General features: G+C 48.8%; 2 protein-coding genes, 3 long non-coding RNA genes and 1 other non-coding gene across 15 annotated transcripts in view; 4 read left to right on the top strand and 2 right to left on the bottom strand.

Annotated features, from left to right (window-relative positions):
* Nucleotides 1–2,025: 2,025 nt before the first annotated feature.
* On the top strand, nucleotides 2,026–2,132 carry LOC128773155 (U6 spliceosomal RNA). The gene has a single exon (XR_008417437.1). It is a non-coding gene; the product is annotated as a U6 spliceosomal RNA (small nuclear RNA).
* A 530-nt stretch (nucleotides 2,133–2,662) lies between these two features.
* On the bottom strand, nucleotides 2,663–26,000 carry LOC128772940 (uncharacterized). Of its 3 annotated transcripts, none has more exons than XR_008417047.1 (4): nucleotides 25,886–26,000; nucleotides 22,940–23,419; nucleotides 18,979–19,146; nucleotides 2,663–2,683 (listed from the first exon to the last, which is right to left on the bottom strand). It is a non-coding gene; the product is annotated as an uncharacterized LOC128772940 (long non-coding RNA). The 3 variants fall into 3 exon arrangements; XR_008417046.1 differs by lacking the exon at nucleotides 2,663–2,683 and adding an exon at nucleotides 8,001–13,319; XR_008417045.1 differs by lacking the exons at nucleotides 2,663–2,683; nucleotides 18,979–19,146 and having other exon boundaries at nucleotides 21,487–23,419.
* ANP32A (acidic nuclear phosphoprotein 32 family member A) lies at nucleotides 23,389–63,713 on the top strand. Of its 6 annotated transcripts, none has more exons than XM_053888915.1 (7): nucleotides 23,389–23,495; nucleotides 55,295–55,444; nucleotides 55,654–55,776; nucleotides 57,876–58,074; nucleotides 59,270–59,367; nucleotides 62,152–62,215; nucleotides 62,475–63,713. In XM_053888915.1, exons 1-7 carry the CDS (start codon nucleotides 23,442–23,444, stop codon nucleotides 62,534–62,536), a joined length of 750 nt encoding a protein of 249 aa, XP_053744890.1. In that variant the 5' UTR covers nucleotides 23,389–23,441; the 3' UTR covers nucleotides 62,537–63,713. The 6 variants fall into 6 exon arrangements, with proteins under 6 accessions (XP_053744890.1, XP_053744888.1, XP_053744887.1 ...); XM_053888913.1 differs by lacking the exon at nucleotides 23,389–23,495 and adding an exon at nucleotides 24,461–24,613; XM_053888912.1 differs by lacking the exon at nucleotides 23,389–23,495 and adding an exon at nucleotides 25,943–26,188.
* Nucleotides 63,714–103,343: 39,630 nt separating this feature from the next.
* CORO2B (coronin 2B) overlaps nucleotides 103,344–141,308 on the bottom strand; it is a 132,420-nt gene continuing 94,455 nt past the window's right edge. For all 3 annotated transcript variants that reach the window (XM_019441653.2, XM_053888918.1, XM_019441652.2), the window contains 10 exons: nucleotides 126,512–126,628; nucleotides 117,044–117,193; nucleotides 116,241–116,405; nucleotides 114,101–114,217; nucleotides 113,871–113,975; nucleotides 113,235–113,331; nucleotides 109,570–109,682; nucleotides 109,141–109,231; nucleotides 108,800–108,939; nucleotides 103,344–105,320 (listed from right to left, as the gene is read on the bottom strand). In XM_019441653.2, the coding sequence (XP_019297198.1) occupies nucleotides 105,189–105,320; nucleotides 108,800–108,939; nucleotides 109,141–109,231; nucleotides 109,570–109,682; nucleotides 113,235–113,331; nucleotides 113,871–113,975; nucleotides 114,101–114,217; nucleotides 116,241–116,405; nucleotides 117,044–117,193; nucleotides 126,512–126,628 (1,227 nt within the window). In that variant the 3' untranslated portion in view covers nucleotides 103,344–105,188. The remainder of the gene's footprint in view (nucleotides 105,321–108,799; nucleotides 108,940–109,140; nucleotides 109,232–109,569; nucleotides 109,683–113,234; nucleotides 113,332–113,870; nucleotides 113,976–114,100; nucleotides 114,218–116,240; nucleotides 116,406–117,043; nucleotides 117,194–126,511; nucleotides 126,629–141,308) is intronic.
* On the top strand, nucleotides 105,287–107,953 carry LOC109262785 (uncharacterized). The gene is made up of 2 exons (XR_002077949.2): nucleotides 105,287–105,364; nucleotides 107,143–107,953. It is a non-coding gene; the product is annotated as an uncharacterized LOC109262785 (long non-coding RNA).
* Nucleotides 123,338–127,772, top strand: LOC109262784 (uncharacterized). Its single transcript, XR_002077948.2, has 3 exons — nucleotides 123,338–123,636; nucleotides 125,087–125,241; nucleotides 127,606–127,772. It is a non-coding gene; the product is annotated as an uncharacterized LOC109262784 (long non-coding RNA).

Genomic DNA, 141,308 nt, shown 5'->3' on the forward strand with positions numbered 1-141,308 from the left:
TGTGCGAGAAGTGCAAATTATATACCGATTTCAAGGGCAGTACAATAAAACAATGTAAAATGTCTTTTTAATAATTTTTATATCGATTACTTAGTGAAATTATAATGTTTTGAATGTATTGGGTTAAGTAAAATATATTGTTAAAGTGAATTTTGCCTACTTCTTTTTACTTTTTTTTTTAACATGACTATTAAAAAAAGTAAAATTATACATGGGTTTACATTTGTGGCTCACATTATATTTCCATTGGGCAGTGCTATTTAAAAAGCTCCATTTGTCTGGAAATGTTATGTTATAGTGGCCCATACTGCAGTTAATGATGTTAACAGGTGGAAAGGGTTTGCATGCTCAGTGAAATGAGAAGTTGTCTGTACATTTCTCTTTTCTTCCATGCTGAATCTGTGATTTAGTGATAAATCATACAAATATCTTGAAGCACATGCTGTATTACATACTTTCAAGGGCAGCCATTTCTGTGATTATGATTTCTTTTCCCATAGGGGAGGGAATACGAAAGAGATTTGCCATGAAAATTTCCATTCGTTAACAAGTTTTAATAATAAGTATTTTAGATTATCACCAAAGCGTGATAATGTGCCTCCCTAATTTTAACACCAGTTTGCAAAATCTACATGCAGCCAGCAATAGACCCTTACTGAACAGGTGTGAAGTTTTGTTGTTGCTGCTATTGTTTAATTAGGTCTCTTAAGTGTCTTTTTTGGTTTATTTTTGAGACAGAGAGTGAGCTGGGGGGTGGGGGGGGCGGCAGAGAGAGGGGAACAGAGGGTCCCTGAGCCCAAGTCAGATGCTCAACAGGCTGAGCCCCCCGGGTGCTCCTCGGTTGTTTTGTTTTGTTTTGTTTTGTTTTGTTTTGTTTTGTTTTGTTTTGTTTGTAAAGTTTATTTATTTATTTTGAGAGAGACAGGGGCAGCGTGAGTCAGGGAGGAACACAGAGAAAGGTAGAAAATCCCAAGCAGGCTCTGCACTGACAGCACGGAGCCGGATGCCGGGCTCTACCCCACAAACCGTGAGATCATGATCAGAGCCAAAACCAAGAGTTGGAGGCTCAACCAACTGAGTGCCCCCAGGGGCTCCCCAGGCGCCCCTCCTCAGTGTCTTTTAATCTACAGCAGTCCCTTTGCTGCTGTTGCTTCTTTCCTTTTTTTTTTTTTTTAATGGCCTTAACTTTTTGAAGATTTTAGGTGAACTGTCTTAGAGAATAGTCCCACTATCTGCTGAATTCCTGGAAAATGAAGATCAGGTCTAGAGAAGGCTGATTACATTCAGGCCACACATTTTAGTAAGAATAATAGCTGATGTTGTATACTTACTACTGCGTCATATTCGGAAGCACAGAGGTCAAGTTTTTCTACCATTCATGATGTTTAAACTGACCGCATGTTTAAAGTAGTAATTGCCAGATTTCTCCACTGCAAAGGTGTATGTTTCCGTTTGTAATTAAAAGTAATCTGGGAGATCCCACCATGTGAATATTCGGTTTCCTAATAGTTGTTCACTTAATGGTTCTAGCACCTATTACCGAACCCTTGCTTGAACCAATTATTTCGTTAGGAGTTGCAAAATGGTGATTTCTAAATTCTCTAATTCCTTTTACGTCTATTAGCTGGGACTCCTCTATAAAGAATCACTGTTTTCTCTCTTTCTCTCCCTTTCTATTGCCATGAATTCATGGATTGTTATTTATGCCATATTTTACAATCAAGTGTAGTCCTTACTCATTTTGATGCTCAATCTGTCCCCAATTTGGCCAGTGTCCTTTAGACAGGCCGCATCCCTGTTTAAGCACTTCCTTGCTTAATATCCCAGGCTCACTTTGTCCTTTCTCCACCACAGATCAGGTTTCTTTTAGTGAAGAAACATAGAAGCCAAGATCCGGACATTAGGTATGCTCAGGGCACAAGGCCTCTCAATGAATAGTTGTTTTAAATTGAGATGTAATTCACATACCATAAAATTACCCCTTAAAAAGCGAATAATTCAAAATGCATATCGAAACCACAATGAGTGCTCCCTTCAGCAGCACACATACTAAAACTGGAACAATACAGAGCAGATTGGTATGGCCCCTGCACAAAGATGACACACAAATTTGTGAACTGTAAAAAAAAAAAAAAAATTCACGGCGAGATACCATTTTACATCTGTTAGGATGGCTATCATAAGAGGGGCACCTGGGTGGCTCAGTCGGTGACTGAGCTGGGTGACTTCAGCTCAGGTCATGATCTCTCCACTTGTGGGTTTGAGCCCCACATCGGGCTCTGTGCTGACAGCTCGGAGCTTGGAGTCTGCTTCTGATTCTGTGTCTCCCTCTCTCTGCCCCTCCCCAACTCATGCTCTGTCTCTCTCCCTCTCTCTGTCAAAAATAAATAAACGTTAAAAAAAATTAAAAACAGAACCTCCATATGACCCAGCAATTCCAGTCTTAGGTATATACTCCTAAGTATTGAAAGCAGGGTGTTGCGGGGGGGGGGGGGGGGAGGCATTTAAACAACCATGTTCATCATAGCATTATTCACAAGACCCAGAGAATGGAAGAAACCTAAGTGTTTGTCAACAGATGAAGGGATAAACATAATATTATCTTGCCTTGAAAAGGAAGGATATTCTGCCACATGCTCCAACATGGATGAAACGTGAGGACATCACGCTCAGTGAAATAAACCTGTCACAAAAAGATAAAGAGTACGAGTCCATTTACACCAGGACCCTCAAGAAGTCCAGCTCAGGACTGGGAGGGGAGAGAGCGGAGGGTTATTGTTTAATGGGACACGGAGTTTCGGTTTTTGCAAAACAGAAAGAGTTCCGGAAATGGATGCAGGTGATGGTTGCTCAGCGACAGGAACGTGCTTAACGCCACAGAACCCATACACCTGAGCGTTGTTGAAATGATACATTTTATTTTATGTATGTTTTGCCACAAGTTTTGCAAACTCAGCGATTTGTAGTGTGTTCACAGAGACATACAGCTGTCACCCCCTGTAGTTTTGGAACATTCTTATCACTGCCCAAAGAAACCCGGTATTAGCGATTACTAGCAATTACTGCCAGCAGTCGCTCTCCAGTCCCCGTTTCTCCTCAGCACTGAATCTACTTTCTATCTCTATACATTTCCCTCTTCTGGACATTTTATACAAAGGATACAATAAAGCCTATAGCTTTTATGTCTGTCACACTGCATAGTATTTTCAAAGTTCATCCGTGTTGGCATGTGTCAGTATTTCGTTCCTTTTCAGGGCCAAACAGTATTCCATTGTATGGATATACCACATTTGTTTATTCATTAGTATAAGTCATTATATTAGTAAGTTGGTGGGTATTCGGCTTGTATATTAGTTAGTTGGTGGATATTTGGCTTGTTTCCATTTTTGGCTTGTAAGAAAAATGCTGCCATGAACATTAGTGTGTAAGTTTTTGTGTGAGCATATTGAGCATATATTTATATTTTTCTTGACTATACACCGAGGAGTGGAATTGCTGGGTTATATGGTCATTCTAGGCTTAACTTCTTTGAGAAAATATTTTTTTTTTAATTTTAAATAAACTCTGTATCCAGGATGGAGCTTGAACCTACAACCCTGAGATCAAGAGTCACATGCTTTACCAACTGAGCAAGCCAGGTGCCTATTTATTTATTTATTTATTTATTTATTTATTTATTTATTTTTAAAGATTAAAAAATTAAAAAAAATTTTTTTTTATCATTTGTTCATTTTTGAGAGACAGAGACAGAGCACGAGTGAGGGAGGGGCAGAGAGAGAGGGAGACACATAGTCTAAAGCAGGCTCCAGGCTCCGAGCTATCAACACAGAGCCAGACACGGGGCTCGAACTCACAAACTGCGAGATCATGACCTGAGCCAAAGTCGGACGCTTAACCGACTGAGCCATCCAGGCGACCCTACAAATTTTTTTGAGTAATATGCTTAGCTTTTTGAGTAACTGCCAGATTGTTTTCCCCAGTGGCTGCCACATTTTACATTCCTACCAGTGTATGAGGGTTTTGAATAGTTTTTTGAGTAGTTTTATTAATGCCATTTTCTAATTTTTCTAAAGAGGATCTATAAATTGGCTTCACTCATACAGCTTGGTGCTTTGTTTTGCTTTGCCAATTTGTAATAAAATGAGCTAGAAATGCCTCATGTGTGAAAAAATGAGCTATTTTAATAAGAAAATATATAATTCAACTTCTGTTATCTCTAATCCAAATTCTTTTTTTATTCAACCCTAACGCCTGTGGCCTCCTGACTACTTGCGGACTCAACAGGTGAGTGTGAGGACAATCCTCGGACTTGGTACCTAGTGCCAGATAGACTGTTCAGCACAGCATCCCTCCAACCCCTTTTCCGCAATGCAGAGCAGCCAGGAACTACATTTCCCAGAATGCCCCCACTTGGAGGTTGGCGTTTGCATGAAAGGAATTCAGGGGAAATTTGGCAGGTAGAAGGGAAAGGGAACCTGTTATTCTCCAGAGGTGGTGACAGCCAGATGCTGAGCAGATGCGCGTCACCGAGGCTGTCCGGCAAGCTCTCGGGGAACCCCTGCTTCCGGCTGAGACCTCCAGCGTCCACCTGTGCCTTCGCAGCAGTTGTCCCAGCTCTGCTCCCTCCCTGCTCGTCCAACGACCGTGTAAACCCCTACTGCTGTGTTAAACCTGTAGACCCAGAAGACGTGAAGTGGCTTGTGTTGTCCTGAACAAACCCTGAATAGTACATATGGGGCAGAGGTACCATTTAACGTTTAATATATTTACAATATAATGAGGGGGGGATGTGGTGTGTCTAGAGACAGTGTTTTTGCACCAGTGGGAAATTTCTGTTTTGGAGGCAAACTGGAGTCAGCCTTGCTGGTCTTAATTTATCATGAGCACTAAAAAAAAAAAAAAAAAAAAAAAAAAAAAAAAAAAGCGTAAAAAAAAAAGAGTTGTTGAAAACTCATTGTAAGCTTTATTTAATGGTAGAATAATAATCCATCAAACAGATATCCTATGACATAACGAATCAGTCCCATACTGTTGGCATTTGGGTTATTATTTAAAATCATTTGGGCAATTATGAATAATCCTGAAAAGAGTGACTCTTATGATTATTTCCTTTAGAAAGATTCCAAAAAGTGTTATTTCTGGTTCGAAGAATATAAACATATTAACGATTATGAATACACATTGTTAGATTGATTTTCGGAAATATAGCAATTTACACTCCTACAAGTAGTGACCAAGAATTTGTCTTGCCTGCCTATGCCTGCCATCAAATACTAGAATGTAACAATAATGTTTGCTAATTGGATAGGTAAAATTTCAGGTTTAGTTTTTATTCACTTGTTGATTAGCCATTGTGTTCCTCCTCCTCTTCCTTCCCTTCCTAACTCCTATCCCTCCCTTCCCCCTCCTTCCTCCTTTCTCCTCCCCTACCCTCCCTTCTCTCCTCCTCTCTTTCATCCCTTCCCTTTTTTCTTTCTTTCCTTCCTTTTTTCTCTTTTCCTCCCTCCTTCATCCCTTCTATTCTTCCTTCCTTGCTAGAATTCACATGCTTTGCCTATAAATCTGTCAAACACTGTATTTTTGTAAATTCCCCCAACTTCCTGTTGTGTTTAATTTTGTTTGCATATAATTTTATTATGTATCTTAATATTTTTGTGTAGCAAAAATCTATTCCTTTAGAGTTCCTAACATTGCTTTCAATATTAGTTTATTTGCCATTCAGAAATAAAGGCTAACCTCTATTTTCTGTTATTTATGGCTTGATTTAAAATTATGGCTTGACTTTATACATTAATTACCTCTTTCACTTACCTGAACTTGGGGGCAGGGTGTATACTACAGAAGAAGGTCTAACTTAACTTCCTCCTGAAACACCTAGTTGCTTGAGCACCCTTTGGACAAATCCTACCTTTATGTAATTATATTTTTGGATTCTAAATGTGGTTCTTTTAAATAATTAACACATACATGTTGAAGAAAGTTCAAACACCTCAGAAATGCACTATGTGGAAAATGAAAGAATCCCACTCCTTAGAGTAACCACTGCTGATGATTTGGTGAATTTTTTTAAATGTAGCTTTTTAAATTGAGGTATAGATTATAAAAATAATATGGATAGATCTTAAATGTACAGTTTGATCAGTTTTGACACATACATATGCACATATAACCATCAGCCAATCAAACTATAAAACATTTCTGCACCCAAAAAGTTCTCTCCTGTCCCTTTCCAGTCAATCTTTATTTCTCCAAAACAATAACTATTCTAATTTCAATTTCTTCGGTTTTGTTTTGACTCTTCTTAAACTAAATATAAATGGAATCATAAGTATAAATTGACGGTGTCTGGCTTCTTTCACTCAACATAATTCTTTTTTTTTTTTTTTAATGTTTACTTTTGAGAGAGAGAGCACAAGGGGGGTGGGGTGGGGCAGAGAGAGAGAGGGAGACACAGAATCCAAAGCAGGCTCCAGGCTCTGAGCTGTCAGCACAGATCCGGTCGCGGAACTCAAACTCATGAACCATGAGACCATGACCTGAGCTGAAGTCGATGCTTAACTGACTGAGCCACCCAGGTACCCCTCAACATAATTCTTTTGAGAGTCATTCACGTTATTCTGTGTATCAGCAGTTCTATTTATAGCTGAAGTTTTCCAATGCGTGGATAAATCACAATTTATTTATCCATTCACCTATTGATGGACACATGGGTTCTTTTAGTTGGGGGCTATGTCAAATTAATCTGCTTAAGAACATTCTAATAAAAGACTTTTTATGGGCACTTCGAGGAGTGGAATTATGGGGGCATAGGGTAGGTGTAACATTGATGTTGTAAGAAACTGACATACACTTTTCCAAAGTGGCTGTACCATTTAACCATCCACCCACAGTAGGGAACAGCTGATCCACATCCTTGCCAAAACTCGATCTTATCTTGTACGTGTGTGTGATCATACTTTTAATATATTTTGTTAAGGTTGTAGCACAGTCACAAAAGTTGCAGCTACCGTACAAAGAACATTTTCCTTTGCCAACGTGATGCTCCATGTTCCCCTAATTCTTTCGTGTGTATTTTACACAATCAAGGACATTCTTCTACATGACAATCAAAATTAGGGAGTTAATCTTGGTGCACTGCAGCGATCTAATCCTCAGACACTATTCAAGCTTTAACAATTGTCCTAATAATGTTCTTTCTAGTAAAAGAATCCTGTTCAAAAAGTATATGGTGCATTTAGTTGTCAAATTTCTTTAGTCTTCATTAAACGGGAACTTTTCTCAGCTTGCCTTCCCTGAAGATTTAAAGTTTCCAAGCCAATTATATTGTAGAATGGCCTCAAATTTGGGGGCCGTTTGATGTTTCTTCATAATTGTATCCATGTTATACATCTTTGGCAAGATTATCATAGAAGGTACATGACTTTAATTTGTCCTTACTGATAATATTGACTCTGATCATTTGAATAAGGTGGCGTCTACATGTCTTCTCCAATATAAAGTTACTCTTTTCTCTTTGCAATTTACATTTTTGTAGGAAAGTACTCTGATATTAGGTAACTAATTGCTTTGCAAACTTTCAGTTTGTTCATTTATTAATTTATATCCGCATGGACTTGTGTTTTCCAATGTTCTTCAGTAGGTAATAATCTCTTACTATCATTGTTTCTTTTGATACTCAAATTGTACCATATTTGGCCCTATAAAGTGACTTCTGTGTCCTTTTGAAATGTCCCTATCATTCTTGGAACAATTCTCTGCTTTCTGGCACAAGAACATTCACTATTGCCGTGAACTTTTTCGGCCTACCTCTGGAATCAGCCATTTATCCAAGGAGTCTTTGTTTCTTTTAATGGAAGATGGTATTTAGAAACCAAGATTTAGGCACTTCATGTGCTCATTGTTATTAGCATATCACTGCTCCAAGGCCTCTCTCAGGAGAAAACTAGGGAATACGTGGATGGATACATACACACACACACACACACACACACACACACACCTATGCACACACTTACATCTATGTTTATTTCCATACCCCCTTTACATTGATTGAAAACCATGAGTCTACACCAATACTTCCAATTTTAACACAACTCATATGGTGGGGTTCACTTTTGTTTTTCCACTTTCCATATTTTTAGCTCTTTTCTCTGACATATGTTATCATTATATTCATTTATTTGATCAATACACTGAATATATCCAATCTCCCATGTCCACTGCTATCTCCTCCCCAGTGTGGTCACCCTTCTCACTGTTTCTACCAGGATACCCTCCTCTCCTTGCTCAGGTTCTGAGACCCTGCTTTGGGCCACCTGTCCAAGTGGATGACCTCCTTAGTCCACTTAGGCTCTGACTTCCATGCTGGGTCACCCTCACATGGATACCTTCTCACTCAGCTTAGGCTCTAACTCCCCATGTTAGGCTATCTCCCATTATGGACTCTGGGCTCTTCCTCTTCAGCCTCTGACATCTAATATCGGGCTTCCCTCTGTGTGAGCACCTGTCCCAAGTTGCTTATGCTCTAATATGCCATGTTGAACTGTTCCTAAACATGCTTGCCCCCTCACCCTGCTAGAGTCCTGATACACTGTTCTAACCCAATGAGGCTGCCCCTTCCCCCAAATCTCCATCATGTGGCACCTACCTTGCTCTGTTCCACATAATGATTTTAGGACTGAATCATTTGGAAAGTGAAGGGACAGAGCAAGGGGTATGGACCTATTGCCAGTCCTTTAAATTTTAATTATTCTATAGGGTATGACATAGTCTTTATGTTTTTAGAGTGCATATCTCTGATTAATGATATAAGCTTCTTTTACGTGCTTATTGGCCATTCGTACATCTTCTTTTGTCAGGTGTCTACTTGATTTGAGAGAGTTCTTCATATATTCTGGATTCAGGTCCTTTTTAAACATATACATTGAGAATGTATTCAACCACTCTGTGGCTTGCCTTTTTATTATCTTAATGGTGAAATTTTTACTTTTTATGAAGTCCAACTTATGAGTTTTAATTTTATGGCTAGTGTTTCTGTATTCCATCCAAAATATCTGCCTACTCCAAGCTCATGAAGATATTCTTCTGTGTTTTCTTTTAAAAGCTTTAAAATTTAGATTTTATGTTTAGATCTCTGATCCACCCCAAATTAATGTTTGTTTATGCTGTGAGACAAAGGCCAAGGTTATTTTTTTCCATGCAGATACCCAGTTGTACCTATACTTTTTGTTAAAAAAGATTTTCATTTTCTAATGAATGACCTTGAATCTTTTGTCAAAAAACAATTATTGTATATATGTGGATTTGTTTCTGTATTCTCTATACTGTTACATTGATCTGTAGTTTACTAAGATACCAACACCCCTGTTGTACTTGATTATTGTAACATTATAATCAGGTAGTGTAAGTCCTTCACTTTTGTTTTCTTTTTCAAGATTGTTTCTGCTAGGTCCTTTGGGTTTCCATATAAATTGTAGAATCAGCTTGTTGATTAGCCAAAAAAATGTTACTTGGGAATTTGATTAGGACTGTGTTGAATCTAAGGTGCCTGGGTGGCTCAGTGAAGTAAGCGTACGACTTTGGCTCAGGTCATGATCTCATGGTTTGTGAGTTCGAGCACCTCATCGGGCTCTGTACTCTAGCTCAGAGCCTGGAGCCTGCTTCAGATTCTGTGTTTCCCTCTCTCTGCCCCTCTCCCACTTCTGTGCATGTGCGCGCTCTCTCTCTCAAAAATAAATAAACATTAAAAAAATTTAATGAAATTTTAAAAAAAGGACTACGTTGAATCTATAGGTCAAATTGGGGAAAACTGCCATCTTAATAATATCAAATTTTTTATTCAATGACCATTACACATTTCATTTTATTTAGGTCTTTGCTAAATCTTCTCACAATGTTCATAGTTTGCAGTATATAGGCATACCAGAGGTACTATGGGTTTAGTTCCAGACCACCACAATAAAGTGAGTAAAACAATAAAGATCCAAGTGATTTTTTTGGTTTCCCAGTGCACAGATTAAGTTATGCTTATTTACACTATAGTCTATTAAGTGTGCAGTTAGTATCATGTCTAAAAAACAATGTACATTAAGTAAAAAATACTTTGCTGCTAAAAAATGCTAACCATCACATGAGCTTTTAGTGAGTCATCAACTTTTTGCTGGTGGATGGTCTTGTTTGATGTTGATGGCTGCTGACTGATCAGGGCAGTAATGACTGAAGGGTGGGGTGGCTGTGGCAATTTCTTCAAGTAAGACAATAACAAAGTTTGCTACAATGACTGACTCTTCCTTTCGTAAACAATTTCTCTGCAGCATGTGAGGCTGTTTCGTGGCATTTTCAAAATTGGAAATCTATCTTTTAGTCTTTCAGAATTGGAATCGATCCTTTCAAACCCTGCTGCTGCTTTATCAACTAACTTTGTGTCATATTCTAAATCCTTTGTTGTCATTCCAACCATCTTCACAGCATCTTCGCCGGAAGTGGATTCCATCTCAGGAAACCGCCTTCTTTGCTCACCCATGAGAAGCAGCTCCTCATCCATTAAGTTCTATCCTGAGACTGCAGCCATTCAGTCCCGTCTTCAGACTCCACTTCGATTTCCAGTTCTCTTGCTATTTCTACCACATCCGCAGTTACTTCTCCCACTGAAGACTTGACCCCTCCAAGTCCTCCACGTGGACTGGAATCCACTACTTCCAAACTTCTGTTCATGTTGATATTTCATGGTCCTCAATCCCGGGGTGTGACCTTTCTGGGGTCTCTATGCGTGCCTCCGTATTCATGAATGTTTATACATTCTGCATTAGGCTGGGCCTAACCTCCCCTGTCTCCTTCCCCTGATGGTGAAGCCTCTGAAATCTGTTTGGCAATCACCTCCTGGAAACTGTTCCCTGCTGGGTCTCCTGGAGTCTTGCCCTGCTCATACACAGCTTACCAGTGGGCCAAGTACTCAGAGGAAGTTTGGATGCAATTGTGGAGGATTCCTTCTCTGCAACTCCCTCCTCCCAGGCACCTTGCCCTCCACACCCAGCAGTGTTAGAGGGCTTGCGCTCTGACCTCTATTTCCTCTGCCCAGAGACGTTGCTGCTCCCTGCCTGGGCTCCACGTCCCTGTGCTGGGATGAATGCAAGGCTGACCTCATGCGCTTCCCTTTTCTGAAGGGTAATAACCCTGCCTTGGTTTCTGTTCAAAGCCTGCAGTTGTTGTCTTATACAATTGTCTAGCTTCTATTGTTGTTTACAGCAGGAAGGTGAGTCCAATGTCAGACACTCAATCATAACTAGAGCTGGAAGTCAAGAGAATTCATTTTTTAAAAGGAATTAATTTAAAGAACCGTTCTGTTTTTTCTCATCTCTCACTCTAGTGTGAGGCTAAACACATAAAGCCTCTTACCAAATAGTCTCTGTCAAATTCAAATCCCACGTCGAAAGTCCTTTATTTTCACACCTTCCATAAAACAATGAATAGCTTAATCAAATATACTCATCCTCACCTTTGCTAAATTTCCTGTTCATATAATTGGAGTAAGCCTGCAACACTGACATACTGATGTTCATATTTATAGACCATGAGAGGTGGAAATTAGATTTCTTTGGTCAGAGACAGAACATGGCAGCACAAGTGCTCAGAACTCCAGCTGTTAAAGGAGAGTGAAACAGACGAGCTTTGTCTTCTCATTCCCTCTTTTTGAAAAAAATCAGAATTTTTTTTTCCCGGTTGTATTGAGATATAATGAACACATAACATGGTATTAGCTTTAGGGGTGTAACATGATGATTCAATATATGCACATATTGCAAAATGATCACCACAGTAAGTTTCGTCAGCTTCCATCACCACAAATGGTTACAATTGTGTGTGTGTGTGTGTGTGTGTGTGTGTGTGTGTGTGTGTGTGTGAGATGAGAACTTTTAAGATCTACTCTCTTAGCAACTTTTCAATATATGGTACAGTAGTAACTACAGTCACCATGCTGTACAATAAATCCCCAGAACTTATAAACTGGAAGTTTATACCATTTGACTACCTTCACACATTTTGTCCAACCTCCTGACCCCTCCCTGCGACAACCACAATCTTATTCTCTGTACCTATGACTTTGATTTTTTTAAGATTCCACACATAAGTGAGATCATATAATATTTCTTTCTCTGTCTGACTTATTCCACTTACAACGAGTTAGCATACTTTCAAGTTCTGTCCGTGTTGTTGCAAAATTTCCTACTTTTTTATGACTGAGTTATAGATAGATAAACAGATAGATCTCACATTTTTCTTTTCCATTCATCCACTGATGCACACTTAGGTTAGTTCCATGTCTTAGCTACTGTAAATAATGCTGCAGTGAATGTGAGGGTACAGATATCTTTTCAAGATAACGATTTCCTTTCCTTCAGATATATTCCAGAAGTGGAATTATTGGATCATATGGTAGCTCTTTTTTTAATTTTTGAGGAAACTCCATACTGTTTTCCATAGTGGCTTCACCAATGCACATTTCCAACAGTGCACGAGGGTTCCCTTTCCTCACACATCCTCACCAACGCTTGTTATCTCTTGTCTTTTCGATACTAGACCTTCTGGATAGGTGTGAGGTGATATCTCTGTGTGGTTTTGATTTGCATTTCCCTGATGATTTAGTGATGTTGAGTACCTTTTCATGTACCTGTTGGCCATTTGTAGGTCTTCTTTGGAAAATGTCTATTCGGATCCTCTTCCCATCTGTTTGTTTAAAAGATGTTATTTTTCAGCAATCTCTACATCCAACGTGGGGCTTCAACCCACAACCCTGAGATCAAGAGTTGTATGCTCCACCGACTGAGCCAGGCACCCCACTCCGTCCATTTTTTATCATTGGAGTGTTTGTTATTCAGTTGTATGTGTTCTTTATATATTTTGGATATTATCCCCTTCTCAGATGTATGGTTTACAAATATTTCCTCCCGTTTTGTAGGTTGCCTTTTCATTTGCTGATGGTTTCCTTTGCTGTGTAGAAGCTTTTTAGCTTGATGTAGTCCCACCTATTTATTTTTGCTTTGGTCACCTTTGCTTTTGGTGTCACATCCAAAAAGTCATTGTCAAGACCAATGTCAAGGAGTTTACCCCTTATGTTTTCTTCTAGGAGTTTCATGGTTTCACGTCGTTGAGCTTTGCCATCTCATTCCTTCTTGCTTTTTGAAGAATGCAAAACCCAAAGGAAGGAAAATTGTGTATCCTCTTTAAAATTGGCATAGACACAAAATTAGAGTTAGTGAGCTCTGTAATTCCCATCTCTCTTACGAATTGCTTTTAAGACAATTCAATCCTTGGGTGGGAACCTAAAATAAAAGACAAGACAATTCCTGGGTAGAAGCCTAAAATAAAAATTTTATAGTAGGAAAGCTTCTGTGTTATGCTCATAGAAACAAGGATTTATTCTTGCTTCCCTCATGTTAGAAAGAATACTTTACTTAGCAATCCGTTTCAATTGCTATTTACTTGACACTGAAGAGTAAAGTTATTGAAATGTGTCAAAGGGGCTTTTTAAAAATAGGGTGCCCAGTATGTTCAAAACATTTATTTAGTTACTGAATATATACCGAATATTTAATGCTCCAGTAAGGCAGGGGTAACAAAAATGTGTTCAACATTATTCTTATCTTCGGGGACTTATTGTGGGAGGGGTCAATAAAAAAGCACCTGGAGGCACCAGCCCCCTGCTGCCCTTGACCTGTTACAGAAGGTCAAGGTGAGCAAAGATCTTGTTTGTTTGGGTGGATCATAAAAGGTTTCACGAAAGCAGTGGCATCAAATTTGGTCTTAAATTCTGGGTAGAATTTTGACTGGTGCAAAAACTAAATAAAAGAATATGTAAGCTGGGAGAAACATACAGTGCAAGATAGAAAAGAAAGGAATAGCAGAAGGTCCAATTTGTTTGGAAACTAGAGAGAACAGGGAGAAGGTAGTGTGGGATCTCCTTGTTGGGAGTTTCAATGCCAGGCTGTGGCGGGGGGGGGGGGGGGGGGTGTTGAGGGGGGGAGGGTGTAGGCCACCGGGAGCCAGAGGCTGTTGGTCATGGGAGTATTGTAACCACAGCTCAGAACATTCATCTGGCCATAAGAGGATATTGGGACCTCAGGGCAAGCGAGGGCCCTGAGGAGAGTTTCCAATTACGTGGGTAGAAAGTCTTGGACACTGTGGTGAGTTTGCATAAAATTAATATGTAATGTGAAGGACTCCCCTATATTCTGAATGAGTCCTCCCTACATTACCATTTTTAAAAGTCTATAAATAAATGAAAAATGCCCATGTTCACTGCAGACTTATTTACACTAGCTAAGACATGGAAACAACTTAAGGGACCATCAGCGGATGAACGGACAAAGAAAATATATAAACATATATTTATATATGTGTGTATGTATGTGTATGTGTATGTGTGTGTATATACATCTCTCAACCATAAAAAATTTTTTTAATCTGGCAAAAGTAAAATTTGGTAATCCTATGTTGGTCCTTAAAACACTTTTTTTGAAACATTTTTGGTGGAAAAAACAGAAGCCTGGGAACTTTAGGTCGCATCTGGTCAACGTCGACATGAAGGAGACAGGAGCTGGGTCAAGCACTCTTAGCGTAGAGTAAATGGGTGAAAGGGACGAAGAGTTTTGGGAAATCAGACTCAGAAGACGGGCAACCGTTTGGCTATGTGAGTCAACAGAGGACAACGCCAAGGGTGCGATGGACAGAAACAGGAGAGTGAGGAGCACGATGGTATTTTGGTGGAAGCAAAGCAGGCAGAGGCTGACAGGGAAGATTAGTTTGGGGAATGTTCTGTGGATGTTCCTGAGGAGAGCTGTTTGGAACTGTCTCACGGGCAATGGAGATGTCAGTGTGGAGCTCGCGAGGGAGGCTCATTTATTGATGAGATGACAGACATTTATTTTACACCTACTATGAACCGAGCATTATATGTGGGGAAAGAGATATTTGTGTGTCATTTATGTAGACTCTCTTACAATGGTCTTTTCTTCATTAAGTCCTTGTTATTTAACACAATTCTTTTATGCCTGCTTTATGGTGCTTCTGAGAACCTATGATTCAAAGATACACTGCAAACACAATAATAAATGTTTCAAATTTGCAGTGCATCTACAAAATCATAAATGGACAGAAAACTAAGACAGGAAAAGCAACTTTATTAGTGTATTAGTTAGCATAGGATTGCATAATAAATAGATCAAACATGTAATGGCCCAGCACCATGGAAGTTGCTGTCTCGGCCACAGTTTATCTCTTGATTAGCAAGTGAATAGGTTGGTAGACCAGCTCTCCTTAGAGACCCAAGCTGCGGAAGGCTCCACCCTCAAGAACAATACAAGGCTTCTAACTAAGGTCACTGTCACCCTCATCTCAGTTGGCTTGCATGGGAGGTATAAGGCCTCAAACCGGCAAGCGTCACTTCTCAGAACGCTTTGCTGCCTAAGACTCGGTCATATGGCCTGATCTGACTACTAGGGCAGCTGGGAAGCATAGTCAAACTTTGTGTCCAGGAAGAAGAGGAAATAGATTTTGTTGAATAGTTAGTAGCCTGCCACAATTTGCATCAAATCATCTGAGTAAATGTTACATTTAAATAAATAAAGCAGTTGGTCACGAAGAGCATGTTGTGTGTCAACGGACAGCATCTTTAGCACTGCCTCTCTGGAGAGAAGTTATTGCCATTCCTGAGGAACTTCTATTCGTGTAACAGTTAGGCCATGCTTTAATAGTTACAAATATCAAACGAGAAAACAGCTGAATGCCTAGATCATTGTTCAGAGTCTTTGCGAGGTTATCATTTGCTCTTTCTCACTGAAAGCAATCTATGCTAAGTGACCTGAGAAGATGGGGGGCAAGAGGAAAGAGGCAGTACCCCAGGATTAATATGTCTTCTATCAGCAGATCCTTTAGAGCCTTCCTCTCTGTTCCCAGGAATATGGCCTCTTTGATGTGTTTGTGGTTTTGACATTTTTTCTCACCATCAGCATTTTTTTCTTCAAAATTGTCCTTAAAGTGACTGCATCCTTTTATGATCCCTTACTTAGCCTGTGACCACTTGCCTACTCCCCATAAATTTTTACAACAAATCTCATCCACTTCAGCTTAGTTCTGCACTGGAGCCTGAACCTGTGCTCAGAGTAGTGCATTGAAACCCACTGCCAGTAATGCATCACTACTCAAGATCTTAGATCACTAGATATCCAGAGATTGCTGCGTTTAGTCATGAAATATAACACGTAGATCACTCCTATCTTTGGTGTGTTCCTCAGGACTAAATTCCTTGTGACTTAAAATCAAATATCTCTACTGGGATCCTTCGTCTCAAAGTCCCAGAGTTATCATCAGCTCTGTTTTGGTTAAGTATTTCATTGACATGAACAATAATATATATATATACACACACACACACACGTATATATCACTTATTATGGCTTAGGATTTGGACAGGGAAGCATTTGAAAGGAAATGAAGGGAATCAAGGATTTCAGATTTTTAGCTCTGTTTTAGGTTGACCCTAGGAAGATGCTGCAGTCTTGTCTTAGTCTGATTGGGCTGTTACTACAAAATACCAAATTGGGGAGCGCCTGGGTGGCTCAGTCGGTCAGGCGTCCAATTTCGGCTCAGGTCATGATCTTGCGATTTGTGGGTTCAAACCCTGCGTCTGGCTCTGTGCCGACAGCTCAGAATCTGGAGCCTGCTTCGGATGCTGTGTCTCCCTCTCTCTCTGCCCCTCTCCCCTTCATGTTCTGTCTCTCTCTCTCAAAAATAAACACTTAAAATTTTTTTAAAAATATCAAATTGGGTGGTTTAGGAACAAAAGAAAACATTTATTTTTCACGGTTCTGGAGGCTAAAAGTCTGAGATCAGGTACCACCGTCTTCTGAGTTGCTCTGTGGGTCTTCTTTAATAAGGGCGCTAATCTCAGTCCTGAAGGCCCAGCCTCATGACTTAGTCACCTCCTACTTGGAGGCCCCTCCTCCTCATATCATCACCTTGGGGATTAGGATTTCATTATGTGAATTTGGGGGAAACACATTCAGACCATAGCAAGTCTTTTCCTGGTAAGTAGTAGAGAGCCAGAGAGGAGCTAAGACAGGGGTAATTCGGGTCATTAAGAAACATTCACAGTATTATTCAACCAGAACGCTTTAGTGGATTTTACTTTTGGTCACCTCACGTCAGAATACTCTTTGGGCAGAATCCTGAAACAGATAGGAGGCAGGGTCACACATCCCACTGTAGAAGCTAAAGAGGGCAGATAATCGTTTTCCCTGATAGCCGGGACATCTGCAAATATTCCTGCCAAGGGCTCTGAACCTTGAGGGAGTGACACAAAAATGGAGGCTCCTGAGAGATCATTTGCAGCAATGGAGGAGGGCAGAGTCCACAGTCCAGATATGACTTCTGAGGTATGGGGGGGGGGGGGTTCCTCTGCAGACTATACATGGAACACCATCTTGGCAATCCCAGGCTGCCCAGCTTCCCGTTTCCTGCTCTTTTCCCGGACCCTGTTCTGCTTAGGTTCTGTGATAGCCTTATATGAAGTTATTTTCTGCTTGCACGGGTCAGGGAAAGCTTCTGTTGTCTGCAGCCAAGAATTCCAACTAGCACAAGCATCCCTCAAATCTGCTATACCTATATTTCCATTACAAATAACTTTATCTCATTGCAAAAGTTATCAACTGAAAAAACATAAACAAGAAAACACTGTAACCCCATCACCCATAGAGAAACTTTGTAAAAAAATATTTGAAACATTTTCTGGCACACTCTCCCAAACTTTTTTCCTGGGCACATGAATATATTGTTTCTTTCTTTAGCTGTTATAAAAAGTGCTACACACCACAATCCACAGGCTTGGTGTTTGCCTGCTATTTAGCCTCATCTATAGCATTGCTTCTCCATATGAAAAGAAACACAGGAGCACCTGGGTGGCTCAGTCAGTTAAGCATCCAACTTCAGTTAGGTCACGATCTCACGGTTTGTGAGTTCGAGCCCCGCATCAGGTTCTATGCTGACAGCTCAGACCCTGGAGCCTGTTGCAGAATCTGTGTCTCCCTCTCTCTCTGCCCTTGCCCCACTCGCACTGTCTCTCTCAAAAATAAATAAACATTAAAAATAAATTTTAAAAAAAAGAAGAGAAAAGAAACACAGACATAATGAGTTAGTCTAGCCTAGTAAAGAATACTTGTCACACTCAACTCAAGTTCCCTTCGAATAAATATATGTAGAAGAGCACCTGGGTGGCTCAGTCTGGCTCTTAGTTTTGTCTCAGGTCATGATCTCATGGTTTGTGAGTTTGAGCCCGGTGTCGGGCTCCTTGCTGACAGGGCAGAGCCTGCTTGGAATTCTCTCTCTCCTCTCTCTCTCTCTCTGCCGAGGGAGAGGGAGAAAGAGAGAGAGGGAGGGAGAGAGAGAGAAGGAGAGAGAGAGAGGGAGAGAGAGAGAGGGAGAGAGAGAAAGGAGAGAAGTGAAGGCATATAACATGATTTCAGGTGAATTCTTGGGACAGAACTAATCTAGCAGGGGAAAGCCTGTGCTCCTCTGGTGGGTAAAAGTCCTCAAATACCTAACATGGCTATCTTTGTTCGGTCATGTGCAAATAAAGGCATAATTTTTAGATTCAAGTTGCTGGGATTCAGGAATTCCAGAGAAAATTTAGGGTATAGGTATACTCTCCTGAGGACCTGCTATTTCAACTAGAAATTCATTTAAAAATGGCTAATTTCTCAGAATGCATGAAATTGATCTCCAATTCAAGAAGAGTTATAGAGTTCATATTTTAAAATAATTACTTATAGGTACAAATAGTAAACTATTGCCACAAAGGAGATAATCTGAGAGGACAGTTTTGCTATGAACTTTTACAATTACAAACACTACTGGCAAATACTAAAAATATTAAAAGTTCTTAGAAAGTCTGTTCTCTACCTCCTATATCTTAATAGACTTTAGTACCTTTTTCTTCAGTGGCAAACTTCAACTGCAGATAGATTAAAACAAATGAGTAGGGGGGTGCCTGGGTGGCTCAGTCGATTAAGCATCTGACTCTTGATCTCAGCTCAGGTCTTGATCCCAGGGTTGTGTGTTCAAGCCCCATGTTGGACTCAGCACTGGGCATGCAGTCTACTTAAGGAAAAAAATAAAATAAAACAAATAGTAAGTTCGAAATTAATTGCATTTCTGTTTTTTTCAGCCTAGCTTACCCTTAGTCACAGTCTTGTTCTAATGGCTTCTCATTCCATTATTTGCCTTTAAGGCATCTATTTTTAGTCATATTTTAATACCAGACACCAGAGCTTATAGTTCTGGTGTTCTTGGTGAACGGTAATCAACTTTCTCTTATTACAACCCCTGAATTATCTTTAATAAATATATTTAAGAATCGGATTCAAAAAAACTCTAGTGATTTCCAAACTAGTGTGCAGGTGATGTTGATTTTTTTTTTCCTTTTCAAAATAAAGCATCCTTAAGGTGGCTTTAAAATTTTTACTATTAATTTAATTTTAAAAATCACATGGAATGACTTTTCATCTAGCAGTGCTTTTTCTCTATGCCCAACTCATTGAAAAAGTAACTGTTCAATAATTTAAAAAATAAAACCACTCAATGCTTTATTAAGCAAAAGAATTAATAGTTAACTTTTTAGATCCTGGACCTCAACAGTCTTTTGCTATTCAAACCAAAATGCAGTAGTCTTCACATTTGTTACCATGGATTTCAAAAGAATAATCTACATTTCTAAAAGCTATTTATATAGAAAGACAAAAGAGAACATAATTAAGCTGGAGTCTTTCCATATCATTGTCTTTTGGGGTCCAGGCAGCAGAACCATGATGTAGGTGAAAAAGTACAATGGCCAGGTTCCAATGTATGTGATTCAGGCTGAAGAACAAAAAGTTGAACTGTGAATACATTCGTTCAACTCCTAAAAAGAATGCTAACCAGAGGGCCTCCATCTTTGGACACCAAGCAAGGGCAAATGAGCTTACATGGCGGCAGCCTTACTGTGGGTTATTTACAAAACAGTACTTTCTAACATGTATCAAGAAGCTAAGACATCCATTGCTCAGATCAGACCTCTTAGAGAACATAGGATGCTCATTTATTTGGAATGGTTCTTGAAGGAAAAACATTCTAGAATATCCTGGAAGGCAGGAAGACATCTTTCCTTACTTGAAGGCCATCTTTCTCCCTATGGGCTCAAGCCTTTGAATTGTAGCTCATTTATTCTTCTCAGTGTGAATCAAATCCAGCTCCAGAAGTTACAGACTGCAACTTTTATAACCGAACTCCCACTATAGAATGCGCTTTTCTTACTCTATCTTCTGATATTCAGAATCATTCAGAGCATTTGTTTAATACTATATTATGCAATGAAATGTAATTTAACAACTCCATAAAATAAGGAATATTAAGAGTTCTTTTTTTTTGTCAAGTGGCATGGGGTAAATGGCTCAGCTTTAGAGTGAAATTTCCATTTCCTTTTGGTAAGAAAAAGTCAGAATCATTAAAATTTTCTTAGAAATAAACTACAAACAAATCTATTTGTGGAAGTGAGAGGAAGTCTGTCCTTTCAAAGTATGTTGGAGGGGCACCTGGCTGGCTCTGTGGGAGAGCAAGTGTCTCTTGATCTTGGGGTTGTGAGTTAGAGCCCATGTTGGGTACAGAGATTACTTAAAAAAAAAAAATCTTTTAAAAAAAGTATGTTGGAAGATGGGAAGTTAAGTATTCAATTGGTTATATATACTTTTTGGATATTTCAACTTCTGTACGATTGGAATCTAGTGAAGCCTTCTTTCAATTTTCTGACACCAATACAAAATCTGCTATCAAAATGTTTAAAAGATCCTTCTAAAAACAATTGTTGCTTGATATTTTGACTTAGTGACCAAACCACAATTTTTTTCAATTGTAACCTTAATTTGTCCTGTAACTCTCTTTCACGGGGGTTTAGGCTTCCAAGTCATCTTCTGCAATCTTTGTGTGACAAGGTGAGCTATTTGCTTCTGTTTAGCAGAGCTGGATAAGGGAACATCTCTGCATTTGATTGGTTGGCTTTTAAAGGATTAGTCCTCTGGAAAGGCCCTGTTTCCCTATCACATTGCTAGCAGTGTGGACTTAACTGTGGTTAAAAATTCAAATTGAAGACAAGCATTTACCATCAAATAGAACATAACCTTCAGTACTCCTCTGTTACATATCTTCTACACATCATATGGACTTAATGTATGTGATGAAAAGCTGTTTCGAAACCACCTTAAATGCTATATCCAGAAATAACAACTGACTCTGGCAAAGAGAGGTAATTTAGGGTCCCTGTATGTCCTATAACAAAGCCAATACAGTTTAAAAATAAATAAATTCCAACTACACAAACTGAGTTCAACGAGATTATAAAAACTGAGGAAGACAAACATGTCGGCTAAGTCAACAAGTCAAATACATTATACGCTACTACCCCGATGAAATAAAACAATGGCTTTCCATTTTTATTTTGGATTTCCCAGCTACTCAGGGTAAACATTATCACTTTTCAAATTCCACTTATTATTTTATCTGAAAGAAAAATTTACTGAGTAAAATGCTTGGCTGTAGGATTTTAAGTTTACAATCCATCAGGTTACAGTATCAGAGTTACTACAGTTTCTTCCCCAGTGTGAGCATTCTCTGCGTTTTATTTACATTCCGTCACTTTCTATTTCCTCCTCAACTTTATATGCTCAAGAATGAAACTGTATTGGTGTTATGTAACAATATTTCAAATTTGCAACATACATACTGCTTTATCGCTCCCTTGAACCCATGTGCCTGAAAAATAAAATACAATGTATCCCTACGTAAAAACCACCTTGGCGTGTATAAGGAAAAGTGTGGACACACAGAAATAGAAGCACTGAAAAACACTTGTGTGGAAGGGTAACGATGGATCCGTCCTTGTTGACAACAATTCCCATGATTTATTAACAGCCATAGGCAGCCAACCTAGTACATGACAAGGTCCAAGGCCTGGCCATAAGAAGTAGGTAACCCAGTGGGGATGAAGGCTTTAAGGTCTAAAAACTAATGTGATGAACAAAACAGAACAAAACAAAACAAAACAAAACAAAAAAAACCCAAAGCAAGCAAACCGTAAAACCTGGAGAAAGTGCTCCAAATAGAGCCTCTTTGGCAACCCAAATTGAACCAAATGAGTCAGGTGGACGATTAGAATAAACTGTGCGCCGTTTCCTTTCACTAGGTCTACAAAGCCCATCAAATTATGTTTGGACCAGAAAACCAGAAGTTATTAGCACCTTCCCTTTTCACTTTTTTTTTTTTTTTAATATTCAGTATATTCAGCAACAACTCTTAATCCATGGTCTCCATTCATTTATTGGCTGAACAAGATCCTGGGTGCCTCTTGGTGATCGCTCCTTCCAGGCTGACCTTACATGACAGCAAATTGAAATGCCCCTCCGTAGAGAGAGGGTCAAGACCGCGAGGAAAGTCATCCAAAGGTGGACGCATCTTGCTTTCATTTACTTGTTTATTAGAGGGGCGGCGATGGCCGCGGCTGGACGAGGACGAGGCGGGAGGCGAAGGGGCGCGCGGGCTGTGAGCCGCAGCCGGGGGGTGGGAACCCGCGGAGGGGGTGGAGGGCAGCAGCCACGCTCCACCGCTCGGCCCTCCGGACCCAGAAAATGACCAGCCCCTCCTCCCACTGCACCCTTGACCCCTCCCCCCTCTTTCCAGGCCTTTCATCAGCCCGCCCGCGGGGCAGCCCGCGGCCCCGAGACCTCGCGCCGGACGTCCACCTCTTTCACCAACCCGCTCCAGCGATGCGGGCAGGCCCAGGGCGTCCCCGCGAAGCCCTCGGCCCTGCGAGGATCCCGACCCCGACCCCTCCGGCCGCGCCCCTCCCCCTCGAGTAACGCACCTGCGGCCCCGCCCCCGGCCAAACGCTGAGGCGGCGGCGGCGGGCTGGCGAGGCCGAGCGGCTAGGCTCTCGAGGCGCAGTCACCTTCCCTTCCCCCGCCATTCTGCCCACCCCCCTAGCTCAGCCACCAAGCAGCCGCCGCGCTCCTCAGCCGCCCCGAAATCTAAAGGGGTCCGTCTCCGGCACCACAACCAAATGGCTGAGCCTCCCTGGCCGGCTGCGCAGCCCGCCCATTGGTCCCTTCCCCCCCCGCCGCTGCCACCATTGGCTGTTGCCCGGAGACCCTCGGCGGCGATTGGCTCCAGCTGTTGCCGCTCATCCGCCGGCCCGCAGGTCCCGCCTCCACCGTGATCAGGTTAGTGTGCGCCGCGGGTGCTGGGGGCTCGAGAACCGAGCGGAGCTGGTTGAGCCTTCAAAGTCCTAAAACGCGCGGCCGTGGGTTCGGGGTTTATTGATTGAATTCCGCCGGCGCGGGAGCCTCTGCAGAGAGAGAGCGCGAGAGATGGAAATGGACAAACGGATTCATTTAGAGCTGCGGAACAGGACGCCCTCTGATGTGAGCATTTGCCAAAAATATCTCTGTCGGTCCATTCTCCTACTTTGTGTGTGTGTGTGCGTTGGGGGGAGGCACTTTTTTTTGAGGGGGGGGCGCCCGGGAGGTGTGGGTTTCGGGGTCGGACTGCAAATGAATTGCAAGGTTGGGGGGTTGCAATGCCATCCGAGCATGTTCCGGCTGCCGCCGCCGCTGCCCTTGGTGTGTGACTACCTGTGCGTGTGCTCCCGCGTGTGCGAGTGTGGGTGCGAGAGTGTGCGTGCGAGTGTGCACCCACCGGGGGCCAGCGGGCGCACGCGTTTGGGTCGGAGAGAATGAGGCAAAATAACCCTCTGAGCTCGCTGCTCCCTTGACTCCGTCTGGGGGAAAGATTAACGAGGCAGAGGAGGAGGGGGGCTGCCTCCTGGATTTAACAACAAAAAAAGGGGGTTTTATATTTTATAAATGAATCCCCCCTTCCGCCCCCCTCCCGCGCCTTCCCCCTCCCTTTCTCTCTCTCTCTCTCTCGCTCGCACACACACAATAAGTTTTGGGCTTCGCGAGTCCGGTTTAGTTTCTGATAAATGTGGGCCGAGGCCCCCGGGGAGAGCGCGTGGGGAGGGGGCTGCAGTGGAGTTGGGAATGGCTCGAGTTTAAAGTGCGTCTTCATTTCTTTGCAGTGATGAGGCGAGAGACGGGGGAGCCATATTTGTAACTTTGTAGTGTTCGTGAACGCGCCCTTTCTCTCCCTCCCTCCCTTTCTCTGCCTCCCTTCCTCTCCTCCTCTTTCTCCCTCACTCTTTCCACCCCACCTTCGGGCCAGATGCTGATGTTTCTTCCTTTCCTTCCGAAGGGAGGATAAATTGGAAGGGGGGAGGGATTTTCGAACGTGCTAAGGCACAGATAATCCCCGCGCCTCCCCACCTCGAGCGATCGCTATTGCAAGTTACCCAAAGGCTACGTCCCGGTCCCCCCTCGCCCCTGCTCCTTCCGGCCTCGCTGAGATGCCAGCCTTTGAGCCCTGGCGCCCCCCGGCCAGGCTTTCTCCAGGGTGGGCTCCTCGGCAGCCATTCGGCGCCTGGTTAATAAATGGGCACGGGAAACTTTGTCAGGACGCGAGCTGCCCAGACCTGGTGCCCGTGGTGGGTATTGGCCGGGTCCAGATTTATGCGGGCATAGGAAACACGCAGCTCCGGGATGGGAGTTTGCCTTCTGGTCGCCGTTATTGATTGGGCAGCGGCGGGAGTACGACCGGAGGAAACTTACACGGATGGGAACTGGGAGGCTCGGGCGAAAACCCACCCCCAAGGAGGGGGAAGGTGAGGGTGGGTTACTCGAACGCTCGTTTGTATTTCTGTCTCCCTCTCGCTTTCAAACAGTGTTTTATGTGAGTTGGCGGCTCAGCGGAGACCCCGGCTCTGGGGCGGAGACCCTGGCCGGCTCCTCTCGCGGCCCCTTCCGAGACCCGGGCAGCGCGGGCCGGAGGACCCCTCCTCCAGCCTCGGTGGCCAGGGTTCCACAGAGTTGGAAGTTTGGGTAGCACGGTGCGCTGACCTGTCGCCCCTTCAGCCCGTTAAAACCCGAATCCCTGGCGAAGGCAGGCCTTGCTTCCTCTTTTCTCTAGTTCCTCCCCCAAACCTGAGTGAGACTTTTGAAAACAAGATCCTTTTTGTGCCCCCCCCCCCCCCACCATAACGCAGCTGTGGACTGTAGACGTGCAGTGCCTTATGGCGCGCAGGGCGGGGAGGGGGTGGCGGAGGGAGGGGAGGGGGTGCCCGCCGAGAAGGCAGGAGTTTCCGCGAACAATTTGCCGGCGGTTTGCCTTTCTCTGGCCGGTTTCATCCCCGCTTAGACCCCCGAGCCGGAGGATTTGGGGGCTGGGTGTGGTGATGGGGGAGGGGGCCGGAGCCGCGGTCTTCCCGCGTACTTTCCGGAAGCCCCCCGTGCGGAGGGGGAAGGGCGCGCAGTGGGGGGCCGGGGTCGTGGCGGGTGGGTGTGGAGGCGCGGTTCGCCAGGCCGGCCCCAGCCACCCGGCCGGCCAACTGGGAGCGAGATCGAAAGCGGGTCGAACCGGCTCTTTAAACTTCCCCGAGTGTGTGCTGGGGGAGGGGAGCGCGCCGCGCCGAACTGGGAGCGATTTCTCACGCTTCGCCCCCTCGCCTCCGAGTCTCCCTGCCCACTCGCCTGCCCCCTGCCTCGAGGCGGGGTGGGGCGCGGGTGGGGATGGAGGGGGCACTTTCTGCACATTTGGGGAGGAGGGGGAGCGAGAAAGCTTGCTAATGAGGGACAAAAGGGGTGGGGGAGGAGGAACTATTTTTTTGTAAACGTTCTTAAGACAAATAGCTCTCGGAGAGCGCCCCCTGCGCCCCTCCCCGCCGCGCTCCCCCCCCCCCCGGGGGCCCCCACATACCCACCTTCGGAGCCTCTCCCAACTCGGATCCGGGGGCTGGTGGCCACGCCGCGACGCCGAAATAGGACGAGCAGCCATGTTTCCCGGGTCTCGCGCGGCCCGCCCCGCCCCTCCCCCATGGCGCGGCCGGCGCCGAGCGCGGGGCTGCGAGTGCGGGCGCCGGGCTCCATGCGGCGCGGGGCGCGGGCCGGCGGGCGGGCGGGCTGGCGCCGGGGCGGCCGGGCCTCGTGCGCACGGGCCGGGCGCGGGCGCGCGGGGCCGGCCCCGGGCGGGCCTCCTGGCTTCCCCCGCTGCTTTGGAGCTCGAGGTGTTGTGTTATTATTATTATTTTTGCAAAGGCCAGGCCCTCCGGAGGCCGAGCCCGAAGGGCGCCGACGCGTTATTGGGGAGCAGGGGCGGCCGCCGGGGCCCTGCTCGCCTGTGGCACGACTGCCGGGCGCCGGGCTGCCATTTTGTCACCGTGGCTGTTGTCGCTGTGTATGTGTGGGGGGGGGGATGGTGGGGGTGGTGTGCGGAGTCTTGCGCCATCGCCCCGACGGCCCCGGACGTGGAGGCAGCAGGGGAAGCCGGCTCCGGGGACCCCCGGTCGTGTTGTGGGCCCCGATGGGGTTTTCTTCCCCGAGACAACGGCCTGAGGCTTGGCTGGAGCGTCGCGGCGGCGGTCGCCCAGGGAGGGCGACGATCCTCCCCGCAAGTGCTCCCCCCCACCCCCCATCGCTCTCCCTACCTCCCCCACCCCCTCTTCTTTCCAGTGTTTCGCCCTTCCTCCTGCTGGCGTTTTCAGACGTAGTTAAATGTGGCCCTAAAGACGTACTGGTCGCCCGGGTGTTGGCTCTTTCGGAGAAACTGATAGGAGGGTCAGGGGAGAAATTAAACATGAGGTTTCTTTTTCGGGAGGGGGGCGCGCGCGACTCCAGCGGCCCTGACTGGAGCCAAGGACAGCAGCCGCTTACCCGGGAGGGACGAGTTGTCGATGTGTTGGGGAAACGCCCTCCGGGGCTGGGCTCTCCGGGAAGGTAGGTCGCGCCCCGTGTTTCAGGTGGGTGTTACAGCGCCCTGCAGTCTGCGAGGGGAGGCCCCCCCTCCACCCCAGTTTTCCACTGCCCCTCCCCCTTTTATTTTTGCCCTGGGGAAGGCAGTTCACGGTAGTAACCCTAAACCGAAAAGAGAAGGGAATAAGGTTAGCTTTTTTAAAAAGTAAGCGATGTCTTTCTGCCGACCGCCTTTCTGCGTCACGTCTCTGGCTTCTCTCCGGGACTTTTTAAAAGCCGATGTCAGTGCTGGTTAAGCACCTCTCTGGTTAAACTCTGGTGTCTGCATGAGACTAGCTTTGATGGCAGTGCCTGGCAAAGGCTGCCCAGGAAGCCAGGTTTAACTTTGACCTTTGGAATACGTCGCATGATGTTTTCCAGACTACTGCCTAATTGGGTTCATGTAGCCTGATATTAACTCCAGTTTATGCAAGCCAACCAAGGATCCACAGGCAGAAAATTGAGCTGGGGCTCCGGATGGTCATGGTCAGTGATGTTTTGTTCCTGGATTGCTGCTGCTGCTGGTAGTTTTGAGTCTGGGGGCTCCATAGTGAAGGTGGGTTTTGGAGCTGCACAGACCTCTGCGTTTGAATTCTTCTGGCCAAAAAGAGGTAGGGTAAGTTAACCTGTCCCTGTGATCTTGGGCAGGTAACCTAACCTCCTCTTTAAACCTTCATTTCCTCATCTTTGAAAGGGGACTAGTGAGCTGGTCTAATGAGTAAGTGACAAAACTGGCTTGTTCTGGCCGTCAGGTGCCCAATATGGGATAGTGTTGGTCTTGGAGAGATAATAGAGCACAACTTTGAGCTTCTCTGCAGTTCTGGACAACAACAACCACCACGACAACAATAATAATAGCGAGTGCTTACACAGCACCATGCTGTGCCTGGCACAATTCTAAGTGGATTATACAGATCAATTAATCTAGTCCCCACAGCAGCACTGTGAGGTGTAGGTACTGTTATTATCCTCATATTACACACAGGGAAATTGAGGCATAGAGAGCTTATCACAGCCAGTCTGCATACTCATCATCTTACTCTCTGTTCCATCTCCTGAAGCACCTTTTTATTTTTTTTTTTTGATCAGACACTAAGGGGAGAGCTTTTTCTTCTCTGGCTTTAAAATAGTGCCACCTCATGAGAGATTGAGTTTCCTGTCATTTAAGGTATTGAAATGAACCCTGGACGGCCTCCTGCTTGAAGATACTGAGGTGGGTGGTCAGGACCGGGGGGCTCTGAATTGTCATTTTAAGGAGGGAAGCCATACACTTTCCGAGTTTGGTTTAGAACATCACATCTGTTGACGCTGAAATAAGTCTGTCCTTTTAGATGTTGGGGTACACATTTTAGTAATGAGAAGACTCTTAGGCAGTGGTTTGTATGGGATCCTGCATGGAATGCATTTTCTGGTTTTATTTGTCACCATCTGCATCCAAAAAACTGAAGAGAATTGGCATGTCCTCTTACCTAAGATGTGGTATACTAGTAACAATTCATGGATCATCTCACTGAACTCTCCTAACGACTAATTAAGGGTAGGCAAAGCTGTGTGACATCCTCCATGTTGTGAGGGTGGTCCCGGTATGCAACAGAGTTGGGTTCTCCTCCTACTGTAAAACCAGAGGCCTCTTTGGTTGGAAATTAGGGGCTTTGAGAGTTGTCTAGTCCATCACGTCCCAAACATGGCCCATCCATCATCAGAATCACCTAGGGAGCATGTAAAATGCAGATTCCTGGCACCCCTAGATGTTGGTTTAGCACAAGTGCTGTCAAATTCAGGGTCAGCTGCCTGTTTTGCTATCATGAGCTAAGAATAATCTGTACGTAGAAATACTGCAATCAATTTGATGATGTGGAACGCTTAACTTTGAATTCCAATGATGTGAAATGTTATCCCCCCCCACCAAAAGAATTCCACTTGTCTCGTTAGACCATCATTACCCTGACCCCCGAGTTGTATTTATTACAGATCTTAAGTTTCATCAATAAAAGAATTGTGGAAATTTGTTTTCTGTCATTATAAAAGTGCCTGTGTTGTATTGTTAGTTTTGCCTCTAGGTAAAGTTTACTACCTGGCCCTTTACAGAGAAAGCTTGGTGATCCCTTTCTTAGTTGGGGGAAGAGAGGGCTGGGATCTGGATTTTTTTATTTTATTGTTTTTAATTCTTAAAATTTTTATTAAGCATGTGGCAGACCATTCATTTGGGTGGTGCTCTAGGAGTGTTTCCAAGTTCTTTTGTGTGTGCCCTTTAACTAGTTGATGCCTAGTGGAAATTGGCTTTGGTCCAAGAACCTCCATCAGAAGAGAAATTGTCCTCATTACCAGTTCAGAATTGAGTGCCCCTTCTATCTAGAAGTTCTTCTGTGTAACCAACTAAAATTCTTCAGCTTGCATACTCCGTATTTCAAAAGGGTGTTGTGTATCTTGTAGTTCTGTGGTTACTCTTCAATTTCAAATGTCTTCTCGGAGCTTTGAGGCCTGCAGAAGGTGCAGCAGCTGTGTCCTCCATGGCTGACATCAGACCCTCAGAACACAGATCATTGAAAGCCACAGATAATCCTGAAATCTCTGGTCCTGCCCTGCTGCTCCCCTCCCCCATGCATGTTTCCTGGGGAACACACCCTCAACAAAGTGGCTTTGAGTTTCAGAGCCTTCTTCCTACCTCTAGCCACTTGTGCCCGAGCTAATGAGCAGAGGGAGCAGGAGTAAGACTGGCCAGGCTGAGGGGAGGAGGAGATAAATCCAAGGGGAGGAATCTCAGTCCCCACAACTTTGGCGTATGCTTTAAGGACAGCGGACTGCAGACCCAGGTCCCTGTCTTGGCCGCTTTTGCACCACCAGCGTCTCAAGGTGACTTATGCTAGACTTACACAATCCTTTTTATTTGTAATACAGGCACCTAACTGAGCTTTGGGGGCTGGCCATCCCAGACCCTCCGTCCGAATGAATGATCCCACGTTGAAATAAAAAACTCGGGGACTGTTAGTGACCCTTTATGGATATCGAATCGGCTACTCATCAGGCGACTCCTCCCCCCTGTGCCTGCCCCCTCTACCTTGGTGTCTCCGCCTGGGAGGGGAGCACAGAGCTTGTTGCTGAGTGGTGAGGAGCCCTGGTCACATGAGCTTGGTTGGCCCAGTTGTTTGGCCTGAGTTCTGAGACGAAAAGGAGGCTCATTACTCTGCTGTCCAGAGGCGGCCACTCCCTCACAGATGTGTACTGCCGTGTCTCCCCACCCCATTTTGACCTGCCCACCCGCTGCCCTAGCTGGTTGTCTCGGCTCCTGGGGAAGTGCGCTCCACCCATTCCGCATCACCACCGCTTTCCTCCCACGAATACAGAGAAAAAGGGACCCGACTTTGAATCTTAGAATCTTAACATTACATTGAAATACAATTGTACACATGATAAATACCCAACAGTGATGTTTTCATTAAAGAGATGGAGTTGGGCAGGGATGGAGAATTGCGAAGGCACCTGTTACTCAGAACTTGTCATTTAATAAAATTTGTTGAAACAAGATGAGCCAAGCACCCGTGGCCCTGGGCCACCTGCCCGGACGTGGAAACAGCCTCCTTCCATAGAACCAGTTGTCCTGATGATATTTGTTCATACAAAAACTGTAAACAAGATAAAATATCTTTGCCCTCCCACACTAGTCCCTGTCTTGTGCCCAGCGAGCCACACCCTGCAACCCCCATGTATCCACTCGCATTTATTTTGTTTTAGCCCCACGGCTGCCCTGGGACGCTCATCTATCTTCTCTACCAGAACTTGCCCTAGGCAGCAGATCTAAAAGATCAGCTTACTCCTCCACTATCACTTACCCTAATGTGGATTAAAGTCAAGGCTGTCTTTCCCAGAGATATTTGCGTTTGGAGATTCCGGTTTGGTGAGCAAATTAGCGGAGGGCTATTAAAGACTTGTGTGCTGTTCTCAGTTTTGCTATTATTAACTAACTTGGACAAGTTGCTGGGCTTCTTGGGGCCTCTCTGTCTCCTTCACTCTAAAATGAGAGTATTGAATTGGATTGGTGGCTTTCAAACTTCTTGATCCTAACAGTACAGATATGTTTTGCACCACTACCCGGTAGGTATATACGTGCATATGTTCTACCAACAAATGACAAGACGCTTCCTTACTACATGTAAAACATTTCTGTTCGTTAAAAAAAGTGTGCTGGCTTTGACCCATTAATTGATCGCGTCAGTTGTTATTGTTTGAAAGACATTAAAAGATGAATATTGAGCTTCCTTCGCACTCAAATATTTGGTGGTTTGATTTGGGGGGATGAGGGAATGCCATGTGTAGCTTTGTGAACTCCCTCCGTTGAGGGTCAATAGTGATTTCTCCAGCTTTTAAGCCAGCTCGAGGGGCGCCTGGGTGGCCCAGTCCTTTAATGTCTGACTTCGGCTCAGGTCATGGTCTCAGTGAGTCCGAGCTCCGCGTCGGACTCTGCTGTCAGCACAGAGCCTGCTTCAGATCCTCCTCTTTACCCCCACCCCCTCCCCTGCTTGGACTCTCTCTCTCTCTCAAAATAAATAAAACTAAAAAAAAAAACAAAAACAAAAACCGCTTGTCCCTGGGTCCCATGTTCTCCAACTGCACATTCTCTCCTTAGTTCTAGCTCTTTCCCACCCCAAACCTTCTCATGGCATTAAGGAATCATTATCCTAAATTCCTACCCTCAAGTGGATGCCTTCCAAGGTTCCTGGTTGTGCCAGTGGCCCTCAGCCAAGCCTGTTCCTCCACCCCCTTCTCTCCACGCTCACCACCCAGTGCCTTCCATCCTTCAGGTGCCACACACTGTGCAGGTTGCCTGGGGCCTGGCTTCCATGTTTTCCAGTGTGGAGGAGAGAGGGTGAGGAGGGTGCCTTTGGCTTCTGCTCCCACCCAGCCTGCCTGGGGGGGTGCATCCTGTCTCCCCTACTTCCAGCCATGGCACTTGGGCAAGCCCCTTCACCTCACAGCGCCTCCCTCCTTTTGTCTCTGTAACGTGACGATGTGATAGTACCTACCCCACGGTAAGCACTCAGGAAACCAGAGCTGTCATTGGTATTATGCTCTGTCCCACTGGAACCGCATAGTTGGCATTCGCTTTAAAAAAAACCAAAAAACAAAAAAAAAAAACCCATACATTAACAACACACATTATATAAAAAAGTAACGTTCGTTTCAGTGAGAAAAGAGGTTAGAAGCTAGAGATTCTTAACTTGGCAGAAGTCTTTTCCCCACGAGCAAGCAATTCAGTAGTAAACGCGTGGCTTCTGGATGTGAGTATAGCTGCACAACTAACCATCACGGAGCAGCTCCAGCCATGGGTCCCAGGTAGTCTGTGCAGAGGGTAAGGTCACCACTCTCTCTCTCCCCCGGACGGGGTGACGGCACTGTTCCTCACCGCCCTCCCAGCCTGCCCCCTTGCTGGCCACCCCTGCCTTCTTCATGGAAAAGTGACGCCTGGTTTCCTAAGAAATGCCTAGCCGGAATCTGTGCCCAGCTCAGGTGTCCTCGGTGTTTCGCCCTGGGCACCTAAGCCGCTCCTCTCCTTCGGACCTTTTCAAGCTTGTGGTGTTTCTCCCATCTTCCAGCCAGCAGAAAACCTCACTTGATTCTGTGTCACCGTGGCTGCTGCCTAGCTCTGTCTTCCCATTTACAGTCAGACTTCCTGAGTTGTCTAGAACCACCTTCTCCATTCCCTCACTTCTCTCACACCTCAACCCTCCTCCGTCTGCTTTGCTTCCTAAACAGCTCTAAAGAGACTTCACTGTCGTCTTCTACATCACTCCTCAGCAGCATTTGCACCCTTGACCTTCATGAAACGTGTTCCCTCCCGCGCTCCCTTTCTCCAGTATGTCTCCTACCGCTCTGGTCACTCCTCGTTTCTAGTGTCCCTTGCCCTCCTCTCTGTGGCCACGAAGCATTTTGCCCGGTCGGGCCTTGGGCCCTCTCGGTCTGCATTCCCTCCACACCATGTGGTGTCCTCCCGCACCGACAGCTGAAAGGACCGTGCTCACTCTGTGACTGAGGTGTGCGTCCCCGCCCTGGACTCCTGGCTAAGCTCGGGACCCACCCGATGTCTCCACCTGAGTGTCCCCAAATCACCCCACAAGCAAATGCCCAAGAAAGAACCCATGACCTCTGTAACCTCCGTCCTCCCCTAGATGCGCCGCGACCTTCTATCCGTCACGAGTCCTGTCTATTCGCAATACCATCCTCTACTCCCTGCCAGCTGATGTCCCTGCATCAACAGCCCCCTCGAGCCACGCTTCAGACTTGAGCCAGCATGCTCTCGCCGAAACGCGGATGTAATTGTGTCGCCGCGCTTCAAATACGTGGTGTTCTTAGGAGAAGATTCTGCAGGGACTGGCCACTGGTTGCCCTCATCGTTTCCCTCACCGCCTTGCCACGGCGCTGGCCTCACTCACCGCCTTTATTCCTGCATATCTACTCCAGGCCATAACAGCCACCATCACCGACTTCGCATCTAATTGTCTCCACCAGCTCCCTCACCCTCCACCCTCCTCAGCCCTGGGTCTGGTTCTTTTGTTATGAAACTCTTACAGAAATTTCCTTCACAGTGCTTCAGTTGGTAATTATACATTCCCGAATGTGAGTGTTTTAATTAGCATCTCTGTCCCCCTGTGTAGCCGCATGATTTAAAGGCCCTGCTTTTGGTACACGTCACTGTGTGCTCTCGGAGCGCAGCACCGCACTCGGCACATGGTGGGCATTCTAGAAATGAAGGTGAATGAGGAAACCAGGGTCCTTGCGTGTTCTTGTCATTTTCATCGCCTTCTGGAAAGCCAAGCACAAGCCCCTGAAACAAAGCATCAGAAACAATGTAGGGTTTTTTGCCCACCAACCCACTCCCCTCCAGCTCTCCCCTGGGTGAGTGTGAGCTCTTCCTCTGAGTGGGTGATTCACACTTTCTTAGCGCCCTGTGCTTCTCTGATTTTTCCGGTTTTTACATCTGAACCTCAGCCCTAGTTTGTCTGCCTTTTAGTTTAGTGGATTATTCACACACAGCAAAGCAGAACACCAAAAAACTGATAAAACACAAAAGTATTTTTCAAGGTCCAAATAGTTCCTTCCTGCATGTCAGTGGATTGTATTAGGAGACTACCGCTCTACTCTGTGACTTATTTTATTTTTAATTTGGTCACGAAAGTTCATGCCATACAAGAAATGCCTGTACCTTACCAAGCACTCTTTCCTTACTCAGAACTTCCCAGCCCTGGTGTGTGATGGGTTAGGGGTGAAGAGCATTCTTTACCCTTCTTTGACAAGCAGGGAAGGTGCAGGGTTCTGCCTGAGATCCCCAGCAGAGGAAGCATCCGTTGCTCTGTGTTAGTAGGTGCTGTCTGCTTAGGCCGTGTGCACAGACCCACCAGAGTCCTCTCAGGCCATCCCGTAGGGTCCGGCGAAGGCAACCCCCTGGGCTGTTCTGCAGATGTCTTGTGAGGCTCAGACATGTCTGAGGTGAGAGGATTCCATTAGCAGAGTGGGAGTGAGGAGGCTTTCCCCCCTAGTTGTCCTCCGGCTGGGAATAAGGAAAAGGCAGGGTTCTGCTGCGGGCTGGAAGAACAGGAATGGAGGGCCAGAGTGAAGTCTGGACGAGAAAGGCCTGTGGTGTCTCCGTGAGCAACATTGTGCTGGGACTGTGCCGTCAGAAGTGTCCAGAAGGGCCAGGTCACTGGATTCTGCTGCGTCCCTCAGAAGTCGGGGGTGGGGGGGTGGTGGTGAGAGAGGAAGAGAGAGAGAGTGTGCGTGTGTGTGCGTGTGTGTGCTTGTGTGTGCGTGTGTGTGCGTGTGTGCGCGCGTGCGTAGGGGGCGGGTTGAAGCAAGAACCTGTAATAGTAAATTTAAAAGGATTACAGATTTCTTCAGGGGCATGCATCCCGTGGAGGCCCTCATCCCCCATTATGTAACCAACTTTTCTGTAGCTGCTGGCCTCCCCAGCAGGCCCAAATGGCGTGGCTGTGAAGGGAGGGTGAGGGGAGCCCACTTTCACTGACACGGCCTGTATGCCCAGCATCCAGAACGATGCAGGGAGTTCTGTGAATGCCACGTAAGTATCTGGGTAGCAGCTTGAATTTAGTGAATGCAGTTCCTATGTTCTGGATTGGGGGAAGGGGGGCGGGGGAGGGGGGTGGTACACGAGCTGGGTGGGGAGTGGGTTGCAGACCAGTGGAATTATGGTTTCTGTGGTGGGGTTGGGGAGATAGAGCATGGACAGGGGAAAGAATGCATGTGGCTAGAAAGGCAGATTTCAACCCCAGCTGTGTATCAGAACCACCAGGGGAGCATTTTAAGAAATTCCCAGGCTCTACCCAGCTACAGAATCAGTCTCCGAGGGTGGTGCCCAGTCAGTGTATTTTTAGACTGCTCTAAAGGGGGCTCTAAGGCACAGTTGGGAACCGCCACATTGAGGCAGGGTGCAGAACTCCACAGCAGGTAGGAGGAAGTAAAGTAAGTGGAGGTAAAGGACGAGGAAAATGGAGGAAGGAAAATGGGGAAGGGGAAAGAGGGGTCCAGAATCCCCCCGCCGCCGGGGTGCCGGGCTCTGGTCCTTGGCCTGGCCCCCTCACGGGCCTACGTTCCGGCTCATCACACTCGCACGTGAACCTGGACCTCACGGGGCTGCTACTGGAGTGTCTGTCGAGTGAGGTTTCTTGAGCAAGACTGCACTTGGCCCTTCCTTGATCTCCAGGGGACCTTTATGTAAGGAGGACGGGACCCCAGGGCCAAGCAGTCGGGTATCTCGGGCAGGGCCCGAGCCGCTGACTCCACTGTTAGAGCACACCCAGCAGGTTTGAGCCTCAGCTACCTCGTCTGTAAAATGGTGACTGACAATAACGCCGGCTTGTTGTCAGGACCGAAAGAAATGTTTGTGCCGGGTGTGGGTCGCGGATAGCCCCTGAAAGCTAGTGGATTCTAACCAGCCCAGGCTTGAAGGAGTGTTTGAACCGGGTTGGGGAGGGGGCAGCCTGTCTGAAGAAGGCCCTTGCTCTGAGGTGTCTGAGCCTGTGTGTGGCCGGAGCAATTTTGGGGAGAGCTGTCTTTGCCTGTCCCAGAAGGAGGCCTCCCCTGGAGCTGCTCAAGCAGGTGGGAGGGGGCTGGAGGAGCCCCGGGCAAGAGACAGCCCGAATGCTTGCTTGCTTGCTTGCAAGCTGCAGACACCCCTGCCCCAGGGCCTCCCTCTCCCTGTGGAGTAGGGGTGACTGGGCTCTCTGCCTGGCTTCTCTTTTCTGGAGCACTTGCTCTGTCCGCAGGCCCTCCTGCCTCTCAAACTCCCCTCCTGGCTGCAGGACCCCAGGTGTGCCTCAGTCAGGCCTTTTTCGTTCAGACAGCTCCCGATGGGCCTCCTCCAGGAAGTCTTCCTCTACTGACCCGGACGAAAGGGTGCGATTCATGTCCCTCCTCCCAGGTGATGTCAAGATGCAGAAGTCCCCAGGACTTCCAGCTGTGCTCTCCTCTGCGCTAATTTCCATGGCACCTCACGTCCACTGTGGCTCAGCTCTCTGTGGGGTCAGGTTCGTGTCTCTTTATTCCCCCTGCCTGAGGGTGGCGTTGAGGGTTTGCAGAGACCTGAGGGTTTGCAGAGACCGGGGCAGCTCCCCTGCAGCTGGGGGCCCCAGGAAGGCTCTGTGATGATGTCATGTGTCTCCAGCCTCCCGCCTAGCTGCCTGTGGGAAGGATCTGTCTGTTCTGGCACAGGGGCCTGTTCCATATGGAGGGCCGGGAATTGGCCATCACAGTCACCCGGGGCGTTCCTGCCATTTCTGCCTGTCTCCTTTTCCCTACGGAGATTCGGGTGCACCCTGGGTGCAGCCTGGGAAGGGTGGGCAGGCATGCACTTTGGTACAGCTCCTCAGCTTTGTCTGGAAGGCTTGGAGAATCCTCTCTGCAGAGGTTGGCCTGCCGCCATGATGAGTGGCTGTGCTCCTAGCCCCCGTCTAGTTTGCGGCTCTGTTGCAGATGTGCCTGTGTAGAGCTGGTGTGTCTGTCCTTTTAGGTGTGCTCTGTGAGTCTCGGGAGGCTTCTCCCAGAGCAGGGCCCTCCCTCTAAGGCTGCTGTTCTGGGTGGAGGTGGAGGAGCTGCGGTCGTGGCAGCAGAAGTGGAATGCTCTCCTCTTAACAGTGAAGGAGTACGTGGTTCAGGGCAGGCATTTGGCCTCTGTAGGCACTTGGGAACCTTCCCTCAGTCCCAGCGGCCAGTGTGGTCACTGCCAGGAGTGGCCACAGGGGAGTGTCTAAAGTGGAAGTGCAAATGCATCTGTGAGTTTGACCAGGGGCCATAGACTCCAGCAAGGTCGGGATCCTGGTCTGCAAGGTGCCCACTGTACTGGCAAACCAGACTCGTCTCGGGCAGATGCTTCGTTAGTAGCCCTGGGAGGCTTATGACGGCCACAGATGTCTCTGGTGATAAACAGCACTTGGCCGGCTAGCGTCTGATGTTCACCAGAGTTATGAGGGTGATTTCTGCAGATAGCAAATACTGTGGAGGGGTCATTCAATGCATCAATTTCACATATTGATTGAATGACCACTGTGCACTGGGTAGGCATTCTGCATGATGCAGGTGAACTAGACAAACTTCTCATCTGCGCTGCCCATGCGGTGCTCCCATTCCATTGAGGGAGGTGGTCGGTAAAGAGTCACGATGCCTGTGTGCTAAGCCCCGAGAAGACAGAGCTGTGCTAAAGGGGGTGTGTGATCCCGGAGGGCCTCTCTGATGAGGTGGCATTTGAGCAATCACTCGGTAACCTACACTGGACATCTGGCCCCCGTGAACCAGAACCTAAAGTATCTGATCTCAGAGTACCTACGAATCATCCTGCTGACGAGCAAGTCGAGGCCCAGCGAGGTTAAGGTGCAGATTCGTGAGGTGATAAGTAGGAAAGATGATGTGATAGAAGAGTGGGACAAAACATAAGTGGCCAGTACTCTGCTCACACCAGCGTTAGTCATTTCCCCAGGCCAGCTGACCGCCCCCCCCCACCCCGCCTTTTCATCCCAGAAGGTCTTATTATTTTCTTAAGGCTCCGGCTTTGAAAGATCTGTACTTGCAAATTTGCGTTTACTAACAATAGCAGATTTATTTTCTCATTTATGGCTGTGTGAGTCAGAGGGTGGGGGGCACAAAGTTTAAACACATCTTGTAACCGCTAGTGAGCCCTCTGGGCAAGGGCTGACCACCTGGTGTTGGTCTCTCCCTGCCTTTTTTCTTTCTTTCTTTCTTTCTTTCTTTCTTTCTTTCTTTCTTTCTTTCTTTCTTTCTTTCTTTCTTTCTTTTTCTTTCTTTCTTTCTTTTTCTTTCTCTCTCTTTCTCTCTTTCTTTCTTTCTTTTTTAACATTTATTCATTTTTGAGAGATACAGTGCGAGTGGGGGAGGAACAGAGAGAGAGGGAGACACAGAATCTGAAGCAGGCTCTGGGCTCTGAGCTGTCAGCATAGAGCCAGACATGGGGCTCGAACCCACAGACCGCGAGACCATGACCTGAGCCGAAGTTGGACGCTTAACCCACTGAGCCACCCTGGCACCTCTAAGTGGGATTTTTCGTGTTCTTTCTGAAATGGCAGAATTTCTTGGAAGGTCCCATTGCTACGTTTTGGATTCCATCTAGCCCTCCCACCCTGGTTTGAGGGGCCAGGTGCCTTTGGGTGGGCTAGGGAGACCCTGCCCTTACCTCTGACCCAAGATGGTGAGGCAGGACTCAGAGCCCCCCGCCCCCACTCCCCCCAGGCTTACTTTCAGGGAGAAACACACTGTAAAATCAGGTCAGAGAACCAGCCCTGACCCATGTCTTCTCCCAAGGACCAGGAAGAGCCTTAATTGGCTGATAGTTTTCATCTAGAAGAAGGTGTCCTGCGTGAATTTGAAAGGAGCTTTTGGTGAAGTAAGACTTCATTAATTAGCCTGTTAGGGAAACGGCTTCCCAGTATTAGGGGGGCTGGATAAATTTGATGACCACTGTTCTGGTTTGGGCTTCTGAAAAGGAGGAGCTAGGTTTTCATCCTTTTACTAAATATTGAGAAAAATGTAGTATCTTTTTATGTGTTTTGTTTGCTTTTAACCGTTGAGTAGCTGTGTGCCAGATACCATATTTGTTCTTATTTAATCTGTATAAAAAAATGCTACAAGCTGAGTGGGATTATTCCCACTTTAACAGATGAGGGAGCTGAGGCTCAGAAAGCTAGTTTAGCAACTAGCTCAAGGTCACATCTTACTGAGGAGCTGTGCTTGGGTGCAAAGCCAGGTCATTGACTTCAGAGCTGTGCACATAGCCTCAAATCTTAACTGTGATTTCCCCCATCTTCCCAGCCACTTTGGGGCTGCTGATAATATGAGAATGCTCTAGATTCCTGACTTTCATTTCTTTCTCTTTTCTATAAAATCTGCTGCATTTGTCTTCCCTAGGAGGATGGACATATGATGCCAACATATCTGGTTTAAAAAATATATATTTTAGGGGCGCCTGGGTGGCTCAGTCGGTTAAGCGTCCGACTTTGGCTCAGGTCATGATCTCACGGTCCGTGAGTTCAAGCCCCGCGTCGGGCTCTGTGCTGACAGCTCAGAGCCTGGAGCCTGCTTTGGATTCTGTGTCTCCCTCTCTCTCTCTGACCCTGCCCCTTTCATGCTCTGTCTCTGTCTCAAAAAAAACATTAAAAAAAAAATTTTTTTTTTAAAATATATATTTTATTGTGATATGGAACACATCAAAGTGAATGAAGTAAATGTGAGGTTCAGTGATTTTTCTCCCATGGATTTTTTTTCAGTTTATTTATTTATTTTGAGAGAGAGAGAGAGCGTGCAGGCCAAGGGCAGAGAGAGAGGGAAAGAGAGAATATCCCAGGCAGGCTCCACAGAGCCGGACACAGGTCTCGAACTCACGAACTGTGAGATCACGACCTGATCCGAAGTCGGACACTTAACCAACTGAGCTGCCCAGGCACCCCTCCTTCGGATTTTTCCCCTTAAGTGATTTTTTTGCATCGTCGGGGAAATCCCAGCAAAATCCGCTCTCCACGTGCCTTCCTTTGCCTTTCTGTGCCAGTCTTGTTTGCACGTCTCCGTGTTTCTGACATTCTTCGACCACGAGGGCCTGGGCGCACAGATGAGAAGCCTACCTAGGGTGCCTCAGAGTACTAAAGAGGGTCTGAGAAGTGGGGGAAGACCAAATTCTTTTCCGGTAAAAGTAGGCTAAGACAATTAGGGGCTTAGGTGCTGCCTCAAAAACCGCACAGCAGCGTATTCTGACCTCGAGTAAGGAGAGAGCGTAGGAGGTTGTGGAACGGGCCTGGCGGCGTGTTTTCCCTGGAACCCCTTGCAGCCTGGCCATCGGCAGGACCCCTTCTGGGAAAGGAGTCAGGCTGCCCCCTTACAGAGCACCTACTGCAAGCCTTGTGTCCAGCTCGGTGTTTGGCAAACAACACTTTTTTGATCCTCAAGAACACCCCTAAGGTATGCATGTGGACACCCATTACCAGACAGGGAAACTGGCCCCCTGAGGTTAGATGGCCCTCAAGGCACGCCGAACTGCCCCCATGTGTCCTAACAGTCCCTTCTGCTTTTCCCTCCAGACTGGCCAATCTGGGGGCAGAGGGCAAGGACACCTTTATCATTGGGTCCCTGGTGCCTGGTGCGGTGCCATCTTGGCGTTTTTGGTAGGCTCTAAGCGTTGTCGAACGAGCAGAGGGGAAGTAACTTGTCCACACAGGTGCAGTGGTGAAGCCTTTCCATTGTAGGACTCCGAGGCTCCAGGACAGCTGCTCTGTGGGTCAGAAGTAGGATCTGATTCCAGCTCTTTGGTTAATAAGTGGGATGAACACAAAATGACATACGTACCCGTTTATCTGAATTGCAACATTAATGTAGAAAAGGATTGGAAGCGACCCAAATACTCATCAATAAGGGCCCGGTGAAGAAAAATGATGGCACATTCCAAACGGTGCAAATAAGAAACAAGAAAGGTTTTTGTGTACTATGTCACATGAACTTCATGGAAAACGAAAACAAAAAAAGGCAAAGATCAGTATATAATATGCTAATATGCACTAGTTTTGGGTAAAGGGGAGAAAAATAAGGTTTTGAATTTGTGTATGTGTAAACAAATTCTAGAAGGATATACTTAATGGGTGGGATGGTTAACTAGGCAGGATGGGAGGGAGAATTGACTGCTTATCCTATGCTTTTTTTTTTTTTTTTAAGTATTTATTTTGAGAAAGGGAGCACATGAGCAGGGAAGGGGCAGAGAGAGAGAGAGAGAGAGAGAGAGAGAGAGAGAGAGAGAGAGAATCCCAAGCAGGCTCCACCCTGGCAGCATAGAGCCTGATGTGGGGCTCGAATCCATGAACTGTGTGATCATGACCCAAGCTGAAGTCAAGAGCTGGTCGCCTAGTCGACTGAGCCACCCAGTCGCCCCTGCTGTTTGGTTTTGAAACCATGAGAATGAATGTTAACTTCTTCAAAAAAGTAAAAAGAAAAAAAATAATGGAAGTCACTTTGGACTCGCTATTTTGTCTGTCCGGGCAACCCGTCTCCCCATCCGAACAACGAGGCGATTGGATTAGAGCAAGGTTTCATCACGTTGTGTATATTGTGTGTATCTCTGACTTTTGTGGGCTTTTCCAGGAGACACTGACCTGGTCCTAGGTCTGCAGTCCCTTCTGTTGGTGGCCTCGACCTGGATCAGCTCTGGCTGTTTGAGAAAGGCCGGGGCGAGGCAGAGAGCAAGGAGCCCTCTGCCGAGGTCTGGGCCTTGTTCCTGTCCCCGTGCCTGGCAGTTTATCCTCTGAACACCCTGCCCTGGTGTGACTCAGTTGGTTCTTCCCTCAAACAGGAGGATTACAGTGAAGAGAGACTGTTCTGGAGCTTTCTGGCAAAGTGCTGCAGTTTAATAGGAAGGAAAAAAAATGGCAGAATGTTTTCCCAGGTTATTTTTAATGCTTTTCAGTTCAGCAAACATTAATTGAGAGCTAAGTGCAAGGCAGCGTGGGGGAGTCAGAGCTACATAACATCTCATCTCTGCTCTCCGGAGTGTGAAGTCTTGGGTGAGAAACTTGAGTGTAAAATTCCTCCTCATACCGTCCAGGGCTGCACAGTTTACCTCATCTGGTCCCTCAGACGTGTGGGGTTGGGAGGGATTCTCCCCATTTCACAGATGAGGAAATGGAGTCTCAGTGAAGTCTTGCCCAACGAAAGCCACACAGTTCCTAAGTGGTAGAGCCTGGAACTAAACCAGATTTTCTGTGATGCTCTTCATGAGCCCAGACGCTCGTAAGCAGAACATTCCGCCACAGGAGATTTCCCGGAGGTGTGTGGTGTGGGCCAGTCTCTACCTGGAAACAGTCAGCTGAGCACAGTCCTCAGTAAGCCTCCTTCACTGTTCGCTTTTATGGAAGGGCAGTGGAAACCTCAGGCTTATGGTCACACATTGGGTCTTAACCCCCTTTGCTGTGGTCCCAACAGTTCGGACCTCCACTGCCTGTGAAACCCACCACCCTGCCACAAGTTAGGTGCAGAATGTCCCAGGCGTGTGTAAGGGTGGATGTGACAGCATCCTTCTCGCCACCCCTTTCTCCTGCCACCGCTTCCTCTTCTTTTCCTTCCCTTCTTCCACAAATTCTGTCATCCTCTTTCCCAGAAGAGCCACACATGCTCCCCGCTCAGGGTCTCTGCCCTGGCTGTTCCCTCCCTCTACCTGAAAAGCTCTTTCCGTGGCTTCAAGTCCCCACTGGAAACTCCCTTGGATAGGAAAGTGGCATCCCTCCCCACTACTGCTGTTTTCTCTTTATGGTGTCTGTTCATATTACATACAGACTACATTGATCGCTTTCCTGCCTCACCCCCGTCCCCTCCGATGTGCGAGCCCACGAAGCCTGGCAAGTTGGGCTTTGCACGGTATCCCTAACGTCTGCCTAGCACAGGTGCCCAGCATCTAATAGATACTCTGTACACAGTATTGAACAGGTAAATTGTAAATTGCCCTGTGGCCTAAACAAGTAACACTTCTTTAAAGAGGAAAGAAGCAAATCATAGCCTCTTTTGTAAAGGCGAAAAGACCCAAGGCTTGTCTCTCTGCGCGCTTCATCATACAATATCACTCCATTTAATAATTGTTCAGCCCTGTTTAGAGCCCTCTGCAGACGGTCACTTAGAGGCCTCTGATTTGTATGCTTAGGGAGACCGCTCACTGGTTTGTTTTTGTTTTTTTTTTTTCAGAGCAGCCTATTCTTTTCTGGGACAGTTGTAATGATTTAAACACTCTCATAGTTTACGTGGGGCCGAAAACTGCCTCATTGTAATTCCTGCACACTGATCTTCGTTCTCGAAGCACAGGAGAGCACGGAATAAACGCACTTCTGTGTGCACAGGACACTCCTTCAAGATAGTTGGAAAAAGATGGCTGTCGAAAGGCTCTCCCCCACCCTCCGGCCAAAACATCACCGGTCCCTTTGATGGTTCTCCCGGTGCCACCGTTGTCAGGGGCCTTCCCACCCTGGGTGCTTCCTCAAGTTTGTTCTGCCTCAAGTTTCAGAATTCAAGATTTAGTCCCGTCGGAGCAGAGTGTATATAGAGACCCTGCCCAAGGAGCCTCGGTCCTTGTTGACCTGTTGCTGTCAGCACAGCCTTGGGATGACCTCGTCTGGGAGACAGAACGCATTCGGTTCACTTTTACATTGTCTCTAGTCGTTGAGCCCCTCTCGGACTCTTCAAGAATCATAAAGGTTATTATAAGGGTTTGTTTTTGGTTTTGGCTTCGGGCATTTAAAAAAAAATTTTTTTTAAGATGTATTTTTGAGAGAGAGAGTGCAAGAGGGAAGGGACAGAGAGATGGGTGTGTGGGGGGTGGGCAGAGAAAATCCAAAGCAGTGTCTAAGCTGACAGCAGCCAGCCCGATGCGGGGCTTGAACTCAAGAACCATGAGATCATGACCTGAACTGAATTCGGACACTCTATCCACTGAGCCACCCAGGTGCCCCTGTACCTTATTTTATTTTTATTTTTTTTTAATGTTTATTCTTGAGAGAGAGAGAGAGAGTGAGTGTGAGCAGGGGAGGGGCAGAGAGAGAGGGAGACACAGAATCCAAAGCAGGCTCTAGGCTCTGAGCTGTAAGTACGGAGCCTGACCTGGGACTCGAACTCATGAACTTGCAAGATCATGCCCGTAGCTGAAGTTGGGCACTCAACTGACTGAGCCACCCAGGTGCCCCACCCTGTCCCCTATCTTAAAAGATAGTAAACATGAATAAAGTTCTGTCTTCAAAATCTACGTGAAGAGGGTGGAACTCTGGAAGTAAAGCAAAACGTGCAGAGCCTTCAACTTTATTCTTTCTCCTGCCTTTGACTGCCTGTGTCTTTTCCTCAGTGTCTGTCTGTCCCTCTGCCTTCCATCTCCCGCCCACCCCTCGCTTCCCCCTCCCTCCCTCTCCCTCCTGCCATTGCTCCCATCCCTGCCCTCCCACTTAGTAGACAGGGGGAGCTAACACTTACTTCTCAGCATTTCCATTGCAAATACTTTTACCATAGCCTTTCATTTACAGGCTTAGGCTAAGGTGCACGTGTCCCATTTTTCTCAAGGAGAAAGAACGGAGATTAAATTGCTTCTCATGTGTGACCCTTGGCTAATTTGCTTTGTGGCCTTGGATAGAAAAAACTTTCAGCCCCCAGCTTTAGGCTCTTCTGCATGATGGGTTCCCATTTCTGCCCAAATCAGCGGTTTCCTATTGGTGGTTGGACATGAGGCCTTCCACACCGCACTACTTGCTCTGTTTCTGTCATTGCCAATGCCACTGTCATTTTGGGTAGAGGTGGCAGGGAAGGAGGCCAAGGTCGAGAGTTTCGACTCTGAGGCCACTGAGCCTTTCTTTGCCTCTTCGGCATTTCCGGTCCTGCTGGGTGTGTGTGTGTGTGTGTGTGTGTGTGTGTGTGTGTGTGTGTGTGTGGAGGCGGGAGGGAGGGAGGGAGGAGGGCCAGGTTCAGGCATGGGGCTCTTTTCCTCACAGCTGTTTTCTTTTTCCTCCTTTGTTTCCTCTTGCTTCCAGGAGTTCATCACGGAGAGGCCTGTGCTTTAGGGTGTGGGAGAATTGAGAACAGCCCAAGGTCTGATTCCGTAATGGGCTGTGTGACCTTGGGTGAGTCACTGGGTTGGTTTTCACAGAGCTTCATCAGTTGCCTGAGGAGCTGGAGAGGATCGGTGGTTCCCTAGAGGTGGTGATGATGGGGTCCTTTGGTTCTGTGATGTACTTTTTAATAGCCAGCTGCAAATTTGGCTGAGGCACGTCCAGAGGCTGTGAGACGCGCGTCCCAGCCTCTGAGTCTGAGTCTGGGTAGTGAGGTGTCTTCTCAGATGGGCTGTGCTGCTGGGCTGGGCTGGGCAGAGGGTTGACCTGCCAGCTCGTGGATCTGAGGAAGTGAATTAACTTTTGTTTTGCAGACCATTCTTCCACTTGGGGGTCCACAGGGAGTGGGTAGCAGTCAAGGTCCACACTGGGCCCACTGCCCTCTTTTTGGACTCTGCTGACCTGAGGACTCCAGTGGCATTTCCACATCAGACTGCCCCTGCTGTCCACAGGTGCCCCTGCTGTCAGCCAGGCTGACAGTCCCTGAATCTGATTTCAGGAGTCCAGATCAACCACATCAGGCAGCTGGGACAGAGGGCCCAGGAAGCCATGCTTGTTGATTTGTCTAGGAGTGGAACTAATGGGATGGTTTGCTTCAGAAAGTGAATTGGGGGGGGGGCGCCTGGGTGGCTCAGTCGGTTAAGTGTCCGACTTCAGCTCAGGTCATGATCTCGCGGTCTGTGAGTTCGGGCCCCACATCAGGCTCTGTGCTGACAACTCAGAGCCTGGAGCCTGTTTCAGATTCTGTGTCTCCCTCTCTCTCTGTGCCTCCCCCGCTCACGCTCTGTCTCTCTGTCTCTGAGAAATGAATAAACCTTAAGAAAAAAAGTTTTTTTTAAAGAGAGTGAATTAGGGAGGCGCCTGGGTGATTCAGTCGGTTGGTTGAGTGTCCGACTTCGACTCAGGTCATGATCTCACTCATGGGTTCGAGCCCCACGTCGGGCTCTGTGCTGGCAGCTCAGAGCCTGGAGCCTGCTTCAGATTCTGTGTCTCTGTCTCTCTCTGCCCCTCCCCCACTCACACTCTGTCTCTCTCTCTCAAAATAAATAAACATAATAATAAAATTTAAAAAAAGGAAAGTGAATTAGGGATTAGTTAGCCTTTTAGAATCTAGAAGATTCTTCAGAGCCATCACCACCCCCCCCCCCCCCCCCACTCCATTCTTTGCTCTAGCTTCAGTGACCCGTTCCAGTTTGACCATTTAGCAAGTATTTACTGAAAGCCAGCCCCTCTGGGCAGGGCACCAGCGGGGAACACTGAGACCTCAGCCCTTGGTAAGCTTGTGTTTGGAGAAAAGATCACAGGAAGAAGAACTGCCAGATGCCCTCTGTGGCCGAGCAGCAGCTCTCAGAGGACCCTGGTGGAAGGAGCACTTTCCCTGGGAGACGAGTAGGATGAGTAGAATTCCGGTTGTCTGAGTATTCAATGCAGTGATGCCTGGGGAAGCACTTTGTAAACTGTCATATAGGGAAGAAATGCCAGGTGGTGCCACCGTGTTTGCTGCAGGGCAGGGAGGCTGGCAGAGAGGTGAGGTGGGGACAAGCTGCCTTGGGAAGAGGCACAGGGTTTTTGGTCCAGGAGCACTGATGGCTGGGGGGCTGGGAATCCTTCTCCGGCTTTGCAGTCCCTGTGGCCATGAAAGTCTGTGGACCAGGAGTGACGGGACGTGATAGGACATGATCAAAGCAGCGTTTTAGGAGATTGGTCAGGATTTACCCCTCTGCTCTCTGGGCCTTCCCCTTCAATCTCCTCATGGCTTTTCTGTTGCGTGGGGCCAGTGCTGTGGCTATTTAATAAGATCATTGTGAACAGTGTGGTTTTTTTATGAACCGCAGCATTGTTGAGCAGGGAATAGGACCCTGTGAGCTGAGGTGCCTGCTCCCTGCTGCCCTGGGAAAAGGCAGACATCAGATGGGACGATGCCAGACTGCTGCATTTGGAACCCAGCACCCTGGGTCTCTGGGGGCTGTTTTTGTGACCCTGGTGTGTTTTAAGAGACTACACGATTGATTTTTGTGTTTCATTAATTGCCTGGGGCCCCAAATTTCCTTTCTGGCGTCCCTCAGTGATGATTCCTGAGCTCTTTTGGTCCATGAAATCTCTCACTTCCTTTCGGAGGAACAGAGGCTGAGTTTGGATGTGAGTGGGACTAAAAGTAGATGGACCCACAGAATTTTGGAGCTAGAAAGGATCTCCTCTCTGTGCTCAGGCTCCATTGTCCAGTGTGTGAATTAGGGGGCTGGCAGAAACCCAGAGAGGAATGTGGCTTTCCCCCAAGGCACACAGCAAGTCCCTGGCAAGGTGGGCACCAGGGTCCAGGTCATCTGACTGCCTGATCAGCACCCTCATGCTTCTTGTCCCTCTTTCCTCCTTCTGGTCACCATTCAGATACCACCTTCTGGGGCCAGTTTCAAACTCCTGCTTCATCCAGTACCCACTAAAGGTGGGAAGGGACAACCATGGAGAAGATGTAGCCTGCTAGGTTGCCAACCGATCGCATCATCCACCGGAGCCAAGACCTCATCTCTCCCTGTTCCCACTACACTGCCTTCCCCCAGCAAAGTCAGACCAAGACACCCCCTCCCCACGTCCTGGGTCCAAACAGCCTTCTGGCCCTATTTTCTGCCGCTCTGGGAATACTTTGCTTCCCATACACTTAAGGCGGACAGGGCTAGGGCAGGGGCTGGGCGGTCAGGGAAGTGGAACTGACAAGTCTTGAAGGGGAGTAGAATGTAGACTGGCCCCGGAGGGAGGAATGAGGTGTTAGGGGAGGAAAGCCAGGGCCCGAAACATCAGGGAGGAGGCCCGGCTGTGCCGGGGGCTCACTCGCCAAGTGGGGCCCATGCCACAAGCCGGAAGCCCAGGTCCTACAGCCATCCCCGCCCGCCTCCGGTTACTGCGAGTCTGTCCTTCTGGCTGGAGGAAGCATCCGCAGCGGAACCAGCTCCTCTCTGTCTCCGAGGCAGAAACCGAGACCTCCCCGCACCCGCTGGAGGAGGTAGGGAGCCGGTTCCAGGCGGAGCAGGAGCCAGTCACAGGGTTTATGTTAATGCGGGCCCTCCCCCAGCCGGCGCTTAGCCTATTACCCGGGCCCTGGCCGACAGCTTAATTACCGCTGCAGCGCGCCTCGGCTTGCGTTCCACGGTTCCCTAAAATAATAAGGATGGCGTCACCGACTTCCCGCGGCCATGTGCTCCCACCCGTGCCTTCAGAGCTCTATTGTAGGAAACAAACAAAATCCAGACACTCAGATGCTTTTTTTCTTGGAGAGATTTTTTTTTTTTTTTTTTTTTTTTGGTTTTAAGGTAGTGTTGGGACCCTGCCCCTTAAGTTAAGATTTTAAAAGATCTTTAAGGTGTGGAGGCCAGAGTCTTGGCTACCACTGAGGCTGCAGAATATCCTCCTGTTAGCAGAAATTCGAAAGCTATGTGGATGATTCCCCAGTCTTCCACTGGGGCCTCTGATTTCTGCTCAGAGGGGTGGTATGGGGTAGCTTGACAGAAGAATCACCCAGCTCAAGGTTCCTGGACTCTGGGCCAACTCTGGACCTCGCTCTTTCCTCTGGAAAAAAAAGAGGGCTAAACTTGACCAGCATTTTACAAACTGTGGGTCGCATTAAAAAAAATCGCATTAAAAAAAAATTTTTTTTTAATGTAACAGAAAACAGTAATTGTAATAGGGTACGTTTCGTTTTGGTGTGCATATCTTGTATACACAGGACATGTGTGCACTGAGCCAGGGTATAAATATATTTTTACTGTGGGTTGTGGTCAGAAAGCCACTGACCTAGATGATCCCAAAAGGCCTTTCCAGCTTTCGAAATGTCTGACTTTTCTCCCAGAGCCTGACTTTCCCCTCCATGGAACCTGACTGGGTTTTGGCAGGTCTTGCCACACAAGACTGTTAAGCAGAACTCGAGTTTGGCCTTCTAGCCAGAAATGGGATCTGCAGCAGGGGATGGCCCATTTAAAAGCTGACCTATTTAAAACCCATGAGCACCAAAAAAACGCGGGGTCAATTTGATTTGAGTCTCCTCTTCTGTGCAAGACTGGAACCTGAAAACTAAATTGGTCAGGGACGGACAGGTAAAAACCAAAGCTACAAATATTTGTTGAATTCTTGCTCAGGGAAAGAAAAGAAAATCGAGACTCGAGGCCAGTGGGGGAAAACAAGGCCAAAAACGAGAGGTGTAGATGTAAGGTCGAGAGGGGTGTATTTTGGGCCTACTACCTTAGTTCTCCAGAATGTTAAGAGGCTTCGTGCATTCCATGAGAGACAGCTTTGGTGGCTCAGATGTGGCGGCTTGCCTTTGTTCCCATTCTTGTGGCATGGTGTCCACACACCGTGGTAAAGGTGGCTTGTGGATCACGGAGAAGGCAAGTGGCTTTTTCCAAACTGGGAATGCTCTAAGTGCATTCATTATTTCACTTAATCCAGCCCTAGGTGATGGGCACTGTTGTCACTGGGGGAAACGGAAGCTCAGGAGAGGTGAGATGAGCTAGCAAGTGGAGAATGTGGACTTGAGCCAAGTCTCTCTGACTCCAGAGCCTGCCTTCTGTCCACCTCTCCACGTTGCCTCCGGAAGTGCTGGGAAAATAAAGAGCTGCTCTCACTAAAGCTTCCTTCTCTCTGGCTCTGGCCTTCAGAGGGCTCTGTTTTAGGCCCAAGCTGTCCATTTAAATCAGGGCCAGCTGATCACGGGCATGTGACCTGTGCTTAGGAGGGCCCTCCCTTGGGCTCAATGCGCTGCTGTCGCGCGTTTGGAGCTCTTAATAATTTTTGACCAAGAGGGCTCATGTTTTCATTTTGCACGAAGCCCTGCCAATGATATAGCCAGTCCTGGCTTTGATATAGTACATCCCCTTGCTTGGGTCCCTCCTGTCTTCCTTTAACATGCCTGTCCTGCTGGGGCAGAGGCATTTGAAGAATGCACTCTGTCCCAGCCTTCGGCCTGCTACCTGGCACGCTGCTCTGAGGTTATTTAGGCCTGCTACCTGGCACGCTGCTCTGAGGTTATTTACCAGCTGTCTGCCTCCTCCCAGCCGCCACCACACCTCTTGCTGGCAGGGACCCCGCTGTGGCTCACCGGCTCACCGTTGCCTCTGAGTCCCCTCAGCGTTTACCCAGGTGAACAGTGTCATAGGAGCACCCTTGGTGGAGGGAGGGTTTTTTTAATAGGCGAGAGATTGGCGTGCAGAGCACTGGGTCAGGTCAAAAGGAGCGTGCGCAGCTGGCCTGCCTCCTGGGGGACACAAGACACGTGGAAAACGTTGTTTATAAGAGGTCGGGTTCATTCAGTGTGTAGGGGACCCGCGACACTGTAAGTTTGACTCACTCTGTACTCCCGGCACCTAGTGCTGTGCCTGGCACGGTAAGCAGGACATTTGTTAAGCAGTTGCTCTGGTGTCCGCTCCCCGCTAGGCTGATTACGGGGAAGGACAGTCCCTGACCTCTAGGAGGATCGGATGCTTAATACACGATTAAATGATTCATGTGGCAGCTGCCCTCAGTGCCCTGGGATGCTCAGAGCTGGGTGTGGGGAAGGTTTCCTGGGGAGGAGGGGGGCCTGAACTCGATTTGTGATGCAAGGGTGAGATTGAGGAGAGGTCAGAGTGGAGGGCCCACTTAGGTCAGTGTAGGAACTTGGAGCCCCCGTCCCTCCCCCCGAAACACACACACACACACACACACACACACACACACACACAAGGAATGTGTTCTAGGCTGGGGTTTGTACTTCACAAGTTAAACAGATCCCATTCTCCTCTTTCCGCAGAGGCGGCCCTCAGGGACAGAGTCAGGGTCCTCAGCCAGCCAGGTCCTTGACCTGTTCGTGTAGTCCAGTGTCCCCCGCTGTCACAGAGACCCCCTTGGGAGGCAGAATCGGACTTAGAGTGACTTCGATGACTGTGATCAGGACTGCGGTGTAGAGAATAGAGAGGAAATGGTCACATTTGAGAGAGCTGTGAAGACAAGATTTCACAGTTTTGAAACAAGCAACGGGTTGTTCCTTAGAGTAATAATGTGTTTGTGTTTAGCACGGACGTTTCAGCTCCCATTGGTGAGAAATGATTGCTGTGTCCTTGCTTTGGGGACAAGTTTTTCAGGAAATGCTGGAGCCGGACAGTCTGATTTCTTGGGAAGCTTCAGTGGCCTCCCCACTGACCTCTCGTGAGGGCTGAGTGTGAACATGCAGACTCCTCTTGGGTGTTGACACCTGAGGAGTGAAGCCTAGAATCCTGTGTAGTTTTGTCCATGGGTGTTTGAAAAGCTTCTGCTACCAGCAGAGTAAGCCAGTTGTTGGGCTAGAGAGCAACCACATTCAGATATTTTTAAAGGGCCAGTGAAGCTTGGGAGAGAGTCTCAACCCAAAGTACAAATTTCCAGTTTAATTTTAACTTTGCACTTAGCTCACACCCAGGATTTGGCAGGGGGAAGTGGACCGTAATTTTTTTTTTTTTTTTTTTCTTTTTTAAGGAGAACACACCCTGGATGTAACAGGGATATGTTCTCTGCCTGGAAGGGCTTGGAGTGGCGGCCACCGCACAGAGACGGGAGGAAGTGGGTTGGAATTGGATCAGGAGCTCAAGAGTGGATTTGAGGAGCGCTGGGGCTGGTTGGAGGTTTGCAAACGTGGGAGTCTGTCCTGGAGCTCTAGGAAAGGGCCACCCTCTGGGGACCCAGGGGGACCCGGGGGACGTGCATGGAATGACTCCAGATCACCTCTTGGGCCGGTGTTTTTGTTTTTTCCTGTTTGGTCACTTTCAGGCACTTCACAGGCGGCTTACCTGCCATCCCCAAAGTGACAGTCACTCCCCAAAGCAGCAGTGGGTTTCCCCCTCGTGGTTTTGGGGCTTTTTGGTGATATCAGCAGCCGCAGTGTCTGAACCTTGCCCCTCTCTCACATCTTTGATCTCACCCCAAACACTGCCGAAACTCCTGCCAGGAAGGAAATGCAGAAACCAGTGGTGGTCCCAGAGGCCCCGCAGACCTGACCTATAACTGGCCACCGCTGGCACTCCAGAGGGCATAGACTTGCCCAAGCGGCTGGAAGCAGCCTCTTCCCGCTTGGCAAGAGCAGGGTGCCAGGTCCCCCAGCCCCTCTCCACATCCTTGCTCCCTAATCGCAGTGTCATCTGAAGGAGGGCTGGCTGGGATTTTGTTTTGGTTACGGAGGAAGTGTAACCAGGGCGGGGACTGCCAGGAGCGGTCCCCACCCTGCTGGTGGACCTGTTGGAAGGGGCTTCAGGGGCGCTTATAGGGTTGAGTTGGGGGAGTCTGGGAGAGCGCGCCTCACATTTGGGAACATCTGAGGACCAGTCAGGAGCCAACACTGACCACCTTGGTTCACTGCATGGGGTCTTATGTCCATTCCAGGGGCCATTAGGATAGGTGGTTCTGATGTGGCTGTGGAATGGGAAAATCCCATTCCCACCAGTGAACCAGCTGGTGCCAGCAAAGCACTTCAAGGGGGCCTGTGCAGGCTCTGGAAAGATCCGATGGTTCCTATTAATAAAAACATTAGTGGCAGCCGCTTGCATATCTTCCCCCGGGAGGAATGGCCCCCAGTTGGCGGTCGTGTGGGGTGCCGGGACTGGGACCCCGTGCCTGTCCGTAGAATTCCCAGGCAGCGCCGTGGCTCTCTGGAAAAGAGGCTGACTTCCGGGAGGAATTCCCCTGACTCCCAGCCCCACCACCCCCATCTCTAAGGCTTTCTTTTCCTTGGCAAATGGTCGTTAAGAGGAGAAGCCCTTGACCCGTCTGGAAAAACCACATGTCTGAAATCTTTGAGGGTGGACTGGAATCCCTGCTCGTATTTGTCTTTCTCTGGTGGAGCTGCAAGAAACTGCAGCGACTTCCGAAGACCGCAGGCCTTGTGGCTCCAGAGTTTGGTGCAGATGAAGGAGGTGGGCCTACCCCCTTCCCCAGCACTGTGAACCTCCCTCCGTTTGCCCTGCTCCCCTAAGGCCTGGCTTCCTGGCTCTGCGCTGATTTCCTGCCCTAGGGCAGAAGGCCTCTCAGGATTTATTCCCAGGCACTCTTGCCAGTGACCTTGAGAAGGTGGCTTGACCTGGACATCTGGCCTCTCCTGGGGACTGAGGGAGTGGAAAAGGATTTAACTTCTCCCATCCCAGATCCGAGGGGAAAGGCAGGACTTGGCGGCCATTGCCTAGGCCCAGAACGGGTCAGCTCTGGGAAGGCGCTCCTGTGCCTGGCTTTGCCCTTCCTGGCAGATTGCCACTGTCACTGGGCTAGGCACACCACCTCTGTCTGCCAGGGAAGAAGAAAGCAGGGTAACTGTGGGGGCTCTGCAGTCCAGATGTGCCCCGAGCGCCCCTGGTCTGCCCGCTGACAAGGGTGGGCTGAGAAGGGGCCCAGCAGGCCCACTGTAGATTGTGTCCCCCCAGGTTTCTGCTTGGCCTCGAGATGCCTGAGCAGGAGGGAGGATTGGAGGACTGTGGCAAGCCGGTCATCCTGGGCCCGGCAGGAAGGTCTAAGCAAATTGGCCTGCTCAGGGGGCTGGAGGAGCTCTGGACAGGGGCTGGTTAGAACAGAAGGCCATCTGCTTGTCCAGGAGAAGAAAAGGCTCTGAGGGGCTGGCGTGACCCTTTGGACAGTGTGGGACTGCCATTTGGAAGAACTAGATCGTACTGTCTGAACCATCCGTGACCAATCAGAACCTGTAGGGGGAAGTCCTAGGGGGACAGCAGATCCCGACATGGTGATGTGTGTTTCCTTGAGGCTGTGGGGAGCAGACAGGTGGGGATGTTGTGTCCAGCACCAGATGCGGCCAGGAAGAGTTACCTTTAAGGTGCCTGCCAGCCCTGGGTGGCCAAGGAGCAGCCAGACTGCTGGGGCAGGAGTGGGTCACCGGGGCATCCTCCTGGAGGGCTGGGCACCCTGGCTTCCCTTGCTGACTCCCCAGAGACATCGAGGCCTGGGACTTGATGTGTTCCTCAGCTTGTCTCCCCACCATCTGTACTGGAGCCTGGAATCTTCCCTTCAGCCAAATCTACCTTTTAACCACCTAATGAGAAGTTGCTTTTCAGGAGTCTTTTTTTTTTTTTAAATAAAGGAATTCAGTTTTTTTTGGGGGGTGGGGGGTGTTTTGAAAGTTCACTTATTTATTTTGAGAGAGAGAGAGAGCGGGGAAGGGGCAGAGAGAGAGGAAGAGAGAGAGAATCCCAAGCAGGCTCCACACTGACAGCAGAGAGCCTGAGGTGGGGCTCAAACTCACAAACCATGAGATCATGACCTGAGCCAAACTTGTCTTTCTACATCATCAGAAATAAAGGATTTGGACCCAGATTGGAGTAAGAAGAGAAAAGAAGAGAATCTAAGAACTCCAGCGGCAAAATTGCCTCCAGGGAGTTTTAAAGAAGGGCCAGACAGGGTCACAGAGGTGCTTCCAAAGACTGACTTTTTGTACTTCGACGACCTCAGCATGCATTACGGGGCCGTCCTAGGGTTGCGGATTTCCATTCTTTTCCTTTCACATCTATGCTCAGGACCCAGAAGAGCAGGGTCTAGAGATGCACTATCCCATATGGTAATTCTAAGTATCTTTTTACATTTAAATTAAGGAAAATGAAAGTGAAAACTCAGTTCCTCAGTCTCACCAGCTGGGTCACAGGTGCTCAGTGGCCACCCTCGGCTAGCGCCTCCTCTCTTGGCCAGAGCAGGAGGCATCCATCGTTGCAGGAGGTTCTGTTGCACGGGGCTGGTCTAGAGAACGGGGAGTGGGGGGCTCCCTAGTCTGCGGCCCCTACCAGGGGCCAGGCCAAGCGGGTGACTGTGGTGACGAGTGGGCAGGCTCTGGCCGGTGAGCTGGTGAGGGTGGCGTACGTGTGTGTCTTGGGCCCCGTCCGCACGCCGAGGGTCACAGGCACACGGAGGCAGAAGGAGGGGAAGTAGCTGGCCGTGGGAGGTGGTCAGGCTGAGGCCACAGGGCCTGGGAGGAGGGCGGTGGGGATCTGACGGTGTGGCTGGCGCTGGTGGGAAGCTGGGGACTGTGGCGGCTTATGTTTAAGGGGAGTTTTGGAGAAGTGTGGCCGTGGCGTTGGAACGAGACCACCATGCCCGGGGCGTGTGCCTACCCCCTCCATCCTTCCCCTCAGGACCGCAGACGGCAGGAGGACCCGGGTGGGTGCTGACTGCACGATGCCCCTGAAGAGACAGAGGAGGCGCAGCCTGCAGTGTAGGACGGACTGACTGCTCTTTGGGTCTGACCGCCCGCTGGCCTTCCCTTTGCAGGTGAAAGAGCTCGTCCTGGACAACTGCCGGTCAATCGAAGGCAAAATCGAGGGCCTCACAGATGAATTTGAAGAACTGGAGTTCTTAAGTACAATCAACGTAGGCCTCACCTCAGTCGCAAACTTACCAAAGTTAAACAAACTTAAGAAGGTAAATAGAGTCTAGGAGTGTGCGCGGGGAGGAGGGGAGAGGGTCACTCGTTGCTTGGTGTTGAGGGGGCGCGAGCGAAGGTGAGGCGGCCGCGTGCGCCAACACGCCCATGGTCGAGGCCCTCAGACGACTTTGAGGGCTGGGCACCCTGGGCCCTCCACCTTCGTGTTAAGAGCTCTTTCTGCTTTTCCCCTCCCTTCCCTGTTTAGCTTGAACTAAGCGATAACAGAATCTCAGGGGGCCTGGAAGTATTGGCAGAAAAGTGTCCGAACCTCACGCATCTAAATTTAAGTGGCAACAAAATTAAAGACCTCAGCACAATAGAGCCACTGGTGAGTCATTCTGGTCCTTCCCTCTCCTCGGGGTGGGAGGGGGGAGGAGGTGATATCAGGGAATACTACTTTTGCATTTGTAGAATGTTTGGGGCTTGTTTTTTCTTTTCCTTTGCCTTTGCCTTTGCCTTTTCCTTTTCCTTTTCCTTTTCCTTTTCCTTTTCCTTTTCCTTTTCCTTTTCCTTTCCTTTCTTTTTTTTTTCTCACTTCTTTTACTTTATTTGACTCTCGTGTGCTATGAGATCAACTTGGACCTACTATTTCTGCCTTGTCCGCAGAGAAGCTGAAGCCTAGCGAAGTTAAATGGCTTGAGCAAGTTCACACTGCCAGAGTGGGTAGTCAGGGGGCCGGGTGGGGTAGGACCCTGGCCTCAACTTCTGGTCCAGTGCTTTTCTTCTTACAGTTTCTGCTCAGCTTTGGGAACCTGAGCTTGGTTCATAGTCCCTCATTGGGGAGGGAGGAGCCACCCAAGAATTAAGCTGCCTCTGGGAGTGGCCACCTGTTTTCTCCTTGGATTGCTGGCCTGAGGCTGGTACCCCCAAATGGTGGGATGGCCCCCTGGATGGCACAGAATGGCATGGGGCAAGAGCCTCGATGCAGGCCTTGCTCTGAGGGGCAGAGAGGAGAGTGACTGAGCCATGGTCTCTAGTCCTTGGTGTGATAGTGACCAGGGCCTCAGAGACATGGGCCGTGTTTCTGGCTCCTGTTCATTTCCATAGAGCTGAACACACCCCAAACTTCATGGGTTTACTCACCAGAAAGAGACAAGGCATGGTCACAATAACAATTTCTCCATTACCTGGATCTGAGTGATTGTGTTCCCTTGATTTCAGCTGTCCTTGACTAATAGCTTTCTTGACATACGGAAATGCTACCACGTTAAATAGGCATTCTTACTGCGAACATACACGTAAGAACCCTCTCGCCAGCCATCCACCTTAGAGTCAGGGAAAGGTCATGAGGGTATTTTGCCAAGTTTGCCACACTTTCTAGGTTTACAGAGTAGAAGTTGGGGCATCCCTCAGTTCGGGTTTGTAGGGTTCTTGTCCAAAAGGCACTCCCTGCCCTCTGTGGACGCTCGAGGGGCAGGTTGATGGGCCAGAACGACAGAACCAGAAGCCGGCACATCTTTCCCAAGCTCCGACTTCGCCCTTTGTGGCGTGGAGTCAACTATGAGTATATGCGTCCCACAGAACTTCTTTTTAGGTCTTCCACCAACCTCCTAGGGCAAAGCAAAACTATTTGGATCTACCTGGAAGCCTTGATTTCGTGATTTCCTAGGAAGATCTTTGAAGTTCTGTATATGTGTATTTTGGGAGGCAGGTGTAGAGACCAAGCGTATGTGTATATAAAACATTGTGATTCGGCTTACGATGAAAGGTCTGACCCAGACAGACAGACAGACACACCCTATTCTCCCTGCACAGACCACACATGTTTTTGGAGCTTCTCCTTCCCTGGGTATCAATGTGATTGATGCCTTACGCTCACCTCCTCAGGCTGGGGGAGGGTGTTGGGCTCGCCCACCCAGACCACAGCCCAGACTCCTTCCCTGCCCTTGACCTGCTGAGAATGACTTCTCGCTCCTGAGATCTTGAGAGTAACTGAACATTAGTAATCACTTCTACCTTATCGGGGCTGTGAGGATAAACTGAGTTAATACCTAGTGTGCTATGTGAATGGCCGTCATCCACACCATCATTAGTAATAGACACATCAGGAGTCTCTTTGTTCGTGGCGCCTTTTTCGTTCCCCTCTGGCTCCTTCGTCACAGGGGCAGCCGCAAAACTCTTGGCTGGAGCCCCAGGGAGCCCCAGGTTAATTTGAAGCCGGTCACTGACACGGCCAAAGCTGTATTTGCAGACTAAATGTGTTAGCCTTGGATGGAGCTTCAAAGGCCCTAAAGTCCACCCTCCCATGTGAAGGTGAAGGAACCACCCTCCCATGGGTGAAAGAACTGAGGCCCACCAACCAGGGTGACGGGGCTGGGCAGAGCAAAGCTGTTTCCTCCACCTGACTCAGTCCCCCCTCCTGCTTCCCCCCTGCCCTCCCGCCCTCCCACAGATCATTCACTGTCGACTTCATGTTTCTGCTTGCAGAAAAAGTTAGAAAACCTCAAGAGCTTAGACCTTTTCAATTGTGAGGTGACCAACCTGAACGACTACCGAGAAAACGTGTTCAAGCTCCTCCCACAGCTCACGTATCTCGACGGCTACGACCGGGATGACAAGGAGGCCCCCGACTCAGACGCCGAGGGCTATGTGGAGGGGCTGGACGACGATGAGGAGGACGAGGATGGTGGGTGTCGGGGGGTGGGGGGGGTGGGGAGAGTGGGGCTGCTTTGCTGCCACCATCCCTCACCTTTCTCACTGGGGCTCGAACCCCAGAGAGGCGTCGTGACACTGCCTGATAGTGCAGTAACTCTCTAAGAAATCTAACTAAACCTTCCCTTCCGGTTTTTCCTCTTTTCCGAAGTCCCCACCCCCGGAATGAGATCCTACAGTGTCTCTCTGTAGTGTGACTGTGGACTCCCCAGCCCAGGGCTGGTGAGCGCACAGAGGAAGGTGGGGTGTGGCCTGAGGGTCCCATTCACCTGGGTGTCCAGCAGTGGAGATGAGGTCATGAGCTGGAGAGGTTGTGGGGCCCCCTGGTGGCTGCAGCCCACAGGACCACAGGCGGGACCTGCAGGGTGTGGATGCTGGAGCCCCAGGGGCCCCCAGGGACCCCGGAAGTACAAGAGGCTGTTTCGCGTGGCATGCTGGGCCCCCGGGTGGTACGGGGAGGGTGAGGTTGAGCAGTGAGCGGCAGGACCTGCAGGGAGGAAGGAAGGAAGAAAAGAAAGGAGCGCGTCCTGTCTCCTTCCCCCCTGTGCCAGCATAGTGTAGTTTCCCAGCGGGTTCTTCATGGCCACAGTAACAGAGAGTTGAGACATTTGGCCCATTAATTCAGACATAGGATTTTTGAGTTTCCTTGTTAGGTCAGATACTCAAGACACCCATTTGCCTTAGTTTATTCCATCTTGTGGTATGACAGGAAGGGCCCAGGACAGGAGTCCTGAGGCCAGGTTTCTAGGCCCACCTCCGTGGCTAACTCTGACGAATGACCTTGAACAAGTCACATCCCCCCTCAGGGACTCGGATGTTCACCTTTAAAGCAAGGAATTTGGCTAGATGCTCTTGGCAAATGAATTGACTTCTCTGCCCTCCTAGACCCTGTAACTTGTTCCTGTGATCCAGCGAGTTCTCTGTGGGCTAAGCCTCCACCCAGGACCTTCTCGTTTTTGTACAACTTGGGAGGAGGGTTTAGCTTTTGGATGACTCTAGGGTGTGTTCAGTCACACTGGGGCTTCCAGGCTTTGGGCCTGAGTGGGCGTGGGAGGGTCCTGGGCCCCACGGGAGACTACCTGTATGGAACACCCGTGCACAGCCTGGGCTCGTGCTGTGAGGGAGGCGGGCTCACCACCAGTTCCCTTGTCCCCATTTCTGCTGCACAGAGGAAGAGTATGATGAAGATGCTCAGGTAGTGGAAGACGAGGAGGATGAAGAGGAGGAGGAGGAAGGAGAAGAGGAGGACGTGAGTGGAGAAGAAGAGGTAAGAGGCTGAACCGGGCAGGGGCACCAGCTCCCAGAGTCCCCCTTACTTGCTGCCTATGACTCCGTCCAACTTAAAGGCCTCAGTGATCGGCCTTTGGCAGCCAGGAAACCCTGGTTGGGGAAACGAGACCATGTCGGGGCCTTTTATGGGGCTGCTATGGGGGAGTCCAGGCTTGCAGCCAGCCCCGGGAGAGGAAGAGGGAGAAGATTCTGGAGGCAGGTCAGGAGGGGAGCCATGTGCTGGTGGAATAAACCTAGCCCTGGTTTATATGCAAAAATTACTTCTTAGGGAATCCACATCCTTATTTTCTGCCTTTTTGCATTCATACGTTAATTCAGATATTTACTGAGCACTTAGAGTGTGTTAGAGAAAATCAAAGACTGCTTTGAACTCATGGGTGATAGGAGAAGACCCTGCTTGGTGCCATTCAGAGTGACAAGGGTCCCTAGCACACGTGGAAATAATGCTGTGATCCTAATACGTTGGCTTGCTCCCAGCGTCTTAACAAGGTTTGTGCGTGTCTGTGAGGGTTACTAATAGCACAGTCTGAGGAGGGCGGATCCCAGCTCTACCATTTGCTGGCTGTGTGTCCCTGGACAAGTTCCTTAACCTTTCTGAGCCTATTTCTTCATCTGTAAGATAGGTATTGTTTTACATCTGAGTTGTAAAGAAGGATCAATTCAGTGAATTCTTAGGAGAATATAAAAATTTGTAGGTAATACCACTTACTATTTTAGGCTTTTACACCCTTCTCTAAGGTCTTGTGCTAGGTTTTCTGTTTGGATGTTCGGAGTCTCTCTGTAATAGTCATTTTCCATGACTTGTTCAGAATTCTAAATCAGCTTTTCCTGATTACAAAAGTTAGACCCGGAAGGGCGCCTGGGTGGCTCAGTCAGTTAAGCCTCTGACTTCGGCTCAGGTCATGATCTCACAGCTCATGGGTTCAAGCCCCGCATCGGGCTCTGTGCTGACAGCTTAGAACCTGGAGCCTGCTTTGGTTTCTGTGTCTCCCTCTCTCTCTGCCCCTCCCCTGCTTGCACTCTGTTTCTCTCTCTCTCTCTCTCAAAAATAAATAAACATTAAAAAAACAAAAAAAGGGGCGCCTGGGTGGCTCAGTCGGTTAAGCGTCCGACTTCAGCTCAGGTCACGATCTCGCGGTCCGCGAGTTCGAGCCCCGCGTCGGGCTCTGGGCTGATGGCTCAGAGTCTGGAGCTTGCTTCCGATTCTGTGTCTCCCTCTCTCTCTGCCCCTCCCCCGTTCATGCTGTGTCTCTCTCTGTCTCAAAAATAAAATAAATGTTAAAAAAAAAAAAAAAGTTACACCTGGAGAGGCTGAAAGTGAGAACAACATGGACAGGGTACCTACCTTCTCCGATTTCCTGTCTCTATCCTGCCACAGACCCATTTGGACAGGATCTCCTGCCCACCCCAAACTTAGGAGAGGCACAAGGCAAGGCAAATAGAAAAAGATCGGGTTCCCACCGAGTTCTGCTGCTGGGTTTCCCTTTTCCCTAGGTGTAGGCTGCAAGAATATTGCAAATATTTAAAAAATAAAGACTTAGAAAAACAGTCCCCCCCAGGACAGGGCAGTAAGTCATGTTAGCTAATGGATTTTTCATCTTGCGCTTCCTGTCACAGGAGTCCCAACGTGCAGGGTTTTGTTGTGGTTTTTTTTTGTTGTTTTGTTTTTGTTTTTTTTTTTTTTTTGTAATCTCATTGACCATCTGCAAGAGTTCTAGCTTCCAGTGAAGTTGAACTTACACACAGACCAAAAAAGTCTTAGCAGACAGACTGAAAAACTATTTGGTGATCTTATAAAAGGATATGTCTCTTGACAAAAAGAAGGTTCTCATCAAGATCTTTTTATTTTATTTATTTTTTTTAAGTTTACTTATTTATTTTGAGAGAGAGAGAGAGAGCATGAGCAGGGGAGGGGCAGAGAGAGAGGGAGAGAGAATCCCAAACAGGCTCTGCACTGTTAGCTGAGACCCTGATGTCAGGCTTGAACTCACAAACGGAGAGATCATGACCCGAGCTGAAACCAAGAGTCAGACGCTTAACTGACTGCCCCACACCAGGTTCTTTTTAAACTATGGGTTGCCTGATGCTTTAGGAACAGTGTTCAACATGTAGAGATTCAGCTAGCATAGGACTTCAGAAGCAGCGTAAAACAGGGATCCTGTGCTGAGAATGAATTCACACACCTTGCTGAATCTCAAGGAGCTGGGAATGATGTCCTCCAGGGGCCTGGGATTGATCGTCCCCTCCGAGTGATCCAAGTGTGCAAGGCGGTGGACAGGCTGGGTAGCGTGAGGTTGAACTTGCCCACAGAACCTGGATTTGCTAAAACCGGGGTCTTCCCTTGAAGCGAAAACTACTTTGAGGGCAAATAAAAGCACGGCTGGCTTGTGCATGACAGAGTCGGCTTGGGGAAGTTCCTCTCCCGAGAGCGCACAGATTGGAAAGCTGCTTGAGTTACAGGGACTCCAGGTCAGAATTCTGAACTGGGTTAGAATCTGCCATCCCCCCCAACATTGTTTGCAGATACTGTGTGTGATGTGGGCGATTTCTTCTGGAGAAGGGGTTCAGAGCTTTGTCATTTTCTCAAAGGGATCCTTGATGCAAGAGAACGTCTGCTTTGGATCCATCCTGAGGTGGCAGGTTCTTGTGAGGCTCTGAGAGGCCCCCACCTTCTCGATCTCACTGTCTGGGGAAGTGGCCTCTTCAGCGTGTCCCTGGGCCAGGGGCATCACTAATGTCTGCTGTCTGTATTCTCTTCTAGGAGGATGAAGAGGGTTATAACGATGGGGAAGTAGACGACGAGGAAGACGAAGAAGATGTTGGTGGTATGGCAGCCTTTTTACTCTCAGCTAACCTGGCCCCCTCGGTCGGCAGCGGACCGCACAGGCCCTGGGGACCTGCCCGAGGGTAGAACACACCCATCCGAGGCCCCCCGTGCCTCCCTGGCTTGCAGATCTGCCCCCTCAGATCTGCCAGGGATGGCCCAGCTTCCCAGACGTATGGTCCCCTGGTTTCCCAGCAGGTGGGTCGAGTGAGAGGCAGGCTCAGTGTTTTAACCTAAACGCCTTTTCCTTCCTCTTCCAGAAGAAGAAAGGGGTCAGAAGCGAAAACGAGAACCTGAAGATGAGGGAGAAGACGATGACTAAGTGGAATAACCTATTTTGAAAAATTCCTATTGTGATTTGACTGTTTTTACCCATACCCCCCCCCCGAAATCCCGCCCCCCGAAACTTATTTTTTTCTGATTGTAACGTTGCTGTGGGAACGAGAGGGGAAACGTGTACTGGGGGTTGTGGGGGGAGGGAGGGCGGGAGGGGGTGGAATAAAATACTATTTTTACTGCCACTCTTTATTTTTTTCCCCTACTTTTTCTTTGTGTCTGGTTTTGTCCCTGTAAATGCGATAGCTAAGGTACACACCAAGTGAGCATTTGTTTCTTACTCTCAAAGAGGATGGTTTGGAGGGCTCTTCTGTCTCCTGGTACTTCCGGAGTCTCTGGAGTCAGTTGGAAGGTCGTGGCTGGCCTCCGTTTGGTTTCTCGAAGCCCAGAAGGCGCTGAGCACCAGCCACGTCTTACCTCTTGTGCTGGTTCCCGTGATTTCTGCATTTCTTGGGCCTGCTAGAGGCATCCAACGCCCTGGTTTGTAAATAGCAACCTAAAGGCGTATTCTGGCACTGGTTGGGGGACATTCCCCGTCTCTCATTCCTTTCCCTCTTCACAGATGGTGGTGGGCTTTGCTCTGTGAAGAAGACTGTGGCGTCACTCTTCAGAGCTATGAGCCAGAGAGCCGAAAACAGCAGGCTTATGGGTTATGAGTAGAACGGATTCGGTCATGACAATTAAAAGAGAAGAAGCAAACCCTCAAACTTCAACCTCTTTAAAATAAGATTAAGAAAACACAAAACTGTCCTATCTTGTTCTGTAAAATACTCGAACGCCTTGTTTTACAAAAATGACCAGAGAATTCTTCCACGTGTCCTTCTGTGCTTAGACCGTTTTTACAAACCTAGGCACGGGAGGCAGTGCTGCATGTCGGCTGGGTTTTTTTTTCATACACCCGAGCACGGATAAACTAACGCAAAATTGTATTTTCTTACCTAGTGGAAATCTGAAATGACTGCAAATTCCTAGTGAGTGTACAGGTTTGCTTTCGTGTCCCCCTTCTGGATTGCTTTAGAAGTGACGTGTTCTTTCCTAGCCCGCGTTTCATCTGTATAAAAGAACATCTGCACCGGTTTTTCTCCTCCCCCTCAGAAGAGCCAAACTTTGAGTTTTATGTCTGTTTGTCATTGATAAATTTCAATAAATCTTTTTATACAATTTTTTTGGGGATGGCTTCTTTGAGTCCAGCAGGCCATTGATCTTTCTAAGATGCATTCCAGATAACCTGCTAGCTGATGCGGGGAAGCGTTAGCATCGGTTACCTGATTAAAATAGCTTCTTTACAGAGTATGGAACCTGGTGCCAAGTTTGGAGGCTTGGGGTTCTCAAAGCCAGGCTCAGTGGTGTGCGGTCTTCATTAAAAGCTTCGTCTTCAGAGTAAAAACCCAAAAGATGTAAAGCTAGAAAAAGAGTTCCTCGAACACCGAAACAGTCACCCAAAAGTGAGGCCAACTTTGGGACCTTATTTTGAGTTCTCTTTCGTGGTTTTGTTGGAAAGAATACTCACCTGAAGCCCCCAGGGAGGGATAAAAGAAATTTGTTCCTTCTTTCCTTAACCATCGTTACGGTAATTTCTCTTACCTCTGAAGAGTTCAAAAGCATGGATCTTAAATGGCTATGTAGTAGTCCATTAACTATTCTGACTCGCTTGATTCTCAGTCTAACCACATGGTTAGAGGTTTGAGTTGTTTCTCACTTCCCCCGGCAGCAGTTCTGTTCTACTTTTTGTGGATTTCTCCGCACAGAGCCTTAGAAGCAGGGTCGTTGAACCAAAAGTTGGACATTTCTAAGGCTCCCGTGCAAGGTTCTGTGTTTTCCAGGAGGATTACTCCATGGTAGAATACTGTGGTAGTTAATGCGTATGCACGTTATGTTCATTCTCTGCCTTACGTCTTTGAACCCTGAGTTCTAGCAAGGCCTGGTTCTGCGTGGTTCCAGCAGAATGAGGTGCTTCTTGGGGAGAGACCGACCCACCCCGTCTCTGGGCGGTGTCCAGACACCTGCTGTCCTGTTCTTTGGCAAAGACATCCTCCAGCCCCAGGTGGAAGGCGGGGAAGATGACCTCCCAGAGGCCAGGTCCCATGCCAAGCAACGGGGTGGTGAAGATCAACTGGTGGGCATGCTCTGTGCCTCCCGGAGCCAGCCAAAGAACATGGGGAGGGGGTGAAGTTGAGAGCGTCTCAGACCTGGCCCTGGGTGTTCTGACCCTGACTGCCTCCTTGGGGGCTTTAGAGACTAGCTGACTCATGTAGATAATGGACATACATGCTATAAAATGTAAGGTAAAATGCATAGTGATGACTGGGTTAGTGTTGATGGGATTAAGGGAAGAGCAGACTATCTGTAGCAATCATACCAAGTATTTACATCAACCCTTAAGGAAAGGTCTTGCTGTGCCCATTTTACAGATGAGGAAAACTGAGGTCAAGTGATGTGGAGGTAAGAAGAGGTGGAGCCAGGATGAAACCCAGGTCTGTTTGAACTATTTCCATTTCACTGAAATTAGTCAAGAATGACAAGGAGGAAGAGGAAGCTCAGCCCAAGGGGCGGGTGGGGGGTGGGGAGGCGCTAAAAGCCTATTCATTGAACTCGCTGTGTGCCAGGTACCACGCTGTATGTGCGTCATCTCCATCTTACGGAATCCTCACAGCTGCTTTAGGTAAGTGCCGTTATCCCTGTTGTACAGGTGGTTTAGTGACTGGCCCAAGGTCATGCAGGCAGGAAGGAGCAGCGCCAGTAATAAACCAGGGGTGTGTGGTTCCAGAGCCAGCCCTCTTACCTTCCACCAGAATCCCTGCAGCCACCTCCTCCTTGCCCGTCACGGTGCCCCCAGGACAGAGGTTTCCCCGCTGAGTGCCAGCAAATGAACAGGATGGACCCTTGAGAGGGAAGGGCCCTTAGAAATCACCCAGTCCTCAACCGTCCCATTTGACCAAAAAGGAGACCAAAATCAGGGACCAAAAAAGAGTGATGTGCCCAAGGTCATGCAGCAAGGCGGTGGGAGAGCCCGGCGTGGAAGGCAGGACCCCCTTTCCTGGGCTGCTGCTCTGACCTCCGCAGCTGCACTGTGGTTGCGGGGAGCCCAGCTGTTGTGGGCTTCCAGAAGTGGAAGATACACAGTGTAGTGCCTTCCAGGAAGAACACCGCTAAGCCCTGGGCGGGCAGGACGGAGCGAGCGCCACGGCACACCCGGGTGCTCCATTGGCTTCGGAGTGTGTCCTGTGTTTTTAAATGTTCCCCATAGTGTCTGACATTGGTCATCCCTGGAATCGGTGTGTGTTTCCCGATGCAGAACCAGTGCCTGGAAAGAGCGTAATGATGATGCTTCTAGATTAGGAGCTACTCTGTGTCATGCGCTTTATATCCATGGCCTCCCTTAATCCTCGTACAGATTTCACTGACGAAATCAAAGTTCAAAGAGAAGACAACTAGCCTGGCTAGTAAGTGGCGGTTAAGCCTCAAGCCTACGTCCTGACGCTGGAAGACTTGTTCTTATCCACTGTGTTAAAAGGGCCAGGCAGCTGAGGGAAGGGGGGGTGAGCAATTCCGTTTTTCTCGTTTGCTGACTTGCAAAGGCTGTTTTTATCCTTGTTCAGAAACTCATTGTTCATGGTTGGAAGGATTCCCACAGTGGGTCCCTAATAAGCAGCTTTGCACAATGGTGGCCCTGAGTCCCTGGACCAGCCCTTAGACAGGCCCCTGTGGCAGGCTGGGCCCAGGGGTGAGTGAGCAGGGCCGAGGAGAGGTGGTTGGACGCAGGAGGGCAGGTCAGGCCGAATCAGGCAGGCCATGCGCATGCCAGCAGGGGAGAGACGAGAAAGATTCCAACCTGATGGCCGACTGTGACTCAAGAAGCCGATTCAGGGGACATCCGTGGAGTTGGTCTGGCATCAACACTACAGGGACCACCAGCAGGACTCGTGTGGATACGGACCTGAAGTTCAGGTAGGGCTACCCGCTCTGGTTCCGGGGATGACCCAGTCCTGGCCAATCAGTGTATTCTGAACTTAGACCATGTTGAGTGGTACAGGGAAGAGCCTGGAACCCAAACTGGTTAAATGAGGCTTGGCCCCTGGAATTTGGAAAATGAGCAACTTCCTGTTGGGGGTTTGGTTGGGGCTGGGAGGTCGGAGGCCCGGGAGTTGTGGAGGCACATCCGTTGGACAGAGCCTCTGGATCATTCTGTGTCAGCCTGGGAGAGTCCAGACGACTATGAGGGAGTGAAGACACGCAACATATATTTAGAACTTGTTGTCTGCTGGACGTCGTACGTTATTTTGCTTGTTTCCCATCGGGTAGTCGTTATTACCCCCATTTCCAAGATTGAACACATTCAAGTGCTCCATAAATACTAGCCGCTTAGTGGCAGACAACTATAAATGCCTTAAAGAAATCAACCTGATGTATCCCAAATTTCCCTGATAAAAATCCCTGGGGCTTGTCAGCGGTCCAGACCTCACCCCCTGGGAATTCTGGTTCAGTAGCTCTGGATCGAGGCCGGGAATCTGTGTGTTAACAAGTACCCAGAGGATTCTCATCACTGGGGACTAAGTACCCACGATGGCCTCCTGAAGAAGGTATGGCCATGCTCATTTAAAGTTGAGAAAGGGAAGCTCCAGAGAGGTTAAGTAACCCACCCAAGCTAACACAGGCAAGTGACAGAGCTGGGATCTGAACCTGGCTTTCACACTTGCTGCAGAAAGAGGATGATCCTACCTACTGTGTACCTCATTGGTTGCTAGGCGATGGGAAAGTGGAAAGCAAATCTGCTATTAATAAGGGAAGAGGAGGGGCGCCTGGTTGGCTCAGTCAGAAGAGCATGCGATCCTTGATGTTGCGGGTTGTGAGTTCGAGCCCCACGTTGGGTGTAGAGATTACTTTAAAAAATAAATAAATGAACTTTAAGAAAAAAGAGGGTGGGGGGGGGGGTGCCTGGGTGGCTCAGTCAGTTAAGCATCTGACTTCGACTCAGGTCATGATGTCACAGTTCGTGTGTTCGAGCCCCACATCGGGCTCTCTGGTGTCTGCACAGAGCCTGCTTCAGATCCTCTGTCTGTCCCTACCCTGCTCGTTCTTGCTCTCTCTCTCTCTCTCAAAAATAAATAAACCATTTAAAAAAATGATAAATAAAATAATAAAAAAATTTTTAAAGGAGAGAAGAGAGAGAGTGAGAGGCCAGTTTTATGAAAAAAGAGGCCCAAGCAACCCACATATTTTCTATAAGAAGTGGAAAACAAAGTCCTAAAAACCACTTGGTAATTAATAATCTACATGGAAGACTTTTATCCCCCACATTCTTTAAAAATTTACCTACAATAGGGGCGCCTGGGTGGCTCAGTCGGTTAAGCGTCCGACATCGGCTCAGGTCACGATCTCACGGTCTGTGAGTTCGAGCCCTGCGTCGGCTCTGTGCTGACAGCTCAGAGCCTGGAGCCTGCTTTGGATTCTGTGTCTCCCTCTCTCTCTGCCCTTCCCCTGCTCATGCTCTGTCTCTCTCTGTCTCAAAAATAAATAAAAACATTAAAAAAAAATTAAATTTACATACAATAAAATTTACTCTCTGTATCAACAGCCACAGTCAGGATAAAGATCTTAGTTGTAAAAAGAACTGAATTTGTGCTCTGGGAGTATCCTAAATCTTGCTGCCCGCCTCCTGAGGTGTTCTGAGTCTTGGCCAGGGCTCAGGGAGTCAGGAGGCCTGGATTCCCATCCTAGCTCTGCTCTGAGACTAACTGGCTGGATGATTGCAGACACCTTGGCTTTATGTCCTAGAGCAATGCAGATGACATTACATCTGAAGCCTTAGTCTGGACTTCATTGTGATAGTCTTTCCCTCATTGCCCTGAGGCCCCCCAATCAGGCCTAGGTTGAACAGGAAGTTTGGTAAAGGCAGTCCCTGCCCAAACTCCCAGGTGCCAGGAGGAAGGGTCCAATGTGGCAGAAACAGCCTTTTCTGCAGAGGCCGGTGCACTTCTGAGGTCTCACCGTGTAGACAGATAGCGGGGTCTATCCACACCCGCAATTGCCTGGGTCACCCAGCTGACCCAATACGGAAGGAGAGCTAAAACCGACCCGTCTCGGGGCCCACAGATTCTCACAGCACAATGGCCTTTGAGGTAGGTAGTCTTTCCTCTTCCCAGAAGAAACTGAGGCTCAGAGACATTATGGAGCTTGCTCCGGATCACACAGCCAGGAAGGCACAAGCAGGCGTGAGAACCCATAGCTTCCGGGCCTGAAGGACAGAGGCATTTCCTCAGTTCTCAGTCCTCTGCAGTCTACAACGATCTGCAGCAAAGACTCATCTCCAAATCTTGGTTTGACTAATTTCACACCTTTTCTCAGGAATCCAGTTCTCAGGCCCAGTACCGTCCTCCCACTCAGCTCTGCGGTTCTCCAGACTCCTAAGTCTGTGACGAAACCAGGCTCTCCATAGTCCCTGGGAGCAGACGTCTGCCACAGAAATGACTTGTACCTCAGGAGCAAGGAGATCTCTACCTCTGGAGAGAGGGAGGACACCGGCTGTCTTGAAGGAGGAACAGCAGTTCCTTCCCATGCTTGAAGACATCGGAAGAGGCAGCACAGCTGGGGGCACCATCCTGGGCTAGAGCCCAGAGGCCCTGTGACCTGGGACAGGCCACCTCTCCGCGGCGTCTGCATCCCAGAAGCGTCCCGAGGCGCGGAGCATGTTTGCATGTTGACAGGAATGACCCAGTAGAGAAGGAGGCGTGCGTGATGTACACGAAATGGGGAGCATCTTGGGGAAAACCAGGGGCAGGGGATCCTCTTTAGCCTTTGGCAGAGGGAAAAAAAAAAAACGCCACTTCACCCTTTGTAGCAGGAGAGAAGGGAGTGCAAGGCTGTAGATACAGGAAGGTGGGTAGATTTGGTGGAGGGAAGGTGGCAGGGTTCCTGGCTGCTTTTGAAGGAAATAGGAGGCACCGTGGTCAGTGGAGTTTGGGGGCGGAGGGGGCAGATTGGGAGCGAGGGTTTGAAGAGAGACCAGAAGGCGTGAGACAGTTGTGGTTGTTCAGGACGGGGGACCACCCCTAGGAAGCCTGGGAGGGGCCAGTGCCCATTTACCTGTGACTGGAAACCACAACTTTAAAGGGGGGACCAGTCAACATGGCCCAGCTGCTTGAGTGTGGGCGTCGGGGGGGCAGAGAGTTGGATTTAACTAGTTGGATGAGGGGCACCCGGGTGTCTCAGTCCGTAAAGCACCCAACTCTTGGTTTCGGCTCAGGTCGTGATCTCGGTTTCAGAAGTTCGAGCCCCGCATTGGGGCTTGGGATCCTCTCTCCCCCTCTCTCTGCCCCTCCTCCATTCACCCTCTCTCTCAAAAATAAATAAATAAACTCTGTAAAAAATTGTTTAACTAGCTGGATGATTCTAACGCATAAAGCGTGGGCAAGGGAGAGGGGGTGTCTACGAGATTGTAAGGACAGACCAGGAATCTTGAGTTGGCTCAGGAGAGAAGTGAGTCATGACTGATGGGGAGAAGGTGCGAGAAGGTGAACTGCCAGAGTGGAAGGGCTGTTGGGCTGGGACCACCAAGGCGTGTGAGCTGCTGCGGGAGGAGGCAGCCCTCAGGGAGTGGAGCTATCCCACGGGGCGGGGCGTACTTACTGTCGAGAAGGTCAAGGACAGGGCCGTGGAGGTGGGTGTCTGAGCGGGACGCCAGAGCAGATCTGCACTGGAGGTGAGGAGGCCGCAGAGCCGAGAGGTCGAGGCATTGGACGGTTCATCCCCGGCATCATTGAAGTTGCTGAGAATGATGACAGGAATCACAACGGGAGAAGAGATGATGGACCACCTCGCCAAAGAGGAGGCAGAAAACAGCAACAGAGAGGCATTCACGACTTTTTAAAGGAAGAGGAAGGAGACGTGGAAGCAGTGATGGGGAACAGGAAAAAGTCTCTGGTTCCAGGCTTCGGGACTGCAGCAGAGGGGGGCCCTCAGGGTAGGACTAGGTTGGAGTTGGGACAAGGGAGGGGGGTCCGTCAGCTGCTTACGGATGGACCTCACGCGATTGCAGGTGTGAGAGGTGGAAGGGGGGAAGAATAACCCTTGTTCTCCCTAATACAACTTCCGTGGATCTTCACGTTGGCAGGGGCCGGGGTGGGGGGGGGGGGGCTGGGGCAGGGAAAAGGATCAGGGCTTTTCGCATCGTGGCGCTTGTGGGCGTCCACAGAGGACGCATGTGCAATCCGCTTGCCGTAGGACTCTGCGCTTGCTGGTTCCTCCCCACGGGCTGCCGACTCCCTGGGACCCCCGCACTCCACACTCCCTGGTTCTAGCCACGCACAGGTCATGGTCTCTGCTTGTGGGCTCAGGGCCGCTCTTCCCTCCGGAGCCGTTCCGGCAAGAGCTCATGAGCGCGCATCCACTGGCCAGATGTCTAAGCCAGATCTTACATGCCGTGGGCCCAGCATCCCAAACTCCGTGGCTGGGATTCCAGCGGTAGGGAGGAAAGCGGGAAACACCATGCCAGCCCAACCCTTCTGTGTCCTGGCCCCTGGAGGACTATATAACACACACATTGTCACTCCCATATCATGGCAGCCCCCAGGGCCTCAGCCACTCAGTGCACTCCCCTGCTCTCCGCACATCACATCAGGCCTGCCCTTCCCCAGGCAAAAAGGAACCGCCCTAGCCGGTTAGTCACCAGCAGCGGGGGGGCTTCCACTGTTGGGCAGGTTCTGGCCTGGACACCAACTCGTGCTTCAGTCATCCGGCCAAGGGGGCTCCAGCTTCCCACTGAGAAGCCCTATCAACTGTGCAGAAAGAGCCGCCTGGGCCCCCTTTCTCGGGAGAGGCTGTGGACAGGCTAAGCACCTGAAGCTTGGTGGAGGAATTAGTTTCTGCGTTTTGTTGCTCACGCTTCCTGCACCCCAGATCTTGTGCGGGCCCCTGTCACAACACCTGTGTTTGCCCGCTTCTTTGAACCCTATTCAGATTTTGGGAGTTCTCAGCGGCCGTGACTGGTCCTCGGAAGTCTCTTAGATCTCCATAATTTAGGTTCCTGGCTGCCCCTTGACCTGACTACCTCCAGGCTGTGCCATTCAATTCCTTGCAAGGCAAAAGAGAGCAGAACTAGAGCCCTCACAGCAAGAGCTCTTAAATAGGATAAACTGATGGGTCTGTTGATACTAGGGAGTCAGATTCTCCCCCACAGATCAATAGTTCGTGAAATGGACCACCGTGTAGGAAATATTGAAAAAGCAAGTCATTGACCACCATGCCAGCCCTAGTGGGAGGAATTGGGTGAGACTACAGAGTTTAGGGAGGCTTGTCTTCTCCCTGATTTCAAGATTCAGCACAATCTGAATTTGAGCTGTCCCATGAGATTTTATGGTGACAAAGTAAATTTTGCCAAATTTGATCAGTAACCACGCAAACTGATAATTCTTTTTTTTTTTTTTAAGTTTCTTGCATTTATTTATTTTAAGAGAGAGACAGAGAGAGAAACAGAGAATGAACGGGGTAGGGTCAGAGAGAGAGAGAGAGAGAGAGAGAGAATCCCAAGCAGGTTCCCAACTCAGGGCTCAAACCCACGAGCTGTGAGATCACGACCTGAGCCGAAATCAAGAGTTGAATGCTTAAGTGACTGAGCCACCCAGGCGCCCCTGAACTGAATATTCTTAAAACTGTCTCAGCATGCAAAAAGGCATATGACACTTTAAAATGGGTGACGTTTCCATTCTGGAAAACAGTATGGAAGTTCCTCAAAAAACTAAAAATAGAACTACCCTACGACCCAGCAATTGCACTACAAGGCATTTATCCAAGGGATACAGGTGTGCTGTTTCGAAGGGACACATGCACCCCCATGTTAGCAGCACTATTAACAATAGCCAAAGTATGGAAAGAGCCCAAATGTCCATCGATGGATGAATGGATAAAGAAGATGTGGTATATATATACAATGGAGTATGACTCGGCAATCAAAAAGAATGAAATCTTGCCATTTGCAACTACATGGATGGAACTGGAGGGTATTATGCTAAGTGAAATTAGTCAGAGAAAGACAGAAATCATATGACTTCACTCCTATGAGGACTTTAAGAAACAAAACAGATGAACATAAGGGAAGGGAAACAAAAATAATATAAAAACAGGGAGGGGGACAAAACAGAAGAGTCTTAAATATAGAGAACAGACAGAGGGTTACTGAAGGGGTTGTGGGAGGGGGAGATGGGCTAAATGGGTAAGGGGCACTAAGGAATCTACTCCTGAAATCACTGTTTCACTATATGTAACTAATTTGGATGTAAATTTTAAAAAATAAAAAATAAAATTAAAAAAAATTTTTTTTCAAAGTTCCCCAGATGACTGGTATTGTATCCCAGGTGAGAACCAGTCATTAGGTATTAATAAAACTGAAGTTATCTTTTCAAAATAAATAAATAAATAAAAATAAAATGGGTGACGTTTTCCTCCTGTCTAGGAGGAAAAAAGGAGAAATGTTATGCAATTGTTATGCAATACTTATCGAAGAGAACAGAAAACAATATGCACACAAATAAGAACAATATGTAAAGTTTTTTGCCATATGAAAAAGAGAATATGCTGTATAATTCAATAAGAACAAAAAAAAGATAAAAATGCGTAAAATAAAGATATTTGAACAGGCCATTTCTCAAAGGAAGATACAAATAGCCAATAAGCACATGAAAAAGTACCCAACATCATTAGCTATCAGGGAAATGAGTTATCACTCACACCCACCAGAATGGCTAAAATGAGAAAGACTGACAACAACAAAAGCTGATGAGGATGTTGAATAACCAGACTCTGCTGTGGTTTTGGTGGGGGCATAAAATGGTACAGCCTCTTTGGAAAAAGTCCTGCAATTTCTTTAAATTTTACAGTTGTATACCTACCCTCTAATTCAGCAATTCCATGCCTGAATATTTACCCAACAGAAATGAAACATGCTCACAGGAAGACTTGTACAAGAATGCAAGGACAGCACAAGATGCTGTACAAGAGCCGTATCTTCGTTGCAATAGCCTCAGACTGGAAACAACTCAAATGTCCAACAGCCGGTGAATAAAGAAACAAATTGTAGGATGACCCAATAATAGAATACTCCCCACCAATAAAAAAACAGATGAATGACTGACCAGCGCAACAACTCAGAAGAGTATCAAAACGGTTATGCCAAGCAAACCGAGCCAGCCGCAAAAGAGTACAGACTGTATGATTCCACTTACATAAATTTTAATAACAAGCAAAACTAATCTACAGTGATAAAATCAAACACTGCTTTCCCTCTGGGGTATGCAACTGGGGATTGATTGGAAAGGGGCCTCGGGAACTATCTGGGCTGAAAGGATTATTCTCTATCTTGATTAGAGTTTGTGTTTCAAATGTATGTACATTCATCAGAGTTCGTCAAACACAAGACTGGTGCATTTCACTGTGTGTAAATTTTACCTAAAAAAAGTAAGAACCATAAGTAAATATTGAACTTTAGCTAATGATATGCATGCTGACGTATTTAGAGGTGAAGGGCACTGATTTCTGGAACTTATTTTTAAATTCATAAAAAATAAGAAGGATTGATGGATATGTGATAAAATAAATATGGCCAAAATGTTAATTATAGAAGCTAGGTAGTAAATATATGACTGTTTGATGCACAATTTTTCCAAGTTTTCTGTATGTGGAAAAATTTCAGGATGGTAATAATGATGTGGAGATAGCATGCGAAACAAAGATAAAGAAAACATGCAAAACAAAGATATATTATTAGAATTAAGATTATGGGTGATTTTTTAATCACCTACAACATTAACTTTGTATTTTGTATTCACCTAAAATATTTCCACATAATTCTGTATTGCCAAAGTAAAAAAGAAAAGCTTATTATAGAAATTTTGGAATATGCAGAGTAAAAACAAAAATTCTTTTTTTTTTTTTTTTTTTTTTAGAAACGAAAATTTTAAATCTCTTATACCAAGGCCCATAGAAAATCACTTAACAACATAGTATATTTTCTTACTAAACATATCTTGAACATTCCCGGTCATTAAATCTTCTTGAAAATGTGTTTTTTAGATAGTATTACATTCCATTGTATGTATGTACTATATATAAAATTGTTAATCATTCCCTATTGTTAAATGTTGGCTTGTTTCCAAGTTTTTCTATTGCAAACAAAGCTAGGGGGAATGTTACAGTACATACATCTTTGAGCACATTTTGATTTTTCCTTAGGATGGATTTCTTGCAGCTGGGTACTAGGTCAAAAGTTAGGAACATTTTTTTACATTTAATACTAGCAAATTGCGTTCCAGAAGGGTTATATCAATTTACATACCCCAAGTAGTATGTGAAAGCGCCCTTTTCCCCCTGAGACTTAGTCACTTCTGAATATATTTTTTTAATTTCGTTGTGTTTTTGTGGGGTTTTGTTTGTTTGGGTTTTTTTGTTGTTGTTTTCTTTTTTCTTTTTCTTTTTTTTTTTTGCCAAAATTTTGTAGGAAGCAGATTGCATCTTATTATAAATTTAATTTGTATTCCTTTGGATATTATTAAACATTTCCTTTCCCAAATTTTTGTTAATGATTTGTATTTCTTCTCTGAATTAATCTGTTTGCATCCTTTCCCTATTGTTCTGGGAGGATTTTTATTATGTTTACATTGATGTATTAAAGTTTTTAAAAGGTATTGATTTAAGGCCTTTTTTATAAGAGGCGCCTGGGTGGCTCAGTCGGTTAAGCGTCAGACTTCAGCTCAGGTCATGATCTCGCAGTTGTGAGTTCAAGCCCTGCGTTGGGCTCTGTGCTGACAGCTCAGAGCCTGGAGTCTGTTTCAGATTCTGTGTCTCCCTCTCTCTCTCTGACCCTCCCCCCGTTCATGCTCTGTCTCTCTCTGTCTCAAAAATAAATAAACATTAAAAAAAAATTTTTTTTAAATAAAGCTGTTTGTAAAATGAGTTTATTAATCCCATGCCTTATGTGTTTGCTACAGATATTTTTCCCAGTTTATTGAATATTTTTTAATTGAACTTCTTATTTTGAGATAATTGTAGATTCACATGTAACTGTAAAAAAATAATGGAGGGAAATTCTGCACACCCTTCACCCAGCTTCCCCTAATGGTAAGATCTTGCAGAATTGTAGCACAGTATCTTAGCATTGACAGTCAATCTACAGAACATTTCCATTATCACAAAGATCCCTCTTGTTACCTTTTTAAAATTATTATTATTTAAATTCAAGTTAGATAACATACTGTGTAGTTTTAGTTTCAGGAATAGAACCCAGTGATTCATCTCTTACATATGACACCTAGTGCTTATCCCAAAAAGTGCCCTCCTTAACTTTAAGCCCATCACCCATTTAGCCCATCTGCCCCCAACCCACCCCCTCCAGCAACCCTCTGTTTGTTCTCTGTTTTTAAGCGTCTCTTATGGTTTGCCTCCCTCTCTGTTTTTATCTTAATTTTCCTTCCCTTTCCCTATGTTCATCTGTTGAGTTTCTCAAATTCTCCATAAGAGGGAAATCATGTAACATCCGTCTTTCTGACTGACTTACTTCGCTTAGTATAATACACTCTAGTTCTCTCCACACTGTTGCAAATGGCAAGATTTCATTCTTTTTCGTGGCCAAGTAGTATTCCATTATATCTATATCTATATCTATATCTATATCTATATCTATATCTATATCTATATATATATCTTCTTTATCCATTCATCAGTGGATGGACGTCTTCTTTATCCACTCATCCATTCATCAGTGGATGGACATTTGGGCTCTTTCCATAACTCGACTGTTGTTGGCAGTACTGCTATAAACATTGGGGTGCATGTGCCCCTTTGAATCAGGATTTTTGTATCCATTGGATAAATTCCTAGTAGTGCAATTGCTGGGTCATAGGGTAGTTCTATTTTTTATTTTGTATTTTTTATGGAACCTCTATCATATTACCTTTTTTATAGTGACACCTACTTCCCTCCTGCCCCTAATCCCTCCTTAGCCCCTGGCAACCACTATTCTGTTCTACATTTTTCTAATTTTGTCATTTGAGGAATGTTATATGAATGAAATTATACAATATGTAACCTTTTGGGATTGTCTCTTTTCCCTCAACATAATTCTCCGGTGATCCATGTCAGTTGATGCCTGGATCCATAGCTTGTTCCTTTTTATCACTGAGTAGTGTTCCATGTTCGTTTCAGCCTTCCATCCATTCTAAGACATCTGCTTTCTTTCCAGTTTCTGGTCATGAATAAAGCTGCTGTAAGCATTCTTGTATAGGTTTCTAATGAATATAAGTCTTAATTTCTTTGGAGTAAATGCCTTGGAGTGCATGACTGGATTGTATGGTAGTCACATGTTTAGTTTCCAGAGAAACTGTCAAACTCTTTCACAGAGGCCGTACCATTTTACAATACCACCAGGAATGTATAAATAATCTGGTGTCTCTTTATCCTTGCCAGCATTTGGTTTTGTCACTTTTTTTTTTTTAATTTTTTTTTTCAACGTTTTTTTATTTATTTTTGGGACAGAGAGAGAGACAGAGCATGAACGGGGGAGGGGCAGAGAGAGAGGGAGACACAGAATCGGAAACAGGCTCCAGGCTCCGAGCCATCAGCCCAGAGCCTGACGCGGGGCTCGAACTCACGGACCGCGAGATCGTGACCTGGCTGAAGTCGGACGCTTAACCGACTGCGCCACCCAGGCGCCCCGGTTTTGTCACTTTTTTACCAAGTAATTCCTACACCCAACGTGGGGCTCGAATTCACAACCCTGAGATCAAGAGTTGAATGCTTTACCAACTGAGCCAGCCAGGCACCCCGGTTTTGTCACAATTTTTTATTTTAGAAATTTTGATGGGTATGAAGCAATAACTCCTGGAGGATTTAATTTACATCCCCCTAATAATTAATGAAGTTAATCATCTTCTCATGTGCTTATTTGCCATCACTATATCCTATTTGGTGAAATATCCTTTCCAATCAGATTGCTTCTTTCTTTTGTTACTGTTGAATTTTGAGAGTTCTTTATATGTACTAGTTACTAGTCTTTTGTTGAATATGTGGTTTGCAAATATTTTCTTCCAGTCTCCATCTTGTCTTTCCGTCCTCTTAACATGGTCTTTTGCAGAGCAAAATTTTAAATTTGATGAAATGCAGTTCATGCTTTTATGGATAATGCTTTTGGTATCAAGACAAACAGCTCTTTGTTTAGTCTTAAATCTGGAAGATTTCCTCCTGTGTTTTTTCCAAGAGTTTCATGGTTTTACATTTTATTATTATTTTTTAAAGTTTTATTTATTTATTTTGCGAGAAAGAGATTGAGAACGTGAGCAGGGGAGAGGCGGAAGGAGAGGGAGAGAGGGAAAATCCTAAGAAGGCTAACCATGCTGTCAGCACTAAGCCCAATGCAGGGCTTGATCCCATGAATCGCGAGATCATGACCTGAGTCAAAATCAAGAGTCTGAGGCTCAACCGACTGAGCTACCCAGGTGCCCCTGAACATTTTACATTTAAGTCTAATCCTTCGTGTATCCAATCATTCCAGCACCATATTTTGAAAAGGCTATCTTTACTCCATTGAAATTGAGTAATCAATTTGCTTTTGCACGCTTGTCAAAAAACAGTTGGGCAGGGATGCCTGGGTGGTTCAATTGGCTAAGCGATCGACTCTTGATTTTGGCTCAGTTTGTGAGATTGAGCTCCATATTGGGCTCTATGCTGACATCACAGAGCCTGCTGGGGATTCTCTCTCTCTCCCTCCCTCTCTGCCACTCCCCCCACCATGCTCTCTCTCTCTTTCAAAATAAATAAACATAAAAAAAATCAATTGGGGATATATGTGGATTGACTGATAGACTCATTCATCCATTCATTTATTTCTGGGTACTCCATTCTAATGATCTATGTGTTTATCCCTCCATCAGTCTTGATTACTATATAGCTATTTAATAAATCTTGAATTAGGTAGACAGATTCCTCCCACCATATTCTCCTTATTCAAAATTGTTTTAGCTATTCTAGTCCCTTTGCCTTTCCATATAAATTTTAGAAAAATCTTGTCTGTGTCTACAAAAAATTCTTTGTGGAACTTTGATAAAAATTACATTAAACATATATCAGTTTAGAGATAAGTGACATCCTTACTATGTTTTCAGTATCCTAATCTGTTAACACAATCTGTCTTTCCATTTAGATATTCTTTGATTTCTTTCTCAGTGTTTTGTGGTTTTTAGCACACAAGTCCTGTACATGTGTTAGATTTATACTTAAGTATTTTGGAGTTTTTTTTTAAAAGCAATTTTAAATGGCATTTTAGTTTTAATTTCACTGTCTCCATGTTCATTATTAGGATATAAGAACGCAATTGAAATTTCTTACGTTGGTTTTGTATCTTGCAACCTTTTGTTTTTGTTTTTGTTTAAGATTCGTTGGAGTTTTCTGTCTAGAAAGAAAGTTTTCTATGTGGGTAATCATATCATCTGCAAATAGGAAGTTTCATTTCTTCCTTCTGATATTTATGCCTTTAATTTCTTTTCTTGACTTAATGCTCTGACTGGAAAGAACTTCCTGCACTATGTGGATAAGAGTGATGACAGTGAACATTCTTACTTTGTTCCTGAATTTTGGGAAAATGCATCCAGTCTTTCTCCAGTAATAATGCTACTGGAGGTTTTTAGTATCAAATTGAGGAAGTTTCTCTCTATTCCCTTTTTTCTGAGTGCCTTTATCAGGAATAGATGCTAAATTCTGCCAAATGCTTTTCCTACAATGATTGATAGGATCATGTGACTTTTTTTCCCTTTAGACTGCTCATGTGGGTTACATTAATTGATTTAAAATGTTGAACCAAAATTGCAGCCTAGGAAGAAACCCACCTTGTCATAGTGTATAATTCTTTTTGTATAGTGCTGAATTCTATTTGCTAATATTTTCTTTAGGATTTTTGCATCTATATTTATGATGGATATTGGGTTCTGGTTTTCTGTACTATTTTTATTTGATTTTGGTATCAGGGTAATATTTCATAAAATAAATTTGTAAGTATTCTCTCCTATTTTCTAAATAACAGTACGTAGAATTGGTGTTAACTCTTTAAGCGTTTGGTGGAATTTTCCAGTGAAACCACCTGGGCCTGAAGTTTTCTTTTTTGGAATTCTTAAATTATGAATTCAATTTCTTTGTAGTTACAGAGCTACTCGATTTATCTATCCCACATTAGGTGAATTGTAGCAGCTTGTGTGTTTTGAGAAATTGGCTTTTTTCATCTATGTTGTCAAATTTATGTATGTAGAGTTGTTCATAGTATCACCTTAGTTTCTTTTTTTTAATTTTTTTTTTTTTTTTTTTAAGTAGGCTCCATGCCCAATGTGGGGTTTGGACTCACAACCCTGAGATCAAGGCTTGCATACTCTACCCACTGTGCCAGCCAGGTGCCAACAGTTTCTTTTTCATCTCCACAGGGTCTGTAGTACGATCCTCACTTTCGTTCCTGATATGGGTAATTCATGTGTTCTCTCATTTTTTTCTTCTTTTCTTTTCCCATCTTCCTAGTTTTGGCAGCTTTATTGATCTTTTCAAAGACCCAGCTCTTTGTTTCATTGATTTTTTTAATTCCAGTGTTTTTCTGTTTTCAATTTCGTTGATTTCTCTACTTGTCTTTATCATTGTCTTCTCTTCTTGCTTTGCGTTTATTTTGCTCTTTTAATAGGTTCTTGAGGTAAGGGTGTAGATCTCTCACTTGGAATTTTACCTCTTCTCAAATGTACGCATTTAGTTCTAAAATTCCCCTTCAGTGCTGCTTTACCTGCATTCCACAAATTGCCGTTTTATTTTCTCTCTCTCTCTCTCTCTCTCTTTTTTAAAATGCAGGCTCCACACCCAACATGGAGCCCAAGGCGGGGCTTGAACTCAAGACTCTGAGACCAGACCTGAGCTAAGATCAAGAGTCGGGTGCTTAACCAACTGAGCCACCCTGGTGTCTGATATATTTTATTTTGATTTGAATTCAGTTCAGTGTATGTTTTAAATTTCTTTTGCCCTCTCTTCTTGGACCCGTGGGTTTTTATAGTAGTGTGTTATTTAGTTTCCAATTGTTTGAAAATTTCACTGGTAACTTTTTGTTATCTCCTTCGATTCCACTGTGTTCAAAGAACAAACTCAGAATGCCTTTAATTCTTAAATTTGTTGAGGCTTGTTTTATGGCCCAGTATGTGATCTATCCTGGGAGATCTTGGTATGTGTTCCACGAATGCTTGAAAAGAATGTCTGATCTGCCGTTGTTGGGTGGAATGTTCTAAAAATGTCAGTGAGGTCCCACTGGTTGTTGTGTTTTTCTCTATCCTTGTGGATTTTCTGTGTCATTCCATCAATCGTTGAGAAGGGGGTATTGACGTCTTCAACACCCAGTGTGAGCATGCCTGTTTCTCCACTAACTGTATCAGTTTCTGCTTCGTATATTTTGCAGCGTTACTGCGGGTGCACACGCGTTTAGGGTTTGCCATGCTTTCTTGGTAGATAGGTCCCATTATCATTATGATTTGTCCCGGGTAAAATTCTTAGCTCTCAACTCTACTTTATCTGATAATAACATAACCCCTCCTGCTTTGCCTTTTTTTTTGTTTGTTTGTTTGGATTGATATTTGCATGAGAGCTATATTTTCTTTTTTAATTAAGTTTTTCATTTTAATTCCAGTGTAGCTAACATACACTGTTATATTAGTTCCAAGTGTACAATACAGTGATTCAACATTCCATACAACCCTCGCTGCTCATCATGACAAGTGCACTCCTTAATCTCCATTACCTACTTAACCCATCCCGCCACCCCCATCTCCCCTCTGGTAACCATCAGTGTGTTCTCTATAGTTAAGAGTCTGTTTCTTGGTTTATCTCTCTTCTTTCTCTCCCCTTTGCTCATTTGATTGTTTTCTAAATTCCAGACATGAGTGAAATCATATGGCGTATGTCTTTCTCTCCCTGGCTTATTTCACTTAGCATTATACTCTCTGGCTCCCTTCATGTTGTGGCAAATGGTAAGATTTTATATTTTTTTATGGCTGGATAATATTCCATAGTATGGATATGTGTCACATCTGTATCCATTCATCAGTAGATGGACATGGGCTGCTTCCATAATTTAGCTAGTGTAAATAATGCTGATATAAGCATGTATCCCTTTTAATTAGTGTTTTTGTATGGGGAGGGGTAAATACCCAGTGGTGTAATTGTTGGATGGCAGGATAGTTCCATTTTTAACTTTCTGAGGAATTTCATCCTGTTTTCCACAGTGGCTGTGCCAGCTTGCATTCCCACCAACGGTGTATGAGGTTTCCTACTTCCCAACATCCTCTTCAACACTTGTTTCTTGTGGTTTTGATTTCAGCCATTCTGACAGGTGTGAGGTGATATCTCATTTGTAATTTTGATTTGCATTTCCCTAATGATGAATGATGTTGAGCGGGCCATCTGTATTTTTTTTTTCCCTTTGGAGAAATGTCTGTTCGTGTATTCTGTCCATTTTGTAAATTGGATTTTTTTGGGGTCTTGAGTTTATAAGTTCTTCATATATTTTGGATACTAACCCTTTATCAGATGTATCCTTTGCAAATAGCATTTCCCTTTCAGTCAGTTGGCTTTTTGTTTTGATTTTTTCGTTAGCTGTGCAGAAGCTTTTTATTTTGATGTAACCCCAAGAATTTTTTTTAAGTTAATTTACTTATTTTGAGAGAGCGAGAGAGAGAAAGCATGAGCAGAGGAGGGGCAAAGAGAGAGAGGGAGAGTCAGAATCCCAAGCAGGCTCTGCACTGTCAGCACAGAGCCCGACTCGGGGCTCAAACCCACAAACCGCAAGGTCCGCACTGTCAGCACAGAGCCCAACTCAGGGTTCAAACCCACAAACCGCAAGGTCGTGACCTGAGCTGAAATCAAGAGTCAGACACTTAACCGACTGAGCCACTCAGGCACCCCATGCAGTCCCAACAGTTTATTTTTGCTTTTGTTTTCCTTGCCTCGAGAGACATACCTTTAAAAAAAGTCACTATGTCCAATGTCAGCGAAATCACCGCCATGCTCTTTTCCGGTATTTTTAGGGCTTCAGGTCTCACATTTAGGTCATTCATCCATTTTGAATTTATCTTCATGTGTGGTGTAAGAAAGTGGTCCAGTTTCGTTCTTCTGCAGGTTGCCGTTACATGGGAGCTATATTTTCTTTTTTTTTTTTTTAATTTTTTTTTTAACGTTTATTTTTTTTTTTCAACTTTTTTTTTTTTTTTTTTAATTTATTTTTTTGGGACAGAGAGAGACAGAGCATGAACGGGGGAGGGGCACAGAGAGAGGGAGACACAGAATCGGAAACAGGCTCCAGGCTGCGAGCCATCAGCCCAGAGCCTGACGCGGGGCTCGAACTCACAGACCGCGAGATCGTGACCTGGCTGAAGTCGGACGCTTAACCGACTGTGCCACCCAGGCGCCCCTTATTTATTTTTGAGACAGAGAGAGACAGAGCATGAACAGGGGAGGGTCAGAGAGAGAGAGGGAGACACAGAATCCGAAACAGGCTCCAGGCTCTGAGCTGTCAGCACAGAGCCCGACGCGGGGCTCGAACTCACGGACCGCGAGATCATGACCCGAGCCGAAGTCGGCCGCTTAACCGACTGAGCCACCCAGGCGCCCCCTTTTTTTTTTTTTTTTTTTTTTGGGGGGGAGCTATATTTTCTAAAGAGCTTCTTTAAAATGGAAAATGGCTGATGAGAATTCTAATTAAATATTGTAAACACTATAAAAACTATAGTGAACCCTTAGTTACCCGTCATGTAAAGAATCTAAAAGTGCGACGGCCAAGCAGCATTGCTGAATTCACTTATTTACTCTCTCGATGCCTTTCTGTGGGCAAACGAATTAATAAGAAAATAAACTCGAATCCTAGTAATTTTGATGTGGCTGATTCGAAGCTGGTTTATACCAATCCTTGCAGAACTTATGCCAAAGAGCAGAACTAAAATCAAAAGCCCTCTAATTTCTGTTTTGTGGGAATTAGTTCTCCCCGCCTCGAGAATTTTGCTGAATTCCCCAGGCCTCAAGGTAACAGACCATCTTAAATATAGAATTTTAATCTTATTTCCAAATGAGATTATACGTATAACCACAGAAACACAGCCACAAAACTGAAAGCAGATGTTAACCCAGAGCCTTTAAACTGTGGCCCATCACTGGAGCACGCTGCCAATCACGTGCTGTGAATTAATATTTTTATGAATTCTGTGAAGATCTTTCAAGTAGCACAAATATAGTACATTTTGTTTTTTCTTTTTTTTATTAAAAAAATTTTTTTTAACGTTTGTTTATTTTTGAGACAGAGAGAGACAGAGCATGAACAGGGGAGGGTCAGAGAGAGGGAGACACAGAATCCGAAACAAGCTCCAGGCTCCGAGCTGTCAGCACAGAGCCCGACGCGGGGCTCGAACTCACGGACCGTGAGATCATGACCTGAGCTGAAGTCGGCTGCTTAACCGACTGAGCCACCCAGGCGCCCCTCTTTTTTTTTTTTTTTTAATACTAAAGAGACTGACATAAAACATGTGTATATTTAAAATATGCCATAATTTTGTGGCCCCGTTTGGATGCTTCTTCATTTTATAACTTCACCGGGAATCCTAAAAAATGGCACTAGCTGAGGTCTCTTCTGATGACTTGGGCAATCTACAGTGAACCCGGAGTCCTTTGAGTACTAGGAATTGACCTAGGAATTGATCGAGGAGTACTGGGATCCTGTTAGCTAATTATTTAGGACTTTATCTAGAAAGAAACAGAACCCAGGTATTTTCCCCTTGTGCTGGAACAACACGTGGAAAGGTCAACACTCAAAGAATGGCTGCTTTCTCCCCCGCCCCCTTGAAGCATCAGACTGCAGTGCGGAGTACCAACTCAAGTAAACCATTTAACAAAGCCAAAATGGATCTCATCATGTCCTTTGTGTAAGTCCTCGCAGGGGAGCTTCCAAAGCTAAACACAAATCAAAAGCAGACATTGTATTATCTTTTCTAGGAAGCCAAAGCTTTTTAAGAATTCACTTTAAAGCTGATGCTACCACGGTGTCATCTAAATACAGGCGACCCAAGTCCCAGCCTTTCAGGGCAGGATTTGGGGGGGGTGGGTGGGGAACCCAGATATTCAAGAGATTCAGATTCTCTGAATGATGATGGAGAAAAATGTCGGGAGAGCCACTGGCTCTATAAATTGAACATTACAGTGAGTTAAAAGGCTTTAAAAAATCAATGCACTACACAACTGATGCTTGTGCTATTCTGCTGCTCACTCCCTGGAAGCAGCAGCAGTCGAAGAGAGCGGCGGAACTGTGCATGGGCGATGTGCCACCGTCCTTGTGTTGGCACGGTCTGGCAGAGCCATATGTGTGGTGTTATGATGGGACCCAAGCCTTGACATCATGGTATTGTGATCAGGATGGATGGAGGTTTTCATCTGTCATCCATTGCTACTTTAAAACAATAAAATGGGGCACCTGAGTGGCCCAGTCAGTTGAGCGCCTGACTCTTGATTCCGGCTCAGGTCATGAGCCCAGGGTCATGGGATCAAGCCCTGAGTCAGGCTCCGTGCTAGGCGTGGGGCCTGCTTAAGATGCTCTCTCTTTCCTTCTGCCCCTTTCTCCTACTTGCTCTCTCTTTCTAAAGTAGAAAGAAAGAAAGAAAGAAAGAAAGAAAGAAAGAAAGAAAGAAGAAGAAAGGAAGGAAGAAAGAAAGAAAGAAAGTAAGAAAATAATAAAGCCAGGGGCACCTGGTTGACTCAGTAGGTAGAGCATGTGACTCTTGATCTCAGGGTTGTGAGTTCAAGCCCCACACTGGGCATAGAGTCTACTTAAAACTAAACAAACAAACAAATAAGTAAATAAAATAAAAACAATAGAACAAAATCCTTCTGAGCCTTAAAAGATAGATATTAAGAGTAAATGGATACAGAAGTCTTATTAACTGGATACTTAGGACTATTGCTCTCACACCACTGGTGTATTAATACACAGGAACATTAAATTGGCATTGTGTTTGGCTTAAATATGGAAGACACTCACATGAGTCAAAAATCAAATAACGCAAAGGTGTACAATAAAATGTTAGTTTCTCATCCCCTCCCCAGTTACTTAGTTCCTACCCACTACCTTACTGATACACTCGTAATTGTTTCTTTTATTCCTTCTAAGACGCCATTTTTCAAATATGATTGTATCATTATAACTCCACCATGTTTTTTAATTTTTTGTTTTATTTTAGAGAGAGAGAGAGACAGCACTAGTGAGGGAGAGGGACAGAGGGAGAGAGAATCTTAAGTAGGCTTCACACTCAGCGTGGAGCCCGATGTGGAACTCGATCCCACGACTGAGAGATCATGACCTGAGCCGAAATCAAGAGTCGGACGCCCAACCAACTGAGCCACCCAGGAACCCCACCCTCCCTCTTTTTATATAAAAGGCAACATAAAGGGTATTAAGAGAATAACCTCTGAAGCCAGACCCTGTTCTCCCACTATTTAGCTGGGTGGCTTTAAGCAAATTTCATAACCTCTTAGTGCCTCAGTTTCCTCTTCTGTATAATGAGGACAATAATAGCATCTGACTCATATGGTAATTGAGGATTAAGTGAGCAAATACAGGTAGGAAGCATTTAGGGTAGGGGCCTGGCATGCAGTGAGCCCTCTATATGGGATATGTGGTGTTGTCATCCAAGGCAGGTGTGGTGTCGGGAATCTATGGGCATGGGCCCTGGAGTGAGACTGTCCAAGGTCAAATCTCATTTCCTCACCTGTACAATGTAGAAAAGAATGGTACTTCTCCCAGGGTTGTTGTGAGATTGAAACGAACAGTGCCTTGCGCTTGGTAAGCCCTATTGTATTTCATCAAATCCAAGATGCCATGGATTGTAAGACATCATTATTTCATGGGCTAGGAAAGAAAAACCATTCCAATTAAATTATGACGTGCCTTTGACTGTAACACATCCTTATTTCAAAACTGTAACAAAGTGAAAAAAATGCACATCCCAGAATTGATGAAATACAGGGTGCAAACGTTAGCTATTACACTCTTGTATTCGCTTAAAAATACATCTTGGATATTGTTCTGTATTGGTACAAAGACAGCTTCTCTCTTTTTTGAAAAAAAAGTGGCTATATAGTAATCCGTTGTGTGGATGAGCCATAAATTATTTAACCAGTCTCCTATTAGCTTCCAGTCTATCGCTGTTACAAACAATACCGCAAAGAATAACCTTGTCGACGCGTCCTTTGGCAAGCCCGTTAGTGTATCTGTAGGATCAGTTCCTAGAATTGGCACTTGCTGGATTAGAGAGTACCGGGATTTGAAATTTTGGCAGGTGTTCTAAGCTCAGGTTTAGATTCCCAGGCTGCTTGGGGGCACCTGGGTGGCCCAGTCGGTTAAGCGTCCGACTTCGGCTCAGGTCATGATCTCACGGTCTGTGAGTTCGAGCCCCGCATCGGGCTCTGTGCTGACAGCTCGGAGCCTGGTGCCTGCTTCAGGTTGTGTGTCTCCCTCTCTCTCTGCCTCTCCCGACTCTCTCTCTCTCTCAAAAATAAACATTAAAACACTTTTTGAAGTCATGGAAAAAATATTTGAGAAGCCTGGAGTTCCCATAGTGAATTAGTTAATATCATGATAAACCCACACTGTAGGAGACAATGTGACCATGATAATGAATGAAGTAAACCTTTATATAACAACCTCAACATATGTCCATAGTGTGTTGTCTTATCAAAAAGAATGAAAGGGGAAGCTTCTGGGCAGTTGTCATAGCATGAGTACATTTTGATATGTGTGAGTATGTGATTTATCAATCAATGACAGATAGATGGATAGATATTAAGAGGTCTGCAAGGGTAATTAAACAATTAAGGATATTTGTCCCAAATGCCCCTAGGTGTGAAAGAGTGGTAGGGAAGGGGACTTCATTTTGTATACTTCCAAATTATTTGAGTCTTTTTCATGATGTGTGTGTTCTTGTACAATTTTAGGAAGGCATTTAATTCCAGATACCTGACATTTTATTTCATACCTGCACCAACATCATCAGAAACACCCAAAGCGACTGGATGTGAAAGGGCATTATGGCCCCTGTGAGTGAAAAAAAGAACCAACTCAGATTAAGAGATAAACAGCGCTGGTCTGTACTACCGTATTCATTGACAATAATTCAGCATGACTGCCTGCTAAAGTCACTTATTAAATAGTAATGTGCTTTCTAAAAAAATTTTTTTAATGTTTATTTATTTTTGAGAGACAGAGAGAGACAGCCTGAGTGGGGGAGGGGCAGAGAGAGAAGAAGACACAGAATCCGAAGCAGGCTCCAGGCTCCGAGCTGTCAGCACAGAGCCTGACGCGGGGCTCGAACTCACGAGCTGTGAGATCATGACCTGAGCTGAAGTCAGATGCTTAACCAATTGAGCCACCCAGGCGCCGCTAAATACTAATGTTCTTTAAATGATTAACATACAGTTTAGGGGTGCCTGGGTGGTTCAGTTGGTTAAGCTTCCCACTCTTGATCTCAGCTCAGGTCATGATCTCAGTTCATGAGGTCCAGCCCCCATGTTAGGCTCTGCGCTGAGACGTGGGATTCTCCCTCTCCCTCTCTCTCTGCCCCTCCCTCACTCGCACTCTCAAAAAACCCCGCTTTAATTTTTAAAAAGTATGCCTCAGGGTGCCTGGCTGGCTCGATCAGTTGAGAGTCCGACTGTTGATTTTGGCTCAGGTCATGATCCCAGCGTCATGGGATCAAGCCCTGCATCAGGCTCTGCATTGAGCATGGAGCCTGCTTAAGATTCTCTCTCTCTGTCTCTGTTTCTCTCTCTCCCTCTCCCCTGCTCACTCTCTCTCTCTAAAACAATTTTTTAATTAAAAAATTTAAAAAGTATGTATCCATCTGTAAAAAAAAATATTTTTTTAAACGCTATTAGAATTGTTTCCTCCATTTCTAAGCTTTTGCTCCCTAGAATCTTCCTAAGCTGATTTGAATCTCTACCTACTGATTAAAGTGAAATTTAAGATATTTTTCACAAGGATGTGCAAGGTGTCTATGAACAATTCTTTTATTTTAATTTCATTATTACTATTTTTTTTTTATTTTTGAGAGAGAGCACTTGAGCTGGGGAGAGGGGCAGAAGGAGAGAGAGAGAGAGAGAGAGAGAGAGAGAGAGAGAGAATCCCCTCAAACAGGCTCCACACTCATTATGGAGCCTGACATTGGGGCCCTATCCCATGACCCTGAGATCATGACCTGAGCCAACATCAAGAGTTGTATGTTCAACCAACTGGGGCCATCCAGGCATCCCTACGAATGATCCTTTTGAAGGGAATCCCTTATTGGATGGGTGCAGTCCAGGCTGAATGGTGGAGTCGGCCTGGGAGCTCACTTGGTGACGAGGAGTCATTGCTGATGTCAAGAGAGCAAGGTGCATCTGCCTAGGAGGGAGGTAGTCTGGCTCCTAGGCAGCCCAGCCCGTGAAGGGGCCTCGTCTTGCCCCTCAGCACCTCCCTGAGGTTGGTGCATGGTCAACCCAGGCTTCTGGGAAGAGAGCTGGGCTCTCGTGTTTTCCAGGAAGGAGAGTCACCAAAAAAATGATGGTTTGCTCTTTAGAAAAAGATGATTTGAGATGGTGTAAAGGGAATTTTTAAGGAATCTCTTCTCTGCCAGCAACGTTGAGAAGGAAGAACTAAAGTTTCATCTTCTCATAAAGAAGTGTGCTCTGAGGTCTCAGCGGGAAGCATGTTTCGGTACACCTGACCTTCCAACCTTGTTCTGGAGCCTCAGGCTTCGGAGGAAGCACCCTGTAGGGGATCCTAATTGTGCAGGCCTCTTCTCCTTTCTATCACGTTTTTTATACTTCTTGGGGGCATTCAGCTTGCCTTCTTCCTTTACTTTAGCTCTTTTTTTCTCTCTCTCATTCCTCTTCTGAGTTTTCTGGAGTATTTGGGAATTTGTTTTTCAGGAGAAAAAGTTTCTGCTTCCTCCTTTCCTGTTGATCTTAAAAGGTGACGTTTGCTGTCTCTTGGGGACCCTGTTCTACTGCCCCGTAACTCACTTTCCTGTTTATTATTCTGCCCTGCTATCCTGCAGGTGACTGGAAGGGGTTTCTTGAATTGATATGGTCCCTGAACATACAAACTCCCTCTGCATCCAGAAACTGGAGGAATCTACAGTCTCTGGCCATGGTCCGGGTCCCTACACTGGAAATCACACCCAGGGCTTTATAGCAAAAATGGACAGAATTTTCCATCTTTGAGCTCCTTGCCTTCACTGCTTTATCCTCACTGGTGGGTACTTGGTGTTTGTACTTCTTTTCCTTTTTCCTCTCCTTTTCTTTATTTCCTTACTTAACTAAAACGTTGTTTCACAGAAGTACTTAAAATGTCTATTCTCTTCGGCCGTTCTTCCCTCATGATGACATAGAGCAAATACGCAGCCTACGAGAAGCCTGCTTCCTGGTCCTGCGTCGTCTCTTGAACGTACTTGTCGATGGAGCATCCCTTCCGGGGAGGGGGGGTGGGCAGGGGGCGGGCACATCCAGCACTGTCTTCTCCTTCCTCCATAGCCTCTGCATCTCCTGCAAAGCTTTGGCCTCTCACCCTGAGCCCTTTGCTTTGGAAGATCCCTACACAGAGTCTCAGCAGGGATGTCTGCCTCCCACGCTGTCAACTGGAACTAAAACACCACTTCCGGAATTGCCACTTTATGTGCAATATGTAACTTCCGGGATTGCATCACTTCCTGGAGTCCAGCATCTCACTGGGCCCTGGGACCAACAACTTCCCTGTTTGATTCTGTCCTTGTCACCTACAGGTTGCCTGGAAGTCACCTCATGACTTTGAGTCATGATTAGGGTGTTAAGTGTTCTTATCATAAACAAAGAAACAAACAAAAGGATGTAAAGAAACTTTGAGGGGCGATAGATACGTCTGCTATCTTGTTTGTGGTAAATGTAGCATGAGTGTTTGCACGTATCTAAACTCATAAAATTGTACATATTAAATATGTGTAATTCTTTGACATCAATTACGCCTCAGTAGAACGTTTTAAAATAAATAAACCCCATGTTTTCTAATATTCTGCAAGCAGACCTGCCCAGTCTCTGCCCTAGAGGGACAAATATAAGTGACTTTATTTATTTGCCAAGATATCATTCTTTCTAGTTTTTTTTTGTTTTTTTTTTTTTTTGGGCATTTCTCAACCAACCTCTCTCTTTTGAATATTGTATGTGTGTGTGTGCATACATACTCAATGCGCCAAATAAATAATCCCTATATTTTATCAGTGCTTTCTTATTACTTGAAAAAAAATTTTTTTTTTACTGTCTTATAGTTCAGTGCTCTGTCCTCCACACTGTAGTTGCCTTCTGGGATAGAGGAAGGACCCATGGTTTATCACTGATGTATTGGATGGCTGTGAAACCTTCTCCACTTGTTCAAGTCCTAGCCTACCTCTTTCTTGACCACCTCAAGCTATACCAATTTCTTTTTTTTTTTCCTTCTAAATTCCTACAATTTGAATGAATTCCATTCATTCATTCTGAACTCCATATACTTATTAAGTATCTATGACACTCTAGGGACTACAGCAGGTGCTGGATTTGATGGGGAGCAAGACAGACATGGTTCACCCATCAGTGAGTTACGGAGCAACCTTCGTTTTTGGAGAAGACAATTATATAAGTAACAACTGTGAGGTGATGAGTGTCAAGAAGGGGAAGTCAAAGATGCTATGAAGGAGCAGGGTGTAGGTGCTAATGTGTGACAGTGATGGGAAGGACCTCTCTTGGCAGGTGGCATAGAAACCAAGACATGGGACACGTGGGTGGTTCAGTCAGATTTCAGCTCAGGTCATGATCCCAGGGTTGTGGGATCAAGACTAGAGTCGGGCTCCGTGATGAGCGTGGAGACTGCTTAAGATTTTCTCTCTCCCTCTGCCCCTCTATCCCACTTGCTCTCTATCTCTCAAATAAAAATAAATAAATTAATTAAATTAAATTAAAAAAATAAATTAAAAAAAGAAGCCAAGACATGAAGGATGAAATGAAATTAACCAGACCACGAGGGTGGGCAGGAGTGGTGCAAGCAGAGGGGATGATGTGTACAAAGGCCGAGAGGCAGAGTGCCTGGAAACACAGTTCAGGAAATTGGGAAAACAAAACAAAAATCTATCTGGATGTTTTCTGACACCAACTAATCCTCCAACACCAGCTGAGTGTTCAGTTCAATTCTGAAACTAACTACTCAGCACAAACCTCACATCTTAAGGGCCCATTCCCATAAGAATGACCCCAATTCAGATGCCAGTTGCCAAGTCTCAGACCACCCATTCTTCTTTGTTTAATTTTATTTAGTTTTCTAGAGAGAGAAAGGGAGAGGAAGAGAGAATCCTAAGCAGGCTCCACACTCAGCATGGAGCCCAATGAGGGCCTCGATCATGACCTGAGCTGAAATCAGGAGTTGGATGCTTAACCGACCGAGCCACTCAGCTGTCCCTCAGATCACCCATACTTCTGACTGGCTATAAATTGGGGTTCCCATGACCTTGGGTTTGATAATTTGCTAGAACAGTCCACAGAACTCAGGAAGGCACTTTATTTACATTTAATAGTTTATTAGAAAGGATATAAATTGACAGTCAGATGAGGAGGTACATAGGGAGACATCAGAAAGAGTCCCAAGCACAGGAACTTCTGTCTCCATGAAGTTGAGGTGTACCACCCTCCCAACACCTGAATATGTTCACCAGTATCAAAACTCTCAGGGTCTTGTCCAAGTTTTTATAGACCTCATCCTCCAGCATCCCCTTCCCCAACTCCCAGCAGGTTGTGGGTGGGGCAGAGGTTCTGATCCTGGAATCATTGGTCTTTCTGGCGACCAGCCCCATCCTGAGGCTATCTAGGGGCCCCACCTTAAGTCACCTCATTAGCATAAACTCAAGTGTGATGAAAGGGATTTATTATGAATAACCAAAGATACTATCACTCAGGAAATCCCAAATGCTTCAGGAGCTCTGTGTCAGGAAGATAGACAAAGGCCAGATATGTTTTTATTATATAGCAGTCTCTAAGGAGCAAAGGGTTTCAAGTAACAAATGGCAAAAGATGTAGCCTGGGAGATGAGAGGACCAGATCAAGACAGATCTGTAGATGACCTTGGAGAATTCTCCTTCAGATTAGGGCAGTGGGGAGCCACTAAGGGGTTAAGGGTGAGAGGCAGTGAAAGGGGGAGATTTGAAAGTTATAAAGGTCACTCTGTTTGGAGAACTGATTAGAAAAACAAGCCTGGAGTCAGAGAGGCTAGTGAGGAAGCTATTATGGTAATCCTGGTGGAGACAGTGATGGTCTTGGGAGGTCAAGAAGATGGGAAGAAGCGGGTGGCGTCTGGTTGAGCTGGCTGACTTTGATTTTGGATGCATGGTGACCTCTGTCATTCTTCCAGCAATTATGTTCTTCCTTATACCATTTATTTTTTGTATTTTAATTTTTTAAAAGATTTTATTTTTTAAGTGATCTCTACACCCAATGCGGGGCTTGAATTCACAACCCCAAGATCAAGAATTGCATGCTCTACCAACTGAGCCAGCCGAGAGCCCCTACAACATTTCTTTTTATATTTATTCCTACTTCTTTTATGCTGTTATTTGGCTTTTCATGCATTTATATCTTTTCAATCCCATAGTCCTTAAGATCTGAAATTATCAGGGCACCTGAGTGGCTTGGTCGGTTAAGGGTCTGACTCTTGAATTAAGCTCAGGTCACTACCTCATGGTTGTGAGATTGAGCCCTGTGTCTGGCTCCACATTGAGTGTAGAGCCTGCTTGAGATTCTCTGTCTCTGTCTCTGTCTCTGTCTCTCTCCCTCTGCCCCTCCCCCATTAGCAGGCTCGTGTGTATTCTCTTTCTCTCTCTCTCTCTCAAAAAAAAGAAAAAGATCTGAAATTATCCCTATACCTAATCCAATTTTTAATTTCTTGATTCTTTGGGCCTCAGTTTCCTCACTGTTAATATGCATTTGATAATTCACATCTTTCCTGCTTCATAAGTTTATTTTGAAAACCTGGTATTCAATGAGCTAAAATGGTAAAAGAGTTTTACATAGCATGCAGGTGCAGCAGATTATTATCATAAAGGAATTACTTATCTGCATTAGATTGGTACTGCCCAGAGCATATATTGGTCAGGATGCAGTCAGAAAAGAGAGGATACAAGCTACCATACTCTCTTCTGTGGTTGATGCTTAAATTATGACTGAAGTTCAATCAATACTAGCCAGATAATACTGACTTCAGCCAGACAGAAGCCTGGAAAAATGTTTATTGGGATAATAGATAAGAATCGGATAGTTGATGATTTCCAATGTCTGCTGGTGTAATGCTAACACCTCAGCCAACTCTCCATGTGATTGGTTTGAAGCCCATCTCACAAGGCGGGGAAAATTCAGGCCTTCTCCAAGATGTCTGGTAATTCCTTGGATTTCCATTTCTCAGTGTCGCCTCTGACTCTCAATTTCTTTCTTCGCTGAATTGTGGCCACACCTTTATCTCTATCCCAGAATTGCCCCTGAGAGTTGAATACAACCCCTTCTCTTTGACACCCTCTAGCCCTCCTCCCACAAGGTAGCTTTGTATAGTAGACATTCATTGGCGATTTGGGGAATGGATTACAATGGAGGGCTGGATTACAGGATTGCAGCCACACATCTCTTTTGTGGTTTTTAAAAAGTTTATTTATTTATTTATTTATTTTTGAGAGAGGCAGAGACAGCATGAGTGGAGGAGGGGCAGAGGGGGGGGGGTACAAAAAATCGCAAGCAGGCTTTGTGCTGTCAGCACAGAGCCATGCAGGGCTCAATCTCATGAAACTGTCAGATCATGATCTGAGCCAAAACCGAGTCGGATGCTTAACTGACTGAGCCACCCAGGCGCTCCCAGACATCTCTCCTTTTAAAAAGCTTTCCTGGGGCACCTGGGTGGCTCAGGTCATGATCTCACGATTCTGATTCCGTGGGTTCCAGCCCCCCCCCCCCCCCACTGGGCTCTGTGCTGACAGCTTAGAACCTGGAGCCTGCTTCAGATTCTGTGTCTCCCTCTCTCTCTGCCCCTCACCCGCTTGTGCTCTGTCTTTCTCTCTCTTAAAAATAAATAAACATCAAAAAAAGAAACCATAAAAAGCTTCTCCAACTTTCCACTTTTAATCTTTGGCTATTTTGCTTAGTCTTTCTTTCTTTCTTTCTTTCTTTCTTTCTTTCTTTCTTTCTTTTTTTTTTCTCTTCTTTGTTCTTCCTCATCCCCAAATTCTTGTTCACTTCTTAGGCAGAGTTTTTACGATTTTTGTTTTTTGGTGTTTTTTTTTTTTTAATGCTTATTTATTTATTTTGAGAGAGAGAGAGAGAGAGCCAGAGAGAGAAGAAAAGAGAGAATCCCAAGCAGGATCCCCACTGCCAGCTCAGAGCCTGATGTGGGACTCGATCTCACAAACACTGAGATCACGACCCAAATCAAAAATCAAGAGTTGGACATTTGACTGACTGAGCCACCCAGGCGCCCCCTTAGGCAGAGTTTTTTAAGCTTTCTTTGTTTTATTCCTCTCCACCCATGTCCTTAGGGCCTCACCTTCTACCCCCAAGGGCCCTATGAAGGTATTTTCCTAAACAAAGACACTTCCTTCCCTAAAAGGAACTCTGGTGCCAGTTGATAAAATAATAGCTTCTCTTATCTGCTATAACAAGGCAAGGTTGCCAAATTGTGTTTATTCTTTGGGAGATCTGACCTTAGTTGGGCCTTCTGGCCAACCGGAAAAGTAATTGGTCTGCACTGGTAATTTAGGTTCCCCCCCCCCCCCCCATTGTGTGATTTGATTTGGTGCTCACAGGTTTGGGAGAAGGGCTGGGTGGTTCTTATGAATTCATTTTATGATGGGCAAAAATGGGGTTTAGAAATGGCCGTTGACCAGACGAATGCGTTTTTGAGCCAGAACGTGAACCCAGATTCCAGCTCCTTCAATTCTCTTTCCCTTGAGAGTTTCCCTGAAAATGGAAAATGTTGCTTGCTTGTTAGTCAGGGAGCTGTTTCGAGAGTGAACTTGATAGCCCTGTGGGAGGTCCGAAGAGACATGGATTATTTGGCAGATAGGTTTTACGTAAGTGCCGGACGAAAAGATAAGCTGTCAGCAGATGCTTTTCTTTGTTGAGACTGAAAGGTTAACCCCTGAAGATAACCATCTTGAGGCGTTAGAAGTGGCCTAGGCTGGGGAAGGATCCAGCAGGACTTCTCCAGCCCCACCTCTCAAGGCCTTCTCTCCACCATGGATGCCGTTCCCGCTTCTCCCCCATCCTTCCCCTAGTCTTCTTGGATGCCCATCCCCGCTCCCGAACACCCTCTGGGGAGCCATCCCTGACAGCCAAACACATGGATCGAGTCTCTCTCCCAGGAATCCCGCTGGCAATTACTCTCTGCTTTGCACCATTAGCGTGTTCTAGATCAGTGGCTTGCAAACGTGGTTGGTTTCGTCCCTCAGAGACAAACACGCATTTTGCCTTGCATCTTGGTCCGCCCACCACACCACCCTCTCCTTCTCTGCCTCCCACACATAAAGCAGGACACACAGGTACACTACTTCCAAAAGTTCTGCACACAGATACTTACCCTTACCTGGGTGCTCAGTCGGTTAAGCATCCAACTTCGGTTCAGCTCATGATCTCACGGCTCGTGAGTTCAAGCCCCGCCTCAGGCTCTGTGCTGACAGCTCGGAGCCTGGAGCCTGCTTCAGATTCTGTGTCTCCTTCTCTCTTTTCCCCTCCTCTGCTCACGCTTTGTCTCTCTCTCTCTCTCTCAAGGATAAATAAACATTAAAAAAAATGCTGGTTTCAACCCACCAAATTGATATCATGGCCCACTAAGAATAATCCCTTTAATCTAATCTCCACCACACAGTGTGGAATTTGGTTGTACGCTGAGCCCAGCTCCCTCTCGACTGCTCCTGATTCTCAAGCATACTTGGAACTCCCAGAAGCTTCTCACCAGCCTCCTTGCCTTTAGACTTTCTCTCTCTTTCAGCTCCCCCCCCCCCCCCCCCGGCTTTTTCTTGAATGCAGATTTCATCTGACTGACCGTTCTGATGCTTAAAAACCTCCTGAGGTTTTCCATTGCTTAAAAGTGCATTTCAAATAAATAGCCTGAGTATAAGGCCCTGTGCAGACGATCTGCTGCTCACCGGCCTTCTTCGTGGCTTCAGCAACTCCCGGTCCTTTGTAATTCCCCTGCCAGATGCCAGTCGTTTCCCCTCTGTGACTTTGCACATGCTGTTCCCTGGCTGGAATGCCTCTCTCTCTTCTCTAGTGGAAACTGCCTTCACTTCAACAGCTCAGGTTCCTAGAAGGAGGGAAGTCCTGCCATTTGCAACAGCATAGATGGACCTCGAGGGCCTTATGCTAAGTGAGATAACCCAGACAGGGAAGACAAATATTGTATGATTATCACTCCTGGGTGGAATCTAAAAACGCTGAACTTACTAGAAACAGAGAGTAGAATGGTGGTTCCTGGAGGCTGGCAGGTAGGGGACTGCAGAGATGTCGGCCAAAGGGTACAAACTTGCAACTAGGAGATAAATAAGTTTGGGGATCTAATGTGTAGAATAATGATTGTAATCACTGTATTATACCGTGAAATTGCATACAACGTGATACCACAATATGTTGTAATACAATACTGTATTATATACTCCGAAACTGCTAACCGACTAGGTCTTTTTAAAAAATGTTTATTTGAGAGAGAGAGAGAGAGAGAGAGAGAGAGAGAGAGAGAGAACAAGGATGTGTGTGCATGCACACCGGGGAGGGGCAAATAGGGAGAGAAACTCCCAAGCAGGATCTACAGGATCAGCTTGGAGCCCAATGCAGGGCTCACACTCACAAACCATGAGATCGTGACCTGATCATGACCGAGAGTCGGATGCTTAACCGACTGAGCCACCCAGGGACTCCCAGACTAGATCTTAAATGCTCCCAGCACCAAGAAGAATGACAATTCTGTGGCGTGATGGAGATATCAGCTAACGCCGCCGTGTGTATCCCTTAAATGTACACAATGTTACATGTAAATCGTATCTCCATAAATAAAAAATAGAGCTCAGGTTACCTATCACCATGAGGTCTGTCTTCTGTGTTTCGATCGCTCCTCTATATAGCTCTGGGATAGTAGTTATGACACTGAATTATAATTACTCGTGGACACGTCCGCATTCCTCAGTAAACCCAAGGCCAGTGACTTGTGTATCTCAGTCGGTTTTGTATCACTGGCACCTAATGTAATGTCACTGTCCAGCAGGTGTTAACTGGAAATTAGCAAAAAGACACTGTTCTTCAGTTTCATATCATTAATTACATTTCTCCCAATTCTGTGTGATCTTAATCTTTCTGGCCATCTTAACAATCCAGTTATTATATACGTGTGCGTTCACACACCCGTGCATGCTGTAGGGGGCGGAGAGGGTAGATCTTGGAAATCAGTTGGTGATTTTGCAGTCGCTGATGTGTGCGGTGCTTTGATCAGATGGGGGGGGCACCGAATATGGGGTGTCCCAATTGGAAGGGGACTGGTTGTGCCGGTGAAAGAATTTACCCAAGGCAGAGCAAAAGAGATAGAAGTTTCTTGAATACACTGCAAGGGAGGGGGCAGGACAGCGAAGGAGAGACTGAGAGGAAGCAGTGGTGAGGGGCTATTGTTATAGGGCAGAATGAGGGAGCATGGGACTGGGACATAGTCCCTTTATTGGTAATCTTAGGAACTGTGCCTGGTGGTAATTGGTCAGGGCGTTTCGAGGTGGGTCACTTCATGATCCTTTTCGCATTTAGCTCGGTGATCACCATGGGCCTTTTAGCCTTGCTCAAACCTATTGCCTAAAAGCAGCCTCTACTTGATATACCTCCCCTCCCCCTCACCCCCAGCCTGAGGTATACATTCTCCAAGGGAAGGTCAGGATTCTGATAGCAGGAATGCATAAACAAAAAAATGGTCACTACTCAGCTTTTGAGTTTCCAAGCCAATTTTCAAAAATTCACAATAGAGTCAAGACTCTTGAAAGCCGAGAGTTTTGATTGGAAGAGAAAGGGCTCGATGCCGGGTCATAAGGTTTATGCCCCGCACAGGGAATTTAGGTGAAGACAGCCGGTGTAGCCCGCTCCTCCATAGGCTAGATTAGGGATTGGGGACACCTGGGGTCGAGTGGGAGGAGGTCAGTGGGTGGCACCAGACCTAGAGGGATCAAGAAAGGCCAAGTCAGCATCAAGGGGATCCAGGGAAGGCTGAGCCAAGGCTTGGTGAAAATCTGCTGCCTCCTTTACTTCCCGCAGGCATCCGTGTGAGCCGTGCCTCTCCGTGGCAGGCAGCTGGGAGCCTCCTGTGAGGACCCTACCTCTCAAGCGTCCAACAGAAATAACACCCGGCCAGACCCAAGTCCCCTCACCCCATCCAGCTCCTCACGTGAGCAACCTCTTCCGGTCCAGAGGAACAGTGGTGATGCGGTAGGAAAAGCCCCAGCGACCTTACCTGGGGGACCGAACATTATAAGCCTGAGGTTTCATCCCAAGGAAAAACAGTTGGTGGCAAATCCTAGGCTCTTACATGTGTTTAAAATACCTTTAAGCTAAAAAACACTTCCTCTCTTATTGAAAAAAAAAGAAAAAAAGGTTTATTGTGGAAAAAGGCAGATATTAAAAAAGAACTGAATTAATGCAAAGGACACCTGTTAAGCTGGGTGCAGCCATGCTGTCCTAGGTCCCCCATTGGGTGGTGCTGGTTTAAGGGAGGTGCCACCCTCTGTGGAGGTCCCCATCTGTGGTCTGTCAGAGGGTGGTTCCTCTCCCCCCCCCAAGTTCTGGTTCCATTCCTGGGTGGTGTCCTAACACCTTACCCTCCCCTTTCCCCCCATCCCCTTCTCCCCCTCCTCCCGCCCTGCCCCCCTGACCAAAGATGTGAAGTCTGCCCTGACTGTTGGCCCAGCACCCCCACCACAGCGCCCCTGGACCACTGGCCTACCAGGCCCCCACTCCCTGCTTCAGGGCTGTCCTCTGATTCTTTTCTCTCGGGGCAGCCCAGCAGCCAGAGGGACGCGTCCACTCCTGCTTCCATTCCTTCCTTGGCTCCTGGTTGCAGCGAGTGGAGTCCGGCCGCCCAGAGCAGGGGTTTAGGGTTTCCGTGGTCTGGCTGCGACCCTTCTTCCTGTGCCCCAGGCCGCTCCTGTCACTCTCATCAGTAACTTCCTGGAGACCACACGGGGCTGGCGCTGGTGAGCCCCAGGGCTGGGCTGGGCTGGAACTACCAGGCAGCAGAGGTCTGGCCTGAACCCCTGCTCCTCCCTCCCCTCCTTTTCTCCCCTACCCTGTGCCTCCCCAGCTCTTCAGCCGCCTCCTCAGCCCCAAGCCTCATTGAATTGTAGACTCTCCAGGCCCTCTCTGTCTTTGTCCCTAAGGGAAGGGGGTGGTGAGGAAAAAGCAGCTCAAGGTCGCAGACTAGGTCAAGGGCTGGGCTGGGCTGGGACGGGAACCTGGATCCAGCTTCTTCCCAGCTACTCTGGGCAGGCCACCTCAGAGGAAGGAGGTGTGGTGAGCGCCCTCCTCTGGATGCTTCTTGGCGGCAGCTGAGCTGGGGCAGGGCGGAGGCCAGGCTGCTCTTCCCAGCCTCCTTTCTCCTATACTTGGGGCGTTTCAGATCCTGACTCGTTCGTGTGCCTGCTTTGCCATGAAGTCCTGGTGCCCATGGTTGGGTCATGAATTCCGGGGTGGCGTGGGAGGTGGCAGAAAGGACCCAGCTCAGGAAAAATGGGCCTGATAGGAAGGCCATCAACTGCCACCTGCTGGCTGGATTCAAGCTCCCAGCAGACTCTTTCTGGTCTTGGAATCTTGCCTTAATCGCTGTGACCTTGAAATCCCAAATCTCTGTCCACAGGGTCTCCACCGCCCTCCTCCCACTTGAGGCCTGACGCTTTTCACTGCCCCGTTTCCTTCACTGGGCCCATTAACCCTACTCATACTAACATCCCAGCCCCAGGATGCATATGTATATGCAGAGGGCTCTGGCAAGGGGCAATGCTTAACCCGAAGGGACTATGTGCTAATGGAGGACAGCAGGCAATGCGGCAGCCACGTCTAAGGGACGGGCTCTGAGCTTTGTAGAACCGCTCAGACCTGACCTCCCCTTTGTCAAGTAAGGCTGACCCATTTGTGTTTGTTACCAAATTAAAATTCCAAAGAAAGATGGGCTGCAGGTTGTTTCCAAATAGAAACACACATGCACAGAGAACAGAGAGCTTCTGCCAACATCGCAGACAGGGCCCACTTCCCCTCCCTGCTCCACACGCCCTTTGGAGGAAAAGGATCTGGTAATGCTTCCTGTGGTGGAGGTTAAGTGTCTGCTCCTGCTCCGGGCAGCCCCTGTCTGTGCATGCAGCCCTTCCCACAGTAAGGCTGAGAAGCAGGAGCCTTGTGGCGGGAATGTTTTCAGTATGAAGTCATTTCCCACAGTGAAGAAGCTCCCACATCCCACACGGTCCACTGGCAACCTGGGAAGTTTGCTCTGTGCCAGAAGAGAGTCTAAAAATGCCCCAAGCCCATCTTGGGATCTCAGGAATCTGGCTGGAAGAGAACCCAGGAGACAACAAATCCCCAAACAACTGCCTACCCCACACGGAAGCCAGCAGAAGGTGAAGCTCATTCCAGCCTCCAGGGGCTCTGTGTCCCACTGGGTGACATGATGCCCACAGACTGACCGCTGGTTGAGCCCTTAAGGGCAGGCCTGGTTCTTTCCTGTTGATGGGTTTCCAGAGCCCAGGACTGAGTAAATTCAGCTACTCGGTGTGTGTTAGACGCTTGAAAATTCAAGCAGGTGTCTGGGGGGGCGGGGCAGGACAAGGGCTTCTAGGCATGTCCAGGAGGGACCTGTCCGTAGAAGAGAAGGGAGGTCAGCCTAAGACGTCCTCACCTGGAGAAAAGAAGGGAGCAGGCACATGGTGGGGAACACGGCGGTAGAAACCTGTTCAAAGACCCTGTCCTAACATTGTTACGGTTATCAAAGCAATGTGGTGGGTGAGCCGTAACTGGCAAGAGGGATCAGTGTTAACAGACCAGGCACGGAGTATTTTCTAGTACATGAAGACCTGAAGGATATAAAGACGACCAATGAGAAAGTGATGGGCTGTTCAACAATGCAATTGGGAAAATGGGCTACTCGGGGAGGGGTGGGGGAAATCACATCTGACCCTGACCTTGGACAATTTCCCATGATAAGTAGTGATTAAAGAGCCGTCCAGTTAGGCTCAGAATTGGGGATTCGGTGGGATAGAGGCACACATGAGACAGACTCCTTGTCGGTTCTCCTGCTCCCTTGGACCCGGGGAGGGTGATGTCTTGGTCAAGGTAGAATGTATCCTCCTCAGCATATCCCAGCCAGGAGACGGAACTCTCAGTAACTCACAGCGACCTTGATATTTTTTCCAAGCCCAGGACTTCGTGAATTGATCTAGAGCAGAAACTCTAGGGGTGTCTTTCTTCAAACTCATGTTTAGCAAAAGTACTTTCCTGCACCCAAATCTGCACATGATACTGTTCTGCTGTTTCTCTTCTCCTGACATATTTCTTGTTTGCATTACTTATGCTGGATGCGGGGGGCTCCTGGAGATTTGTCCCATTCTCTCGACTGCTGGCATAATGGAAACTTAAGTGTTAGACCGGGAAGGAACCTTAAAATTGTCCTATTCCCTCATTTTATAGAAAGAGAGAGTGAGGTCCAGAGAGGAGTAGCAAATTACTCAATGTCGCACAGCCCGTCAGAGGCAGATCTGGGCTTGGACCACCCCGCCAGTCCCCGGCATCCTGCCCAATGCTTCTCTGCAGCCCTTTGCCATTTCCTCTCCAGCCCTCTTTTCTAAGACTTTCCTTGCTTTCCTGTGGCTCTTCTGAGTTCCCTATGGCATCCACACTGCTACACGTCTCTCCACTTAGCTGCCTGACTACTCTGCTCCGTGACAATCCTGGCTTGGTGAGACAGTGTCTCCCAGAGGCCTGGCGGCTCCCGCCCTTCTCCCCTTGTCTCATGATGGGTCCCCAGCCCTCCTCTCGGAACAGATTCTGCTCAATGCTGAGCCTGGCTGGCAGACCGGAAGCATGTGCGTCTTCTGGCTCCGGGCTCAGAAGATCTGTGTCTTCCCTACTATACCAGCTGAATGACCTTGAACGTGTCATTGCTCTGGATTTGACAGCTCTTCTTGAAAATGGAAATGATATTAGACCATAGCAGCTAGGGCTGCTTTGTAAACTGGGAGGCATCCTTCCAGTGTAAGACATCGGTGTCCCCCAGCCTCAACACAGGGCTTCATCCAGAGTGGATGCTTACTGAGTATCTGGAGAATAGTGGTTCTCAACCGGGGGTGATGTTCACATCCTAGGGGACACTGGGTCATATCTGGAGACATTTTTGTTCATCACCACTGGGGACGGGTTGCTATGGCATCTGACGGGTCCTGCTAAATATCTTACAGTGAATAGGACGGCACTCACAGAAAAGAATTATCTGGCCCCAGATGTCAGTTAGTGCTGCTTCAGAAGCCTTGCTGTAGATGAACAAAAGTGTCACATTATATCTGTAGATACAGACGTGGCTCGTTGTTCCAGAAAGGCAAGGAGCTGTGGCTGGGAAGCGGACCATCAAGATGCCATGGTGACCAAGGGCAGGAGCCACTGGAGTGAAATGAGATGGTCGTGCCCGGGTGTGAGAAGTTGAAAACATTTTATTTCAATTCTATCCTTGGGAGGCAGCATAAATAATCACAAAAGACCACAAAGGTCACCGGGGAAGAAAAAAACGGTCAAGAAGTGTGAGGAGATGAGAGGGGACACTGTCTAGCTGCAGGGGGTGGAGGGCGAGGAGACCCTGCTGTAGCTGGCGGAGAGGGTGGAGGGTTCTTGGAGGAAAAGCCCAAGGGGTGGGGCTTTCCCCGCCCAGGTCACCTGTGGGGGGGGGGGCGCTTAGGGAGCCCTGGCCTCTGTGGATGAATGTGCTGCAGGGCGGCCAAGGGACAAGCAGGTGTGGGGGCATAATGCTAACGAGAGAGGAGTGGACACCCGTCTCTTGACCCCCCCCCCCCCAGGCCAGATCTCACCCCCAGACTGTGGCTTTTCTGAGAGCAGTGTTTATAGACTCGGTGGGTAGTGGGCAATGAAGGGAGAAAACAAGGGAAGAAAAAAGAAAATGTGTAGAAGACCAAATGAAATCTGGCGTCTCAAAGAGTTGCGTGACCTTGGGCCACTCCTGTTTTCCTCATCTGCAAAATGGAGGGAGGATGCTCCCTACTTCTTGGAGCGGATGTGAGGCTCAAGTGAGACCCTACGTGTCAAAGAACCGCGTAAACTTTAAAGTGCTATACGGACGCGAGGGGCTGTGGTCGTTCTACAAGTGTAAGGCCGAAAGTGGCTGAGACACAAGCGGTGAGGGGCACACGTGGAGCAGCCCTCAAGTGGTCAGACCCCTGCTCTGCCTTCCCCAGGGCCGAGCTCCACCCCTCTCAGCCTCAGCTTCCAGGAGGAAGAGGCCTCATCTGAGGGAGTCACCTGGGGAGTGAGAGCAGCAGGTGGGGGCCAGGAGGGTAGAGGGGCACTGAGTGTGGAGGGCCTCAACTAGGCAGTGTGATACATTGGCATTACCGGTGTCGGGCAGACGGGAGCAGTGGCTTCCGGCTCTCATTCTCCACAGAGACCTGGGCACTGGCGAAGCCCCTGTGGGAGCCGCCTCGTGACGCACTGGGAAGGGCCCTGGCCCGGAGTCTGGATACACTGGGTCCTGGTCCTGGGCCAACTGTTGACCTTCCGGGTGACTTAGTAAGTCACTTCCCCATTGCAACCCTCAGTTCTGTCCTTTGTGAAACGGGGACACTATTCCCTACCCTGCCTACCTCACAAGTTAAATGGGAGAAGGGTGTTCCAAGAGCTTTGAAGAGAATCATGGGAAGGCAAGGGGTCATTATGGCCTTGGCGAGCAATCCTCTTAATTCCCTGAAGACAAGAGAGAGGGGGCGAGAGACAGAAAGGAGCCGGGCTGCTTGCAACCCTTGTCAGGTGAGTGAGCCTTGTGGGGCTGGCTGCCGGGGAAGAAAGGGAGGTGCGGGGAGGGGAGGCAAAACAGCTGATGCCTGTTAATCCAGCCCTTTCTGTGCAGTCCAGCGGGGATGTTGGGAGCCCCAGCGGGGAGTGCCGAGACGTCCCGGCGACAAAAGTTCAAGTTCTGTGAGTACTGGGGGTCCTGGCCTCCCCCTCTGCTCCCTGGTCCATTGAGGACACCCCTCAGGGAGCCCGTGCTCTTTGCCCCGCAGGGGAGAAGCTGGCTCCTGGGGTGGCCACCAAAGGGTGGGTCTCCAGGAGAGGCTGGGGACTTTATTAGCATGAGGTCAAGAGATCAAAGGTCAGCTTCCAGTCCTGGAGGCAGCAGGTGGGGTCCTCAGGCTGTCCCCAGCTCCAGTCCCGGCTATGTCCCTGGGGTCACCGGAGAAGGGGAAGTTAAGGGACGAGTAGAAACCACGGAGAGATCGGAGGTCAGCTTAGAAGGCAGCCCAGCCAGCGAGCTAACAGTTCTTGGGGCTGTTGCGCAAGTTTTTCAGTTCCAGCTGCAGCTGCCGAATGCGGATGTCCTTCTGGGCCAGCTCTTCTTTCAACCGCCGGATCTCATCCTGCTGCCGGAAGAACATTCGGAGGAGCTGGGGTGGAGGAAGAGAGGGGCCAGGCGGCCGGGAGAGAGCAGGTGAGAAGGCAATTTCCCGAGTGGGTATCGTGCCCGCCCCTGTTCCCCGTCAGCCTCTGCCCTTCTCTCCCAGGCCTCCCCCTGCCCCCGCTTTAGTCCCTGGAGGCTCTTGTCCCTGCAGCATGCCCTTCTCTGGACCCAGGTCATGGCTCCGACTTCCCTGGGGAGGTATGAGAGAGTCCACATGGGCCCCTTTCCCACATATCTCAAGCTCACCCTTTTAGGGGGGCAGACATAATTCTCTTACTTGCCATTTGGAACGGGGACCTTTATTATTATTAATTTTTAAATGTTTATTCAGTTTTGGGACAGAGAGAGAAAGCCAGCGGGGAGGGGCAGAGAGAGAGAGGGAGACAGAGGATCTGAATCGGGCTCTGCACTGACAGCACAGAGCCCGATGCGGGACTTGAACTTGTGAACTGTGGGGTCATGACCTGAGCTGAAGTCAGACGCTTAACTGACAGAGGCACCCAGGTGCCCCATATTATTATTATTTTTTAAGTAGGCTTCAAGCGCAACGTGGGGCTTGAACTCACAACGCTGAGATTAAGAATCATATGTTCTATCCACTAAGCCAGCCAGGCACTGGCTTTCAGATTCCCCTGAAAGGGAACCTTTCTAAAAGTCTTTTTTTTTTTTTTTATCTTTCTTTCTTTCTTTCTTTCTTTCTTTCTTTCTTTCTTTCTTCCTTCCCTCCCTTCTTTCTTTCTTTCTTTCTTTCTTTCTTTCTTTCTTTCTTTCTTTCTCCCCTGAAAGGGAAGTCTTTTTTTTTAATCTTTCTTTCTTTCTTTCTTTCTTTCTTTCTTTCTTTCTTTCTTTCTTTCTTTCTTTCTTTTTTTTATGTTTATTTTTGAAAGAGACAGAGACAGAATGCGAGTGGGTTAGGGGCAGAGAGAGAGGGAGACACACAAGCAGAAGCAGGCCCCAGGCTCTGAGCTGTCAGCACAGAGCCCGATGAGGGGCTCGAACTCACGAACCGTGGGATCTGGACCTAAGCCGAAGTCGGACGCTTAATCGACTGAGCCACCCAGGCGCCCCTATGATTCTTTCTTTAACTGACTTTTTTTTTTTTTTTTTTAAATCAAATCAGTACCGGTTACATCTGTTCAGAGGGATGATGTGCTATTTGCCCCTGTGCTAAATGATTCCACACACTCCTGTGGCTTCCAAGTTCTCGAATATTCTTTGCCTAACCTTTTGGTCAGGTTTCGTTTAGAAGAAAAAACAGCCGTACTGAAGTGTAATTCACATACCATAAATGCCACTCGTTTTAAGTGTACAATTAGCAACAGCAAATTTTAGTAAAATTGGGTGAAATGAATTTTAGCAATATTCAGAGGCATATAACCGTAAGTCTTCTCTTCTGTGCCACACTTCCAGTTTCTCTTCATACTTAGACCACTGTGTCCACCATTTACAGCCTAAATGTCTAACTGGTTGATCCCAATCGGCGGTGGTTAAAATTGTGGGTAAACCCAGAGTCAGCAGGCTCTGAGCGAGTTTCTTCACCGTAAGGAAGGTTCACGAGCTTTAGTGCAGGTTGTGGTATCTGTGTCGCCTGCTCGGAGACCCTTGAAAACTTTCCTCCAGGTCGGTTTTGGTTCATACAAATCAGTCGTAGCTCAATGTTACTTGATTTCACCGCTGCTCACCCCTGCCTCTTCCACGCTGGGTACTAGAACCGACCTCAGGCTCTTGTTATGGCCCACCTGGACTATCGCAGCAACTCTCCTACCTCTACCTTCTCAGTGTGCTTAAAAAGTGTTTTTTTTTTTAAGTGGAAAATGCCAAATATAGACTAGGGTGGAAAGAACCGCGCTATGAGCCTCCAAGAACTCGTCAACTGGCTTCAAGAAAGAACACGTGACCATTTTTGCTTCTTCTCTACTCCTACCCAATTCACCTGTCCCGCTGCCTCCAGGGATTCTTTTGAAGCAAATCTCATTTATCCCATGATTCCACCCAGCCCTAGGCATCGGAACATCCCCCTACAATGGTACGAAACATATCTTATAGCAATCGTCAGTCTGTCTTTCAAATTTCCCTTCAAGACTGTGAGGTCCCAGAGGTCAGGAATAGTCTTCGTTTGACAAATAACAGTGACGATCGTTAAGTTGGTGTGACAAGAAACCTCCAAGATGGCCGCTGTGTTATCCCCTCCCCTCAAGGGTGGACTGGGCCTAGTAACTTGCTTCAAATGAATAGAAAAAGGCAGAAGTGATGGTCTGTCATTTTCAAAAAAACTATGACTTCCATCTTGGACACCTTCTCTTGCTCACTCCGAGGGATACCAGCTGCCACGCTGTGAGCTGCCCTACGGAGAGGTCCATACGGTAAGGACCTGAGGGAGGCCTCTGGCTGATAGCCCACGAGGAACCGAAACCCTCTGTCCAACAACCTGTGAGCGAATGCGTCCTTCCAGCAACCATGCGAATGAACTCAGAAGCAGCTCCTTTCACAGCTGAGCCTTCAGATGTGACAGCAGCCCAGCTGACAGTTTAAGCACACGGCCTCATGACAGACCTTGAGCCGTGGGCGTCCATTATGAGATACTATGAGATAATAAAGGTTTGTGGGTTTAAGAACTAAGTTTTGGGGTGATGTTTGACACAGCAATAGATACCTGATACAGTTAGCCTCATTGAGCACTGAATATGGGCCGGGAAGAGTGCTAGACTCTTAGAAAATACCTCTTTAATGCTCACCGCATTTCATATCCCCATTTTACCACGAGAAAGGTCAGAAAACTTGCTCGGGCACAGCCAGGAAACGGCCGAGCCCGGAATCAAAAGCAGTGGAGTCCAAGTAGTCATCTCTACTCCAGTGGCAACGAGCCACGTGCCTGGCACAGGGCAGCCATCTGTGAACCCTGGCTGGGCTGAACTCAGTCCCTGGTATTGACACCAGGGACGGGGGGTACCGTCGAAAGGAGAAGCCTTCGGGGGGCATGGGTAAGACCCAGCTATGGCTGTCCCTGGATGACCTGCCCTCCTTCTAAATGATACAGAGAGTACTTTCATAAACACAGCCTCTTCCCTGCCAAACAGGAAATTGTCAGACCCCGTCGCTGCCGCGGTGCCAGGGAGGAAGGCCGCCCTGTAATGCCTGAGGCCAGGCTTTCCTCTGTTAGCCAGGAATTTATAACTCCCGGAACAGCAAATGACAGCGACGTTCCGAAACGGATTCATGAGCCACGGAACTGCGTGGGCTAGTGAATGCGAGGGCTGGGGGTGGGGCATCAATATCGCTGCCACATCCCAGCCTCTATTTACTGGGGTCAGAGGCAACGGAAGCCAATAGCAGGCTACTTATGGCATTTGTCACAGAAAGAAAAATGCCCCAGATGGAGTCGGCTTAAAGGCCTGCAGCCCATAATTGAAATGTAAAGGTCTCGCTCTTCTAGGACCTGTGGAGGTAATAACTTATATTCCTTACCTCGTTCTCTGTCCTGGGTGGGACATTCTCTAATAAATCTATTCCATTGACCACAACGCTCTTCTTTTCTTTGATGGGAGCCTTAAATACCATTTTTGAGGACTTCTTATAGCCTTCCTTCAAAGACATGAGCACGGGATCTACGAAAGGCAAGGGAAACGTTCACACTGGCAGGTTGGTCGAGTGTCGTGTGATGGTGTTTTTCATTCACACCATCCTTGGCAGCTGGCCGGGCGTGGGGGAGTCGAGCAGAGGCCATGCAAAGGGGAAATGGGTGAACTCGAGTGAAGGCAAAAGCTGCAGTCTCGAAGCCTCTTCCGGGAAGCCCACCCGCACGGTACCTCGGTTGATGCCCCCCAGCCATTCATCAGGGGTCAGAGCTGGCTCCGTGCCTGGCGTCATGGGGTAAATGTCTTCCTGGTAGGAATCCGACTGCAGTGAGGGGAGCAGAAGAGTGGACACATAGGGGCCGCTGTGAGAACCCCTGCTGTTCAGCAGCCGGTTCTCCTCGCTGACCTCCCACCCAGCTCCCGCCGTCCCGCCTCCAAGCCTTTGCACTCAGGTGTCTCCCATGTGGAATCCCCACCCTGCATTCGTTAGCAAGCCAGACTGACCCCACCCTAGAACGGCCCCCAACTCCCACCCCAGATTGGGCCTGAAGACCCCAGTCCACAGGACCTTCTTCTGGGCTCCTCAGGCTTGCAGTCTGTGGCGAACCAGCTAGGATTCAATGCGGGGGTCCCTTTGGAGCCCAGCATGGCCCCACTCACCCTCCGGGGTACGATCATGGAGATGGGCTCAATCAGGCCCTTGAGAGTCACCAGCTTGTAGAAGCGGAACACCTCGCAAGCTGACACATCCAGCCCGTGCTTGGGCATGACCCCTGTGGACAGGCACACGTGGCTCCATGGGGTCCCAGGGATCCCCGTCAGCACCCCTCCTCCCCGATGTCCTTGATCAAGAGTGTCCTTGAGCACTTAGGTCTGGAGGCAATGCTCTATGCTGAGGGCAGCAGGTGGACCGGGGGCTTCTTGAGTCAGACCCTGTCTCTAAGTAGTAAGGTCTCAAATAAGCCAGTCCTACCTCACCAGGGTGCATGCTTTAGAAATGGGGCCTTTTATAACTGGAAGGGGCTGTTGGGATAGTTTAGTCGATTCCATTCTTTTCATAGATGAAACTCCTAAGGGTCTAGGGGAAGGGGCTTGCCCCAGGTCACAGAGTATGGCTGGGGCAGAGCCACAGAGCCTGTCACCTTTTTTGTTTCTTTTTTTAAGGTTTTTAAAAAATGTTTATTTATTTATGAGAGAGAGAGAGGGAGAGCTGGGGAGGGGCAGAGACAGGAAAACAGAGAATGCGAAGCGGGCTCTGTATTGTCAGTGCAAAGCCCGATGTGGGGTTCGAACCCACGAACCGTGAGGTCATGACCTGGGCCGAAGTCAGATGCTCAACCCCCTGAGCCACCCAGGCGCCCTGAGCCTGTCACCTAAAATAAACTAGCTCCCCTAAGCCTCTGTGTTTCTGGTCCTCAGAGAGAACAAAGGAGAGAGAACCCTTTCTCCACGCACCCTAGAGCCCGAGACTGCTGTCGAGTTGTGTATCTAGGACTGACAGGGTGTGCATGCCCGGTGCATGTATTATCCGTGTGTCCCCACTCGCCACAGCGTTCCTAACGGCTGCCTCTACTCGACGCCCACCGGGGAAGCAGTGCGGTGTGGGGTGAGGAACACAAGCTTTGGGGTCGGACACACCTGGTTCTGAGTCCTGACTCTGCCCCTCTTTCTGGTTGGGAAGGTCTTGGGTAGATCACTGCCTCTCTGAAGGCTTCAGGTTCCTTGGCGGGTTAGAGGAGAACAGTATGACCCTTCACGAGATGGTCAGGGGATTGGGCCAGAAGATGCTCATTGACCGCCTGCCACCCTCATGAGCGCAGGGGATGTTAGTTTCTTCTTCCGCGATGTGAACAGGAGTTAAGGTTGCAGCTCTCCTTGACTGGAATGGAGGTCTGCTCTTCTAGATACCAGAATTCTAGGAGCTGCAGGGAAGTACTATCATGGTACCCAGGGGGGATTTAGAGCCAGTAGGGCCGGTTTTGAATTCTGGCTCTGCCATGCAGGATCTAGGTGACCTGCCCGGGGTGAGTCACCCAGCCACTCTGAACCTGTGAAAGGTGCCTGGCTCATGGCAGATGCTTTGCAGTGGCCGCAGGTGACAGGGGGCGAGGAGAGACAGTTCTCCTTGGTTCCTCTCTCCTCCTCAAGTCCTGCTGACTGGACTTCCTAAACACCTGGATTCATCTTCTCCCCATCTTCCCGCCTCCTCCTTAGTTACCATCCTTTTCCTGCCGCCTCCTTAGTTACCATCGTTTCTTGGCTAGAAGTCCACAGTGGCCTCCAAACCAGTCTCGCTGCCTGCCTCCTGTCCTTTCAAAATCCGTTCTCCCTACAGAAGCCAGAGCAATCTTGGACTAACATTTCAGATTGCGTCATGCTGTCCCATCTCCTACCCGCCTGCTTAAGACAAAGAAAGGCCTCCAGTGGGTTCCCCGTAAAACCCAAACTCCTTCCCCTGTGTGACGGATGGCTGTATGTACCAGTGGGCTCAGGAAAGAAGATTGCCCTCCCCTTCCAATCCGTTGAGGGTCTGAATACAACAAAAGGCAGAGGAGGGAGGAAGTCACCCCTTTTGTTCCTGCCTCATTGTTTGAGCTGGGACAGCTCCTGTCACCTTCTCCTGTCCTTAGACTGGGATTCACACCATCAGCTCTCCTGGTTCTCAGATCTTCGGACGTGGACCGAACGTCACCTCCAGCTTTCCTGGGTCTCCAGGAAGCCAGCAGATCTGTTTCTCTGAAGACCCCTCGTGATTATACCTTTCTAACCCATCTCATGGCATCCGGCCCCTGCCCTAAGCTCCAGATTCATGTCCCAAGCCTCTCCCCATCTTCTGCCATGTCACAGAGTCCACGCTTAGTCACCTGGACCTCCGTTCTGTTTCTAGAATATGCCAGGCTCATTCCTGCCCCAGGGACTTTGCATCGATGATCCTTCCTGCTGGTCCTACTCTTCCTCTTTCCTGCTTTTCAGATCTCGGCCTAAAAGGTCACCTCCACGGCGAAGCCTTCCTTGACTACCTGGCCTAAAATAGCCCCCAGTCGCTCTCTGTTCTATTGCCTCATTTGATTCTCTGCCTAGACCTTACTACCATCCAGTATTTTCCTTCCTTAGGTGTTGATTGTCTGTCTCCCTTCCGTGGAATGTGAGATCCCAAGAGGAAGGCTGGGTTCTGCACTGTTTCCCACTGAGTCTAGAGGCTGCCACACGGCTGATACCCAGTAAGTGTTCGTTGAACGACGGTGTGAAAGGGCAGGAGGAGCCAGGTGTTCGGCCAGGTGCTCTCCATCTAAGCTTTACAATAGCCCTGAAAGGTAGGCTTGATTTTTCCCTCTTTTACAGATGGGGAAATTGAGCCTCAGAAGGGTGAGCTATACATTTGAGCCAGAACGTCGACCTAGGTCTGACTCTACAGTCCAGGATGCTTTTTATTCTACTTGACGAAGAGGTGACAGTGAGGAGGAGGAGACGACAGAGTCGGGGAGGGGTGAAGTCAATGGAATGGTCACTGGGCCTATCTCAGGGCCGCCATCTTGCTGCCAGTCACTGAGGCGGGCTCTCGGGCCCTTCTGGCACTGATGGTCTGGAAGCTGGCTCTCAGGCTGTATCCGTAGCACCGGATCCCCAGAGGGAACAAGCCAGACTCGGGCTCCGAGGTAAGGAGGGAACGGGGCCCCCGAAGAAACTTCTTCCAACGGGCTGATTCTGACCCCAAACAGGAAGTTGCTGAACCGTATGCAATATGAAACTTTTGCTGTAAGACTTTAGCGGTGGTAGAACGTGGGGTGTGAAGAACTCACTACGCTCCATCAATTCTGGACCCTCTGAAGGATTTGCTTAGAGGCTGGGGAGCCTGGGGGTGCAGGGATGGGGACACCCTGGGACTTCCTCCTGTCCTCTCAGGCAGGGACAGAGCTGCTCCTGGAGACTGGGGTCCTGGCTTCCTAAAGGCTTCAGGAAAGTGTCTGGACCCAGACTTTTCTCTGACTTTTAGTTTTTCAACCGCCTTACAAGAGTTCAGAGCCACTTGGAGCGCCAGTATCCCCATCTGCAAATGGGAATGAAGCCAGTGTGGGCCGCTGATGACCAGAGGTGATGGAGGATGTCAGGCACCATGGAATGACAGTCAGTCAGGTGGGTGGTGACAGGCTGGCGAAGAAGGGCAGGGGGACCTTCCCAGGGGCAGCATCTGCAGGTTCTGACTGCCCATGAGCTGTGGGCTTCTGACTCTGATTTTCATTTAAAGGCAGGGGTGACCCATGAACCAAACATCCAGTCTCTTGTTCTATAGCATAACAGCCATGGAAGCCTCTGGACCCCCTTACCTAGGCCTTTCTGCGGGGCTGGGGAGCGGAACTCCATGAGGTAACTCAAGAAGGGCTTCTCAGTGCTGATCTCGTAGTACCGGATGTTTCCATCTCCCTGGGGGCAGGGAGAGAGGGAGGTGAGGAAAGTGGGGGCGGGGGTGGGCTGGGCTGAGCAGGCCCCGGTCCCGGGGGTCTGCTGCAGAAAGCCTCAGCGGTGGTCCGAAGACCAGGGAGACCTGGCCTCTAGACCCGTGGCCGGTCGTCACAGGAGACTTACGGGGTGATGGGGTGGAGGCGGTGTGTGCATGTAGACAGCGTTTGTGATAGACGAGGCCATGTTTGCCAAAAAGCTCCCGGCAGGTGCTTCGAATGCCGTCATTAGTCACTGCCCTCTACACTTCAGGCTCTGAGCCTTATCCCGGTGTCCACCCCACCCCAGTGCACCTCAGAGAGAACTGTCAGTCACTGACACTTCAGTAAGAATGAGTGTCAGACCTGAGGGCGGGTTTCGATGGAAGAGAGTGAAAGAGACGACCAGAGAGGTTAGCCTGGCTCTCCTCAGGGGGTAGGGCAGGAGCGGGGGGCACAACGGTGGGGGAAGGGGGTCTCCCAACAGGCTGCCCCAGCGCTCCCCACCCCCCAATCTTCGACTACCTTTCCAGCCAGGTAGAGCATGTGGGTGTCAGCATCGTAGAAGGGGAACAGGAGGCCCGACAGCCCATCAATTTCCTCCTCGATCAGGGGCATGGATAGGTCCTCCTGCAGGGAAGAAGGCCCATATCAGCTTACATCCAGGCAGGACGGCCCCTTACCTTCCCCGACCCCAGCACAGCCCCCAGGACTACAACTCTTTCGTGTCACCGCCTGGCCTCCCCGTGGCTGACCTGGTCCCAGAGGGCGATTTGTCTCGTGTTCCACCTGGAGACCCCTGTCGTGAGCAGTCGCTTCATGTTTCCCAGGAACACCACTCGGTTCACTCTGTGGTTTTTGCAGTTTGCCTCCTGGCAGGGACAGAGAAAGCTGCTAAGCCACGGCCGCTGGATACTAGGAAACCGTAGTAGGCTCAATGGGGGCCCCCAAAAGATATGTCCATGCCTTAGTCCCTGGAATCTGTGATATGGGGTCCTTAACTCCCCTGGATCACCTAAAGGTCACGGCGAGCATCCTTGTAAGAGGTGAGAGATACAGACACACAGAGGAGAAGGTGATGTGACTCCAGAGGCAGAGACTGGAGGATGTGGCTCCCAGCCAAGGAAGCCAGCAGCCATCAGAAGCTGGAAGAGGCAAGGAAGGGTTCTCTCCCAGAGCCTCCAGAGCTGAGAGAGAGCTGTAAGCCACTCTTTGTGGCGATTTGTCACAGCCGCCAGAGGAAGCCAGGTCAGGTGCTGTGGAGCAAGAGAGCCCTGGGACCAGGAGCCCAGGGAGCACAGGGGACTCACGGGGTCACTTCTCGATAACTTGCTTCATCCAGGGCTCCTTCTAACAGGGCCAACCTCCGCCTCCACTCCCCCTGCCTCTCGGCTCTCGTCCCTTCCTTCTCCTCCTAACATGCAACAGCCCTTTGCCTGCATGAGTCAGCATCAGGTCGGATACCAGAGGCTGGCGGGGTGGTGCAAAGACTCAGGCTGGCGTCACCTGCTCTGGGTTTCAGTTCCACGTCTGTCAAAGAAGGGTGGCCCTGAGGAGTCCCACCCCTCTGGCCCGCGTCACGTCTGTGGGGTGGAGCTTGGGTTCTCAGCTCCTTAACTTCTTCTCCGCTCAGCATGGGTTCTGCACCCACCCCCCTCCCACCCCAGCTTGGTTTGAATTCTTTAAAAAAAATTTTTTTTAATGTTCATTTATTTATTATTATTATTATATTATTTACATATAATTTATTGTCAAACTGGTTTCCATGCAGCACCCAGTGCTCATCCCAACAGGTGCCCTCCTCCATGCCCGTCACCAGCTTTCCCCTCTCCCCCACCCCCGATTCCCCCTCAGTTTGTTCTCAGTATTTAAGGGTCTCTTATGGTTTGCCTCCTTCCCTCTCCGTAACTTCCCCCCCCTTCCCCTCCCCCATGGTCTTCTGTTAAGTTTCTCAGGATCCACATATAACTCTGCCCGTAACTGAGTGTCCGTCTCTACCCCCCTCCAAGGCTCAGTTCCCCTGCGTGAAAGGGGGAAGCGCAGCCGAGCCCCGCCCCCCCCCCCCCCCCCCCCCCTTAAAGGCTGTCGTGAGGATTAAACGAGTAACGTCCTGGAGCCCTTGGTACAGTGCACGCCACACGGGGAGCTCTGAGTAAATGGCGGTTGATGCTAATGATGCTAATAACTATGAGTGTTATTCTCTGCGACGGTGGTAGTAGGTGGCTTTTTGGTCTTGCCACTTCGGACTCTTCCGAGAGAAACACAGCCGGGTCAAGCATCGGTCCTTTCTTGGGTAGGAGGTAAACCTCACATTTCTCCCAAAGTTTCCCTCCCATTCCATCCATGTATGCCCCACGCCCGGCACACAGTGGGTGCTCGAGAAGTTCATTTCTTACTCCCCAACGGCATCTAATCCCTTCCTCGCGGTCAAGACCCGGAACACTCAAAGATCAAGGTGGAGCTAAATTCTCCATCAACCTCCCCGCTTGGAACCGTCTCTGGGGCTGGTGCCCTGAGGCATCTCCCTCAGGCCGGTCCCCACGCAGGTGCCTGGGTAGCGAGTCCCAAATCCCCTCTCCTGTGACACGATGGGACTTGGGCGATACCCAAAGATTTGTGCCCTGAAGGGTGCCACCAGTTCTGCCCCCGGAGCAGGCCAGAAGAAGCCCGTCTGGGGAGAGGGGTGCAGTGGGGATGAGAAAGGGTGCTGAGGTCTCTCCCCACCCAGTCTAAGCAGGGCCCCGAGAAGCACCCAGAATCCACAAGGTCAGCAGGGGTGCAGGCCAGGTGCATGCGAGAAGGGGAGCTGGCACAGCCTTTTCCTCTAGGCCTGCCTGAAAGCCAAGCCCCACATCCCGACACCTTCCCTTCCCCTCAAAGACGGTGGGGCTTCACCTGCAGGACGCGGCCAGAGCGTGGCTCAATCACGCGAAGCTTCTTGTCCTTGCACGTGGTGGTGAGCAGGCTGCCGTCGGTGTTGAAGGACATGCAGAGGATCACATCTGAGTGACAGTCTATCATCTTCACCGGCTCACCCACGTCCAGGTTCCAGATGAGGACCTGCCAGGGGGTGGGCATGCCGGAGGCAGGGTCAGCCCTGCGGCTGCGCCGTGAGGCGTCTGTCCCGGTCTGCACCCAGTGGCCCCGGGAGAGACGCCCCGTGCAGGGTCGGGGTGCGCTGGGAGGCGGGGGGGGGGGGGGTGACGTTAAACTCTATGTCAAAGGCTGATGCTCCCTGCTGCGCAAATCCACTACTGTCCCTCGGCAGATCCCAGCCCCAGCCGGGATCGGTTTCTGCTACCAGCAAGAAGGATTCATGTTCCTGGCCAGGGCCCTGTGCTGTTCTCTTCCCTCCACCAACTTTGGTTGCTCCTTTTTCCCACCAGGAGGGCAGCGGCCACTTCTAGATTTAAGAAGGGGCCCGGCAGAGGGTGTGGGCACGGAGTGGGCATTCTCTTCCAACCCGTAGGAGCCAGAGAAGCCAGACAGGCAGCCTCCGCGGACCCCGGGAAAGACAGGGCGCACAGAAGATGCCCGGCGGTGTGCAGCGACTGAACGAATGAATGGACAGGCGGGTGGGACAATGTTGATGAACGTGCTCTGGAAGGTAACAGCGCCCCCTACAGGCAGCTCCTCAAGACCCACATTGCTCCCCCCACCCCCGCCCCCCTCCCCACAGCCGCGGCCTAGCAGCTCACCTTGTAGTCATAGCCGGCACTGAAGAGGATGTTGTTGGTCGTGGGGTGCCACTCGACCAGCCCCACGCGCCGGCTGTGCCCGTGCAGCTCGAGGAGAGCCTCTGTCATGTTCCGCTTCAACCCACCCTCGGGGATCTCCCAGATCCGCACCTGCAGAGGGCGGGGATGGAGGGCTGGGTGGGCAGGGCCAGGAGAAGCCCCTGACGGCCCCCTCCTTCGGACACCAGGCTTCCCAGATCTGCCCAGTGAGGCATCTGCTGGCCAGTGAGGCGGGTAGAGCCTGACTGAGGCCCGGGGGAGGCTCCGGGGTGCACTTCAAGAGGAAGGCGACCATCTCTTGCGCCTTTGGGGGGTTTCTCTGGCAGGCCTCTGCAGCCCTAGACAACTCATACTGCCGGGATATTGCTACAGTCTAGCTCGTCCCAGAGGGCCACACAGTAATCAGCTTTTGGCCAGTGTTGTATGAAAAGCCTGCCTCCGCTTCCCTTCCCACACCCTTCTAAGAGCTCTGACCTCCGTCTCAGCAACTCTGCTGATACCCCATGGAGCCATCCCTTACTGTGCCCCCCACCAAGGGTGGACACGTGAGCAGAGGAAAAGCCATCTGGGAGGCTGGGAGGCCCGGAGTCTCTCCTGAGAGATGAAGAACTAAGGGGCAGAGGTGGATGGGACGCTGGAGCCCCCCGGGAGGATGGGCAGAGCCTGGATGCTGCCACTATTCACAGTCTTCCAGACGCCTGGGTGGCTCAGTCAGTTAAGCATCTGACTCTCGGGTTAGGCTCAGGTCATGATCTCATGGTTTCGTGAGTTCGAGCCCCGCGTCGGGCTCTGCGCTGACAGCGAGAAGCCTCCTCGGGATTCTCGCTCTCCCTCTCTCTCTCTGCCCCTCCCCCGCTCACACGGTCTCTGTCTCTGTCAAATAAATAAATAAATAAACTAAAAAAAAAAAAGAAGAAGCAGCAGAAAGAGATGATGGGCCAAGTGAAGGTGGGACACACGGAGAAGCAGAGAGCAGAGGCCGTGTGGCCCCAGAGAGAGGACGTGCGCAGTTTCTCTGCCATCTCTGAGTGTCCCCCTCGTTACTGACGTTAGCCGTGGGGGACTTCCGTGTCTCTGGCCAAGCATACCCTGCGTGGTTGCAACCGTCTCATCTACAAACGGGAGAGGAAACTCTTTGCCTTGCTTTGCCTACCGGTAGAATCAAACGAGATGCTGGTTGGCAAAGTCTGTAAACTGTAAAGTGCTCTAAAGACCTAAGGAGTTCTAGTCCTCGTTACAATTGTTGTCGTCAGTAATGCCATCGATCGCGTGCTCCCTGGAGAGGAAAGAACACACGTGACTGCCATTTAGGACACCTTTAAAGCAAATCTTTTGAAAATCTGAACTCCACCTTGGCCAGTAAAGAGACAAATGGGAAAAACAGCTTTGAGATACCGTTTATAACCTTCCAAAATAGCCACCCTGGGAGGGGACAAGGGCCAGGGGTTGGCAAGATTATCTCCTGGAACTTGTAGATTCTATCGGTGTTGGTAGTATTATAAATCAGAGTAACTCTTTTGGAAGCAATTTGGCAATCTTTAGTAGGAACCATAAAGACATTTATGTTGTATCCTTTGACCTAGTAATTTCACTCTGAAAATCCAACATAAGCAAAAATCTCCATGCATGAAGGTGTTCATTGCAACAGGGAAAATTTAGAAACACTCAAAGTGGCCAACACTAGGGCAACAAATTAATACGTTATGTCATTATGCGATGTTAGCTGTTCAATGATAATTCCGAAGCCCATGAGTAAACAGGGAAAGCCAAAGACAGTCCTAGGGACAGGGGAGAAGGCTGGGAACTGGGGGCACCCCTGAGGGAATTCCCTTGGCGGTTTCCCTTCTTGATGTTTCCCCCCGCAGATTCTAGCAATGAGTATTTCCCACATCATGTGTGTTTCCCCGGAAGACCCAGCTCTGCACACGCAGACGTGGGAGGCATGGGGTGAGAAAGGCAGGTTCAATCAAAGGTTTGGGGTCACCCTTAGGTGTATCATTCTGTTAACGAAATACACTTGGGGTGGGGGGCGGTTGCTGGGTGGCTCAATTGGTTAAGCGTCCAACTCTTGACCTCCGCTCAGGTCATGATCTCACCGTCCGTGAGTTTGAGCCCTGAGCCGGGCTCTGTGCTGATGGTATGGAGCCTGTTTGGGATTCTCTCTCTCTTCTCCCTCTCTCTCTGCCCCTCCCACATCTCTCTTTTTTCCTCAAAATAAATAAATAAGTAAACTTAAAAAAAAAACACTCAGTGGGGCGCCTGGGTGGCTCAGCTGGTTAAGTATCTGACTTCCACTCAGGTCATGATCTCACGGTTCGTGGTTTCAAGCCCCATATCAGGCTCTGTGCTGACAGCTCAGAGCCTGGAGCCTGCTTCCAATTCTGGGTCTCTTTCTCTCTCTGCCCCTCTCCTACTCACGCGCTGTCTCTGTGTCTCTCAAAAATAAATAAACATTAAAACAACAACAACAACAAACCACTCAGGGCACCTGGCTGGCTCAGCTGGTAGAGCGTGTGATTCCTGATCTTGGGGGTCATGAGTCTGAACCCCATGTTGGGGGTAGAGATTACTTAAAACAAACAAAACAAAGCCCAGAGCTCGCACACAGCCCTGCATGGTGGTGGGGGTTGGGGGAGCGAGGTGATAGGGGACCCAGCAGGACCCAACAAACCACACACCCCACACTTCTTTGTCTTTTACCCAGAGGGAGGCCGTTACACATGTTCTTCTGCAACTTGCTTTTCTCCCGTAACAGGTAGTGGACATCTTTCCACCCCAGGACACATGGATTTACCTTATCTTATTAAGTGGCCGGGGGGGGGGGGGGGCACCTGATGCGTGACTGTGCCAGGATGGATTTAATCAACCTCTATTAACGGACACCAGGGTTCTGCCCACTTTTGTCCCTGTTATAATTCACTCTGTGTCGAACAGTCCTGTAATACAAGCTTGAGTGTGGATATTTCTGTAGGGCACGTGCCTACAAGCGTTTCATTTTTTAATAGTCACTGTAAAACTGTCCCCGAAAAGCTGTCCCAGTTTTCACCAACAGAGCCTGAGAGCACTTCTTTACCTAGGTCTCTAACTCTACCTTCAAAAATAGACTTCTGTCCACCCAATAGGTTGACAATGACATCTCACTCTTCGGGTTTGCATTTCTTTGGTTCCTAGAAATACTCGGCATCGTCTTCTGTGTTTATTGTTTGTGCTGGAGGAGGAAGCTCTGGAAGCTTTTGGACTCAAAGGGATGAGCCTTTGAGGGTCGTAATGGAAGGCCAGTGTGGACATGTCTGGAGGCAGAGGATGCTGTCTATGGGCACCTTATACCGTGTCCTGAGGACAACAGATGAGTATATACACGTGGACACCAAGGCAGTCAGTGCCTAAGTGTTGACTGAGGCAGGAGAGTGGCCTCTGGGCTTTGAGAGAGATCTCTGAAACAGAGATTACAGACTCATTCATTCCACACGCGCACCTCTATGAGCCACAGTCCTGCTAGCCAGGGGATTGTGCTGAGCTCGCCCGGTGCCCTGCTCCTGAGCAGCTCACAGTGGGGCAGTTAAGGGCAGAGAACCCATGGAAACAGAGCTGAAGGGGGGCTAAGGGTGGGGAGGGTCTTGGCAGAGCAGGGCTAGAAGACAGGATGTTGGCCCAAGTTTGAAAAGAGAGGCTGGGGATGTGGGGAGGGGGGAGGAGACAGACACAGGACCAGCGTGCATGGGGGGTTCCGGCACGGTGGCTGGGGGAACCGCAGCCTGGCCGGGGTAGAGCAGGCCGGCAGGGAGCGGAGGAGGCCAGAAGCCATGTGTGTCACACCTAATCACGGAGGCCTCAGGAAGCAGCTTCGCTTGGGCCAAGTCTCAGGAAGAGCCCATTTCCAGAACAGTCCAATTCCTGAGCGTCGGCTAACTGAGGCGTGTCCCACGCCAGGCTAAGGTAGAGGCACGAGGGAAGCTGTGAAGTGGGGTTCCGCCCAGGTTCTAATCCTACTCGCTGCTGGATGACCTTGGAAAGCCAGCCGACCTCTCTGAGGCTCAGGCTCCTTGTCTAGATGATGAAGAGAGACATGTGCCCCATGTAGGGTCAGACTACACTGGGCTTCATGTCCTTGGGAGTCTGAGGTTTTCTAGCCACAGCAACGGATTTGCTGGGATGACAGCTCGGCCTAGGGACCCAGGGGCTGAGCCAAGGGGATGGGGACGGCAGGTTGTGTCTGTGCCTCTGAACTGGATCCAAGTCCCATCCATGGAGCCGAGGCCTGCAGGGGAAGGCCCAAAGAGCTGTTTTCACCAATGACTGTTAGGTGTAGGGTCCCTGGCAGGGCTTGGGGGACCCGATGGAAAATGTCCTACGGAGAAGGAGAGAGGCACCTCGCCTCACCCCCATCTGATACCAGCCACTTCCCTCCCTGGGCCCCAGTTTTCTCATCTGCACGCTGAGGCCATACTAGTTAATCTCCTGAAGTCCCCTGCGTTTGACATCATCGAATGTATCACTGGCAAGGGGGCGAGACGCTGGGTCTCCTGCTATAGCACATAGCTGGCACCGTGTGCCATGGGAGCTCAGAGGAGGAGCTGGAGTTCACAGTGGGCCTAAGCCACTGGAAAAGGAATTCCAACCCCTTGGTCTTCAAGGGGTTTGTTTGAAGCAAAGAGCCGATGCGTGGGGGAGGAGCCCTGCGGATCGGCTCAGAGGTTGCTCTGGAAAGTTACTTCCATTCAACAGGAAACCTGGTAAGGGCAGACAAACCGGATTTCTGGAAGGAAGGGGTGGAGAAAGGTGGCAAAACACTCTCTCTAGCAAGCCAGCTGCGCCCCTTTTCAGGTCCCTGGCTCAGAGCCCTGTTTAACTCAGCTACATTCAATGCAACCAAATATGTTCCATGGCTCCCTATGTCACACACACCAGATACGGGGCAGGAGAGGGTATCCTTCACCTCAGCAGCTCACAGTTTTGTGGGGGAGACAGCAGGCAGGGCAGACAAGGCTAATGGGAGACGGCTGATAAGGATGGTTAATAAAGTTACAAAACCAAGTGTCCCTGTGCCTGGGGAGGGGGCAGCTGGTGAACAAAGGGAGAGCTCTGCAGTCTAACAAGCTCTATTCAAATCCATGCTCTGACCTCAGCGGCTTCCCCCATTCCTTCCTTCTCGCCTGGACTGAATCTGACACCTTAGAGAGGGCACGGTTTGTCCTTCTGCCTATCGATTCCGAAAAAGAGAGCAGCTCCCCAGTGCCAGGGCACAGACAACCTGCCAGGCCATCCCACTGGATGGTCGACTCCTCCATGCAGGGGTAAGATCCCCTGTCACTATCCTTGCCTTCAGCGCAAGGAACGGTGCCTGGCACATACCTGTTGAATGAATGAGGCAATGGAAGAATCCTAGAAGCCCAGAAGCTTTGCTATTACATCATCAGCAGGTTCAGCAATGAGTCATGAGTCATCCCCTGACCTGGCAGAGCCCTTACGCCAGCTGGTGGTGCTGGGTAGATGCGAAATCACCCCTGAAATCCTAGTTTGGAAGGGGTGGGGGGATTTCTCTCTTGGATTTTGAGGTTCACCATTCAGCTTCATCTTTACCCGGGAACCAGTGACAGAAGGCCTATTTGGGGGCCCAGCGAGCAAAGAATGACATGGAAAGAGCACTGGGTCTCTGACTCCAGCTCTCTGGTTGCCCCAGGGGCTCTAGAGAGAGTTCTCAGTAGACAAGAAACACCAACCATGGTGTATTTCGTTCTGATGCTGAGCCCAGTATGATCTCCATTTTACAGGGGGCAACTTGTGTGCAGAGAGTTAAAAGAAACTGGTCCAAAGTCACAGGTCTGGGAAGGGGTAGAACCAGGATTTGAACCCGGGCCTATGGACTCCTGAGCCTGAGTGGCAAGTCTGTCGGTGAGGCCTCAGCCAGGCCATCGACCTCTCTCAGGGTGCCTGTCCTTCCATCTCTGAAAGGGGTACGTTGCTCCCTTCTAGCTCCAAGAAGTGTTGGTTCTCTAGAGGGTGGTGTGTGTGCGTGTGTGTGTGTGTGTGTGTGTGTGTGGAAGGGCAGGGTGGTGGGTGGCTTCTGGCTGCTTCCCCGCAGGGCTGACATCCTGCCCCATCCCACTCACAGTGCCTCGGGAGAGGGGCATCCTCTCTGAGGGTGGGGGTGGGGCGGGAGGGCAGCCTTTGGATAAAGGAGCAGAGGAAGAGAAGGCAGAGGAAAGCTGCTGAGCTCAGCCCGCCAGGGAGAGGGGCCTGCCTCCCTCTCCCCCACCCCGCCCCTCCCTGGGACCACCCTTTCCCTCTCCTTGAGATGTCAGAAACCTCTCCCTCTCTCTGCAGCTGCTGGCCCTCTGGGAAGGCTAGGACCACGAGGCTGGAAACCCATAGAGCCCTTCCCCGCCGCCTGCCAGCCACCCTCCCGAGCTGCAGCAGAAGCTATAAAAAGCACAGCCGTTCAACAATAGGTGACATCACCCAGCGGCGGAAAGGACTGGATTCTGCCAGATGCCAGGGAGAGTTATGGCCCCTATCTCTCCCTCAGGATGGGAGCCCCTCGGGAAAGGGCCGGGGTATGTTCCACTGGACCTCTGGCGGGACGGGGTCAGACTCCCGAGGCCCTCCTCTCTCCCTGGGGGAGGGTTGGGGGGTAGGGGATGGATTTCACTGGAGGATTTTCAGGGATGGGGCATATGGGAAAGGAGCTACGGAGCTGGGAGGGCTTGCTGGCTCCCTTCAGTGTCCTCTGGACGCTCTGAGAGACAAGCAGAGGGCAGTGGAGGGGTGAGAAGAGGTGGGCAGGCACCGCCTGGAGACATGGTCTGGATCTGCTTCAAACAGCTCCTCTCTAGCCCTTGCCGGCGGGTCCCCTCCCTAGCCGCCCCCCGTGAGTAGCACAGCGCCTGGCACTTAGTAGGTCTGCTGACTGACCTCCTAACCCTGGTTCTGGATGTCACGTCTGGTGTGCAGGAAGTTGATCATTTGGGCCGAGTGGGTTGAGGAAGGGTGTCTTGCCCCTCGAGGTGCTTTGACGGAGGCAGGTCTGACTGGCCTCCTCACCTGACCTTGGGAGCTGCGGGCTCCTTCCCCGCACATCCCAGGACCTGCGGAGGATGTCGCCCCTCCATGTGCCCTCGGTGGGTTCCCGGTACGGGGCCTGCTCAGACAAGACACCGAGATGTCAATGCTGAGTGTTTGACGGATCTGAACTGCCAGGCTTCGCGGTGCTGAGCCTCAGTTTCCTCATCTGTAAACCTAAGACTGTTGGTGAGGTGCTGAGGAGTGCTGCCTGGGAGTCCGGAGACCTAGGCTCTGACCCCGCCTGTACCCGCCTCCCTGCGTGACCTTGGACTCGGTGCTTCCCCTCGGGAGGGCCTCAGGGACCTTCTGTGGGAGGGGCTACTCCAGCGTTGGGGTGGCCAAGCCACATTCCAGGGCTTGTTTGGCTCCGGGAGGGGGGGCCTCCTCTACAGAGCCAGCCGTGAGCCCTCCGGCCCGCCAGCTCCCCTTCCCTGATCCCTGGGGTGCACAGCGTCCCCTACGCATGTTGAAATCCTACCCCCTCAGCTGACAGTATGCAGACTCAGGGCCTCTGGGATGTGACTAACTCATGAGGGTGGGGCCCTCAAAAGTGGGATTAGTGCCCTTTTCAGAGCCTCCAGAGGGACCCCAGCCCCATCTGCCATGTGGGCCTGCAAGGAAAAGAGGGCCCTCCCCTGACCACGCTGGCACCTGATCTCAGACTTGAGCTCCAGGACTATGAGCAAGTGACTCACTTTACAAGCCACTCAGTCTGGTGTTTTGTTACAGTGGCCCGGGGACTATGACCCCCGCATCCCCCCCGCCCCCCCCCCCGCCGCCCCTGCCCGCAGGCCTGTGTGTTCTCCCCGGGCCTCCTTCAGCCCCTTCTCTGCCTGCAGTTAGCTTTCCCTAACTCCCTGTCCCCTGCCTGCACTTCCGGCAAAATGAATCCCGCCTCCCCATGCGCCTATCGCTCTGACTTCATTCTGCCCTGCACTTCAGCGAGTGGCGCCCTTCTGCTGGTGATGTTTCCGGAGCGGGACAGAGACCAGCAGGCATATGCTGGGCACAGACCTCCTTTCCCCCTCACAGCGGCTGCCAGAGGCACGGATCACTCTTGCCGTTACCCAGAGGAGCAAAGCTGAGGCTCAGAGAGGGTAAGTCACATGCCCTTGGTCACCCAGCTGGCAAGCGGTGATGCCAAGATTCAATCCCGGCCCGTGGGATTCCACAGCCGAGCTCCCTTTGAAGGGCAGCACCCGGGAGCACGGCGGGCACACTGCGGTCCTTTGGTCAGTGCGTGCGACCCTGAAGAGGGCCGCTCGGCTGGTGTGGTCGGGGCCAGGGCCGGGGCCTGATGCTTTTCCTGACACGGGGCGCGGATAGCTGGTTTATTGGCCAGGCTCCTGGAGCAAAAGGCACCTGACTCACAGAGCAAGAAGGTGCTGAGCTAGAACCGGGCAGGGCCGTCAGGGCGAGCGACCCTTCCTCCCTCCCGCTGAGTCAGGCAGAAACTTGGACCAGAGGTGGAGCCAGGGCTCCGAGAGCCCTGGCCTGTCTGTCCCTCCCCGCGTCAAGCTGGTCACTGCTCCTCTCTTTCCCAGCTGGCTGCCCTGGTGAGACACGGGACACCGGGGTGGGGTGGGGGGCGGGCAGAGGCTTCCAGCTCGGACGGTGTGGACTCGTGTCATGACGTCACTTGGTTGAGCGGAGAGAGCATGGGCTGTCCAGCCAGCTCTTAGAGGACTGCTCCTCGGCTTCCTAGTTGTGTGACCTTCCCGGCCCTCACTTTGGGGGCGGCAGTGCCCCTGTCACACAGGAGGACTCACCACACTCCAGCTCAGACTGAGAGGGGGAGCTCTGTAGGAGGCAGCCCCCACTTTCAGCGTGTTTGCTCCCCCCACGGCTGATGACTGTCGCCAACACCTCAGCAGGCAGGGACGGAGCTGGCTGGGGTCGCCGCACCCCTCTGTGGGCTCTCTGCACCCGGACGAGAAGGCTGGACGGCTCCCCCACTGGCCCCCCTCTCCCGCCCAGCCCAGTGCCTGGCGCACCGACCACTGAGCCCTCCCGCCCCACCAGCTCCAGCTGTGTCCTTCCCAGCCCAGGGTGGGCAGGAGGGAGACCACACACAGGGAGGAAGGTCTCCTTTTGAGACCACCGACGAGTGCCGAATCACGTACCTAAACTCCTTGTTTTAATTCTCACCTACAAAATCGACACCTCCAAAGGAAATCACACTCAAGGCACAAGATCTGCCAAACGGTCCATGGCTTTGCTCTCTTCGTCCTTTCCCTAGCTCCCTCCCCACCCCAGGGCTGGCTGGAAGGGTGACAAAGAAGGCAGAAGGGCAAAGACGGAGAAAGAGAGGAGTTTAGGAAGGGAGGCCTCCAGGAGGAAGCAGGGGGGAGGCCCCTTCCTGCTCACCGACGTGTCCTCTGAGCATGAGGCAATGATGTTGTCAATGAATGGGTTCCACTTGATGTCCAGCACGTTGCCTTGGTGACCACAGACCTTGGGGTAGTTGGGTTCAATCCTGCCCGTCTGCCGAGGAGGAAGAGAGAGAGAGAGCAGGGGATTAGTTTGATGGGCCTAGGGTGGTCCTGAGAGGAGAGCCTTTATTCTGGGCTTCTAAACTGGACTGGAAGGTCCTCGAGGACCTACCCACTATCTTATTTACCTCTGCATTTCTGCACCAGGTTGGTCCAAATTGTTCTGTGGCTGTGTCCTCCCCAACCCTGAATGGTAATGGGGCAGGGGACACAGAAGAGTGATACACCCTTGGTCCATACCATGCCCCTGTGCAACTTTGGAAGAGGTACCCCTTCCCCAAGTGAAAGTTTCAAGTTAAGATGCTCCTGTTCACCTGAACAACCAGAGCCTAGAGGGCAGCAGGCGTGGCAGTCCACACATCCAGCCACGGGGCATGTGCTCTCATACTCCCCCCAGTGCCCATACTCCCCCCCTGCCCTCTAGGGAGGCGCCAGGGTCAGCAGGAGGCTCCTTCCTGCTGCTCCAGGAGTCAGCAAAGAGGCCTGAGTCTCTGGGTCCACCTAAACACTATCGTATAAGTTACTTTGCCTACGATGTGACCAGTGACGCTCCCAGATGTGGATGCTTGTTCAGTGCGTATCTTAAACACCTGTACACAGTGCCCTGTGGTTCAAAGCATACTCTATGGAGTCACACAGGCCTGTGTTTGAATTACAGCTCTGCTACTTTTTAGGTATGTGGCCTTGGGAGACTCAGTGAAGTTCTCTGAGCTTCAGTCTCCTCATTTCTGAAATGAGGGCAGTAACACCTGCCTCTTAGCCTTTTGTGAAGACCGAATGAGGTAACGCCTAGCAAAGTGCTTGGTGTGTAGATTATCATCATAGTGAATGCTCGATATATGATGGTAGTAGTATTCTCATGCAGACTAGATAATGATGCCTCCTCCAGGAAGTCTGCCCTGATCCCTGAATGGGTTAAGAGCTCCTCCTCTATGTGCTCATTGCATTCTGTGCTTCCTTCTATTACAGGCACCATCATGCACCATTGCAGCCTGCTTCTATTTGTCCGTGAGCAACTGAGGACATCACCTGTCTCTTGTCTCTGATTGTCCAGCTCCTTACAAGCCCGGCACGCACTATATGCTATGTATATGACCTGAAAGACATCCTTCAAAGGGAATTGATTCCACAAAAGATGGAGGGTGGGGGGGAGGGAAGGGAAGGGAAGTCCGTTTAATGAAGGGAAGGAAAATGACAGGCAGAAGCTGTGTTTCCATCCCCAGGCTTTTTAATGCTAGATTTTTGGGGCATCGGAGGAAATAGGAAGGATCTTCCCAGTCACCGCCCATTGGCTAAGAGTGGTTAGGTCCTCAGAGGCACCTTAGGCAGGTCATACCTCCCTGCTTTAGGTTCCTCCACTGAATAACGAAGAAGAGAGTCCATTTTTGTAAAGCCTCTGCTCGCGTGCCCTCTGCCTCACCAGTACGGTGGGGTTATTTCAGAACATGTGTCCTGCTATGACCTCTCCCCACCCACTTCCTGTCCGAATCTCCATCGGCTCATTTCCAGATCAGCTGGGTTTTTTGTGACACGGCAACGGTGAGACGGGTAGAGAAAAAACAGACCCAAGAGAAAGTGGCAATGGTGGAGAAAGAGAGAGAGGAAAACAGCACCCGAGGGGTACTCAGGAGAGCTCCACTGACATTGTGCATTGTGGGAAAATTACAGAATGGACGAAAAGGGTCTGGGGTGTACCACCACCAGCTACAAATGGTCCCCTTTGCCATTTTATTGGGGGGATGCAGTTAGAGCTGGAAAGCCTATTTCAATGACTTTTGGGCTGTTGGACTATTTCTTTAAAACGAGACTCTAAGCAGAGACTGAGCCGCATGTGACCATGGCTTTGGTCAGGGTTACACATGATCTTCTTTTGGCTCTCACACACCCTGTGATTCAGATATGAGGACCTTCAGGCCCAGAGAGCTTAAGCAACTCACACGAGTTTACCCGGCTGAAGGCCAATCAGGGGTTCCTGCCGAGGGGTAACCCTCAAGGCTAAGCTTTTCGAACCCCACTCTGCTCATTTTGGCCAACTCCCCTCGTGCAGTCTGACCTCTAAGGGCAGACAGGCACTGCGCTGTCTGCTCCCACAGCTCACAGCCCCCTCTGACAGAGCCGTCCCTTACATTTGATCCCAAAGGCTGCATCTGAGCGGTCCCCGAGCAAATCTTCTGCATTAAGCTTTTGGCACCCAGCCCAGCCAAGCCCAGCCCAGCCCAGCCCAGGCAAATCTGAGGGGCACCGAATCAGTCGATAGGCGGCCATCAGCTAAAAGCAGCTTCTGGCCAGCAGCCTGTGCGGGTGATGCACCGGATGGACAGGTTAAGCGGCATCACTGGAGTCCACTGAGAATGGGGCGAGGTCAGAGCCCTGCACTGGGAAAGGAATTCGTCTTTTTAAAGCTGAGAATGATCCTGATGTAATGTATACCCCAGGTGGACCTCGCCTTACACAATGGACACATTCCCCAGTGGGGTGGGGAATTATGACTGTCAGGACTAAATCACATTGTTGCTTATGTGAACGGTGACCCCCTAGGGTTGTGCAGTGTGAGACCTGGTTGGCTGTACATAATAGCAGCCCTCAAGGGAAGATCCCCCCACTTTCGACCTGGCAACCCTGCTTTTCCTGTTTATATCGTAGGGTTCTACATAACATTTTGTTTGCAACACGAGATCCACTGCTAAGAAAAAATGTCTGAAAACCATTGTTCTATGGAGAAATCAAGTAAATTAAAAAACACAATTATTAACCCCAGGAAGAAGGCTGTATAAGAAAGCGAATGTAAGTCATAGTGATAATGATTTATGTACAACATTTACATAGTTGTAACAATATAAATCCTGAATATTTATTTAAACAAGAGTTACACTATAACATACTGGGAGCACAGAGATAGGGAAAGTGCGTGTGTGTGTGTGTGTGTGTGTGTGTGTAGTAAGAGGGGAGACTGAGCTGGAAGAGAGCCAGATCCTCAAATTCCATAATAGGAAGTCAACACACAATGTCTAAGATTTAAAAAAATCCAGACAAGGCAGTGAAAGCATATAATTAAGAAATATGGGGATAAGTGCAAAAAGAAACAGCTAAAAGCAAGGAACAGAGGTCCCCTCGGGGTGTGTAGCAAAGGGGGAGAGGGATTGGTTACAGGCAGTCGTGTGCTGGTAACTGTTTAACTGGTTCTCCGAGGGAAAAAGGCCCTGGTTTGGAGCATCTGCCAATCCCAGTGGCAAAAATATTCCCACTACGCTAATTGTAATCTACCAGGGTGATGTCACCAAAAGTAGAGAGCCTCACAACAGACCCATTACGTAAGCTTTCTACCATGTACGTATAATAGACACAAGTCTCCTCAAGAGCACAGAGAGTGGTAAAGTAACCAGGGGGTAATGAGTTATTAACATTCAGTACCTTTGTTTCTGATATAATTTATTTAATTGCAAGTTTGCATAACTTGGTTTTTAACAACGGCCATGTTTACCAATTGGCGAGGCAACGGGCTCTCACAAGCCGATACAAGCCACTTGTACCCTAGACCTCAAAGTAGCCCTGGGCTTTATGAACTCTGGACAATTATTGCTCCGATGGCCATAAAAATTAAAGCCCAAATAAATAAAATGCACACACTAGGCGTTCTAAAGGAAGCTGGTTCTGTTGGTTTTTTTTCTTACATGGGAACAATCCCCACCCCAGACCCCCCCCCCCAAACGCCGCTGTTTTCTGTTTCAATGTCTGTGAAGTCACAGACTGTGAAATCGTGACCTGAGCCGAAGTCACTTAACCGATCGAGCCCCCAAGGCGCCCCCTGTTCCCATTTCTGTAGGGGGGGGGGACGACTTGAGACCCAACGCAGGTCTGGTTCGTAACTGCCACACCACACTGCCTTCTACACTCACTCTCATCCTGACACACTGATGCTAACAGTGACCCCTCCTGAGATCAAATTTTATCCTCACATAACACCTTTTACAGCTGAGGGAGCGGAGGTTCAGAAAGCGTCTAAGGAGCAGAGTCAAGGCTTTTCAGTGTTTCATAATGTCAGCATCACTGTGGAGATGGTCAGTTCACAGAACTGCCCCCGTGGTAGGGGTCTAACCTGCCGTCTGGTCTTTGAACCTCAAAGAGCGCTTCAGCCTCAACAGAACTGAGGCACAGACCTTGCTCCCTGGGGTGAGGAGGGGAAGTCCGTTCCTTGGAGTCTCTAATCCTATAATCACTAGGGAAATCTTCATGCCGTTGGTGCGGACCTTATCCCGGAAGCCTCAAAGAACAAATCCAGCCCCTGCACGGAGACAGACCTTCAACATCAAATGTGGGGTGGCGGCTGGCATACACCCTGAGTCTTTTCAAGGAGGAGCCAGGTTCTGGGGGGTGGCGGCAGGTCGTGGCTCAAATATACCTCATCGACCAAAAGACAGAGTTCATAGGGGCTGGCACACAGGCCTCTCTGTGTGGTGGAAGGGGGTGTGAAGTAGGACAACCTTCCTGCAGGTGCATTTGACCTAGTCTCGCAAAGACTTTTGAAAGGTTCATAGCCTTTGGCCAATAACTCCACTTGGGGAACTCATCCCAGGAAAATCAGCAGCCAAGCACGCCAAGACGTTCACCGCATGGTTATTCATCATAGCAAACAGTATAATCAGTCCCCAACGGTGGGGCGTTGCCCAAAGGAGTTATAGGACACCAACATTACAGAATATTATGAGGTCACTGAAAATCGTATTTTCAAAGAATATTTAATGACTTGGGAATTTCTCAAGAACTAATGGTTAGTGAAACAGTCAGAAGCAAGTTATACCCATACAGTGCTCCCCATCTATTAAAAAACACATAGTGGGGCGCCTGGGTGGCTCAGCCAGTTGAGCATCTGACTTTAGCTCAGGTCACGATCTCACAGCTCATGAGCTCGAGCCCCGCGTCGGGCTCTGTGCTGTCAGCAAAGAGCCTGGAGCCTGCTTTGGATTCTGTGTCTCCCTCTCTCTCTGCCCCTAACCCACTCGCATTCTATCTCTGTCTCTCTCAAAAATAAATAAACATTAAAAAAACTAAAAACAAACAAACAAACAAAAAAACACCCAGTCTGGGGCACCTGGATGGCTCATTCAGTTAAGTTCCCAACAGTTGGTTTCGGCTCAGGTCATGATCTCAGTTTGTGGGTTCGAGCCCCACAGCAGGCTCTGTGCTAATGGTGGGGAGCCTGCTTGGGATTCTCTCTCTCCCTCTCTCTCTGCCCCTTCCCTGCACGTGCTCTCTCTCTCTCTTTCTCTCTCTCAAAATAAATACATAAATTTAAAAAATTAAAGACAAACAAACAAAAGACCCCACGGAGTCTGTAAGAAAATCCATCAAGATGTTAATAGTGGCAATGTCTGGCTAGTTGCACATTCGTGGTTTCCAATTCTTCCCCAGGACATTTACAATTTTTATCAAAAAGATAGACGTTATTAAAAGCACACACAGGGGCGCCTGGGTGGCTCAGTCGGTTGGGCGGCTGACTTCGGCTCAGGTCATGATCTCACTGTCCGTGAGTTCGAGCCCCGTGTCGGGCTCTGTGCGGACAGCTCAGAGCCTGGAGCCTGTTTCGGATTCTGTGTCTCCCTCTCTCTGACCCTCCCCGTTCATGCTCTGTCTCTCTCTGTCTCAAGAATAAATAAACGCTAAAAAAAAAAAAAAAAAAAAAAAAAAAAGCACACACAGGCATGCTCCGTAACTTTGACTGAAAAGTGTTTCCCTCTGGTTGTGACCGCACAGGTCTTCCAGAAGTGAGACACAGACTTGTGTCTCCCAGATTTACACGGCTCCAGAGCTTTTGTGGAACATAAATACGTTTGCTCACACAGCCTTCTCTACTCCTTTGTTACCCCACAAATGTTTTTGGGGGAAACAAACTCCCCGAAATGGAATAAAACTGCCTATTTAACTGAAAGCAGGTTGCAGAGGGCACAGCGTACATGCGGGCCGTGGAGGGCCAGGCGCTCCCTTGGAAGGGCTGCCCAGGGGGAGCTGCAGGGGCTCTGGGCCTCCGTCCAGGCTCTTATCTGAACCCAGTGAACTGACTGGACCACAAGATACTTTCAAAACAACCTGCATTGCAGCTTTAGCCTCTTAGAATTTCCCATCGCTGCAAAGCTGAATTCTGTACACAGAAGCAAAACATTTCTTACCTGGGGGATCAGCTCAGCTCGACTTCAAGGACAGACTTGGAGCAGGAGGTAGGGTAGCAGGCCCAGTTCGGGCACTCACTTCACCCGCTGAGTGACCCTGAACGTGGCCCCTGGCCTCTCTGGGCTTCCCAGAGTCCTACCCCACTGGGCTATCGCTCATTATGATTCTTCGTGGCTGCACTTTTTGCTGTATGAAGCAAGGCTGGCCTGTAACCAGAGCACCTTGCCTCCGGTACCCGGACAGAACATAGAGAGTCACACAGTCTGCTGTCAGAAAGACGTGGGACGGCAACACTAATGATGACAAGGACAGTAATAACAGATCATTCGACAAGGGCTTGCTAAGCCCTAAGCCTTGTGCTGAGCAATTTACGTACACAGTTTTATTTAATTCTCGTAACAACCCTGCAGAGTTTTATCAAATGCTTCTAACCCTCCCCTAACAATCCACTTTAGGGATAAGAAAACTGAACTCTTGAACTGACTTGCTGGAAGGTGAGGAGCTGGGAGGCATGGGGATAAGAGTGTGCACGTAGCGTTATCTGCCTTGAGGCCACCTCCGTTCTGCTGCCTCCTGTTTCAGACCGTAGGTGAGACATTTGCTAATCAGGGAGAAAATGGTCACAGATCGGAAGTAGGACCTTAGAGTGTCTCGTGACCTTCTCAGGAGGGGCTGGCTGGCAACTCTGTTGTGAATCCCCTTGAATTTGCTCTCGAAGACCCCCCCTCCCTCACTCAAGTCTCTCCCCTCTCCCTAGTGATGCTCAAACATGGTTATATTTTAGAATCTCCTGGGAAGTTAAAAAAAAAATCCTAAGTCCAGGTTGCACCCCTATGGATTTCATCACAATGACTGGGATGGGGGAGCCAGACATCAGTATTTTTTAAAGATCCCCAAGCGTTCCAATGGGCAACAAGTTTGGGAACTACGACCGTAGGGGTTCCATATTCTGCTGGGGCTTCAGGGAACACCTGGTAACAGGCATGCATTCTGAGACCGGGTCAGAGGCCGCTGGGCTGTCAGAGTTACCTGAGAGCTTTCCAAAGTTACCCTTGGGATGCAGGGGCTGTGGTAAGGACACCACGGAATCAAAGAACATCACCGCACACTTACTATAGGCTCATCTGCAGAAAGCACAGATGAAGCAAATAGGAAGGTAACAGTCACATCCGGCGATGGGTGATTTAAAGGAGGGCCCTGGGGCGCCTGGGTGGCTCAGTCAGTTAAGCGTCCGACTTCGGCTCAGGTCATGATCTCACCGTTCGTGAGTTCGAGCCCCACATAGGGCTCTCTGTCAGCGTGGAGCCCGCTTGGGATCCGCTGTCTCCCTCTCTCTGCCCCTCCCCTATGTGCTCTTTCTCTCTCTCTCTCTCAAAAATAAATGAACATTAAAAAAAAAAAAAATAAAGAGGGGCCCAGGGCATGGAGCATGCTGAGCCAGGGGATGGGTGGTCTAACAGAGAAATCCCAGGCTTTGGTGGGGGAGCCATTTTGGGCAGGGCACCCAGTCAGTCATCACACTCCCTCTGCCATGTGCTGTCCCATGCCTCCCAGACCCCCCAGTTAGGCTGCTTGCAGTCTTCTCTGCTCTCTCTCCTCCAGATGTAAGCTGGTATTAAATAAGAGGGGGTCATCAGAAAATGGGAAGCGTAGTCCTTCTCCTCAAGGCCTTGGGCACATGTCAGGCCCCCTGTGTCCTGGCCCTGGGCAGGAAGGAAGCCTTGCTCCCAACTCCCAGCCCTTCACACCTCACAAAGCAGTTACACATACAGGTACTTAATGAATATTGCCCGGGGAAGTGTGGCTGGACAAAGAAGGAAAGTTGTCCCTGGTCACCGCACCCGGAAGTGACAGCCAGGACAAGTCTGTGCAGGTTCAGAGCTCTGGCTGCCACCATGGCCCTTCCGGTGGGGGCAAGCGGGGTGTCTCTTGCTCCGAACACTGTGTGCCCTTCATCCAAAGTGTGGGTGCTCCCCTAGTTTGCTAGTGACAGACCCCAACACACTTGCGTGCACACACACGTTTACACACGCATGCACACACAACCCACGTGGCCGTTTCTGTCCAGGCCTCTGTCTCTCCTCCTTCCCTGTCTCCATCCCAATCAGAACGCACTGGTCTCACGTCCCATACTTCAGGGCCCTGATCTCCTCGGCCAGTTAATCCAATAAGCGAAAGCCTTCTAAGGACGACACTGGGAGATAATGGGTCAGTCCCATTATCTTGCCGGTCACCTATGTGCACACTGACAGGAACCTTTTAGAGAAAGCCGTCTGGCCCACAGGGGCACTCTCCGGCTTTTCAGATTCTCAGGCAGTCTGCTAGGAGATCTATTTTGGGCGGAGGGCTTTAATTCACATTAGAGCTTCCAGGACGGTTCCGTGAGATTCCTGAGGTGGGACCCCGATTTGTCTGCTTGCCTCTAGTGTCTACCTTCTTCAGTTCTCTCGCCAATTCATCTTACAAAATCTCGCCTAAAGTCCGGCTCTGCTGCCACGACTCCCCCGCTCCATAAGTTTCAATGGCTCCCTATTGCCTAGACTCGAAAAGCCCAACTCATTCAGACATAAAAGCCATTGCTGCAGTCCCAGCTTGGTCCTGCTTTGACAGATTCCCTCACCCCGCTGCTGGTGCCACACTGTGCTGATACACACACCTCCACGTCCCCGCCTCCAATGCTCCCGCTGCCTAGATGGCCTTTGTTCCTGGTTCATCCTTGCCACCAGGCTATGAGCACCACGAGGTCAGTGACCTGGATAAACGCATGTCTGGGGCCTCATTCAGTGCCCAGCTCATAGCAAGAATTCAAGCTGGGTGAATGACTGCCGCCTTATTTCCCACCGCTGGGCCTTTGCTCAGGCTGTTCCCTCACCCTGACTCCCCTTCCCATCCTCAGCACCTAGAAATATCACCCAGGGAATAGACAAATGCTCCCTCCTGTCCCTAGGCTGGGAGATAATTCTGGATAATTCTGCTCTTATGACCTTGAGAGACCACATCTGGGGCTGAGCGTCAGGGGTAGACCCAGAGTCAAAGGACAGAGTGCGGGATAAGGGTTGTGAACGCTCTAAAGTTCATCCAGACACAGACAAGTTCATGGCAGGACCTCAGGAAGCCTCCTAACTTCATGACTTCCTGTTTTGATTTTTTTCCTTCTTTTCTTTTATCTTTGTGTTTCTCAAGATGAGAAGGGTTGGCTGACTTTCCCAGTTAAGATCCTTGGCACTTTGCACATGTGTATGCATGTGTGCCCGCAGAGGAGGGGGGAAAGGCTCTGGGGGGCAGGGGGTTTGTGTGGGGAAGGGCAGTAAGGAATCCTGTTGCTTCTGGTATTTCAGTTCTGGGAGACACAGTTCTCCCAGGCTCCGGGAAGACAGGTGATGGGGCCTCTCTTGTCCACGATCCTAGGCGGTATCCATTTACAGACTCCATGAGAAGAGACAAGAGGCTCCCTGAGTCTGGGATAGAAGATGTTGAGTGACCAGTGAGTGAGTGTGTGTGTGTGTGTGTGTGTGTGTACTGGGGAGGGGCCTAATGCTTGTCTCTGCAGTTTCCTGATTACTGGCCCCTTTTAAAACCCCCTGTGCTAAAACACATACAGAAGGTAGGAAAACTCCAAACCTACTGTGCCTGAGAACTCTGATGGGATGTCCTGGGGGTGGGTTTCTGCCCTTGGCTGTTATTAACCTACTGGGGGAGACAAGACAAAGAACCAGACAATTGGTGCCCTGTGCTTTGGCGGGGGGAGGAATGTGGGGGGAGGGGAGGGGAAGCTATGGGAGCACAGAGGAGAGACCAGAACTAGAGACCCTGCAATCAGGAAGGCCTTCCCAGAGGAGGTGCTGAAGATCCAAAGGACTGAGAGCACACAGCCAGGGACAGCCTGGGGAATGCTGAAGACACAGAAGGACAAGCACCTGAAAGGCCTGGGTGTATTTGGGAAAGCCAAGTAAGCGGAGAGAGACAAGGCCTCAGAGGAAGGCCCACACCAGATGGTTTTAGGAAGCTGCTGGCCTTGCGAAAGAGTCTGGACTCTACCCCATGGCAAGGGGAGCCATTGATGGTTTAACACAGGAGAATGGGCTGCAGCGGGACCCAGAGGGGCCAGGCAGTCGCGGCAGAGTAAGAGCTATGTCATACTCAGGGAGCCCAGGAGCCGGAGGGAGGTCGGGGAGGGCCCCCCAGCCCAAGGAGCAAGCTTCCTGGTCTCCCAGGCCTTAAGTGTGATGGGGGAGGGCATGGGGGAGAGGCCGCAGAGGAAAGAGGTTTCCAGCATCCCAGTCCCCCATCACGCCCCAGTGTCCCACTGTAGGGAAGAAGGATGTGGGCAGAAACCCGTGAACCGCTGGAAATGTAACAGAAAGGGCAAAAATACACGAAAAATACAAAAAAGTACAAAACAGAAGACGGCATCTGTGCAAATTGCGGGGAAAGACGTAGCTTTGAATGAGTAGAAAAACACATTTCTCGTTCAGGCAGAAAACCAAAAGAGGGTGCTCACACCCTCTCGAGGCCGTCAGCAGGAGCACGGGGGTCTGGCCTTCTCCTCCCTGCCACAGAGCCCCGCTCTCCCGGAAGGTGGGGAGCTCCGTGGGGTCGACCACACAGGCTCTGCAGGGGCTCCCCGTTTCTTGGCCCCAAGCAGGCCTCCTTCTGTGAGCCTGGTGCCGCTCCCCAGAGGCCCTGCCACAGAGAGGGCCCTGGTGGAGACCCGCCCCAAATGGGTGCAGCCCGGGGAGGGATGGGGGCATGGACGATCCTGAGGTGAAGCCTAGGCAAGGTCAGGAGCTCTGCTTTTTTTTTTTTTTTTAAGTTTATGTATTTATTTCAAGAGAGGCAGAGAGAGTATGCAGGGGAGGGGCAGAGAGAGAGAGGAAGAAGGAGAAGGAAAGAGAGAGAGAGAGAATGAGAACCCCAAGCAGGCTCCACACTGTCAGCATGGAGCCCCATGCGGGGCTCGAACTTGAGAACCACAGATCATGACCTGAGTGGAAACCAAGATTCAGACGCTTAACCAACTGAGCCACCCAGGCGCCCCAGCCCTCTGCTTCTTGGCCCAGAGGCCTGAACGTCTGATAGACCAGGGGTCATCTCAACAGAGACTCCCTACCCCTGGCCTTCTGGTGTGTTCCAAGGGGATGTTGTCAAGAATATAAAAATCCCTTCCATTTGCTGTCTGGGCCACAGAAGGAGGAGAGAAAGGGGAACGCGCTGGCCTGAGGCCCTTGCTGCGACATCCCTGCATATGTCTCCTGCGGTGTGAAATGAAACTCAGTCGGGGTTATTATTTCTGTCCAGTCCACTCGAGGTTCGAGGGCTGCTACTGGAAAGGCCAGTAGCCTGGGAGTCCCCTGACTTGGGCTTTATCTCAGCCCTGCCGCTCACTGGCTTGTGGCCTGGGACAAGTTACTGCCTCTCTGGGCCTCAGTCTCTCCCTCTGAAGAGTGGAGGCATTCTGGAGGGCCCCAGATAAGACACGTGGTCCACTTGCCACCCCCAGGACTTCTGTCTCTACAGCAGGCATGGCTAATGGCTCACCACGTCCTGCTTGAGCCCTGTGATCCTTCTTGGTGATCAGCATGGGGACGTCTGAATGTCTGCCTGGGACCATGTGACCCTCTAGAGCTCTGACAGCTGTGCGCTAAGCCCCTGAGAGTCAGGGTACCTCTCAGCATTCAGAGAGGATTCCCGAGGCCTCTGGTAAGTTAAGCCCCACAGATGCCTCCACATCTGCCTTTTCCTCTCCAGACCCATGGCGCCCACACCCCCCTGAGGTACTCCAGCAGCCTTCCAATTCGTCTCCTTGGTGCCTGGCTCTTCTCGAACCCCAGGGTGAGGTCGGCATTCCATAATTATCGCTTTAATCCTACGGCCCCTCCAGAAGCTTCCATGGTTGTAACCATTTGTAGGAATTTGGGCTGTTGGATATCCAAGTTCTTTTCCTGATTTGGTGGTGGTGGTGGTGGGGTGGGGGGCTCCCGCTGATACTCCACTGATGGGATGTAGCACCTCACCTTCTGTGATGAGAGGTGAAGAGGGGCCCTTCCTACCCAGGGTCCTCTGCTGGCCAAGGAGGGGCATGTGACCCGGTGTGGCCACTCAGACCTCCCACCTGGGATGGCAGATGACTGACTCCACTTCCTGCTCGGGACCCTCAGGGGCTGACTTGGTGCCTCCCAGCGTTCCAAGTCTGGTTCTTCATCGCCCCCAGCCCCTTGAACCTGGGAAGGCCCCCCAGTCCCTGTCTGCTTAAGAGGGCCAGCGTGACCTCTGTTGCTAGCAACCAGGAATCCTCACTGCGTCACGTGCCTTGTCCCTATGTCATCAGATCCAGGTTATCTGTTTGGCCTTGGAGGGGCCCGCACCCTGGTCCCACCTGCGCTCCCCCAATTTCACCCCCCAGTTTGTTCAGCTCTATTGGGGTTCTACTTTTCAGACTATCAAGAGACAGACCCGGTGTTAAATGTTATATGTCAGATCCTCATAAAATACAAGAAATCTCCCTAATTCCCAGAATTCTCAGACTGCTTCTCGCATCTGGAAGAAACACAGAGCTTCTTTGCCAGATCATGTGTGTCCTGACCCTTGGTTTGGGACAATATGGTCCCCAAGTCAGGGGGGGAGGGTTCCCACTGGCCCACGACTGCCTCACTTCCCGCCCCCACTTTCCTCAGGACACCCATCTTTAAAAGGACCTCTGTATGCCCTGGCCATCCTTCAGGAGCGACCCTGCCTCCTGCTCCTGCTAAGACATCTTGTCTGACTCCTCCACATCTCGTGATTGCCCGTCTTCCATCAGCTTCCGTAGCCCTTCTCCCCGTAACCCACTCTTGGGGATAATGCTGGCTGTCATTTACTGAGGGCCTTCCACGTGTCAGACCTGAAATCAAGTGTCACTTAAATTGTTTGTCACAATAGCCTTATGAAGTACGTATCATTGTGTCCATTTTGCAGATAAGGAAACCAAAGCTCAGGGGGATCAATTAATACAGCGGCAAGGCCAGAACCCAAGCCTCAGTCTGGGTGACTTCTGAATCAGAATATAAGCTCCACAAGGGGTGGTGCTTGGCCTAGTTCTCTGCTGTAACCCGAATCCTGGAATTGTGCCTGACTGAGGGTAGGATCTCAGGAAATTTTTGTTGAATGCCATAAACTGTATGGGTGAGAATAATGCTACAAACTCTGGACCTAACCAGATCCCCTGTATAGTTGCATGGGTCGTGCACTGCACAAATCAAAGGGGTACCATTCACATGGTGTATGGTCTTCTGTGGTTCTCTGGGCCTAACCATGATGCTGCCCTGCTTTTCAACTTAGCCCCGCCTTGTATTGTTTGCCTCGTTTCACGGATGCTGGTTGTTTCTCCAAGAGCTTATCAGCACCTCCATCTTAAATGAGAAAACCATGGACGGGTCTCAGCAGAGTGTGGGATACAAATAAAACCTAAGAAGTATAAGGCATGCTTCTTATGCCCTCTGGCCCTAAATACAATGTCAGTCTGTATTCAGCATCAAATAACCCCCCAACCACACGCTGCCAGTTGCCCAGATGCTGCTTTTGTCAGTAGTGGGAGTGGATCCTCGGGCACTATTCATACTTCTCAGAGCTGGGCCCTCCTCTGCTCTGTCTTTTTGGAATTGTCCACTGAGAGAACCCACCATCCATCAAGAGCACGCAGACTCTGCAGGGTCCAATGCCCGGCATCTTCCTTGCAAAGACTCAGTCCTGGGCCGGCACTGCCCACACGGCAGCTGCGGAACCCGAGGGCAGGGCAGGGGACCCCTGGCTCAGACCCTCAGCCTTGGTCCACCAGGCCACAGGGGCTGCCCCACCTCCAAGGCAATGGCCCTGGGACATCAATGGCCTTGAAACCCCCTTTATGTTTTATTCTTTTTAAAAGTTTATTTATTTTGAAAAAAATTTTAATGTTTATCCCTTTACTTTTGAGAGAGAGCGAGAGAGCACAAGTTGGGGAAGGACAGAGAGAGGGGGACACACAGAATCCGAAGCAGGCTCCAGGCTCTGGGCTGTTGGCACAGAGCCCGATGCGGGGCTCCAACTCACAAACCGTGAGATCATGACCTGAGCCTAAATCAAGAGTCAAGGGCGTCTGGGTGGTTCAGTGGGTTAAGCGGCCGACTTCGGCTCAGGCCGGCCTCTAACTCTGGCTCTGCTCACACTGCTGCGTGACCGAGCAAGTTCCTTCCTCCCAGCGTTTCAGTGTCGTCAGGAGACAATAACCGTAACCCCCCTCGGCCCAGCCTGGCACCAAATAAGCACTCAACCAATCTCAGTTATCATTATCGTCTGCAAAATCCCTGCCCCTGTGCTCTGCCCCTCCCCAGCCCCCTCCCCGCCCTCCCCCCTCGCTCCCCGTACTGGGTTCTGTGCTTCACTGAGGCTGCATCTCAAGGATGGGGCAGGTGCCTAACCCATCCTCGCGACCCCAGACTTAGCGCAGGCCCCCGCACACGAGCTCAGGAGTGTCTGCGGGACAGAACTGAAAC

This window comes from Panthera pardus, unplaced genomic scaffold, assembly GCF_024362965.1.
Source record: "Panthera pardus isolate Hobbes unplaced genomic scaffold, ASM2436296v1 HiC_scaffold_24, whole genome shotgun sequence".
NCBI classification, from domain to species: domain Eukaryota; kingdom Metazoa; phylum Chordata; class Mammalia; order Carnivora; family Felidae; genus Panthera; species Panthera pardus.

Excerpts from the sequence above, each read along its gene's own strand:
- ANP32A (XM_053888912.1), top strand. The coding sequence starts at position 25,958 with ATGTTTCCCGGGTCTCGCGCGGCCCGCCCCGCCCCTCCCCCATGGCGC. Across the intron at positions 55,777-57,875 it reads TCAGCACAATAGAGCCACTG|AAAAAGTTAGAAAACCTCAA; the intron begins GTGAGTCATTCT and ends TTCTGCTTGCAG. Across the intron at positions 62,216-62,474 it reads AGACGAAGAAGATGTTGGTG|AAGAAGAAAGGGGTCAGAAG; the intron begins GTATGGCAGCCT and ends TTCCTCTTCCAG.